At 45.5% G+C, this 140,385-nt stretch overlaps 4 protein-coding genes, 1 pseudogene and 2 gene segments (V, D, J or C); all 7 read right to left on the bottom strand.

Annotated features, from left to right (window-relative positions):
* Window positions 1–49,082: 49,082 nt before the first annotated feature.
* Window positions 49,083–122,956, bottom strand: LOC104578687 (T-cell receptor beta-2 chain C region-like). The segment is given in 7 exon segments: window positions 49,083–49,162; window positions 50,380–50,486; window positions 50,869–50,886; window positions 51,419–51,754; window positions 55,685–55,754; window positions 115,470–115,759; window positions 122,914–122,956. Coding segments are annotated over 7 exon segments (876 nt in total).
* Window positions 70,599–76,298, bottom strand: LOC148593366 (trypsin II-P29-like). Its single transcript, XM_088531345.1, has 5 exons — window positions 76,259–76,298; window positions 74,964–75,126; window positions 74,308–74,561; window positions 71,142–71,278; window positions 70,599–70,748 (listed from the first exon to the last, which is right to left on the bottom strand). The coding sequence occupies exons 1-5, from the start codon at window positions 76,296–76,298 to the stop codon at window positions 70,599–70,601; spliced, it is 744 nt and encodes a 247-aa protein (XP_088387471.1).
* Window positions 80,607–83,560, bottom strand: LOC148593365 (trypsin II-P29-like). 2 transcript variants are annotated; one of them, XM_088531343.1, is made up of 5 exons: window positions 83,521–83,560; window positions 82,157–82,388; window positions 81,570–81,823; window positions 81,150–81,286; window positions 80,607–80,756 (listed from the first exon to the last, which is right to left on the bottom strand). In XM_088531343.1, the coding sequence occupies exons 3-5, from the start codon at window positions 81,697–81,699 to the stop codon at window positions 80,607–80,609; spliced, it is 417 nt and encodes a 138-aa protein (XP_088387469.1). In that variant the 5' UTR covers window positions 81,700–81,823; window positions 82,157–82,388; window positions 83,521–83,560. The 2 variants fall into 2 exon arrangements, with proteins under 2 accessions (XP_088387469.1, XP_088387470.1); XM_088531344.1 differs by having other exon boundaries at window positions 82,226–82,388.
* On the bottom strand, window positions 87,870–90,823 carry LOC148593364 (trypsin II-P29-like). 2 transcript variants are annotated; one of them, XM_088531341.1, is made up of 5 exons: window positions 90,784–90,823; window positions 89,420–89,651; window positions 88,833–89,086; window positions 88,413–88,549; window positions 87,870–88,019 (listed from the first exon to the last, which is right to left on the bottom strand). In XM_088531341.1, the coding sequence occupies exons 3-5, from the start codon at window positions 88,960–88,962 to the stop codon at window positions 87,870–87,872; spliced, it is 417 nt and encodes a 138-aa protein (XP_088387467.1). In that variant the 5' UTR covers window positions 88,963–89,086; window positions 89,420–89,651; window positions 90,784–90,823. The 2 variants fall into 2 exon arrangements, with proteins under 2 accessions (XP_088387467.1, XP_088387468.1); XM_088531342.1 differs by having other exon boundaries at window positions 89,489–89,651.
* Window positions 95,146–98,103, bottom strand: LOC148593363 (trypsin II-P29-like; annotated as a pseudogene).
* LOC104579168 (trypsin II-P29) lies at window positions 102,411–105,364 on the bottom strand. 2 transcript variants are annotated; one of them, XM_088531339.1, is made up of 5 exons: window positions 105,325–105,364; window positions 103,961–104,192; window positions 103,374–103,627; window positions 102,954–103,090; window positions 102,411–102,560 (listed from the first exon to the last, which is right to left on the bottom strand). In XM_088531339.1, the coding sequence occupies exons 3-5, from the start codon at window positions 103,501–103,503 to the stop codon at window positions 102,411–102,413; spliced, it is 417 nt and encodes a 138-aa protein (XP_088387465.1). In that variant the 5' UTR covers window positions 103,504–103,627; window positions 103,961–104,192; window positions 105,325–105,364. The 2 variants fall into 2 exon arrangements, with proteins under 2 accessions (XP_088387465.1, XP_088387466.1); XM_088531340.1 differs by having other exon boundaries at window positions 104,030–104,192.
* A 7,365-nt stretch (window positions 122,957–130,321) lies between the features above and the next one.
* Window positions 130,322–131,698, bottom strand: LOC104573565 (T cell receptor beta variable 6-1-like). The segment is given in 2 exon segments: window positions 130,322–130,626; window positions 131,656–131,698. Coding segments are annotated over 2 exon segments (348 nt in total).
* Between the last annotated feature and the right edge of the window lie 8,687 nt (window positions 131,699–140,385).

Here is a 140,385-nt window from a genome sequence, read left to right as displayed (position 1 = left end):
AGACAACTGTAGCTAATGAGAAAAACAGCCATGAGAGACAAGAAATGACTTAATAATTTGGCTGACAAAGAGTCAAGAGAAGAGTTGTAACTAAAATAAGGGGCCTCCCTACAGTGACCTTCTCTCCTCTACTGACCCTAACAAAGACCTGGAACACCAAGCATAGATGAGCTAAGGGCACCCCAAACATCCAAAAATTATAAAAGAAACTAAAGGGATTTTGAGAAGAAACAACAACTTTTGATTCAAGTGAAATGATTTATGAGGAGAGAGAAAATCAGCTAACTATGACTGACGAAAAACAAAGACTAAATGAGAGAACTGGAGGTAATACTGTTTTAGTTTAGGAAGGGTGTAAACACCACCTAATAAATAAACACTGCAGAATGAAACTATGAAAGGATAAAATTTCAGACTGAAAGATCAGAAAATCCTTCTTACCGTAAGAATTACCAGAGTATAGAAAAATATCTTCCAGGAAAAGAGTTTATTTCAGCAGTTAAAAAGACAACTATCTGTCATCGTTTTTTATGTATAAATACACATATACATGTCAGTGTGCAATTTTATATTGTTGCCTTTTCCTCTACCCAATGAATAGTACACTAGCATCTCACAGAAAAGGTGAGAGCCTGACAGGTTCTTCCTTCTCAGCAGTGGCATGTAGACATTTCTTTGAGTTCTCTATTTCTCCCTGAAATTAGCAGACCAGAAGAGAGGCAGCTTGCAGTCTCATAGCCTGCTTTCATTATGGGAGACCCAAGATCAGCTCCATTACACCATTACCTAAAATCTGACAGTAGCTTGATCCACTGCAGAGCATGCTCCAAAGGGATTGCCATCCTGCATTTCTTTGTAGAAATCCTAACTCCAGGATTGTTCAAAGTATCTAATTCCCATGAGACATGGAAGCAAATGGAAATAATAGGACCGGTAACACAAAAAAGAAACAATCAATTCTTAAAAAAAAAACAACAACAACAAAAAACTAATTTTTGGGGGGATGTGAAGTCAACAGAATAACAGTTCTCATGCGCTTATGCAAACTTATTTCAGAATATAAAAAATGTTTGCATGGAACAGTGATCCATCTAAAACCGTTTCCGTTCCCCGCAGTGGCAGAAAGAGATGATACCTGGAGAGAACTTGCAAGCCTGGCCGTTCTGTGGTCAATTCACCCTACAGTCTTTCAACATCCACAAAAAGAATACCGGGGTTCCTCGAGCAATGAATTTATCTAATCTCTTTTTCTGAACTTGCCAATACTCTTCTCTGTGCTCTGTGCACTTCTATGGCAACTGCTTTCACATGGTCACTAACCGTGTGTAATGAAGTATTTTTATGTATTTTAAACCGATACACCAAGATAAGGTGAAATCATAACAATGATTTCTGTTCCCATTCTTCCAAAATATCCCAAGAACTTTTCCAAATCATCCTGGTGCCTTCCATGGGAGCAGTAATTTTTTTTTCTTCATTGCTAACTGTGACCCCTTTAGGTCTAGTTACAGTAAAATCATTACAGGGGTATCATTATAACCTCCTTCTGCTATGCTTGATCCAACAAGTCTCCCTCATATATGTCACACTTCTTTCTCACACAAAGTATATATACGCAAGAGAAAGGCACCTCAAAAACTCTTTAGGGTCCAGAAATTTTTTTTAAAAGACTTCCCTGGTGCAGTCTTGTAATCTCCTCCACTCTTAACAGCCTAGTACTATCTGCTAGCAAAGAAGATTAAAAAAGATAAATGAGCAAATTCTCAAGTTAATAAACTACCACACCAATTACTTTGTGCAGTACATTGATTCATCATTTTTAGACAGAGTAACAAAATGGAGTTAATATTTCATCTGATTGATGGCTAATATCATGCAGGAGATCAAATGCCCTTTTTATTTTTTTTCTCCAGGTCTCTCCTACTGTAACTGTTATTTTGCCACTGAAATAGCCCTGTGACCCTGGCCCACTCACCTCATTAGGATAAATCTTATCTATACAGCTCACAAGTCTATTGTGAAAAGTTGTCATTCAATGTCTGTGCGACACTCTGAACAGTTATAACACTGCCCAGCTCTTACACTGAAATCTGTAGACCATAATGACAGTAACTACTATTCTTATCTTTCTGCATCCTGTACAGGAAACAGATGCAGGGACAGCAACACACAGTCTACTGATCAGTGTTTTAATATTATGGAATTAATGTGTTTTTCTTCAAAATTAATCACTGGGACATACATAGCAGCACAGAGGAACACTTAAGTCAATGCATAAATGATTTCAACAACTGTTACATTCCTTTTGTCCTCCATTATTATTTAAGATTATTTTAAATGACTCCAAAATATTTTAAAGGCATCTGGGAAGAGAACAAAACTTGCAGTAGACCTTTGAGAATAATATTAAGGTTAATGCAGTTTATTAATTTAATATAGAGAGAAAAACTAAACTATACTTGCTAAAGTATAATTAAACTTAAATATATTCATTATTTCTTGACAATGCAATTTATGATAAATTTTCTCTGGGCTGTTTATTACAGAATATCTGCAAAGGAAAATAGTTGTGTCAATGACTTTTAGGATTCTTTAAAGTTTAAAATAGCAATTCAAAAGCTGGTTTTGAATACTCTCTAAAGAAAGGAATTTACTCTCTTGTTTACACTGGAAATATCAGCACTTTGGAAGCTGGTCCTCTGTGTTCTGGCAGTAAATTTCCTGGTAGGATCCAAGAGAAGAACAGACCTTAAGGGGAAGGGGAGGTTATTTTAATGAAATTTTATTAAGTTATTGAAGTTCAGATACACCCCATCCAAAGGGGATATCCAAATTAACAGAATAATTACTCTAAATAATCTCTACAGCCAGTGGACTGGATTATTTTCAGTAGATTCCTAAGATCTCTGCTAAATAAAAAAAGGAGCTTTGAACAGCTAAACTCTCTCTCCAGGTTCCTCCATAAGAGCCACCTAAAGCTCTACGGGACAATTCTCAGCCTTTGTTATTTTCTTCTAATTCATCCTATGGGTTAGATGTGACCAGTTTAGTGCTTAGCTAACCACACTACTTTAAGTACCTCCTCTATGTTATAGCACATCTGCTTGGCTAGACTGGCCTCACAGCTGGGACAGTGATCTTGAGTTTATCCTTCTGACCGATGTTCCTAAACAAAATCTCTTCCCATCTGACAGGATCTGACTTACCAGTTATGATTAAAAAAAAAAAAAAAAAAACCTAAGTCATGAGTTCCTCACATATTTCTTCAAAGAAATATCGGTAGTCATATCAAAATTTTTAATTGCAAAACCTGAAAAATAAACAAACAAAAATAACAAAGGGCTGCCCACTACAATTATCTTCTTCAATTGGAAGAGTAGATAACAGCTGTTCCCTCTGGCTATAACTTCACTGGGTTCTTATAATCAACTTCAAACTAATGTTTCTCAGGAAACTTATCTTAATACAACAGTGCATAAGCCTTTGGAATGCAATTTTATCTAAGTGGAAATAAATATGATGTCTGATTTACCTTTTGCATAGGTTAAAGCATGTCAGCAAAAGGGGGGCACAGAGGCTAGAGAGAAAAAAAAGGATAATTTACAGTCTTATGGACACAGCATTAAACCTTTCTCACGTAGTATGTAAAAGGTTTTAAATTCAAAACCCTCAGTATAGACCTTTATGTAAGGGAACCCGACTTAAATATTTCTAAGGCAGGTCGCATTATCAAGTTCTTCATGAAAAGAAGTTTTCACAAAGGAAAAAAAAAAAGTTAAATTTTGTGCTAGTGAAAATTCTTCCTGAAATCATACTCCGATCTTTCCAGTTATGCTGATTTTGCTTCTTTTGTCCCTGAAATTCAGGTTTTTATTAGCTAACAAGCTCTGATTGCTGATGGATCAAAAGTTCTAAAGATGACAAGCAGAATATCTGTAATGGAAAGTCAAAAAATGTGACAAGGCAGACAAATAACCTTGAGGTCTACTGTAGATATATGGGAGATCATAGGCAAATCTGCATGGACAAATCAAGTGCAGAGACACAGAAGGGCTTTAAAAGCATTGTCAAGGAGTTGGAAAAGAAAGTGGCTTCTCAAAGGCTTGAAAGATGGGTGGGGGAGGGGGGAAGAGGGAGAAGGCTTTAAAAGGTAAAATTTGGATTATGAAAATTTACGTGCATGAATATGGGGATATTTTATGTTAGTACATTCCACAGTTTCTCCTTTTAAATTAAGAATTTATCCTCACATCACATGTCTGGAAATATAAGAACCAAGGTATATGCACTGGCACTTAAAATACAAGTAGTAAGGATTAAAATTTTTGCAAGCCAGAAGAGCTCTGTAGAGCAAGCTGTAGTAAAGTATACTAATTTAAAAAATATATATGTATGTATTTACTCTTTTATAAGAGTTTTTCAGGAAAAAGTATTTAGCATAAACAGCACGTGTCTGTTATTCATATTCTCGGTATTCAAATGTATGCTATCGGGAAACAGTCGTAGCATTGGCACCTGACTAAAAGATAGTGTTTCTCTTGCACAGGAAGTTCCAGCATTTTGAATTGCCTTTCATTTCAGAAGAGAAAGTGAATTTTCAAAACCGACTGCAGAAAAGAATGCTCTTTTTATAGACTAAGAGTTCTTCCTGATTCCAAGGAACCACTTCGGAGTTCAGAGAACCTGCTCTGTAAATGAAGGGTTAGATTTAATTATAACTAGGGGCGGGTGGGAAGAGAGGTGGGGTTTTTGGGGGGGCAGGGGGAAGCACGTTTTAATAAGCTTAATGTCCTTATGCTATCACATGGCTTGGTTCTCAAAGGGTTGACTGCAAGCACTCGCAGATAGCCGCTAGTTTTACTTTTAAAATTATGCCATTATTAGCATTAATTATCATTGTTCTTTCAATTCATTTTAAGAAAAGCAAGCAGAACACTTCTTTGTAAAACAGCAAGGCAGAAGGCACTGAAGCATAATCTCTCCACTGACTTTGCTGTTACCCTGATCTTTATATATCAGTCTTACTGACTCCCTGAAATTTTGCTGACTGCACCAACAGGCTACAAAATACACAAGCTTTAACTGAGGCCTCTAAATTAGAGTGTTTGATGTGGAAATGTATGCACAAAACTAGGAAGTTCCAGAGGAGGAAGAAAATGGCTGAAAGGAAAGTCCCATCATGTAGCTAGCATCCTTAAACGATCAGTGCTTGCCAAGATGGGAATTCTGTCTGCTCTGTTAATGAGAGCCTCACATTCCAATTACGTACTAAAGCACTACAGCTTAATCCTGTATTGTGTGGAGATGCTCCACAGAACTTCACACCAGCACTATATCTATAACTGTTTTTGGAGGAGATGTATGGTATTGTGCAGCAACAATCAACCACTGAATTAACTCCTCTGTAGCAATCTATCAGGGAACAGTAAGAATGCAAAGCCAGGAACTGTGAAGCCAATCACTTATTCTGGGAAAACTGTGAGAAAACAGGTAACTCTTCGAAGATTCCTCTCTCCAGGTCCTGTCTCAAAATCCAGAATCTTCGGTTCCTTCCCTCATGGTACTTTAATCTCACTGTTCAAACAATTGAACTGAGCTTCAAGTACAGAGAACAAGAGGGTACTATTCAACTTCAGAAATATGTTACTTTATCTTATTTCCATTTATCTTTTAGCAATGACTCCCATATATTTATTTAAAGGACTAAATTAATGATTCTTGCTGGTTCATGGCTCGGACCAGACTCCCATATCTATTTAGACAATCAGGTTGCCAAAAACTGTCTCTAAGAAGAGACAGTTGAGAAAGCAGTGAGGCAGAAATGGCAGCTTGATGAAGAGAAGAAAGATTAAGGTGGCAGAGAGAGTTGACTCAAAAAGGAATGAATAGGCATGACAAGGTCAGCTGAGTGGAGCATCACAGGGAGACTATGGATAGGGGAGATGGGTTAAAAAGCCCAGCCAAAAATTTGAACTTGCCACTGGCAGAGCCTGCAGAGCAGCTAAGCACATTCTCAGGTTCTTCCCTCCTACTCCTCCTCCATCCAGCATTTCCTGTTCATTGTTTCCACCCACAGGAAATTAGAGTATCATGGGCCAGTAATAGTTAGGGAGAATACTAGAACAAGTCTTAAGAGGAAGCAGGAAGGCAAAGTGGATTAAGGTAAAAAATAGGTATTTTGGGCTTGTAACATCTCTTTATGATGAATGTTCGATGTTCATATTATTTTTAGTGTCAGGGATGAATGCAATAAGATATAAGTTTCAGAGCTCCTCCCGCCTACTCTGTCTCAAAGGCTCATTTGTGTTTTACCATGGATGCTGAAGCTTACTCCTCTTGTTACATGCACATCCAACTTCAAGTGGCATACAGTACTTTCTCTCTGCAGTTACCAGTCTTGGACTGCTAGAAAGCATATCCAGACAGATCTGCTGTCAGGATGATAGTCCCTCTCCCTACTTGCTGGGAATAATAGGAAGTGAAAGAGGGGGAAGGGCATCTTTATTTAGATGACATCTGGCCTATAGTCCCTAGTCAACTGCAGGATTTGTTCCCTGTGTATTTGTTAGAGCTTTTCTAGTTGTACTTTAAAATGACACAAACAACTGGGGTTCCATCAGTTCCTCTGCGCTACCTCCTATCTCTTTAGACCCCCACTGGAAGACAACATTCCTCAGTATTGAACCTGAAATCACCTGCACTGGACAGTTTGAGCTAGTTCTGTTACTTTAAGCAGATGACATAGGATCCCATAAATAACATCCCAGGTACTGCAGATACTCCGGAGCAATACCTTTTCAGTCATCACTAAACTAATACCTGCATCTCTTTCAACAGCATATCACAAATTCTCTATAGAGTCTCCCGACTCTTCACTGAGGTCATGATTTATCACTGTCCCTGGCACTGAAACCCACACAACAAAATACAAATACTTAGGTGCTTTTGCATTAGTGCCACAGAACAGACTGTCTGATTTCAATATCATAGTTCACAAGCCAGAGAGGGAGAAAAATTACTAAGCTAACCTGCCATAATCTCAAAAAGAAAGCAAAGTCTTTTAAAGAGGACGATTTAAAAACTCAGTTTTCACAGAATCACAGTTTTTGTTTTGTTTTTTTAAGTTTTAGTTCCCACTTTCAAGTGTGGCTTCTATCTCCACATCTGCTTGTAGCACTATGTTACAGACTAACATCAAAGTCTGTCAGGAGAAGCACTAGAAATGCAATAGCGTTTCCATTCCGATCCTTTCGCTTAGAGACTTCATAGCAGGTGGCATTTTACCAAAGATGGGAAATCTCACTCTAGTTAATTCTTTATTTTTAAACGAATAAAAGTTATCCTTTTTCTTTCTTTTTTTTTTTTTGGAAAACTTTTTTTTAAATTGTTTTCAAAGGCTGGTTTGTTTTCTTTATCTCCTCCCCCCCCACACACACACATACACAGCACCTCTTTCCTCCTTTGGTAATTAATGCAAGAGTTATTTCAAAAAGTTATTTAACTGTTCAACTGTTTGTTGAACCAATTCTCTCCAAGTGATACATCTCGTCACTGACTTGATTTCCTCGGTTGCAGAAACCTGCAGTTCTCTCTGAAAGCATCCAGAGCTGCCTCTAATTCAACAGGGATAAAATTTTCCATGAGAAACATGCAGTTGCCAAGCTGATTCTTCAAGTCAACATTAGGAAAACTTTTAACTGAAACAAGGAGCACAGGAGCATTCCCATTACATTAATTCACCAGATGCCTTACTGACCCCAGGTGCACAGCCTGAGGCTCTGAGCAAAAAGATGCTATACTAAGACACCAAAAGCAAACTAATTACTTTTCAGCATCTAACTCCACCCTCTGTGTCCCTGCAGAACACAAAACCAAGACAAATGCAAATTATGGCAAACTCTCCTTCAAGCCTCTAACTGTATATACATACATAGGTCAGCACAATTTCTTCTGTCTCTCAAATCGTCAACATGCCTTACTGCAACCTTGCTCATTTCTAGCAAAGAAGGCCAATAAGGAAGGTGCAGTACTGAGGGAAAAGAAGGCCACAGAGATCCTGTCTCTGTCAGTAATTAAAAGAGTACTCCCCAGCAGAACTATTCTGCTCCTGACACCATAATGATGGCAGTGATAACTGGGAATATTATGGCCTCTTTATGAACAACATATGTTCCAAATAGGATTACCAAACTTCCTGAGAAGTAAAAAAGCAAGTACATGTTTGCATTCCCATTGCTGCTGGCACCAGCTCAAAGTGTACTGACATTAGCATGGGAAGGGACAATTTGGGAAACAACTGCAAGCAAGCAGCACAATCCGGCTGCGTTTCCAGCTGCAATTCTTCTTCCTGGCTACAGACAGGGAGGAGTAATTTAAAACAGCTTCCCTGGTTCAGAAAGTGTTTCTGATCCTGCTTACTGAAATCAAATTGACTCTAGCAGTGAGTGAAATATAACACTTGGAAGTTCAGTTCTGATTGCCAAACCAAATCTTGTCCAGAAATCTCTTTGCAGTAATATCTCCTCTCTTGTGAAACTCCTTCCTTTCCTAAGGAACAGCTTGGAGGAAAAGAAGTTCTGCTGGGGAACCCTGCTTCCAGTTGTAGACATCCGAGGATCTGAGGGAACCTGTTATAAGTCTGACACAAAGAGTCCCCACACAGGCTTCTTTATCCCACACACTGCCTCTGAAGTGGTCAGCTAGGCCAAACAGGTTCATATCATGTGGGTGGTTTGTGGTAAGCGGGAGAAAGACCAGGTCATTCAGGGAGCTTTGAAAGCCTTGTAATAACTTGGAGGAACATGAATATGCCATGTTTCACCTTGCCAAATCAAAAGCTTTTTTAAAAAGAAATAAGTAAGAAAGAGTTAGCAGTCCCCAATCTATAGGTTATAGCACACAATTACATAGCTTACACACAAAATATTTTTCAGAGACATGGCACAGAGAAAACCCGCACTCAGAAAATGCTGAATCAGCAGAGGATTCATTTACATGGCAAGCTTGGGGAGGGGAAAAAAAAAAAAAAAAAAGACTGTCTGGAAATGAAGTGGCGTATGTTTCCATATACAGGTCTGGGCAGGCAAAAATTTCCATTCTAAAGTGAACCAAGACCTTAAGGACCTATGCTTCATATGTAAGACTACGTTTTGCAGACAGTGGTGTGTTCTCAGTCTGCCCTGAATATTTTCTACTCCCAGGATAACACTTTTATTCTCCTCTAACTGTGTACTTGTACATGTGCATATATGTGTGTTGCATAAACTGATTGATTTGAAATTTCCTTGACAAGCAAGCCCTGAGTATCAGAATGTACAGGGGCCTCTGCAGGCCTAGAAAATTGAAACCAATGCCTGGAAGAAGTTAAATCCCTAGGCTGCTGCTTTTCTCAGAAATGGTCTCTAGAACAGTCTTTAGATAGTACCTCTCTCATAGGAGGAGCCTGCTGCATGTTGACTTTTTAGAGAGAAGATATTTTCCATAAAAATAATACTGTATTATATATTTGCCTTTTTAACAGCACACGTATTAATAGCGCACTTAAAATAAAATGCTATTCCTGCAGATAGGGGAGTATTGAAAGTGCAATCCATGCTTCTGAGAAGAAAGCACGAGTTCACTTCACGAGAAGTGAATGCAAGAACAGCGCCAACATAAAATGGTAGATTTGCTCTTTATGTGTCACAACAGAGTGACTGACATAAGTAACTAAGAGGGGAATTTTCTCCCCTCTTTGGGGGTCTGCTTCCATTGCACAGTTGGCACCACCCAAAAGAATTTCCTGCCTGTGCAACATCAACAGAATTACTTACTAAACCCCTGTAAGTTAGATTTGTAGACACCCACTGAAGTCCACGAGATTGTATAGTTGCTGAAGAGAGCACATGCAGACAGAAGAGGGATGTCTGGCCCAAGACTGGACATGCAGAAACTTCATGGTAAGGTTTCAAGAGCTGAAAAACTGCTGATTTTGTGGAGTTACTCATTAGAAAAAATGTTAACTGCATTGCTGTAAGACAATATAAAGCTACCCTACAAAATACAGATTTTTTTAAAACAGCAGTGTACAACAGTAGCACAATATTAAAGTCAGGTTTAAAAATAAATAGAGGAAATAAAGGCAATATTGATGAGGCAGGATCATCAGTTTTGTCCTTAAGTTTCTCTTTAATTAGCTGCTCTCTTCACATAAATACTCTTTCAGTGTTTTGAAAAAAAAAAAACCTGCTTATGAGGGGGATACCTAATCTGGAGAGTTTTTAATAAACACTTTTCTAGAATATCACCCTTTTTTTGGTCTGTGTGGCAAGAGCATGTTATAAAGGTCAAGCTTCACCATACACACTCCTTGTATCTTTTATTGTTTATGTGTGCCGCAAACATAAACATTGGACTCAATATGGTCACAGAAAGGAAAAATTAAAATAAGCTGTGCAACCTGTTCAATAATAGTGCTTTTGCACTCATTTGCAAGGACTTTCAGAGAAGTTTCCCCACAGGCTGCAGAGAGATAATAAATGCATAACAAGGAAGAGCATGTTTTAGGGGGAGCAGACATGTAGAGGGAAGTATTCATGAGGCCAGAAGAAAAGCATGCATAAATCTAACAATGCTGCAGGTATTCAGGGAAGACAAGCTGGTCATGGAGGGACTCACTCTTGATGGGAGGCACACAAGGTAAGGGCAGAGAAACCATAAGGATTTCTACATGATTCTGTGTCTCAAAGAAGGGGCAGACATCTGCATGTGGCGACAAAGAGAAAAGTCCATAACAAAGCTGTTCAGACACAAAGAAGATGATCCTCAACAGAATGAGGGAACAGGTATCTTTGTCAGACGCGTGCAGGCTGTGGGGGCAATGTAAGCTGGAGAATAAATAGCTGCCTCCTTGGGGCCAAAAGCTGATTGTCCCCCAAAAGCAATTCACCGGCCAGCTGCAAGTCAAAGACAGAAGGTGAGAGTGTCAGCCCTCCTGAAAAGAAATGAGAGGAGCCATCCCTCTTCCACTCCTCTCCAAAAGCTGTCTCTATAAACCCAAGCAGTTCTTGCCGCATAGAGCGGCTTGAAAGATCCACGATCCTCAAAAAAAAGCAGCACAAGTTTTTTTCTACCAGGTTTTGGTGCTCAAATTAAAGAGGAGACAATCCTGCTTGATTACAAGCTCTAATGCCAGCAAGGGAAAAAAACAAAAAACAAAACAAAAAACAGACAAACAAACAAAGCAAAAAAAAAACCAAAAACAAAAAAACACACCACACTACAGTCTTCCTAGGCATCAAAATACAAGGCTATATCTACAATTCTGTGTAGTTCAGTGCAAGAAAATGTTAACAAATAGGAAGAAACTCAGAAGATAGCATAAAATAATGCTTAGAGGCTAGAGGGGGAGAGTAGTACATGACAAAGAATGAAAAACTGCACATGTCTAACTTGGCAAAGAGCGTATATGAGCAAAAGGCAGTAGCGGAAAGGATGCAATCACCTGCAGTTATCTGAGGCTTACCAAAAGCCTAGCAAAATTAATTAAGGTAGTACAAGGGTTTGAATTTAGGGACCAAACTTAAAGCACACACACACACATATACATATGTGTATACACACACACACACACACACACTCCCCTTCACCTCCCCAGGCCAGAGATCAGGTAGCATCTAACAAAAAAGATTATTAGATTGCGGACTACCTTCTCTCTTCTTGGATCCTGTCCCCAAAGGAACCTCAGTACTGGAATGATTTCAAACGAGTAGTTTTAGTGTGGCTCAGGGGCGGGTGGATCAGCTGTGATTAAACACAGGTGCAGCCATGTCCAGTTTCCATGTTCTGGTAGGGATTGATGTAAGAACAAGAAGGAAGGGAGCCTCCCTTGTTCAGCCCAGCTGAGGCAGCAAATCTGTCCTGTAACAGATGTGACTGGTAGTTCCCATTGTCCTGACTTTGCTTTTTCAATTTGCCTTCTCTCTTTCCTTCCTGATCAACCCGCATAACTTTATATGACTGCTTATGAAAAATGATTTGGAGAATCATCCTTCATTGACCTTGGGAGAACTGCTTCACCATATTTACTCTTTATTCCTATAACTTTTTGGGGAAGTGGGTAAAATTCACTTTTCTCATAACTAAATGAGCGTAGTTATTAGCAAGGGAGATTTCAGAGTAAGTGAAATCAACTCCGTGGATCCATGAAAGGCAAAGCTAAAACTACTCATCACAACAACAACCTTTACCACATTCACAGGTTTATTCAACCTTAGTAGTAGTAGTAACTTTTAGTAGTAGTAACTTAGTAGTAGTAACTTTTACCACCTACTTGAAAATAGGTTAGCATGGCTTCTTCTCACTCATACAGTCTTTTGTTCCTCACAAAAATATTAAATAACCTTGTCCACAGCAAGGGCCACAAAGCATTCCTGCTATCATTCCGGCTACCAAAATCTGGGAACAGCACCACAGCGCACATCTACCTCTGGCTCCCCGTTTAAGGGAATACAAAGGCAACATTTAAGCGTTGCCCCTAAAGGAGTTGGAGAGAGAAGGAAAAACGCAAAGGAGCAGACCAAACGAGCCATGCATGTGTGAACAGTGTCTGCCTCTGAGAGCAATTTCTACGAGCAGCAAGCCATGACCTGATTTCGCACAGCTCTTCCCTCATTGCTCATACACAGCATGACAGGAGAGGTGGACTGGGGAGTATCTCCCTGGGCGCTCCAAGCCCCAGTAACACAGATTTTAAACAGCGCAGACAGCGGTAAACGGGGGAGGAGGGGAAAGGAGGGGAGAGGAAAGAGGAGGGAGGGATGGGAGGAACAAAAAAAAGAAAGACCCAAAAAGCAAAAAATACCCATAATGTCCACAACGCCAAGAGTTTTAATTCTGTTCAGAAGTAATACCTAGTTGGTTCGCTCTCTCCCCCTCCAGGCCGGCAGAACCCCTAGGATATCCCGGACGACGGCTCTCCTCCCTCGGACCTCTTCGGCCGGGCTCACCGTGTCCTTGCCCGCCGCAAAGTCTTTCGCTGGGCTCCAGCAGCACCCCCTTCTCTTCGCGGCGTTGCTCAGCTTTGGCAGGGATCGGAAAGTTGCACAAAGACCATGTTCGCCGCGTGCGCTACAGCATCGCGGGAGCCCCGCGCTGGCGCTTTGTCCCCGGCGCCGGGCACGGATGCGCTCCCCGCCCGCCCTCCCGGAGCCAGGGCTTCCGCGGAGGCTGAGGCAGCCCTAAGCCTTCGCTCGGCTCCAGCTCCTTCTTCGGGATCGTTTTTTTTTCCCGCCCCCCCCCCCTTTCCTCTCCACCCCTTAGCTCACTAGAATCCGCCGCTCTCCTCTTCCTCCGGGCTCCTCTCTCCCGCCGCGCCCCTCCTCCCCTCGCTGGGCTCCCCCCACGACCTGTGCGGGGCGAGCGCAGCGCGCGAGGAGAAGAGGGGGAGCCCGCGCGACCGCCAGGCTCGGCACTCGCGGCGGGGGAGGGGGTTACTCCGGCGCTGGGGTCACCCCCCCTCCCTGGCCCCGGCGCCCCTCTCCTGGCCCCGGCAGCGGCGGCTCGCGGGGCGGAGCCGGCCGCGGCGCCGCCCCTCTCCGCCGGGCGGGCTGCGCCGTCGGTTCGTGCTGCTGCAGCTCCCGCTGCTCCCGCCCGGCCCCCGGCGGGGCCGCCCTCGCCGCCGTGGCCGGGTTGCCCGCCCGGCCTGGCCCCCGGCGCCCGCGCCGTGCGGTTTTGGTGGGCGCTCCCGCGGGCACGCGTAGCTGCAGCGCGGGCTGCCTCCCCTCACTGCTGGGATCGGGCAAGGAGTTTCCGCGCTACAGTGCGGCAGTCACCACACGGACGAGTGATTCTCAGCGGCTCCCTAGACGCACAGCTGAAATCCATGTCGCCATATGGCATCTGCTATTATTCTCCAGCAACCCGGACTGAAGTTAGCATAAATTTGTTTATGCGTGCTGCACCCCTAAAGTGCTGGGAATAAAGTTATCACGGGGAAGGGGGAGATGCTTCTCTGCTTCTAGGTACTGACAAACCTCCAGACAAACCTCCACTTTGTCTTTATTCCCAGCCGTGGCCTGGATGAGCACAGGGAATTCTCAGTAATGAGCAAATTCCAGAAGAGTGCCCCAGCTTCCAACGTACATTCATGAAGGACTGGAAGCATATTTCTGAACACTCCTGTTTCCTGCACATAAACTAGAGCCCACCTACCCAATCTGCAAATGTCACTGTGCTGAATCTGGATAAATGCTAGAGAAAAAAAAAAAAAAATCCGAGAGCCTTCTGACTCTACCTACCCTCCTGACTAGCAAGGCGTATAACAAGGAAAAATGACAGAAAATGGCAGCTACCCTGAGCTACCCTGCAAGCACAGTGTGTCCATTAGGACTGAATGGGAAGTACAGCAAAAATCAGTGGCTTACGGTTTCAATAGATAATTTTCTGATAAAAAAGAGTGGATTTTTGCACTTCTGCTTCCAAGGTAACTTCCATTGGTCTGAAGTATGAGCTTCACAAAACACACAATACAAAGCGACAGTGGTTCCTTTCAGAGCAAAATATACATATGTGCAAATTCACATTAACCATCCAACTGCACTGAAAAAATGTACTAACTTCCTTTTAAAGGGCTTAAAAGAAAAAGAAGCACTGTCTATAGATGGAGTCACATTTATGAGTTCAAAAAATTAGGGCTATTTTCCATACAATACAATCTCTCCTAGCACTTCAGTATATATGCAGCATAATATAAACCCCTACATCTTCCCAGACAGCACAGTTTCTTTCTTAATCCTCTCTGTGGGGGTTTCTAGACACCAATTACTCCGAGCATTTTTCCATAGCCTGATCTGAAAGAAAATGACTTCAGGAGGTATTTCAGGTACTCAGCTCCTGTCAGCATCTAGCCCTTACTCAGTTCTGCAGTTAATTTTTGAAAATAAGCTTTTTTTTTTTACTTTTTTTTTCTTTTCTTTCTCTTTTTACCACCAAGAGGAGCATCTCACCCATAGAAAGAAGTGAGGCTCTACCACAGAACGAGGGGCAGGATAAAGGATCTCTAGCTACTTTACTCAATAGCTGTAGAAACAGTTCCTCCCCTGCATGGCAATGGAATATTCCCCCCAAACCTCCTCCTCCTCGTGGAATGGAAGCCAAGAGTTACAGAGGTGCAGTTCTGAATGGGGAAGTTTGAGCAAAGTTCTTGGGCTACAGGCATACACACACACACACACACACACACTAATGCACTGTCTAAACCCGCTGTTTCAAATAGCACTGTATAGAAGAGCAGACAATGGTGAATCCTATGCTGGGGATTAAACTTTAAGTCACTGTTTAAATGTTCTCTCTCTGCTGCAGGTTTTTGCGATGAGTGCATTTATACGACTAAAAGTATTTCCACTTTTTGAAACTTTCGTCTGCTAGGCACATCGCTGCCTCTTGCCAATATCTTTTCCAGAATGTAAGCATTCCCAGTCCCAACATGACAGAATAAAGAAATAAAAACTTTCAATCCTGAGCTGGCACGGATGGATCAGATGCTGTGTCCACTTTGGTTAAATGACCTGCATCTTATGTGTGACAAAAATACACACCTTATAGAACTGTGCTGCATGAGCTACATAAGCAGATATTTATTTTACAGATACAAAATTGCACATAATAAAGTGAGACAAAAATATGCAGGCACATGGACAGATCTCATAGTATCTAGAACAAAAAAAGGTGTGCTTCTTAAAACAATACATGGAACGGCAAATTGTAATCCTTCTCATAAAACTGTGTGGAACATGTTGGGTCCTGAAGAGAAAAGAGACGGAATTTTCAGGGCAGACCACACAAACCAGAGAAAAAAACACCCATGAGAGAATAGCTGAGAAGGATAAAAGAGGAGGGGTGGGACTGAGACAAGGACGATAGAGTTTCAAAGGAAAAAGAAAAAGGAGGGTGAGAGAGAGAGAGGTGGGAGACAGGGGCAGAGAAAACAAGATATGCACAGAGGAACCATGAAAAACACACAGGGAAAAGAAAGGGAAGCAAGGAAAAGAGGGAGGAGCTGGGAATAGCAAACAGCAGTCAGAGGAAAGAGTAAGAAGGGAACTATTTATATATGAGAGGACATTTTTGACAATCAGTTTTTAAGCGAAACCCTTTTCAGCAAGTTCTGCTTCAGGAAGATTTTTTCAAGGGTGAAGTTATTCTTTTAGAAATCTAAAATAGCACATATTCCTTTCCAGATTTCTTAAAAAAAAAATCCTAGAGATGAGGTATATTAGGTATAAATTAGATTTTTTTTAATATTCATATTGTATTCCTTTTTGGGTATTGTATACACAATACAATTCTTCTGTATTGGTTCATCTGAGGAAGTATAAATGTATTTACTCCCTAAGACATGAAGACAGCCCAACATAGAAAGAAGGGAAAGGTGGAGAGAATTAATAAGAGATAATAGAATAGAATTTGGAGAAGCTTGAAACTGTATAAGGACTAAGGAGCAAAACAGAATAGGGTAAAAGACATGATCCTGCAGCTTCAAAGTCCCCCTAGGGGACAGGCTCTTGGCAGTCATTAGCATCCAGTCATGTATTTGCTTGTTTGTTTTGTAATGTTTATCATAGGTAATGAGATTTTCTATAAGCAGGAGAGGTTTCTTGTGGGCCTCAACTCTTGCTTGAAAGAAGCAATATGTTTCTGCTTACAGAGCGGACTGTTCTCCACTTTGTTCCTTCTCTGCCATCCCCTACTTCTACCTAGAGTGCTAACTTTCTAGAGCTTTCATGAAAACAAATCTAAACAATCTAAACAAGGAGAAAAAAAATCTGTGTTAGTTAAATATCCATCCACCCATAGTTTTGATGACCACTGTTATTAATTACATGCATTATTCTCAAGGATGAATGAGTGCTAGAGCAGTATTTGTCCACTGGAGTCTACAATCTAAATGTATGCGCATCTGTCTATTTTTCTATCAGTTTATCAGTCTGTTGGTCTGCTATATAATCCAACCATTTTGACATATCCATCACACAAATTGATCACTGCTGTTCATGTTAGTAATTGATTACTAATATGATTAAAAGGATTTTGAGAAAACTAGGAGGAAAGCAGCTGCCTGTGAAGGAAAGAAAGCAGCTGCCTGCAAATCCATGCCTGGTTTTACAAGAGGCCCAGTTCCATGCTGGGACTGGGCACTTCGGCTGTATTTAGTCAATTCTGTGCAGACCTGTAGTCCAGCTGGGTGTGTTGAATACCAGCTGCTGGCTCTTTACCTGAATGCCCGGACCTAGTGAATTAATTCAAAGCTTGATGGGACATCTGATGCTGCAGGGATTCTTCAATTGCAAGGAAGGGAAAGAACAAAACCCACGAGCACCACAGTTATGGATAAGTGACAAAAAGATGTATATTTGTCTTGTGCATGCCATTACCAAAGCCTTAGAATTCAAAGGAAGTATGAATGTAAAGGTATCTCTCTTATAAACACCGTCTCTTCCTGCTTAAATTGCTCAGCCTCCTCCTTAAAGGCTCTTTAGACACTCACTCCTTAACAAGAATTATAATTTTGGTTTTATCTGCCAAACCTTCTCTGTATTCCATCAAGAACTTGAGACTAGATGTTTCAACCTGTTCATCTATTTTGATCTATGTTCCAAATTCCATTCGGTTGTCTTCTTTTTTTTTCTTTTTTTCTTTGGGGGTTTGTTGTGTCCATGATGCTTGAGCGAAGCTTGAACAATGCTTGCAATTTCTTATTTCTGCTGGATTTCTGAATTACAGGATCTACAAACGTTTGCTAGAATTAGAGAAAAGTATACTGTACTTCTGTCAGTATTGTTTGTTTGACTTGAAACGAAGGAGCACTGAAATAAACTGCAATTTTGCCAGTGTTTTGCTGTTTCAGTAAGGACAGTTTGGAACTATTCTGTACCAAGATTCAGATCATTGCTTCTAATCTGAAGGATGACTCCAGAAATCTGCCTAAGATTTCAAAAAGTTCTGTTTTCTATTGCAAGCTTATGTTAGCAGAGCAAATAGACCAACAGTTATGCGAGGGACAGTTACTTAAATGCTTTGGGATTTATACTACCACTTAAAAATGATTCTACTAAAAAGGTTTCATAACATAGGACATTTTCTTTGAAATCCAATATAAAACAAAAACTGCATGCAGGAGGGCAGAGAGGAAAAGGTGCCTCCAATGTGAAACACTTTCAAGAAGATGACTGTAGAGTGAAGATGGGACTCTGGGCTGTGAAGAGGCTCTGTAAGTTATGTAAGGCACATCATGACTTTATGTTTCTTTTTGGCTTCAGTGATGGATAATGCTGCTCGGACCACCCTTTGTCACAGTACAGGGCATACGAGTGTGCTCGAGGATACAGTAAGGGTAATGACTGCAGTTCCAGTTTAGCACTTTCATACACATGAAAAATGCATATGAAGGGAGAACTAAAAATTCAGTTTGGATTGGATTAATGTTATATCTTTTATGAGAGAAAAATATAAGTGGAAATGTCAAACTTAACCATTCATTTTGTTTAGCATGAAACACTCCATTTAGTATATTTGTTTCAGGAACTCTTGAAATAAGGAAATGAATGGCTACATACATAAATCTGCTGGAGGAAAAACTGTATGTCATGTACAGAACAAGCCTGTAGCTTGGTAGTTTGGCTACTTGCTTGTGTCTGGGTCCCTCTTTCTTCCCCAGGGAACATTTAATTACTTGCAAAAGTGGAAACATCTCAACAGGAAATATTAAGAATATCTCCCTTCACTCATCCCACCTCCCACACACAGGCTGGCAGGCTCAGGAGCTGATGGTGACAACATATTCGTGCAAAGTTTAAAGTCACCTTAGGCCAAAATGGAGTTGCTTCTAAGTCTGTGATTTCACAAATATTTCAACCACACAGTAGTACAAGCTTCTGTAAAAACAGACAGTTCTTTCCCCTTTCTTTGCCCCAAACTATACGCCTTCACCACCTTACCTGTGCTGGCAGTAAAGGTTTGTAAAGGAGTCTGGATCAGGCAACAGATCTGGCTAAAAACTCAGAAAAAAAGTATTTGGAAAAATTTGGAGCTGGTGTAGAAGACTTCATATAACTGGAAAGCCGCTACAACTGGAATACCTTTTTTTTTTTTAAGGTAGAAACCTTAAGCATTCTATGATTCTATGATATGCACATTGAGTAGAGACAGGCAAGAGTGCCCTTTTACATGCCAGCCAAACTCAGGTATGATTAAAGTGGCCATAAGTCAGTGCCCTGAGCATGAGTTCTTCCGTACTGAGTATTCCATAATGGGAATGAGTTTTGACTTTTACCCTTGCAGTCTGTGACTCTGAAACTATGCCCTTTCCACTGAAAATAAAATTGGAAAAAGAAAGACAAACATTCTGAAATTCTGTTTTTAAAAAATGGGAGTAAACTTGAAAATATGTCCAGAAATTACTGAAATGGGTTGTTCAGCAAATCTTTTAAATACTATTGGAAAAAAAAATCTCAGCATGAGAAAGCTAAAAGCCCTGCAGGAAATGAACAAGCATCTTGGAAGCAGTGGTAGCAAAGAAAAAATACCTCCACTTGTTGTGGTTGAGGAAGGCTTTATTGTATTATCTCAATTCTTTTTCTGCTTATCTTTCTGAGTGTTAAGATCTGTAAAAAAGGTAGAAATAAAAATTAAAGAAGAGTTGGAGGAAGTGAGAGTACTTCTGAATTGCATCTCAAGAATACAGAAGAGAGAAAATCAGGACAGGTGTTTGAGAATATGTAGTGTCTGAGACTGGGTAATAGCTTCCTGATTATGCTGAGCTGTAGACACAGGAGTTCCAAGAGTCTAAAGATAACAGAGCATTAATGATCAAATGGAGAGGAATGTAGAAAGTCTAACATTTCTCTAGCTCTTTCAAGAGAGCATGGACTTATACTTCACTGTGGGTATAAACATCACACAAATCACATAACTTAGGAGTGCCTTCTTAATTTCAAAAATCACACATTTTGGGGTCAACGATTACACTTTGAACTGTAATAGAGTAGTGTCCCTCAGTGGACAGAAGTGGTATTGTTAGACAACAGAATATATTGTTTAATATGCAAACATCTCAAAGCACATCAGAACTTACAGGCTATCAACCTGCACTGACTTCCTGTTAAAGCATCACATGACTACAGTTACTAGGACAGGCATAAAAGTACTGGATTAAAAAAAAAAAAAGGGTTGGAAATTCCATGAAAAAAAAAAAAAAGGAAAAACATTAACCTTCTCTGCTTAACAGTGTATTATAACACTGGAGAGTTCATGCTAGGTTTTTTTCTCCTTCACCCAAGTGGACTTGTTGAAGGAAGGAAAGATTTAAAAACTACCTATTATGTCTCTAAAGTTTCAGGGTTAACCAGGAATTCCAGCTGACTATCATTAGCCATTAATACCACCCTGCTAGGTTTCTGTGTACATTGGAGACATGGATGTTCATTGTCAATATTATCCTGACACAGTGTGATGCTTTATAGAGATAATTAGGTGAGTTAGTTTTTAAGGATTATTTTTTTCTACGAATCAATCCTCTTTTATTATGTAGTTAGGAAGAACTGCAAGCTGCCTGCCTGGGAGGTGCTTTATGTTGTGATGCTGGGTTAGTTGTATGATAGCTGTGCAGATTGCAGATTGCTGTGCTTTGCCTTTCTCTTAAAAAAAAAAAAAAAAAGGTAGTGATCTCCAAAGTGTAGTGCGGAAAAATTGACAAATTCTCTGTTGTCACATTGAATGTCTCATGCTTATTTTCCTCCCCTACTTAGCGATCACTGCATTGGTGCAAAAAGGCTCCCAGGAATATTTTAAAGGCAGAGAGTCAGGCAAGAAAAGCCAGCTTAAGGTCTTTGCTGATGATACAAGGCTATGATACTGTGCCAGAATACAAACATGGATTGGGATCTTTCTCAGGTTGCGCTAGCATTACTGAGATGATAATCTAGTACTTGTACACACAAGAACAGAAATACAGTAGCTTTCATGGGAAATCTTACAGACCTTCTTCTGTTAGGTCTATCCATTAAGTCAGTGCTTTTGAGAAAAGAGAATTAGTTACATTACACCTTCAGCTATTTAGTAGGCTCCAACGTGGCAGATAGAGACAAGAGCTGGCAAGGTTGTTAATTTTGGCTTTAGTATACAATTCAGCCTCCTTGTTTCCTTCATGTCTGAAAATGTAATTGATCTACCAATAAAAATACTATTTATACGCCCTTCCTGAGGCCCACCCATTCCCTCCTATAAAGGAGTAAATCTGGAAGACATGGATGTGGAGAATCTAGCAAGTTGGTCAAACTGTGTGCAGCCGCATACGAAAACTGAACTCGTGCCATCAAGAAGAGAAAAATTTAGCCTTGCATTATACCTAATGTGTCATGTGAATGCCCTATGGATTGCGCTTTCAGCCAGTCATATGCTTTCATGAATTCCTAGCACTATAAATAGATCACGTGTTTTAGCACATTGGAGAACTTTCCCACAGACATCCGCTATGTGTGCCTGGCTCCCCCTCTGCAACCCTCTGCACATTTGCTGGGTTTTCCCATTCTGATTGTTATATAAATAAATAAACTCTGCTTCATCCCAAAGCATACTTGTGAGCAAATTCTAATTCCTGCTGCAGCAGTTGGACTGGAATCTGAGATAACCACCTCTGAGAAAGGGTATGGGAATAGAGGAAGACCTGTATGGTTACATAAACCTAAGGAAATGGCAATTGGTGGGGATTTTATTGCTGAAAGTCAGGGAGATACTGTTAGTACTAACTGAAGGCAGTGATATTTCTGTTTATATTCCTTCCTGCAGGATCTCTATAAGTGATGCTGTGGCCTTAGCAGCAGCACTACACCATGCACCATGGATTGTGACCTATGCAATCATTTCTAAGTCTCCAACTGTTGAGTGGCTCTTGATCCAAAACATGCCTCAGGAAGGATACCCCTCCTCACTGAGTCTTTTGGGCCTGAGGATCCGGAACTGGAGAAACTGGAGTTCTATAGGTATCAATATCACAGTGTATGAAGCAATACAATATTATCCATAACTTTGGACATGACAGTTATATAAGAGGAGACAACTACACCTGCGTGTTACAATTAGTTGCTTCAGGATGCAGTTGGTTATTTTACGTCAACAATGGTACTACCTCTGTTGAGCATAGCATTTGTGAATCTCTTATCATAACTCTACAGTGCCCTTGTCAGTCCTGGGGTGAACCAGTTATTTTTAAACACATCTGAATATGGGAATGGAATATCTAAAATTCCACTATTGCCCAATGGATATAGAGAAGGATATGGCTTGAACAATGATGACTACTCAAAGAGAGGCTTAACTGTCTGGAATGGCACATATTATATCTGTGAATACACTACCTATCCTTGGTAGCCAGCTAGCTGGGGAGGGAGCTGTTATTTAGGGTAAATCTCTTCTGCAATTCATCACATTACTCAGCTTCATCCTCATGACTCTCCCTCCTTCCATCCCTAACATTGATGTGCCATTACTGAAAGAGAACAGTATTTCACTGTCCTTTTCCCAATGTATGGTACAGCCTGAACTGTTAAGGAAATTAGGCTTTTGTCCAGTATGCTGGAACAACCAATCATAAGAATAAATACTGAACTAGTAGCAATTAGGACAATGGTATTATAAAAACAGATAACTCTTGATTGTCTCTTGACCCAGAAATTCTGTGCTTGTGACCTTACAGGAGCTGGGTGCTGTGCTTACACACCTGACATCTCTGAGAGTATCTCCAATTTAATCCACCATAGCCTCCAAGCTTTTACACCAGCTGATCCATAGTCGTGACTCAGCAACCTCTTCAGAGGCTGAGAAGCTAAAATCATCATAATTGTTTGGCTGTTATTTTTGTTCTAATGTTAATGTAAATATTTTGTATGTGGAGTGTTGATTCTTCTGACTCTCAGAACACCTGTTTACTCCTTGTGGACATGTTATCCACATCCTATTATATATCTAAGCAGCACCTAGTTATCATCTAGTTAGTTCTAGGGCAAAGGGGTGGAGTGCAAAGAAGTTAGTCCTAAAGACACTGTGAGGAGGAGCTAGCAAGGCAGTCTGAACTCGCATGTTGATTAGGGCATAAGCAAATAAATTCTGTTTCATTTCAAAGCAGTGTGCATTAATTCTCCACATATCCAAATCTTACTGATGGACTTTGCCCCCCTAGCACTCACAACACAGAAACCCCAATACTTCTGTGAGCTCATTCAGCAAATGAGCACTGCAGCTCATTTACTGAATAAAAAGTAATGGCTTTGATATGGTGTAATCAAGTAAACAATGAGCAGCTGTGGAAAAGAAAGGAAAACTTTTTTTTTTTTTTTTTTTTTTTTTCCTGGTCTCGTTAATAAGATTGGCAAAGGTGTTCAGTTGAGGTGTCTTTTGCCTATCTATTCAGAGATGCTAGGGATATTTCTCAGTTATGGAGGCTAACTTTGTGCAGCTTCTGCAAAAATTTATCTGGAAAATAAAGGGGACTGTAGAGACAACAGCTCTATAAGCAGTGGCTATCACTGTGGGCAAATTATCTTTCAAAGTTATAGTTACTCAATTATACCATCTCTTCGTTGATAAATGCTTTGTTCCCTAATTTTTATCCTGTATAGTATTCCTGTGAGGGCCTTACAGAGCCAATCTATTTTGTAACTAATTCGCTGGCTTTTAGCCATTTATGGTCGCACAAGGAGCTCCTGAAAGGTATGCTGATATATTGATTTTGTCAGCAATTCTCAATATCCTTTATAAGTTCTAACTTATAAAGGTTAGGACTTGTGCATGTAAAAGTGCATGGTACAGGTGTTTTCTCCTTACAAGTGTTTTTGTGGCTTCATGGAAAGGAACAGAGAGAAGAGCCTGTCTGTGCCTAAAATACAGATGAGATGCTGTCTTCTGGTTTCACAATTGACAGGATCAGCATTGGTACGGTTGAAAGGCTTGCTGTCTGTAGCTGCAAGCTGGCCCACAGCCAGGTGGGAAAAAAATAGCTCCAGAAAAAGTCCGTAACTTCATACAAATACAAGACTATTCTTGAAACAAATATGAAAGTTTACAAACCTGCTAGTGAGGATAAAGACCAACCTGATATAGCATTCTTGACCTGTAACTCTTTAGCTGAACTGCTTAGTGATGTATTCCAGAGTCTAAGCAAGAGTTCCAGAACAGGATAAATCCTCTTTGATTTGAGCAACGGTCAGAGGCTCCTCAGCAGGCAGTATGTTGAGTTCTGGGTTAGGGAATGGAGCCTGTGGTTTTGCTTTCCAGACCTGTTCCTAATCAGAACAGTTTGTCATTACTGATGACTAGCTACAAGGCTTGCTTTGGCAGCATTAGGACTAATAGTGGAATGATCAAAGAAAATTTTAATGGCCTTCTGTAAGAATGATACATGAATTGGTAAAGCATTCTATATTAGAAGGAAAAGTGCTATCTTGCAGCAGGGTTTTCAGGCTAAGGAGCAAAATAGAAAGCTGGAAGTCTAAAGACATGTTTCCAGATCAATGCAAACTGATGGGCTGATAGATATTCCCTTTCTTCTTTACTTCTCCCTTTTTATCCAGTCCCTAACTGGAAAAGGGAAGAAGTAAAAGCACGGCAAAAGATAGCACATTTGGCTTCAAAATGCCTAATATCTCATCTGATGCCAGCGCTGTTGCAGGAGAGAAAAATGCAGGCATTGTTGTTGCTACTCCTCCTTAGGGTTGCTGACTATAAGAACAGAGATGCGCTGTCAGAACAAGGAGATTTTATTCTGTTTTTCTCCTTCCTTCTTTCTTAATGACATGGACACTCTTAGGCCCTCTATCTGCCTCCACCCCTTATATTTTAGCCCCCTGGGGATTATCAATTCAGTACTGCTTCTTGGAAAGTTCCAGTTGCAATGCTTAAATGTACTGATACCAGCAGTTGGCCACGAAGAAGCTTTCTAAGCTCTGGTGTTTTTTGTTGCACTAGAAAGTGTGAGTGTCTTAGACAAACATTTCCTGACCAGGTGTCAGAAAAATAAGTTCACACTGAATCTTAACAATAATGACACAGGGGGTGTGTTAGTGTGCTTAGAGCTTCATACTGAGTCAGATGGAGTCAACTCTTGCACAAAAGCAACCCCTAACCCAGCTGAGCAAAGATGAGGTTCCAGCCAGCATTTTCTCTGCTCGCTGAGGGCCCCTGAATATTTCCTGATAAATGCAGAAACCTCTTTCTAATCCTGGATGCTGAATGGAAAAGGAACCCTTCATTCCTTTCAATAGAAAGGAAACCTTCATAGATTTCGAAGGGAAGGGCTCTGGAGTGGACGCTTGTGCCGGAGGACCTTACTTAAAGGAGCACAACCGCGGGAAAAGCCACCGAGTGAGAAAGCGCAGGGAGCGAGAGGCAGCCCCAGCCTCGACTCCCGAGCGGGGAGGGCCCAGCCCCGGGCCAGAAGCGGCCCTGATTCGGCAAGGGTGGAGCCAGCAGGGAAGACGGCTCAAGAGCCGCCTCCAGGGAGCGCGAGTGGCCAGGAGCGCGACGAAGAGAGCGTGACGCGACAGCTGGCGCAGGCAGGGGGTGCAGGGAGACTTCTCCCGGTTCAGGGAGAGACCTCTGCCCACGGTCTTTTCCCTCAGTGAGGAATCAGCCAAAGCCATGGTCTCTACTCAGCAGAGAGCCAGCATCAGGAAGACTGTGATGATGCAGACTGAGCTGCCACGTGTATATGCTGCAGTCTGGCTCTGCAGCTGTGGGGAGTGTCTGAGCCTCTCTATGCAACAGGGGAATAGCAGAGACAACACCTGCCTTAGGTGTGAGCAGGTGGACGAACTGCTTAACCTGGTGGTGGAGCTGAAGGGGGAGCTGGAGAGGCTGAGGAACACCAGGGAGTGTGAGTAGATTAATTGGTGGAGCCATATTCTGCGGTCATCCCAGGGAGTACACCTAGGAAACAGCCCAAATCCACCTGAAGATCCCCTAACGCTCCTGCCATAGGGCAGAGGGGGCAGAATTAAGAGGCGAGGAAGATAGGAAACAGCTATCTGCTCAGAGTGGCAAGAGAATCCGTTCCCAAGGTGAACTTACACACTAGGTATGAGGCCCTGGAACTCGAGGGACAGGCAAATGAGGACACTGAACAAGGTCCATCTAGTGGGTTGTCTAGGGTGAGGCACTCAAGTCCATGCCTTAAGACTACCCCCGCTAAGGAGAAAAGGAGCACCCGGAAGAAGTAGCGTGTGATTGTCATGTATGGGTCTCTGATGGTGAGCCAAAGACCTTTATTTTGGGTTAAACACAACTTGGTTTCTGATCCCAGAGCAGCCCCTGTCCTGCTTGGGCAGCACACGGAGCCCAGCAACCCAACCAGCCAATAAGCGAGATGATCACGCGCTGACCATGCCCAAGGCCGCCCAATGAGCTCCCTGGTCACATCAAAACAAGATGAGAAACATCAACAAGGTTTCAGAGCCCTAGTGATGGCAGTCAAATATCTGAGTGCCCAGGTTGTGTTCTCCTCTATCCTGCCAATGAGGGGAATGGATGTGAGGAGGAAAGATGGATATTACAGGTTAACAACTGGCTGCACCATTGGTGTTGGCAACAGGGTTTTGGTTTCTATGACCATGGGACTTTGTTTAAAGATGACCAGCTAGTGGTGAATGATGAGAACCACCTCAGCAAGAGGGGCACGTGTGTCTGCCAAAAGGTTGGCCGGCCTGATTAGGAAGGCCTTAAACTAAGCAAGAAGGGGGAAAGGGAATGTTACATGGACAGGGCAGTCAGTGTCATGCAGCCAAAGCCAGAAGGCATCCAACAGGAGTATGGTAGTGGGCATGTGAGTATAGGAGATGATTATAAAGGGTCCTCTTTCACCCCTCCCAGGAAACCTGTAGGCTCGATTACTTACCTTAAATGCCTGCACACCAATGCACGCGGCATGGGGAATAAATAGGAGGAACTGGAGATCTGTGTGTGCAGTCCCAGCGTCATGACCTCATTGGAATTACAGAGACATGGTGGGATAGCTCACACAACTGGAGCACTGTCATGGAAGGCTTGTGCATTTTAGGAAGGACAGGCTGGGAAGGCGAGGTGGTGGAGTTAGTCTTCATGTGACAGAGCAACTGGAATGCATAGAGCTCAACCTGGGGGTGGATGATGAGCAAGATGAGAGCTTGTGGGTAAGGGTTAGAGGGCAGACTAACATGGGAGATGCTATGGTGGGTGTTTGTTACAGGCCACCTGATCAGGATGAGGAAATTGATGAGGCCTTCTACAGACAGCTGGAAGTAGCCTCACAATCACAGGCCTTGATTCTCATGAGCGAATTCATGGAAAGACAACACAGCCAGGCACAAACAGGCCTGGAGCTTCCTGCAGAGCACTGATGATAACTTTTGACACAGGCCGTGGAGGAGCCACCGAGGAGAGATGGACAACTGGACCTTGTACTAACAAATAGAGAAGGACTTGTAGGAGATGTGAAGGTGGCGGGTAGCCTCGGCTGCAGTGATGATGAGTTGGTGGAGTTTAGGATCCACCAAAGAGGAAGCAGGGCTGTAAGTAGCCTTGCCACCATGGACTTCAGGAGGGCCAACTCTGGCCTCTTCAGAGACCTCCTTGGAAGAATCCCATGGGCTCTAGAAGGAAGTGGGGCCCAAGGAAGTGGGGCCCAAGAGAGCTGGTTACTATTCAAGCAGCCCTTCCTCCATGCTCAAGATCAGTGCATCCCTTGGAGTAAGAAGTCACGTGAAGGGGGCAAGAGGCCTTTGTGGATGAGCAAGGAGCTCCTGTCTAAACTCAAACAGAAAAAGACAGTATGCAGAAAGTGGAAAAATGGACAGGCCCCTGGGAGGAATATAAAAATATTGTCAGGGAATGTAGGGATGCAGCATGGAAAGCTAAGGCACAACTGGAATTAAATCTGGCAAGGGATGTTAAAAATAACAAGAAAAACTTCTTCAAATATATCGTTGGCAAAAGGAAGATTAAGGAAAACGTGGGCCTGCTGGTGAATGGGGTGGGTGCCCCAGTTACAAAAGACACAGAAAAAGCAGAGTTGCTGAATGCCTTCTTTGCTTCAGTGTTTAGCAAGGGCAACCCTCTGGAATCACAGGCCCTAGAGACAAGAGAAGAAGCCTGGAGAGGGGAACGCTTTCCCTGGGTAGAGGAAGACTGAGTCAGAGAGCACTTAGGTAAAGTCGATACACACAAATCCATGGGCCCTTATGGGGTGCACCCAAGAGTGCTGCATGAGCTGGCGGATGTCATAGCTATGCAGCTCTCCATCATCTTCGAAAGGTGCTGGAGAATGGGGGAGGTGCCTGAGGACTGGAAGAAAGCCAATGTCACATCGGTCTTCAAAAAAGTCAATAAGGAGGACTCAGGCAACAACAGACTGGTCAACCTCCCCTCCATCCCTGGAAAAGTGATGGAACAGCTCATCCTGGCTGTTGTCCCTAAGCATGTGGAGGACTAGAAGATGCTCAAGAGTAGTCAGCATGGATTCATCAAGGGGAAATCATGGTTAACCAGCCTGATAGACTTCTATGATGGATTGCCTGGGTATATGGGGTGTGAACAGTGGATGTCATCTACCTGGACTTCAGTAAGGCTTTTCAGACCATCCCCCACAGCATCTTCTTGAGGAAGCTCCGCAAATGTGGGATAGATGAGTGGACAGTGAGGTGGATTGAGAACTGGATGGATGGCAGAGTTCAGAGGGTTGTGATCAGTGGTTCAGAGTCTAGTTGGAGGTCTGTAGCTGGCGGTGTCCACCAGGGATCAGTCCTTGGTCTAGTCCTGTTCAATTTATTCATCAGTGACCTCGATGAAGGCACACAATGCACCCTCAGCAAGTTTGCTGATGATACAAAACTGGGAGGAGTAGTTGATACCCCAGAGGGCTGTGCTGCCTCTCTGCCAGGGAGCTGGACAGACTGGACAACTGGGCAGTGGCGGAGAAAAACCTCATGAAGTTCAACAAGGGCAAGTGCAAGGTCCTGCACCTGGGGAGGAATAACCTCAAACCCCAGTACAGATTAGGGGTTGACCTTCTGGAGAGCAGCTCTGCAGAGAAGGACCTGGACGTCATGGTGGCAGACAAGTTGACCATGAGGCAGCAGTGTGCCCTCGTGGCCAAGAAGGCCAATGGGATCCTGGGGTGCATTAAGAAGAGCGTCTCCAGCAGGTCAAGGGAGGTGATCCTGCCCTCAGCCTTGGTGAGGCCACATCTGGAGTACTGTGTCCAGTTCTGGGCTCCACAGTCCAAGAGGGATGTGGAACTACTGGAGAGAGTCCAGCGCAGGGCCACAAAGATGAGCAAGGGCCTGGAACATCTGCCCTATGAGGAAGGGCTAAGAGAGCTGGGCCTGTTAGGCCTGAAGAAGAGAAGGCTGAGAGGGGATCTATTCAGTGTATATAAATGCCTTAAGTGGGGAAGTGAGGAGGATGGGGCCAGCCTCTTTTCAGTGGTGGCCAGCAATAGGACAAGAGGAAATGGCCACAAATGGAAGCACCAAATGTTCCACAGGAACTTAAGGAAAAGATTCTTGACAGTGAGGGTGACAGAGCACTGGAACAGGTTGCTAAGAGAGCTTGTGGAATCTTCTTCTCTGGAGATATCCAAAACCCACTTGGATGCACTCTGTGCCACATGCTTGAGGTGACCCTGCATGTGGAGGGGGGAGTTGGACTAGATAATCTCCAAAGGTCCCTTCCAACCTTCATGATTTTATGATGCTATGATTGTGCAAGTCTTCTCAAAAGTCTTAATTCAGATCATAAAGACAATAGCTAGAAAGTTCCAAAGAAGTTACGAATAATTCTGAATGCTTTTTACTGATCATTAATAACTAGACACCATCATGAAACAGGTGTTTATCACATTGGCTCCCTTCTCCTCTGGTAGAACAAAAGTGTCTTCCAGTGAGTGTTTCTAAGCACATCAGCTATTTTATTGGGGTATAGCAAGCATTGTGAAATAGAGTAGGATTTGTGTACATTGTTGCACTGTGAAAGGCAGGCCGCCAAACATATTTTGCTTGTCATACTAGGGAAAAGATATTAATGTCGCTCGGATTCAGTCCTCCCTCCTTCCCCTCCATGTATAACTCTTAGCAGAATTGGCTTCTAATTCAGCTTACTCCTTTTGCAATTTTTTTAAATAATGCAAACAGTGTAAAAATTGATAGTTGAAACTGAGATAGAAGAAGTGCTTTAGTTGGAGGGAGTATCCATTTTGACCTATTGGGAGGAGTGGGGACAAAATGAGTTCTGACTGGCAGTCATTCTGGCTGGCAATCATCTGAACCGTTCCACATGGCTGTCAGAAAGCAACCTCTATTGTTACATATGTATCACCTCGTGATAAAATGGTTCCAAGGTATTGCTGACTTTCCTGGCTTTCTTAATATGGCAGTAAGTTGTTGAATAATAAATGAGCAATCTCTTCTGCTCAACAGTGCATGGCAGCCACACAGGTTTTGTTTGCAGCTGTGCTGTTTAAAACATTCTTCTTGAATTCTTCTATATGAGAATTATGAGGTACATAGCTTTGTTTCCACTGAAATGATGAAAACTCTATTATGAACTTTAGCAGCAGCATACTTTTTTTTTGAATATCAAGTATTGCTTGTTAGGTGAAGGACATGTAGGTATATATGCTGGATCATTGATTATGCCTATCTTTTTCTTTTAATATTCAATTTCATAATACTTCCCATTCTTCCACTGTCTCTTTTTTTGAAGCTCATACAGTCTGGTCCAATAAACAGAGTGAAAGGAGCAGTAGTTCTGCAATAAGTTCGATGCTGATGGTTTAAAGAGGACACACAATGCAATGAGAATTAAGATCAGTTGTCCAATCACACATTGGTCCTGCAGGACAGGGGGTCAGTGGCTCCTACCACACCATTGCCTGCACCACTGAGGTATGAATGGCCCTAAATGAAGGAATAAGAGAATATGGTTTGTTATAATCTTGGTTTTCCAAAGTAGAGGAGGCCTGTAGTTTCTCTCATATTGTATGTATGTTTGAAGGAATAGAAAAAAGGATGTGTAGGAAGAGGTCATGTAGTTCATTAGACCAGCTGAGAGTGGGGAAGAGCAAAGATTATCTCATGTACTTAGGCACTTACAAGATGAGAAAAGAAATAGTAACTTAAAGATCTATTAACAAGGAAAAAAATTATGGATGCTTTATTATCTGTAGGCAAACAAAACAAGATTTTGGCCACAACTGTGCAGCTTGGCATGCCTTGATGCCAAAGGATTGTGTAGCTTATACAAATACAGAAAATACATTTGTAGATGATGAGTTTTACATGACTGGAAAGAAGAAAAGTAAGGAGGAGAAGGAAAGAAGTGTGTAGGAGAAAGGAAGTCAGCTAGAAGGGAATGTTATATGGGAATTGTAGACTATATGAAGGATTAGCAGAAGGATATCTGCTGGCATAGAGGGAAAGCCCACAACGGAATTTGATTTCTGATTCAACTGTTGTATAGCATTACCCCAACCCAAGAAAGGCAATCTGTATGAAATCAGTTATGTTGCAATGAAGAAAGCTCCCTAGTTAACCATTGCTATTCCTTTTCCTGGTGACACTCTCACTAAATGCAGAAATAAGGTATCAAATTTCCCTCTTTTCTGCTTTTCCCCCTCCTTGCATCTCTCTCTTTCTTCCTTTTACAGATGTACCCCTCCACCAGGAGGGTTATGGAGACAAGCATGTGCCAGTGCCAACAACCTATGTAGAGAGTTCAGATGTGTGTTTCAGTACCAGCCAGCAAAAGTAGTACCATCTTATCAGAAAAAAATAGGGGGGGCACATTATTGCACCTGGAGTCTCAGTATGACCAAGCACGTGCAGCCCTGGTGCAAAAAATCTCCTGGCTCTGAGGAGCAAAACAGAGACTGAGATTCAACTGGTACTACTGGTACTTCTTCTTCTTCTTTTTTTTTTTTTTTTTCCCCTTCCACTCTCCCAAAATTATGTTCTCTGGGATACAGAATCCCAATTCTTAATCCTCTATACAGTTAGTTTAAATGTGGTTTAAATGCTTGGCCTCTAAGGAACATTTTATTTTCTTCAAAAATCCATCTTTCTTCCTGAAGGGCTTTATTAGATGCTGAGATCATTTCACAGAATCACAGAATGACACAGAATGGTTAAGGTTGGAAGGGGCCTTTAGAGATCATCTAGTCCAACCCCTCTGCTCAGGCAGGAACACCTAGAGCATGTGGTACAGGGTGGCCTGGCAGGTTTTGAAGATCTCCAGAGAAGGAGACTCCACAACCTCTCTGGGCAGCCTGTTCCAGGGCTCTGTCACCCTCACAGTAAAGAAGTTCAGAGTAAAGACGTTCTTCCGCATTTCAGTGTACAGCTGAAGACAAGACTCTTTTGAAGAATCAGCAGTGTAGACCAGTCTTCCCTTTCCCTCCTCCTTTGCTTTCCCGTCCAAGATTTTCTTTCCCTTTAAGGGTGATATTGATTTATCTTATAATTCCTCTAACTGTTAAAAAAACAAATTTAATCACATGGGCGGAGAAGAACCTTTTGAAGTTCAACAAAGGCAAGTGCATGGTCCTGCACCTAGGGAGGAATAACCCCAGGCAGCAATACTGTCTGGAGATGGACCTGCTGGAGAGCAGCTCTGCAGAGAACGACCTGGGAGTCCTGGTGGACAAGTTAACCATGAACCAGCAGTGTGCCCTTGTGGCCAAGAAGGCCCATGGTATCCTGGAGTTCATTAGGAGGAGTGATGGCAGCAAGTTGAGGGAGGCGAACCTCTCCTGCTTCTCAGCCCTGGTGAGGCTACATTTGGAGTACTGTGTCCAGTTCCGGGCTCCCCAGTACAAGACATGGAGCTACTTGAGAGAGTCCAGAATAGTAGGGGACTGGAGCATCTCTTCTCTGAGGAGAAGCTGAGAAAGCTAGGCCTGCTTAGGCTAAAGAAAAAAAAAAAAAACTGAGAGGGGATCTTATCAGTGTATCTTTAGGGAGGGTTTCAAGAGGATGGGGCTGAACTACTTTAGTGGTGCCTAGCAATAGGACCAGAGCCAGTGGTCACAAATTGAAGCACAGGAAATTCCTCCTGAATTTGAGGAAAAACATCTTCACTGTGAGAATAATAGAGCACTGAAACAGGTTGCCTAGAGAGGTGGTGGAGTTTCCTTCTCCAGATATGTTCAAACCTGCCTGGGTGCTGTCTTGTGCAATATGCTCTAGGCGATCACGCTCATGCAGAGTTTTGAACTAAATGATTTCCAAAGGTCCCTTCCAAACTCAACCATTCTGTGATTTTGTGAGAAACAGTGAAACAGTGAAAACTGAAATGAAATGTTATGCTCTGGTTTCTGAAACAGACATTCTTGGAAGTTCATATACACAGCATAATTTTACCGCTGTTACCTCTGGAGGAATATGACCTTATTCCCCATACAGGCTATTGTGATCTTGGAGGAAAAAGGCCTTTCAGCTCTACTGTGAACTTGAAATCTTCCAGTTAGAACCGTGTCTTTTTATCATCCATGATGTAGCTGATGAACTGGGAGAGGGAGGTAGATTGTTCATTGTTCATAAATTATAATTTATGTGAAGTGTCAAATGTATCACTTGATCAGGCTGATTATTACTGTTCAGCCTTTTAGACTCACCTGACAAAAGACAGACCAGGAAACTGACAATTACACAGACACCTGGACTAAGAACAAGAAAAAATATCTGATGTTTCATAAATAGAGAATATGGAAATGTGTATATAGTGGCTGCGTTGCTCTGACCTGTAGCAATATTATCACACATGTAATTTAAATTGCAGTGTCATTTTAGAACTCATTGGACTTACTGGTGCCGCTAGAGGGAGTGATTTTCATTTCCTGCTACCTCCAGGTGCAGATTCTTACCCCTTCTGTGCCTCACATCTCTGGACTACAGGGGGACAAGGGACTTGAGTGACCTAAATCACCTCATTACTAACACAGAAAATTATTAATTTTGATATCTGAGTATGCATGCTAATTTTCCATGTTCAAAATGCTCTTCTGGGTAGTTATAAAACCACTTAACATTCCAATATGTTCCCATGGAGGAGTCTGTTACTAGGAGAAAAGCAAGACTATCCTGTTCAGATGCTGTGCAAAGTTTGACTGAAGCAGTTAAAACATTAAACTGCAACTTTAGATTCATCTGTGAATTGATAACAAGACTTTTAAAATTCATCTTCAGTATGACATCATTATTTAAATCTCAGGGTAACAGAATACACAGAATTTCCTAATTGAAAAAAATACTTTTTTTTTTTTTTAAATATTGTTGCATAACCTCACAGCATCTATATAAAGGCTTCTCTACACAAACGCAAAGCAGCATGGAGGAACTATAGCAGGCAGCAGAACCTCAGTAACCTAATTAGAAAAACAGAGGACCCTCATCTAACTCCTCCAGGGCTGTCAAGTGAGGGAGATTAATCCCATAGTCCAGGTGTGAAAACCATCCAGATGAGTAAATGGGAGAGACTGCTGGAATCACCTTACTGACCGAGGAATGCCTGATCAGCACAGACTACCCTGTCTTCCTGTTAATCTCCATTTCTAGCTATGATCTTGGGTAAGAGAGCTCTCTATTTTGTGTGCAAGTGTGTGCACGGAGGTTCACATGTCAACACCTGGAGTGGGAACACAGGTTGTAGGGTTTATTTGAGGTGCCAGAAACTGGAGAGACCAGAGTTTGTGCATATTGTGTGGGTATGTCCACTAGTGTGTGACCACTAGTGAAAATCAAGCCAGACTTGAGTAGAAAAATTGCTTTGGGAACCAACTTTTAGAGTTACTGGTGGGACCCCAAGTGCATACGTGTCTGTTGGTAGATGCAAGAAGGATTGTGTACCATCAGTTGGAGTGGAGCTGTGGATTTCAGGGTCTTGCATGCCCAAGTGCCAGCAACTGGATTGAGCCAGGGGCCAGAGTCAGCTATGGAATGGACGGAGTGTCTTAAGGCCAGTTACTGGATGAATACATGTTGTATAGATGTATGTTTCCCACTAACTGGTCTTCAAGTTGATCAGTCAGAAAGGTGCACAGGATGAAGCTCTGTTAGTGCTCTCTATTTGTGTGAAAATTTCCATCTGTGCTAAATTTGTGTGGCTTGCATGTATTTATTGGAAATACACACCCAGCCACGCTATTGACTGGACCTGGGGATACAGAGCTGTGGCAGCCTTGCCTCTCTTGAGCTCTCTGGTTCAACAAATCCTAACAGATAACTATGTAAGGATCTATTAATATATTTTGCACTGAGATTTTGACTATGTAAAAATAATTTTATGTCATGTCCTTCTAATATATAAAATTATAATACAATATATGGAACTATAGTTAATATATTGCTTGCTTAATTGTGATGGATGGAAAATATAATTGTAGTCAGGGTAATATAAGAAAAAGAGGTTTTCCCAGTTCAGTTATCACAATAAAATATTATTTTTCCTTACAGAACAGTATTATTTCAGAAAAAAAAATGAAAACACTCTTCGATTTGAAAAAAAAAAATCACCCAAGACCATGGTGTACAGAAATAAAAATCTATAATGGCTAAAGCAGTAAGACTGTCTAATCTCACCTTTTTGGCAGTGCCTGCCAGGTTTAGGTCTCATGGTATGTAACCACAGCTCAGAATTCTTTTCATTCTTTTCATCATTCTTCATTTCATTCTTGTACCTGAATATTTACAGAAAGATCAATATTGAAATCAATAGTTTTTCATCCAAGATTGAAGGTGAATAGGTCACCATTGCATATAAAAGCAACTATGCTTTGCAAAATGGATTAAAATTACACGATAGTGTCTGTAACGTAGGGACAATACAAGCAAAACAAAACATTTTGAGAACGTGAAGCAATAGAGAGTCAAAGACAAAGAGACCAAACCTACTTGAGCTCTGATGGAGCCTTAAAGTGAACAAGAACCAGGCAGTGATGGTAGTGATTTGGAATTCTGATTATTTGGCATTATTCCTGGGATGTAATTTTATTTCATAAGATACAAAGTAATAGAAAAATGTATAGTTATGGTGTGTACAAATTTCTTTTGCCTTTAAAATAATGTGTATCTTATTCGTACGTGTATACATATATGTATTAATATATGTACCACACCCACACATAATAAAAATTATATATATAAAATTACATTTCTTTATTAAAATATAATCACTGTTAGTTACCACACTCTCTGTATAGTACACCAACTGACACGTGAGGACTATTTCAGACTTAGAAAGATGCACTTCTCTTTTCCTGTCAGTAGGTACCACTCTTGTGCCATTAGCTCTTCTACATAAAATGTTTTTCTCAGCTTTTGTAGCCTGGGTGAAACATCTTTGTGAGGGGAGCCTGAGGTAAAATGTAGAGCTCAAGATACTGCTGCCAACAGCAAGATTCATGAAAGTTCTGTGTCCTAGACTGGGTTATTGCTAAAATCCCTAGAGATGTCTAAAACACTTTAACTATCCATTCAAAATGGCTCTTAAGGGTGCATCATGTGTCTGTGTCCAAAAGCAGCATCTTTTGTTTGAGGAAAGTGTGAAAACCTTAGGTAGGCAGTTCTTTGTTCACCAGCTTTCATGGTTTGGGTTTTTGTGTGTCTCAGTCTGTAGAGCAGATTTATCTTTAAAGGGCTGTTGTGATATTTGCAAGCTTGCTGTTGGTGCCTCTGGTTTCAAAGCTTTATGGGAGTAAAAACATTTTTTGCAACAAAATAGTGCACAAGAGATGGTTAATTTAAATAGGAGACTTTTTATGCCAAGATATAATGCTACAGGTGGAGGCCAAGCCTGAAATCACTGCCTGTACTCCAGTACTATTTTTATTCTTTAAAGCATAGATTCATCCTGCTGTCAAGATTCCATGCATTTATATTCCCACCTCAAACAGAAATTTGCCACCTGCTTTTTGCAGTAATGCTTATTTCAGTCTCCTACTTAAGAGGACTTCCCTGTGTAAAAAACCTAAGGGTTTCATTTTCTCAGCTTTTTAGATCACAATTTTTCAGTTTGGAGAACATTGAGCACCCACAGTCCAAACTCAGGTAATAAGTATGCTTTGTGGGAGTTGTTTAATGCTCTCACCAGTTTAAAGTTTTCCCATACCAGGAGTTACATAATAGATTTGGTGGGTCTTGTCTACAAAAGATAGTAATTTGATCTTTCTTGCAGTGCTACTTTGCTGGACTAGTCAGGCAGAAAGTGCCAAGCCCTTAAAAGGTAAGTAGACTGCTGCCCCATCCCACTTGCTTTTGTGTAAATCATTGCAAATTCTGTTGGTAAAGACCTGACATTTAACACTATGTAGCATTGTTACTAAGCAGTCTGTGACTACTTTGTCCTTGAATACTGTGTGGGAAAATGCAGAAGAAAGTTGAGTAGATAGGTGATGGAAGCCAGCCAGAGCTTTCTGTGGGAAAAAGAGCAGCAATGTTGACCCTTCAGGGGACTATGGGACCCATAGTCACATGGCTGGGCTTGTGCCAGGGTGGCACTCTACCTGAGTTTTGCATGGAGATTCGCAATGAGCTCAGTGTGCTTACTGTGCATTTGTGTAGTGTATAAAAACCTCATTTAGTGCCCTGCTCCCAGCACTCTTTCCCATCTCTTCATTGCCTCATTCAGGAAATTGTTGGGGAACACGGCTCAGTTGCAGAGGTAATAAATGCTCAGTATCAACTATAGTGTGCCTTGTGTTTGTGTATCTGTCCTTGCTGGGCATTTAGGTCACACCCCTGCTGGACCCTTACATATGCTCTTCTTTTCTCTGATACTGCTCTTGCCTTGGTAAATTTCCCAGGAAATTCCTACTGGCCTTTCTCATGTTTTATTCCCAGCTGGAAATAACAAATACTTTCTGGGATGTAGAACAGTGACCACGCAGTACCCTCTGGGTGCGTGAAAAAGACAGAGTCTTTTCAAAATGGAAGAGATCAGATGTAGAGTGCAGAGGTCTATAAAATAAATGCAGATGATCCTGTTTAAAAAGAGAAATAAACAAAATGAAAATGAAATCAACACCACAATTCCTCCTTCTCCTCCCATCCAGTGTTTCACTCTTGGAAAACAGTGGAGAAGACCCTGAGAGAGCCTGTACCAGATCAGTACCTTTTGGGGGAAGGATCCACTCATACCAAACATGAACTAACAGCCATAAACATGGCCATTAATGAGACTGAGATACAAGTGGAGAAGTTCAAAGGATTGTTTGAGATGAAGTGTCTGCTATGGGTGAAGTCATGGAAATTCTTTAACCTCAAAGGAAGATTAGATCAGATGGTGGAATTAGCCAGATAGGAAATGGAAAAGAAGGTATCATTAAAATAGGTTTCTGAGAAAGGAACAAGGCAGAGGCTCTGCTTTTATAGTTTAGAAAATAAGTTGAGGAAGATGTTTAGTCCTAAGAAAAAGTCTTGGCATACGTCAGACCAGAAGTTTGAATGAAAAAAAATAGGCTGAAAAAGATAGTATATGAACCAGTTATTCAGCAGAGATAAACTGCATTGTTGATGAAACTGTTTTATGTCCATTAAGAATTTAGAAGTGGTTCAAATAAAAAAAAAAGAAAAGGAAAAAACCAAGATACTAACCATCTTGGTGTATAATACAGTCACCATGGACTTAAAATCTAGGATAGAACGGGAAGAGCTTAGTAGATTTACATGCCAATTGCCTAACCACGACGATAATAGTTTGTGCACTGCTGCAGCTTCCATTACTTCCATTACTCCATTACTTCAGTTATATTGAACCAAGCATCACTTTTGAATCTGAATCAGAGATACTATCAATGATTAGGGGGTTCCTGAAAGGAAACCTTTGACTCATCCCTGAATAATGGAACTGAATTCTCTCAGTAAAAAGCTGCTTGGTGATTGTGTCCAGGATCTCCTTAGATTCAACATTCCAGTGGGAATAAAACAAATGAAAATATTCATCACAGTTGTGCTCAGCTTCAGAAAGTAAAACAACAGAAAACTGAATAGGCTTGTTGAAAAGAAGTGCTGGGAAAATCAGGTCCTTACAGGCAACAGAGATAGATTGCTAAAAAGAGTGCAACTCAGAAAAAACAAAGCACACATGCACACAAACCCAGCATGGTTTCAGTAAGGGTAAAATGAAACTCACATGACTGATGAGCAGAATAAGAAGTCATATCCTGTTCAAATGCAGAAAACAGCAGAAAGTGTGAAGTCTGGGAGATTAAATAAAAAATACTTTCAGAAGAACACAGAACTTTTAGCAAAATGTTAAAACTAACACTGCATGCTTCTTGATGTGCATTAGGAGAAAAAACTGCAAGAAATTAATTTGAACTAGTTGATGATTTGGATATGGAAAGAGTGCTAAGAGGCTGCTGCAAAGAGTCAAATTATTTGTCTGCCTCTGTTTTCACAATGGGACAGATGAAATCCATGCCGAAACCCATACTGAAATCCTTTGTAAAACTGATTCTCATCAGAGGTTTTGTCTGAAATTGAATTGACTGGAGAAGACAAAGAAAATGTTTCTAAATTGGCAGTATCACATCTTATTCAAATAAAAGACACAAGATACAAGACTAAAATGGCTGACTTTCTTACAAACTGCAGTGTGTAATCTCTCATTTAAAATGTCCTTGATACCTAGAGAAGGTTGCAAATATGACACCCCTAGTTTTAAAAATAATTCTAGTGAATCTAAACGAGAAACAGCCTGGCTTTCTGCTCTTCATTTTTTTTTTCTTCCCTGAAAGGACTATGGTTATAAAATGCAAAAGAACAAAAGAAGGAAAGTTTTTCATAAAAAGAAATATTTTGTTAGACTTTTTTTTTAATTGTAGGTGTAATATTTATTTTCTTAAAAAACCTTTTTATTGACTAAGCAGTTCTCAACATTTTTGTTCATATAAACGTTAACCTTTCTAATAGTATATTTTTTACGTTTTCAAATTTCAAAGATTCCCACAAGAATGCTCAAATCGGAATAATGATATTACTTGCAGAAAATTGTGTGGTTTAGAGATTTGTGCATTGGGACAGGACCATAATTCTCCCAGGTACATAGGGCATACGATCTCTGAATAAGCTGGTTCAGCTATGGTTTACAGCCTGTTATGGTCTCGCAGGGTTTAGTGGTCAGAATCCACTGACAGTAGTGCTGCAAATTCTCAAAATAATTGCTTTATATACACTTAGACATAACTTTAACATGTTTCTGGATATTAGATTTATGAAGATCATAGCCCAGGCAGTCATTCCTACTAAGAAGAAGGTAAACCCACCATCATATTCTGATCATAAGCCATGTTAAACTCATAGCTATGGGAAGACATTTTGTTTTCTGGAACATTTTTATCTTCACAACCAGGCCTCTTCAACTCAATCCACCTCCAAGCCTCTAATGCTGCTTTTGCTGTGGCATCAACATATTTGTTTCCATTTGACATCCCCTTTCTGTATTTCCAATCCAATTAATGTCAGGAAAAGGAACACTAGAAAGTGTCATAGCTTCCTGAGTAGATTCACAGAAGTGATATTCACATAAGGGATATACGTACTTAACCGACTTTTTTGATACACAAGGCAAATTTGAGCAATTATTAAGATGCTTAGAAGTTTGTACTTTCATATCTTTACTGGTAAGAACATCCTGACATCTAAATTTCTGCCCATGTCCATGTTCAAAACAATCTAAGCCTTTAAAGTGATTAGCAGCTCTATGCCTAAGCCTTAGCTGCATTTGTCACATAGAATTTATTAGTCCAGTATCTCCAGGCTCCTACAAACTCACTACCAGGAGTAGCTGATGAGGTCTTTCCCTCCAGCTCTCTGCATTTACATTCAATAGTCCAAGAAGTAAAATGTTTTTGCAGGAAGTAGCAGCCTAAGTTTGATTCATCCCTTTGCTTGCTTTGTAGCAACATAGCATTAATTTAACCACTGGTGTGTAAGAGGGTATCATTGGTCAGATTCTTCTCTTGATTTTTTTCTTTTTTAAATCTGTCCCACACAAAAGATGTAAGCTGTAAATTTATATTTACTATACAGTAGAAAAACTTTCTATATTAACCACATGGAAGAGTACACTCTAGAGAGCTGAGTCATCTGAGTTTACACTCTGACTTGAAGCTAGAAAGATAGAGAGTTTGAACCTAGATACTCTCCTTGAATGTTTAACGACTACTGTATTACTATAAACTACCCCTCATCCCTCCCCTCACCCCTAAATCCCACATAAATCCAGAGGAAAATCCATAGTTTTGTGTTCTGTGTAAAATGACCTTTCTCCTTCTAGCCCAGTTAATTGTATTTTAGGACAGCTTTTAAGACATACTTGCCTTACTAACATTTCCTATCAGCTATTTCACATATTGTCTTCCTCTTTTAGCTGCATTTTCTTATTGTGAATCATATTCTTACCATCAGCTCTGAGATTGTTCTCTTAGTTTTTCTCTTTATCTCCTACAGAGTTAAAAGTTTTTGTATTTCTGACACAACATTTTCAATACATTTTTTAACAGTCATCAGTTTAATGGCAGACATAGATATCTTTGATGCAATAGCTCCAGCCTTCTTTTCAGGCAGCACAGCCAATGCCTTTTCATGTATAAAGAAGTGTGAAAAATATAGCCCACAAGGATCAATGTAAACATCCACTCATTCCACCAGATGGTGTCCTTTCCTCACTTAAACAAGAAAGAAATGTTTCAGCATCACATATGTTAGATTTCTTGATTTTGGTGTTAGATCTCTGGGGCCCCTTTTCATAGCTACAGGTGGCAAATGTGGCTGCTGTGATTGTTTCCACTGTACATCCAAAAATTCCACTGTTGGACAGCAGTCAGTATTCTTAACACAGGGTAAGATTGTGCTGGAGGCTATGGGGTCACTCTGAATTCTGAAAGGAAATCAGTACAGATACTGCTAGGACACTAAGGGGGAAAGGAGTAGTTGGATGTTTGCTTCAGGAACAACCCAAGCTTTTTTCTACTTTGGTGGCTGCTTGGTGCTCAGGCTACAACAGATTCCTGTACAGAACTATCCCTAAAACAAGATATTGGATGCTAGTGTTTCTGTATCTGACAGGTAGAGAAGACAGAAAAAATAATTAAGACGTGAGCATGATATGGCTTACATGTGGTTGCAAAATGATTATTTACTAGTTATGTTTATGCCAAGAAAACTCATCTCGCTCTGTGAACCTGGAAATTACAGCTTTTTCTTCTCATAGGTCCCACAGAAGGTGTCTAGACTCTGGGATCCGCAGCCATGAAAATTTAGAGTGATGAGACTCTAAAGGTGAGGGACAAGGCTAGAGTTTTTCAGACAGACAACCATAATTAGTCAACAAAAGGTACGCATATATGAAAGAAATCTTTCACCTGTCTAGATTAATAATGTTCTGTTTGATTCTGCAAAAAAAATAAAAAAGTTAAATAAAATATATGAGGTTAAAAATATATATATATATATAAAACCTTTTCATGAAAACAGAGAAAATTTTCAGTCAATCAGTTTGAAACTTCCTGTAGGTTTTCTATAGCTACACTTCATAGAATCATAGAAACACAGAATGCTTAAGGTTGGAAGGGACCTCTAGGGGTCATCTAGTCCAACCGCCCCTGCACATGCAGGGTCACGTGGCACAGGACTGCATCCAAGCGGGTTTTGAAGATCTCCAGAGAAGGAGACTCCACAACCTCTCTGGGCAGCCTGTTCCAGTGCTCTGTCACCCTCACTGTTAAGAAATTTTTCCTTAAGTTCCTGTGGAACTTTGGATGCTTCAGTTTCCGGCCGTTTCCTCTAATTCTGTCGGTGGCCACCAGTGAAAAGAGGCCAGCGCCATCCTCCTCACTGCCTCCCTTGAGGTACTTATAGACACTGATTAGATCCCCTCTCAGCCTTCTCTTCTCCAGGCTGAACAGGCCCAGCTCCCTCAGCCTCTCCTCATAGGGCAGATGTTCCAGGCCCCTGCTCATCCTCATGGCCCTACGCTAGATTCTCTCCAGTAGTTCCACATCCCTCTTGTACTTTGGAGCCCAGAACTGGACACAGTACTCCAGATGTGACCTCACCAGGGCTGAGTAGAGGGGCAGGATCACCTCCCTCAACCTACTGGAGACACTCTTCTTAATGCACCCCAGGATCCCATTGGCCTTCTTGGCCACGAGGGCACACTGCTGCCTCATGGTCAGCTTGTCGGCCACCATGACACCCAAGTATTTCTCTGCAGAGATGCCCTCCAGAAGGTCAGTCCCCAGCCTGTACTGGTGTCTGGGCTTATTCCTCCCCAGGTGCAGGACCTTGCACTTGGCCTTGTTGAATTTCAGGTTTTTCAACGCGCAGTTGTCCAGTCTGTTCAGCTCCCTCTGGATGGCAGCGCAGCCCTCTGGGGAATCAACTACTCCTCCCAGTTTTTTATCATAAGCAAACCTGCTGAGGAAGCACTCTGTGCTTTCATCCAGGTCATTGATGAATAAATTGAACAGGACTGGACCGAGGACTGACCTCTGGGGGACACCGCTAGCTACAGGCCTCCAACTAGACTCAGCACCGCTGATCACCATCCTCTGAGCTCTGCTGTCCATCCAGTTCTCAATCCACCTCACTGTCCACTCATCTATCCCACACTTCCAGAGCTTGCCGAGGAGGATGTTGTGAGGGACGGTGTCAAAAGCTTTGGTGAAGTCGAGATAGATGACACCCACCGCTCTCCCCTCATCTATCCAGCTGGCCATTCCATCATAGAAGGTTATCAGGTCAGTCAAGCATGACTTCCCCTTGGTGAATCCATGCTGGCTACTCTTGAGCTCCTTCTTGTCCTCCATGTACCTGGAGACAACAGCCGGTATGAGCCATTCCATCACTTTTCCAGGGATGGAGGTGGGACTCACTGGCCTGTAGTTGCCTGGATTCTCCTTCTTGCCTTTTTTGAAGCCTGGCGTGACATTGGCTTTCTTCTAGACTTCTGGCACCTCCCCCATTCTCCAGGATGTTTCAAAGATGATGGAGAGTGGCTTAGCTATGACAACCGCTAGCTCACACAGAACGCTGGGGTGCATCGCATCAGGGCCCATGGATTTGTGGGTATCGAGTTTCCTTAGGTGCTCTCTGATCCAATCTTCCTCTACCCAGGGCAAGTCTTCCCCTCTCCAGGCTTCTTCTCTTGTCTCTCGGGCCTGTGATTCCAGAGGGCTGCCCTTGCTAAACACTGAAGCAAAGAAGGCAACTCTACTTTTTCAGTGCTATTTGTAACCAGGGTACCCACCCCATTCACCAGTGGAGCCACGTTTTCCCTGATCTTCCTTTTGCTGTTAATATATTTGAAGAAGTTTTTCTTGTTATTTTTAACATCCCTTGCCAGATTGCGTTCCAGACGTGCCTTAGCTTTCCTTGTCGCATCTCTGCATTCTCTGACTAGATTCCTCTATTTCTCCCAGAGGGCCTGTCCTTTTTTTCCACATTCTATATACCGCCTTCTTCTTCTTCTTGAGCATTGCCACAAGCTCCTTGCTCATCCATGCAGGTCTCCTCCTCCCTCTGCCTGACTTCTTACACACAGGGATGCTCTGTTGCTGGGCGTGGAGGAAGTGCTGCTTAAAACTAACCAGCTCTCTTGGGCCCCCTTCCTTCTAGAGCTCTAGCCCACGGAATTCTTCCAAGGAGGGCTCTGAAGAGGCTGAAGTTGGCCCTCCTGAAGTCCATGGTTGCAAGGCTACTTATAGCCCTCCCTCCTCCTCGTTGGATCCTGAACTCCACTGACTCATGCTCACTGCAGCCGAGGCTACCCCCAACCTTCACATCTCCTACAAGTCCCTCTCTATTTATTAGAACGAGGTCCAGTAGCCTGTCTCTCCTCGTCGGCTCCACCACAACCTGCATCAAAAAGTTATTATCAATGCACTGCAGAAACCTACAGGGCTGTTTGTGCCTGGCTGTGTTGTCTTTCCAGTTGATGTCGGCATGGTTGAAGTCCCCCATGAGAACCAGGGCCTGTAACCGAAAGGCAATGTGCAGCTGACTATAGAAGGCCTCATCAACTTCCTCATCCTGATCAGGTGGCCTGTAGCAGACACCCACCACAGTGTCTCCCACGTTAGCCCACTCTCTAACCCTTACCCACAAACTCTCAACTTGCTCCTCATCCACCCCCAGGCTGAGCTCCATGCATTCCAGTTGCTCTGTCACATGAAGACCAACTCCACCACCTCTCCTTCCCAGCCTGTCATTCCTAAAATGCACATAGCCTTCCATGACAGCACTCCAGTCGTGTGAGCTATCCCACCATATCTCTGTAATTCCAATGAGATCATGATGCTGGGACCACACACAAGATCTCCAGTTTATCCTGCTTATTCCTCATGCTTCGTGCATTGGTGTACAGGCATTTCGGGGAAGTAAATGAGCCTGCAAAACAGGTTTCAAACAAAGATTTTTTTTTTGAAACTTCATACAGGAAGAAGCTTTTTTTTTTTTTCCAGCCTAGATTTAACTGTTGCAGAGATCTGTGCTGTTGGTTTTAAAGAAACACGCAGAGCTAACTCACAGAAGTTCTCTGTAGAGGTTTTCTCACTGACTATTGAAACAGAAATGGGGATGTGGACAGCCTGGTGTGTGGCCATGTTATTTCTCGGTGCAAGTAAGGCATCAGCTAAGCCATTTTCTCTGTTTTTCTGCTTGGAGAATATAGCTTATTTGTTTTACTGTGTTTATTTCTTTTGCTTTGTTTCATAGGAGCTAAAATCACCCAAACCTTAAGTCTGGTACTGAAAGAAGATGAGAAAGCTACGCTGTCATGCATTCAAAATGATAATCACGTTTATATGTCTTGGTATCTACAGAAGCCAGATAAAGGCCTACAACTGATTTATTATTCTACTGGTGTAAAGCAGGAACAAGAGGGTGATATTCACAGTGGATACAAAGCTAACCGGCTGAACCTCACAGACTTCTATTTGGATATTTTAGCTGCAAAGATAAACAACTCAGCCATCTATTTCTGTGCCAGTAGTTTGGACACAACACTTCAAAGTCACTTGTTTTCTTTACATAAACCTTTAGCCTTCCTTCAGAAGAGAGTATCTCCCAATTCCTCAGCAGGAGGAGTATGTAGGCCAATAGCCTATGTATAAACCAATTATTGCTGAGAAGTTGGAGCAAGAGAGGTAAAGTAGGCTCCTGAATTGCACTGTATTTACTGATCTCTTGTTCCCGATCAGTCATTGAATCTATATTCCATCAGAACAGCTGTTAAAGATTGTTAATTTAATACTGACATAAAAAAAATGGAAGCTGCAATCTCCACACAACAAATCAATTCCCCTCAAATCAATTTTCCTTACCTGATAGAGAACAGTTAATTGAAATATGCATATGTGTAAGTCTGAAATGCTTTGGAATTAGTGACTTGTACGTGTGCTCTCATTCCTGTCTAAATATTACCAAGCAGTGAAAGTCACAATACTTTTCACTGCAAATGGAAAGGTTACCCTACCACAAGAAATCAATACCTATATAAAACTCAGAAGTTTATCAACAATAATGAGAAGAGGCTTGTAGAAGAGATGATATAAGGAATAATAATAATAAAAAAGCCTTAGTGGAACTAAGGTTCTACCAATTGGCTTAAAATAACAAAACAGCAGCCATTGCTCTGGCTTGTAAGTGCATAGCCATGGTTTTAATAAGTGACCATCCAGTTTACTTCTGGTTATATAATGAATCACATAGCACCATCTATCCCTGTATGCTTCCTACTTATATCTCCCTTTCGGCTTGATAGCCTACAACATGGTCCATTTCAATTTAATTTATTCTTTCTCTCTATGATGACCTCTTGCATTGTTTATCCTAGATATCCTTGTGATGCTCCTTTCTCAAAGTCACAGAGTTCTTTTTGACTTTGAGCTGGGCCCTAATATGAGCATTGCCCAAGACAGCATCTGTATTTTGGAGACAAAAAATAGACAAGTGAACAAGCAAGTTATTACTACTGTATGATGTCTCCACAATGAAATGTTTCAGACTCATCATGAATAGTCTTATGTCTCCTATGCACAAAAACTTCTCAGTGTTTTCTTCAGTTAAGGAGCCTAAAGCAGCATTATCCCAAGTGGTATCATTGATGCAGTAGGATTAGCATAGGGTGTTCCAACAAGTCAGAGGTTTTGGAGAAGCCTTAAAGAAAGGATATAAAGCATAACTGTTACATAGTTGCAGACAGAGCATCCATATTTGAAATTATTGTTATCTCAGTTTGGATCGAGAGACCTCCAGATGTTTCTTTCCATTTAAACTTTTCTATGAGTCTATGATTATTTTTCATCTTGCTTTGTTGTTCGGAGAGATGTAAATCTCTCTCTTTTTTTTTTTTTTTTTTTTTTTGAAAGCAGGTCAGCAACCTGCTTTCTGCTGCTACCTGCAAAAAACCACAAGATTTTAATTTTATTTTGTGTGTGACAACAGAAACAGCAGCTGCACATTCAGAAACCAACTGCAGATTTCAGAAACAAAAAGATTGTGCGATAACAAAAAAACACCAGGTTTCATAAGGCACATATGTGTCACTACTTTGGCTGACTGTGATAAAGTAGGCAGATAGCTGTTCCCCATGTTTCATCCTGACTGGCTGGGGTGGTACTGTGGTAAGATGTGCTGATAAGTTCTCAAAATGTTTTTTTGAGTAAATGTCAAACCGCATCCTGTTTTGGCTAAACTCGACTGTTGCTCTTGTAAAGATGTATTTTCAAGTGCATTTAGTCATGTCATCTACACTGTTCTAAAGGTACCATTTTCTGCTGAGGCTTTCAGACATATTTCCCCCCTTGGCTTCAAACTGGTTATTTTAGCCAGATATTAACTCTATGTCTCTCTTTCCTATTCCATTTCTAAGTGGTCATGTATCTTGGCCTGCATGTATCTTGGTCATGTATGTCTAGGATACATCTCTACGTGCAAGGTATGCTTCTGTTGTCTTTGTTTATTAGTGAGTGAGCTACCTATGAATCACCTGTTGTTTAACTGTTAGTACAAGGTATTAGTTTAATGAGTTACAAAGGTACTGCTGCTATTCATGTTGGCTGCTACAACTCTTAGTTGCTACCTTAGTATTTCATCTTCCTCCATTCTGCCTTCCATTTAAAAAATGATAGGTCAGAACGAACTCTTGTAAAAAAAATGAGTTTCTTTTACTTTTCTGCTGTCCTCATTCTTTCCCATGGGTCCACAGCATAACAGTCAGTAGCACAATACTTCTATTTGCTTTAAACGGTACTATCCAACAGGGGCCATATTATTGTAAGTGTTTGCAAGTCCAAACACTGTTCAGGGAGTGGACAATCATGCCTATCTTTTGAATATGCTGCTTGCTTATTTTCATTGTCTGCCAAATTCAAGAACATAACGAGCTCTCAGGTCTGTCTTTTATTTTTTTATCCTTGCAGAGAACTATGTGTTGCAATGGGACAGAAAGGTCAAGCTTTTTAGTCATTCATTTCTGGCTTTCTACTGGCCAGAAATGGATGACTAAGAGAGCTAGAGCATTACATTTCCTGCATCAAAACTGAAAGATAAAAGCAGAAATTAATGCGTGAGGGACATATGGTATCACAGAGAGTCTTCCTTTTACGATGAGTAGGTCATCTAAATACATTGCGAAAAGCTGGGCTCAAGAGCCAGGTTTTCAGTTTCAGAGGCATAGATATACTTCATTTCTGTATTAGCAGGAAGTGTTAGGTACTTTAACTCAGTGCTATTCCAACAAGCAGAAACTAACTCTGTTCACTTATATATTCTTCCAAAAGCCAATTCAGATCATTCAGTTCTTGGAGAACTGCAAGAGACAGGGCAATATTTTCTATTTTGGCTGATAAAGAAAAACACTGAGAATGCAGAATACAAACGAAGGAAGCTTAAATCTAATTTAAATTTTATTAAAAGCTGTTTTTTAAAACAAGCAAAAAACCAAATGTGGTTTCCCACATTTATTGGAATAAAAAGCTTGTTTATGAAGCAAGTAAAGAAATGTGTACAAATGTGTACAAAGAGTTGAGCTTTCCACTTGCAGCGTATCTCCACCCTCTTCTTCAGGCCTGATCTTTCAAGGCAAAGTACATCTAATACATTTTCTAAAGACAGAAGGAAGAAAAACAGAAGTTAAGGATGAGCCACTGAGAAATACTGAGGCCCAGGTAATGGTCATTATGTATGTGAATCTCTGAGAGATAAAAGGGAATGCAGTCCATCTGATTTCAATTTGTAATGCAGATGTATGACTTACTTAGATTCATTTGCAACAAAAATATTAAAGCAATTTAGAACACAGCTAGAGAGAAAGAGATTGTTTGTGTTTTAGTGGGTTGATGATAGGAAGGTAGGAAGAGATGAAGGGAGGGAAACTGATAGGACAAGAGAGAAGAAGAAAGGAAGGAATGAAGGAAGGAAGGAGAAAAGAAATCAAGAGAGTAATTTTGCTTTTCTTTTCTTTATATTATTAGAAAACAAGGGCAACAATTTTAATTAATGTGAGTCCCTTGGGCAGAAATTACTGACAGTGTATGTGTAAAGTTAATGGTGTTTTTATTACTTGAATGACTACCAATGAAAAGAAGGAAGCTAATAAAATTATGTCTTTTCCATTATGAATGTCTCAGACTCCTATAGCTACAAACTTTATTTACAATAGTGGAATTCAGTACTGCTTACTCAACTAAAAAGTCCCGTAGAGTGAAAAGAAATTTTACTTTTTTCGTTTATCTAGTCACATTTCAATAGAAATGGTCTCCATCCTATCCTGCACCAATTCTTCATGTGTTAAAAAAAATGAACCATCAAAATAGATCCAAGTTTTTGATAAACAAATAAATAAATGCTTCCCACAAATGCAGTCTTAAGGAAACAATCTCCTTCATGTTCTTCCCCTCCTTCTCTCTCTTCCTCTTTCCTGATAGTTTACATTCTCTTCCCCTTTCCCTTTTCTGAGTTACAGCATTTTACTTTCCTCCTTTGCTTCTCTTCTCTTGATCTTTCCTAATTTTTTTCTGAATTTTCCCTCCTTCTTCTCTCTCTTGTCTTTAAATAAACCATACTTTTCTGTGATATTTCATTCTTTGTATAGTGTGATATCTCCCTGGCATTCCTTCTCTCACTCTTTTTCTCTAAAGCTCTTGTTTTCATCCTCACTGTCTTGTTCTCTTAAAAATGAGGAAACATGCAATAAAATTTTTAAAGGGCTGGGCTTATATAAACATTAATGGAAGACTTCATTTTGTCCACACTGGTCTCCAGTACAGTTAGAATGAGTCAGCAAAGTTGTACAGAGCAGAAGTAGTACTCTGTTTCTCACCTTGGACCTGAGTATCAGTCCAATCACAAATATCCCATACAACATGCTCTTGAAAATGAGCATAATGTACACAATCTTCCCAGCTATAGCACTTCTCTGATAGTTTTCTGAAAAGTAAAGGAGAAAAGAATAAAAACAAAAAAACCTTCAAAATACAGACATTTCTTTAGGAATTTTTTTCATCCTGCTGATTAGAACAACTAGTGCAATGGCAACATATGAAATCCACCAGTCTCATGGAATGTTATGTGAGAGTAACAGAAATCAAAGTTCACACTCATGCATGTATATCCAGCTAGCACATGAATGCATGGGTCCACACATACACAGTCCCACAGCTTTACACTCAGGCATGAATAGTAGTGTCTGACAGGAAAAACAACAACAAAACCCCACACATAGGACACTGACACACATACACAAAAGCACATCTCTCTCCACATGTGTACATTGATTTCAAGGGAGGAAAAGTTCAATGGTTTAGCTTACCTTTGAAGATAGCACAACCTGAAAATGGAAGGAAAGAATAGGAGTTATTATTTGAGCCCACACATATATCAGCTCCTCTTCGAAAGAGCTCTGTGTAATTAATGGCCTCAGGTTGTGCTAGGAGAGGTTTAGGTTAGATATTAGGAAGAATTTCTACACAGAAAGAGTGATGAAGCATTGAAATAGGCTGCCTAGGGAAGTGGTAGAGTCATCATCTATGGCAGTGTTCAAGAAACATGTAGATGAGGCACTTAGGGATATGGTTTAGGCATGGTGTTGGAGGACTTATGGTTGGACTCAATCATCTTGAAGGTCTTTTCCAACTGTTATGATTCTATGTGTCTATGTGGGAATGTGAGGATAAGAATTACATGGTTCTTACCCAGTTTGGAGAACCGAATTGGATTCATTTTCTAGGGACAAATCTGAGTTAAGCATAGTAGGCTGGCAAGAAATGTGCCTTCAGTTCTGATTGCATGCCCTAGGGATAGGAACTTTCAGATAATGACTTTCCCCCACACACCCAAATATATTTGTTTTGTTTCCTCACCAGCATCACCAATGATGAACTTGTGTATTGATTCCAGTGTCTCATTCTTAAAGAACGTGGCAACACACTCAAAATGATTCAAAGGGTTGAACCATTCCTGGGCTGAGATCCTCAGTCGACTGGTTAACGAGTAGGTACTGCCATTCCACGTGGCAGACTCATCAGTTCCCACCCCTTCTGTTCTCTGAGCGCCGTTCACTTTCCAGACTAGGCTGAGGTAGTTAGGAAAGAAACCAGAAGCCAGGCAAACCAGTGTGGCCTTGCTCTTTTGTTGTATCTCTTGTTTTGATGGTGAAAAGATGGCTACAGCTGGTGGTATGATTTCATCATTCTTTTCTGGAATAGAAAGAAACATTGCACAGAGCCTCCATTATTTCCTTTACCCTCTTCATCCAGACTGTTTTTTTGTTTGCTTGAATCTGTATATTGGAAGCTGGGATCCAATGCAACTGTTAGCACTGAGAGTGCAGGATCATGATTTTTAATCTAAAAAGCAATTACATTTATATTACATTCTGAATACAGTATGGTAAATAGTATATTCTAAATATGTTATTCTGTAATTACTATTTTCATTGAAATTAATAGACTATAAATACAGACTCTGGTTCCATATTTTAATATATAAAGGTACAGAGTAAGTACAAAACTTTGTTTCTGGATACTTACAGTTTTTCCTGGTTTTGATTTCTGTCTCATTTGGTTGTCTCCTTCTCCCCTCTTTCCCCATTATTTTGTTAGGAATCCAGTGAAAATATTTTAAATGTGAATAGTTGGATACTATGGTGGTCAGCTGAGAGATGTCATAGTAAGGATGTCATGACTTTTAATGACTCCAACAAGTGCAGTCAGAAACCAAATTGAAATTTACAATAGAGAGTATAAACTTTATTTAACTTAAATTAGTGGAAGACTTGTCACTCATTTCAATGAAACTAGCATTTTCTCTCTCTCTCTCTTTCTTTTTTTTTTTAAAAATTCCTTTCCTATATTCTGTGGTGTAGATGAGCATCACACCTAGTAAGTGAAGTTGCCTGCATCTAATTTGATAAAAATGCATTTTATCACAGTTTTCCTGTGATTGGACAAATAGACCACTTATCTTTTCCTTAAACTGCTATTGGATCCTACTTTGTGAAAGCAGAAAACCTGTCAGTAAGGGAATACACAGATGATATCGCACTATTTGCAACTGTGATTTGTTTCTCTTCAGCAATATATTTTTGACCAAAGACAGAGCACAATGGATTCATTCATTCATGCACGAAGCCACTATTTTGTCACCACTATTCCATTTTGCTTACCTGGTCTTATACATGCCATGCTGCCTTGCTTTTTTCTCCTCATCTTCTCCCAGTGAATCCCAGTGAGGATCACAGAATTTTACTGATTTAGGTCCCACCAAAAATTACCTTTCTTTTTATTTTAGAATCTCAAAGCAACTCTCATGTTTACTGGATTTCCTTTTCTTACCTGGAACTGTTACTCATGTCCTTCCTTGAAATGTAGCTTGTCTGTTTCACAACATAATATTTTAATGATTCTCCAGAACTGCCATTCCCAAATCTCTCTCCCATTCACTCTGTCCATTCTCCACCATAATCACTCTGCAGGTCTATGTGTGAGCACAAGACTGGTTAGAATTCCTTTGGTAGGCTTAATGAATACAGCCATTTTCATCAAATGTTTTATAGGTAAGTGTCTGTATAGGTTATATTAAACTTAAGCCAGACATTGCAGGAAATATTTTTATATTCCATTCTGCTGTGTAGTGCTATGTAGTGTCTACTCTGGCTGTATAGAATACATTGCGATATCTTATATTTTTTCAGGGGGAGATTATTCTTCATCCTCTGTCTCCATCCACAGACTTCCCTCTATATTTACCAGGATTGCACTCCCAGAATCCTGCCTTTTGCACAACTTAACACACTCCTCTCATGATTCCCTCTTACCCAGAACTGCTACTTCTGTTTTTTTCTCCAAAGTACTGGATATTGACAGAGCACAACCTCATGATGCAGCAACAAAGCTACTTACTCTTCTTCTGTGCTGCTCTGCAGTGATGGCCATGTTAATCCTTCAAATAACATTTTCTGCATAGTAGTAGTTCAAGGTATGGTGAAAAGAAAGTGTATCCACCTATCAAGGTAGCACTTGGATATGACATATTCTGCCTTGTTTTCTAATTATGATTTGGATTACAGTATTCATACTACCCTCCATGTCTCTGCCTTCAGAAAAGCACTTCATTGTCTGTTGCTGTACTTTGACTTCACTATCCTCGAAGAGTTCCAATTCATCTGTTCTCTTTTTTCCATTTGGGTATGACAGTGAGAGATGTAGGTATATAGGGGAATCATAAGGTTTGGTTCATTCTGCCAGCCCTTTAATTCCAGGGAAAAGAGTTTGTCAGAGTTTGTAATGAGGCATAGAATCAATGAATGCTGGGTAGAGCCTCTGTGGATTTTTTCACTGTAGAGATATTACACATTCTTATACCTGATGTGAGGTCCCTTCTTCTTTGCTCTTCTCTCATCCATTTCCCTCCCTCCACTTCATTCCATTAATCCTGCTTGCTTGGCAGCTTTCTCCTTATTTTTATTGATTTAACAAATGAATACAAATTTGTCTATTTCTTTGAAATGCTCACAAGCAGAAATGGCATATTACTATGATCTTTTACTATGATTAGTCTAAATGGGGGAAAAATTAGTTATGAAAATTATGACTGCAATTGTGAGATTCATCAACTGACCTTGTCGGTAGATACAATAACTTCAGCATGGCTGGGCTAAAATACATAATAGTGATTCAAAAAGAAATAGCTGTAAATTTATCTTAGGTAGGATTTCTCTGTTTTATTTCAAATATGCTTTGTAACATTTTCTTATATCATTCAGCCTGATCCCTCTTCCAAATGGCAGTGACTCTATTAAGGGCGGCTATTTTTTCTTTTGCTAAAACCTGGGAGACTATGATTATTACTCTGCATTTTCTGAGGCTATGTAAAAGAAAAATCAACTCAAACTTCCTTCTTTCAACTCAAAGAAGAAAATTATAAGATTATATTCATTATTGAGGAACATTATATTGTTTAGCAGAAGATATTAAAAATGTTCAAATGTTGGGAGTCTCAAATATATATAGCACCTACAAAAGTAGGTTCTCATAAAACAGTTATTTTATGATTGCACCAGCCACAAGACTATTTAAGTAACAGCTGAAATCAGAACATCAGTCTAATTGCTCAGTATAGTATTTTCTCCTATTTGTCGTATCTTGTAGAAATGGAAGAAATGACAACAACAGAGCAGGAAAAAATGGATTCCTTTCTATGGGCTCTATACCCAGATATCCTTTAGAATTAATATATTTTTATCACAATAATGATAACTATGATAAGGACATTATCCTTATTAATAATAAAAATAATTATGATAATGACATTAAGAAAGATATAATGAATTCCCCTTAAACCTATCCTTTTCAAATAAACAAATGCATTAACCGAGAACTGACTTACAAGCTATTCACTGAAGCAATTAATTTTTAGAGAGCAAATGCATAGATAGCACTGTGCCCTGACCAAACTCAGCTCCAGAGAACAAACATAGTGATAGAAAAAGCAGCTACAAACATCATGCCTCTCTATCACTTTTGAATCCTGCCTGTTATTTTAGTGAAAATTAGCCCATTATTTTACTTGCAGATGTGTGAGGATGTGGTTATATGACAGATATAAGACATGGAAAAAAGTTTCTCCTTCTTACCAGTCACACAGGTTAATGGAATAGGAATGGAAAAATGCCAGAGTAGCTGTGCTAGTCATACTGAAAAGTTTAGATCTACATTATTTCTCTGATATTCATGAAGATAGAATGTCAAAAGAAGACTATAACAATAATGAAAGCATGTAGTGGCTACTTTCCTAAAATACTCTCGTATCTCCATCAAGTTAAGTTCAGGGACCACAGACTGAATTGTCATTTATAGCTTTGCCCTACATTAACTCATCTGATCTTATACTGACTCTAGATAAACTTGTATTTTTCAGATATGCATAGTAATAGAGACTTATTTTTCCCTCTTTTAGGTCTTTAGACATGAATTCAGCAATTGCTCTTAGTTGCCTTTAGCCAAGATAGCAAATTATTTAACCTGTCTTCTAAACTCAGTCCCCTAGTACTTTCTTACAGTTATGTCAGCATTTTCTCTGATGAGTATTATCTTGGTTAAAAAACAAAAGAGCCCAGGGAAACTTACCTAGCACTGTCAGCTGGGTACCCTGTCCGAAGATCAGTGGTGAGTTTGCACAGTGTTTTGAAGAGGTACCAGAATCATCTACCACTAGAAGCTATCAAGAGCACATAAAACCTGTCATTTGTTATATGATATACAGAGAGGACCTTTATACTCTCATCTGTGTTAAAACATATTGGATTTATGCAGAAGAAGATGCTGAAAAAGTTGAGCTATTGCTCCAGGAGATACTGTGTCTAGTGAATCTTCCTGCCTATCTAGCAAATGGCTTTTCCCATCTTGGTATCTTAGTCCCAGTTCTCAGTCTTATTCTCAAAGTTTAATCTGAGACACCTTTTGCAAATAAATGCAGAAGCAGTGAATCTATCCCCTTTCTGCCATCACTAAACTGTGCTAGTGAGGAGCAGAGTTGTTGAAACTCATTCGATCGTCCAACTTACACCTTTTTCTTCTGGCTTCCCACCTGCCCATTTTTGTGTAACTCTCTAATTTTCTGTAAGAAAGATTCTATTACTATTTATTTATTAAAAGTGTAAGATTTTTTTTCCACTTACCTAACACTGTTACTTGAGTCCCAGGACCAAACTGCAGAGTATATATCACAATGTTACAGCGACTATCTCAAAATATGCCCCTCCCCGCAACAAAAAGGGGAGGGAAGAATGTGAAAATTCTGTGTGAAAAAGACAGGGAGAAGTATTGTGCTGGCAGAAAGTCCCAGGGATTTTGACTGATGATGGCAGGAGACAGTGGAAGAAATGTTAAGATTGCTATCAAGTAGGTAATAGAATTGGGTGCAGAAACGCATTACATGGACCAGTATGTTTCCCATGTGGCCTCTCTTTAATGATCTCAAATGTGCTAACTTCTGTGCAGAGAATACCTCTCTGTTTGACTAGAAATGTGAAGATAAGCAGGAACAAGGACTTTGATAGATAATAACATGATATTTCATGTGTGTAGTTACAGGTTAGACTCTGAGTATCAGTAGCAGAGGATTCTTCACGCTTTGTTCATCTGTTCTTGCTGGGCATACTCCTCAGGGGCCTCAAAATTTGTGCATTACCTCCAGGAGGTTTTTGTAAAGACCTCCCAAAGAAATGTATTACAGTGCTGCCCCGCTGTTCCCACAATGGTTTAGCTTGATACAAAAACAGTCCTTCCCTCAGCACTACTCCCAGTGGCTCAGGAAGAACTTAAGAAAATGCCAGAGTCTGTTCTTATACTGACTGAACTACAGAAAATGGAGAGTCTTAGCTAGAATGATCATATTGCAGAGACACCTGAGGAGATAGAGGTGTTTCTATATGTCTGTGTCCAGAATTGTATTGTTACATCTTTTCTCCCATCCACTACCACTCAACAATCTAACCTTTATTTAAATCTGAAGAGAAACAGGAAGTGATGGCTGGTGACTGATGACAGGCTGGAAGCAAGACAGACAGACATAAGTATTAATACTTCATATGGGTAGCAGTAGAAACTAAATAGCCCAAGCAGATGAACAAAGGTTAGTGTTGGCTTGCTCTCATAGGGGACTTTAGGAAGGAGGTATCCATATCCACAAGAACAAAACACCACTGTGCAGTGACATATAATCTAAAATACATTTACTAAGTGCGATAGGAATAGTGGATGGTTAGCAATTTCTCCTCTAAGATTTCTACTCTAGTATGTGCACACCCATACATACACACAATATTCTCACATCCACCCGTATTCTTGACAGAAAACACACCAAACAAGGCCTTTGTTACAGCTGTGGCTAGCACCATGATCTTGAGGAAACATTCATTCCAGTAGGTCAAGGTGTTTGAGCTCAGGCTGGTGACCTGTCTTTTATGCATAGGGCTCCCTCCTTCAGTTCAGTCTTTTGCATAGTGTTGGATATCCATGAATGTGTTTGTCTTGAGGAGCTCTTGTCTTAACTATTTACTGTTTTCTAGCTTAAGTAGTTGACATAATTTATCAGAGACCTGTCTAGTCATGTTACACCAGGTTGATCTCTTTCACTTTCTCTGTATATTAAAGCAGTTCATGTTTTTGCCAGGATTCCAATCACTTCTTTAGCTTACCACGTCTAATGTGTTACAAGGATGTAAAGTGTTTAATAGCTGGCAGAAACAGTCTCAAGCTTTCGGTTAAGCAGTGCCATAACAGTTATCAGTGATTTGTTTCTCAATACATATTAGAATGAGTAAAAATTTGACAGATGGAATAAACATCTCATTTTATTTGAGTAGTATATTGAGGCAAGCTCCAGCATGTGATGTTTGCTCTTAGAGCAATCTGAAGGCACCCACAGATTTTAATGGTCCTAAACACCCACACCCACCCTCTGCCATAGTATCAGGGTCTCCATTTAAGCTTCAGTTCAGGACCTCCAGTTCTTGGCAGGGCTCTGTTGTAGGCCTACGTGTCTTCAGTCTGGTCTCTGGTCCTGTCTCTGAAATATATATTGTGCATACATTGTAGGTATCTTGTCTTTTGAATGGTCACCTCATACACGCCTTGCATCTTGTCTTCAGTCTCTTTGGCCCTGTCTCTTGGATGGGCTCTGGACTCATGTTCCAGTCTTGTTTCAAGTGTAGTGGTTGGCCCCATCTTCTTCTACTCATGACGAGTTTCTGGACAGACCTTAGATCTAAGTCATCATTTGTCTTGCTTGGAACTGTTGAGGGACCCTGTTGCCTGCAGCCTACCTTACTTGCAGAGTTTAGATTCTGTGGTGCTGTAATCACCCTTGATTCCTGGCTCACCTTCCCCACTGGCCCTTGCTGCTCCATGACAATTTATCAGCAGAATATGCACAACCAATAAGGTCCAGACACATTCATACATCCCCACTGTATTCTCTGGGCAAAAGAAATAATAGAAGCTAAAACTACAGAACGATGAGGAACTTAGCAAGAAATCTTTGGATAAAAGAACAAGCAATAGAGCATAGGACAAATGAGGTTCTTGTACAGTACAAGAGAATGGTATCCTAGCTGAGACAAGCATAGAATGAATTAATGTCTGGAAGCTGAAGTCAAATTCAGACTAAATTAAGGCAGAACTAAACAAAAATGGAAGTGATCTGCTGCTTCAACTAATTACCAAAAAGGGAGGTGGTTTCTGAAGTTCTAGATGTCTTCCAACCTTCTCTGGACACCTGCGTGCTTTAGCTGAATTCAAGCTTTATTTTAGTTTGTTATGCTTATTGAAAATTAAAATGGAATAGATAAATTGTTTTGGTGTGTGATATACAAGATATTGAAATTATAATTCTGTGGTCCTTTTTGACCTTAATATTGACTTAGCATTGAGCTTCAATGAGCTCTTTGAAGTGGTAGCTTGGGAACTAGTTTCCAAAATGGTTTTGTTACAGGCCTGGCCTCAGAAATGCATGACTGTTCAAAGTTCTTGTGCTATTTCTCTCAGAAGAATAAGGAAGCTAAAAAGAGGCTAAGCAAACTAATAAGCAGTGAAGCATCCACTAGTGCTAAAGGACACTTATTTGTGCTTTTGCAGTAACAGAAAAAAAATATTTGTTATAAGGCACAAGCATCTTCAACTGACTTTGACACATTTATGGAGATTTAGTAAGAAGATGCATTGTTCAAAATTATGCTGTTCAAAATTATGCCAGAGAACAGCTTACCTGTATCATTATCTAGGAAATGACTTGAATGCAAGGAATTATTTTTTCTCACTGTCTGAAGTGAAGAAAACTTTAGGTAGGTGCTCTAAATATGTACGAGGTAAGTTCTGCTACATTTTTAACTTACCATCCGTTTTAAGAGGATGATATCCCTCTTTATGTTATTTATTATTTAGATTATTTTACACATTTGAAAGCCTTGTCTTAAGCTACCAATCTGTTCAAAATGATGCAAAATTCTATACATTCAGGAAAAAAAAAAGTTATTTTTGCCAAAGCTTTAATACGTATGTATAGGACAAAAAGCAACGTATGTATAATTCAAAAGGGTACAAACAGAAACAGTGAGATACTAATTAGAAATTAGGCTGTGACCCAAGGTAGGATATTCCTTACATTTTTTTTTTCCATTCTATTACTAAGTTGTGGAGCCTCTCTGAGTGATAAGAGTCTTTCTTACTGATCTAGCATGATAAACCCACCAAGACTACAGAGTGCACGTCAAAACGTAAAGGCAGAGAAAGGAACCATAGAATTACACAAAGAGAAAACTTTTAATATTTTTAGTGAAAGAAGTATAAATTGGGGGTGCTGTCCTTGCTCATTCCCTCTTTTCTAGACTGTATATGTATAAATCATCAGAAATGTATAACTTACATTGATCTTGCCACTGGTGTTACCTTTCAGCTGTTAACCATAATTACATTTGTCAGTACTTATTTTGTAAAGAATTTTGGGACCCTGTTGTGAAAACATACAATCCTTGGGGGAAAAAAACGTATATAGATAGTGCTGGAGGTAATTGGCTAGAAAGTTTTGCACTGCTCTGTTTTCCTCACATGCGCAGAATTTATTCACATCTATTATTCCCTTCTAATGCTTGGCTTTATGATTTTTAATCTGAAAAGTTTGTCTGGTGCAGCTTCACTGGCTCATAGTTACAATAGCTAATAAGCAAAGATATGGAAACAGATAAGAAGGAAAAAACAGAATACTGAGGGATTTAACTGACTAAAAGAAAAAAAGAAGACAGAGGAAGACAGGAGAAAAAGGCAGCCAGTACAACAAAAACAGGCAAAGAAAGACAGAAAAAGAAGAGCATACTTGATATGGAACAAGGAGACTGATGCAAGTAAAAACCAGAACAATCATAAAAGAATTATCAGTGTATTATTCCATTCTGTTCTGATCTCTCACAATGGTCCTGGCAGACACATGCAAAATGTTTATTTACTCTTCATCATAAGTTCATGCATGCCCTTTTGCATATTCTTCCAACATCTAAGAGGAAAGGTGTAGCAGTTATTCCATTACCGTCATGGCAAGGTAGGTTTCTCGTTATTTTTCACTTCTACTTTCATTTGAAAATCATCTCTGTAAAAGCTGCCTATCATTAATGAAAAGGAAAATTTCAAATATCCTTCAGATAGATCACACAGGTAAATCACAGCTGCTTACCTTTAACTCTGAGCACAGTGCCAACTCCAAAGACAAGAGGTGAAGAGAAAAAGCACAGCTGTACCTCCTTATGCACTTTTTGTCAGCCATCTAGTTCCCAAAAGTAGGAATGGAGGAGAGAGGGAGGAGTGAGTGGGACCAGATTCTAATGTGTATTTCTACAGTTTGCTATCAGATTTGGCAGTGACAGAAGGAAAAGGATATTTCCCTTCTGGGAGGTGGGAAGAAGAAGAGAGAGAAAGCAGAGAGAGAGAGAGAGACAGAGAGACAGAGAGACAGACAGAAAAGTTCACAGAGAGAAAGACACAGATGTTTTGAGAATCAGAAACAATGAAAAAGAATGCTGGAGGGAGACAGTGTCACACAAGAACTTTGGGCAGCCTGCCCATCAGCTACACAGAAAGGAGCAAAATACCAAGACTGTTCCTTTCCTGCGCGGTCCGACAGCCACGAGAATCCTTTCTTGGAACTGTGAGTCTCCTCCTGCCTCTGAAATATTGCTCCTGGTTGATACACAGTGAGGCAAAACAGCCCAAACTTGCAAAGTACCAGAGAAAGACATTTCATTCCTAACCTCTGCATCTTTTTTTTTTTCTTGGACAGAGACAGATGCTGGGATGAGACAGAATTATTTCTTCCTTTCTCCCACCATGAGGTTCCCAGTTAAGGAAAACAGAATATCATAAGACAAAGCATACAAGCATCTTTTAAAAAAAGGGCCTTTACACTTTACATTTCCATACTAACCCATCGGTGTTCTTTCTAATAAATAATCAATAAAGCGTAAGTTCTATCCTTATGGCTGAGTGAAAAATCCTAATTAGTCCTAATTAGTTAAGTGAGAATGCTCTACCCGCCCCCCCCCCCCCCCAAAAAAAAAAAATCACATAAACCATGAAGATCTCTCTTCTTTCTCACCTAGGACTGTGAGTTTTGTCCCGCTGCCGAAGTAGAGTCTTTCATTACTCACGCTATTTTGCAGCTTCAGGAAAACCTGTCCTCTACTTTGAGTGCTCTGAGGCTGTCAGAAGCCACAGCTGATCTGCAGACCAACCCTCAGGTCATGCACTACCAGCAAAAGGCAAAGCACAAAAACATTAATTTTAGAGTTCCTTAAGAAAAGGGAAGGGTATATGAGGGGCCACTATCATATCTGTGTATCTGTCTGAGTACCTGGTCACCAGAATGCCAGAAATGCCATTTCCAGAGGCCTTTTGCTTAGATGATCAACTGTTGGAGCTTTTACCATTTCTTTAGAGGACATATATGAAGATGCATTATTAGAAAATATTTCCTATATGCAGGCAGAATAATTTACTTTGTCTTTTTTTAGATAAAGACCCTCATTTTGTTTAACTGCATTAACCTCATGTAACCTTTGTAAAATAAATGTCTTTTTAAATTCCTGTATCATCTTTCCCTTTGGCCTTCTCTGAATTGCTTTTATTCTATCTGCTCTCTTAGTTATGAATATTCTACTTAGCTGCACAACTGGCTATGGTTAATGAGGAGTCAGTGTCTTGATTTTCATCAGCTCAGGCACCTTGGAGTCACACTCAACCTCAAAAAAATACACTGATCACTGTAGAGTACTACAGGAGTCTCAATTTTTGCTGTAGAGACCGAGTTCTATCATTTATCTAAGCATTTTACTTTTCAGTGAAAGAATTAGGTAGAGGAGTCTGAGGCATCAATTCTTCTGACCACAGGGACAATATAACAAGAAGTATAGATCACCATCATTTATCAATATCTTAGAAGCAGACAGAGCAGCTTGTTTTGTGCAAACTTTCCATGGTATGAAGGAGATAGAGAACAACTATGAATCAAAGAAGGAGCTACAATACAGTTGCATTACTTATGATAAAGCTGAGGATTTTCTTTTTTTTCTGCTGTTGTTTCGACAATTAAAATGACTATTTGGTATGAATATTTGCCTTTCGCAATTTTCTGATAAAATATGCTTTACCTTAACCTTAGATAATCCAAAGTAATTTTAGTTATAGATTCTTGATTTTTTCTTCTCAACTTGACCAAAGTGTGACTGTAACTCAGTTTGTTCCAGAGAGCTCTTCAGTGACCTGTCCTTAATTACCTGCTGCCCCAGAAGAAGTAGACCTATGGGAAAAGGTTGTACTTTTTGACATTTTTTCAGATGTTGATTTATAAAGAAGTTATAAAAGAAGTTTCTCAATCCACTCCTCATGCTCATTATTTTTATAGACAGCTCTTTACTCACAGAAAATGCATTCATTCAGTTCTCCAAAGAAGATTAGGTTATTGGCCTATCAGACAAACACCAGTTTAACAATGAAAGAGGTGATAAATGTAGAACAAGCTCTCTAAAGAAAAGATATGGGTCTCGAGTTGTTTAAAAAATAAAACAAAGATTTCTTACCCATCACTGTAAGCTTTGTGCCACTGCCGAAAGTCATCTTGTTGTTCACAGTGACAAAGTGTTGTATCATAAGCAAAGAAAAGGGATGAACTGCAGGTGAGTTCAGTAAGCAGAAGCTTACAAGAGCATTTTTCAGAATTTATTGATGTTTATTTTTATTGTCTATGTTTCACCTCAACTTGCTTCACAACCATTCTCTAATCTCCATATTTTCCCATTGATACCATCTGATATTGCAGATTTGCAGTAGAAACATTGCAGAGGGACCCAGATTGGTAGAGGCTGTCAGTGTCTAAATATAATTTGTTTATAACTTGAGCTTTCTGACTCAGCCTCTAAACACTAGGAATCCTTCCATTCTTTAGCCTCTAAAGTTAAATAATCAAATATTACTTGCTTTCTGGTTGTCATGGTCACATACTCTGTTCATATGGGAGGTTCACCATTGTAGCACAAAATTAAAACTCATCTGATTTCTCTTCACTGTCAGGTCAGCCATCTTGAATACTCATGCTCGATTCACTAATAGTTTAAAAGTAATCCACACAAAGAGAGCCCAGAAGAGTTAGTCAGATGGCCTACGACAAATCCTTGATACCCATTGGGAAGGACTGAGGCAGTGTGAAGAATGATCAGAGAGAAATATTGAACTGAGGGGTATGACATTTGGCCAGTGGACACTGGAGGCTTATTTAAGGTCCAACACTATTTTACACTTATTGCCTCTTTTTTGTCAGCTGATGCAGAAAGCAGCACTCTGACAGGCACCGGCTACATTTCAGCATTTCAGAATTCTTTTTGTAACAGTTCACCATGTTAATAAAGAATCATTTTTCACTCTTTAGCAAAACATTATTGCAACAGTAAAATGTTGTCTCATTCATATGCTCCTACAGGTCTTAGATACATCTCCAGTGGACCTGGTTTTCTGAAAAATTATTTTGAGGTCATCCTAGAATCTTTTGCCTTGTTTTCAGAAAGGATAGGCTTCTAGGTCTCAGATGATGGGAAGTAAGGGAAGAGATTCCCGTAACAGTATGTCTTGCACGAGAAACCAAGATAGTGCATGACCATGATGCTGCAGAGTGCTCTGCATCTGTCAGCATAATTTCCCATGAAAACACGAAGGGTTTTTTTGTAAAGGCCTTCTGGGGGAATGTATCATTGTGAGTCCCCTGTCCCCACAATGATGCAACCTCATACAAAAACAATCCAGTGAATAGCTCCGCCCTCCCATTTTGTCACACAGCTACCATGAAAGATTGCCTTGGAAACCACAAGCCACTTCCTTCCTCTGCCATTGCTGGAGGAAGTTCTGTATGCTAATTTGATTACTTCTCAGTGTACCCATTATCCTTGAATTTATAGTCCCAATGGGAATACTTTATATATATATATATAAAGGCAGTGATATATTTTAAAAATTGTATTAGCTGCTTTTACGTATGGTTATTTTTTCACTGGGTAACTTCATGGCAGTGTTCATGCTGTTCTTCCCGCTCCTTCTCCTTCTGCCTCAGGGATAATAAGTAGCCAGGGCTCTAGCCTGCAGTAGCTGGTTTGTGCTTGGGGATATTTGCTTTCTGCAATTTGCAGCTTCTTTTGCATCCTTATCTGATCATGAATATCTTCTTTGGTCTGTTCTACACCTGTCACAGATGCACCAAAAGAGAGGCAAATAAGATGCTGAGCTCTTGAGACTTTATTCCTTTGCATATCCTGCAACAGGAACCAGAAATACAAGCTTCTCCAGGTGCCCTTTGCCAACAACTATGGAAAAGCCTCATCTACATGTAAGAGTGCACTTTCATTATATAGACTGTCCAAAGGGTATGGGGAGTAGGGGTGACAGGTTATAGGACACTTTATTTCTCTCCCATATATCATAACTAAATGCAAACACACAATTTCATATTTCCCCACAGACCTGACCACGGTACAGTCATGCTGCAACATCTAAGAAGGAAAGATTTGTGCTAGTAGGACTGTGGGCCCTAGCACACACTGAGACAATACAGGGAAGAAGAGTCAAAAATCCAATTGTTTGGGGCAGAGGCATCCCATCCTGGTTTGTTCTTCTCAAATAAAAATTCAGTGCATAGTCAACCAGATGAAAGAGTACCTGCAGTAGAAATGCTGTTCATAATGCTCTTGAATGGTTTCACTTCAAATTGTCTTGATTAAAAAAAGGAAAATAAAAAAAAACTTACAAATAAAATTCTTTGAAACAAGCCTTCTGCTAGGTTAAAAAAAAATCACAGAAAATCCTATAACTAATGACCTGTCCTGTTCAGCTGGGAACAGCAGTTATGGCTATTGGGAAGAGAATGAGGAAGCCAGACCAAGATGTAACACTTAGGATACAACTGCAGAAGACCATATTGTACAGATGATCTCGGCTTGCCCTCCAATACCCTGTATTCTACATCAGCAAAGTTGTATGCTTAAGTCCTTAATTATAGGCATGTCTTTGTTTAGATGGAATTATTTAAAAAATGCATTTAGTTTTTTATTTGTCAGTCTATATATGCCTAAATAATGATATTTGCCTGTTTGGTCTCTGTCTGCTCCTGAACTCATAGTGTTTTTTTCAGGGTCTAAAGCCATGCCATTCCAATCATCTTAAGGTTAGTTTGTCTCTTTCTCCAGTCTACAGCTCAGTCAGGGTCCTTGGTGTCACTTACAAGCCCTCTCATAGGTAGTGTCTTTCATTTAGAATGTTTCTCTGTGGAACAAGCATATCTCTTCCACTTTTTTTATTTAATTTTGAAAGAGTTTTTCTGGGTGATGCCTCAAATGTTACATTCACAAGGTAATTTTCAAGAAGTGCCAACAGAGAGCAGACTTGTCACATTTTATTGTGTGTCTATAGCCAGATAAAAGCAAAGGCTTTACAGGTCAGAAATCCAAAAGGACGAAGGCAATGAAGAAGGAAAAGACAGTTCCTTTTTTTTTTTTTTTTTTCCTTGTCTCTTGTAGGACATTCCAAGATATTTGAAACTTTAGTCAAAAAGGAAAGGCAAGCATGTGAAATGGAGAGACATTAAGGCCATCTTTCCTTAAATTGCTAATATTTCAGCTGGGGAAAATTCACAACAAAGTACTGATGTCATCACTTATGTCAGTCCTGGCTTCTTCTCTAGAGCTTATAAAGGAAGAGAAGAAGGCAGGAACACAGAGAAGCCCCGAGATTTACAGATTTGTTTTAGGTCCATTGGGAAGTATTTTTCTTATATTTTTGATACATCTTCCCATGAATTCTTAGAATTAAGCAGCAACTCCTTTTCAAAGCCTATCTGCATTACCTAGTGGATCAGAGACAATTCATACTTCATAGCTGGATGAGGAAACAGTTTTCTCATTCAGCACTGACAAGCTTGACTTGCTGAAAGATGAAGGCAGCAGATAGTGAAGAGGCTAGATGAGAAATCACTGGAGAGTTAGATGTAGTCATCTGACAATTGCTGGAAAGGATTCCCACCACAACAGCAACTGCTGTATTTCAGGCTTCCTGTGTGTCAGAACTGATACAGATAACAAGACAGATAACCACTCCACTGGCCCAGTGGAGGCATAGGCTTTGGAAGATGAACATTTGGGATGCAATATTGTTCTCTAGTGGACCAGCATAGGCACAAATCAGGGGCATCTAAAAAGAAGCCTGAATAAACACATGTTGGAAGAGAAAAGAAACAAGGTGAAGGAAATAAAGGAATCATAGATACATAGCATAATATGGCATAATTATCTGCATAGGAATGTGATAATTTACACATCCTCTCCTGCTATCACCTCATTTTTTGAGTAACCAGTGCTATCTGTATACTGCAAGTAAGCAGTCATTGACAAACTGCTTCCTCCTTCACTGCTATTTGTGGAGAATATACAGATGCTTAAGCAGGTGTGTCTGAGATATCACTGAAGCATGGAACAGAGTATCTGGAAGCCTAGAGATCAAGCCACATTGCTATAATCTCTGTAGTTACAGTAATCCCACCTTCCTATGCATCAGGAAGAAAATTAGAATAAATACGAGGACAGGGAGGGAGACAAGTACAAGGAGTTACAAATAGCTGTTTCAAGGGAAACTTTTTGAAGAGCTGCAAAATGCACAATGCCACTTTGAGATGGCAAAAGAAGCACTGTCTTGGAGAAAACATGGAAGTATCTCAGAATGGTTTGGGGTACTGAGGCTGCAGGACTTTAATAGGGCAACTAGACATCAGCATGACTTTCTACAGCCATCTGGAAACTGCACAGCTATTATCAATCAATAGACAGCTCATTAACTTGCAATACCCTGAGGGCTATTAAGAAGTATTTTTTATAAGGCCTTGCAGTTTCATTTTCCACTGCAAGCTTCTAAAGAGCTGAGAAAGAGACCCTTCTCTATCTTGGTCCTGGAGCTGATAGACAATATTTTTTCAATATTTATGTAAGAAGGCTGAGATTTAATAATTTCATTTAAATAGAAGACAAAAAAAAAAAAAAAAAGAAAAGCCAACCCTTCCCCCTTCCCAAATCTTCCAAAGGTCAATCCCAAAGTTACCAATATTGTTTATATGCCTCAATGACTATGGCATAAAGTAGTTTTCATATTTCCCATAATATTCATTCTGTAGAAGTACTTCATGGAACATTCAGATGACCAGTAATAATCCCTAAACAGAAGAGGAGAAAATATACCATGTATGGAAGGGATTGAGCAAATATGGACAAAGCAGGAGACAGGAAAGGAATTTTGTCTGTCTCAGCTATGTGAGGGAAAATGCTCACTCAGTACTTCCTTAATGTATGACTGTAGCCTCATCTGAAGAGAGTAGAAAATAATGGATCTGAGACTGCTGCAAGAGGCTCCCTGGGAGCAGATGAAGGGTCTCTGGGAGCATGGAGTTGTGTAGCACATGCTTTGCTGAACCGGAATAGGAAAATCTGCCAGGTCATGTGCAAGAGCCCCTGGGATGGTGAGCACAACTCTGAGTCTTACAGAAATGTCTTTACTGGAATGGAGTAAGTCAGGAAAAAAAACAAACCAAGGCTTTTTGGTGTCCCATATGTGTCTAGGTAGGGACTATGATGAGCACAATTGTCTGTAATGCTCCCAGGTTTACTAAGTAACGAAAACCTTATCTTTTATCAGTAGAGCCAGGAAGCAAAGGAAAATTTAGGTAGTCCATTCAAACGAGAAACAAGGATCATAGCAAGAAATAGTGGGCCATGTGGCAGTAAAAAGACGCTTGCTAGGTTTAGAGAAATAGTCTATAAACAGGGTGACCTTTCATAGGAAGTACTATCAGCTAATTTTCCATCTATGACCTCGGGAGGGATGGGAAACTCAGCATGTTCTACTCTTCTGTTTATTTTGTGATCAACTGATGTGTTTAATTCTAGTGTATTCATCTTTGTCACAACAATAGTAAATGGCATGATAAGATCCCTCCCTATAATAAAAGTTCTCTGAGAGCTAGATAACTGTAATAAGAATAAAATATATAATTCAGGTGAGCAAATCTTGGCAGTGTATTTCTCTTCCAGACAGTTCCTTGCAATATAAAGTCAGTGAAAGACATAATCGTAAGAACACTGGCTTTCCATTTCTAATTTCAGTGGGGGAAAAATGAATGTTACAGCACAAAGAAAGCAACAGCAGCCCATTTTTTAGAGTTGATGTACATGCAGATTTTCTGGGCTGGTCGAGGACTGTGCCTAGGTCAAGGGTGACTGTGTGCAATCTCCTATTTATCCACTGCATTACAACATGGCAACTATGCCAGGTGTTCTGGCTCCCACAACCAAACTCCTTCTCAAACTTCTCTGACCACATGACCTTACCAGCCTTGTGATAACCTTGCACTTCTGCCGGGGCGTCCATGGCCACATTTTTATTTAGCTAATGATTTTTTCCACCAGAAAAATTTCATTCCCATATCTCACAGCCTCAAATGCAGTGTCTGGGATTGGAGACATTTAAAAAGTCCAGACCCTTCTGTGGGAGTCTTTCTGACCTCTTTCTAGAGATCCTGCGCTACCTTTGATAACTGAAAGACTTGTAAATTGGGCTTGGGCGCCTGCTGTAAAGGCAAAGACTGTGAGATGGAATGGCAGTAGTAGGGGGCCAAGGTTTCTGACCTGACAAGGCAGCACATTTCACTTGCAGCCACCTGCTCGCATTGTAATTGCCTGCAGCTGATCTCTTAGTTTTCTCTGACTTGCCCTTCTCAGAAGGTGCAGTGTGAATTCGGATATACAGGATGAGATGGCCCAAAGAAAACCTACAAGATGAGAAGGTCTCCATGTGCTCTGTCCTTGCAGAGGACAGAAAGCCTATCAGGATAGGAAGTCCTTTGTATCCTGAAGATTCCCAGAAGGCTGTCTGTTTCTCACCACCAGAGAGGCAGGGCTGTTTCCATGCATCTGGCTGCACATAGGAATCTTTTCTGGAGTAATTTCCTGCCCGTCCCACCACACCATGCTCCTGCTTTCATGTGTTTCAGCCTCCCTGCCCTCAGCCCTCCAGGTGTCCCTCCCTTGCTCTCAAGTGCAGAACAATCAATGAAGTCATAGCATTCCTTGCTCACACAGAGACAACTACCCAAAACCAAAACCAAAAAAAAAAAAAAAAAAAAAGAATGGCAGCAGGCCTCTCACAAAGTAGCTACCCTACATTCCCCTCATGCTGATCGCCTCCCAATGGCCCATCCTTCCTTTCTTAGCTGATTTTGCCTTAGTGCTTTATGCTTCTGAGAGATGCCTGGCCCTTTCTCCATCCATTTGACATTGTTTCCCTTCCCTGGCATCTCTTTTGCATCCCTTGTAGATTCTGATGGGGGAGTCCCTCCGCGTGAGGAGGCTTCTACTTCTGATGTCCCCAAGAAAGTGAACGGAGAGGCTGATGATCATTGGCCACAGCTCTTTCCTGTCTCTGCTTGCTCTCCCACCCAACCACCATAGCTGTAGTGAGCAGCATCAAAGCTCCCACCCTACCCCCGACAAGTTACCATCACCATTAGCAGGAACTGGATGGGGCTGTGCTCCACCAATGCTTTTGGGTTCCAGCTCTGCTCCCTCTGCTGCCTTTCTCAGGAAGCAGGGCAGGGGTAAGGAGCAGGAGGAGTGCAGCTCAGAAGACTTCCTAGATGGTGGCAAGCTGTCCCGTCCCACTGCTTGCCAACCCAGCAGCTCCCGGTGCACATGCCTAACCAAGAACAGGCAGGGAGGGGAGGTTTGGGAAGAGCTGCTCTAAGGGCTGCAGAGAGCCCCACTTGTGTAGAGTGTGCTTCAGCCTCCAAAGGATATATCGGTAAGGCTCTTAAGTATGTTTTTATTTGTGCTTTTATTTATTTATTTACTTCTGAGAGGGAAGAAAGTGAAGGGGCAGAAAGGCAGTGGCCCAGGAGCCAAGTGTCACTGCGGCCACATCAGTTAGCCGCAATGGTTTCTTCGATCCAGCTGACATAATTGCAGACCTTGGTGTAGACGCCGGGGTACCCTCTCTGAGCACAACCATATCCCCATGACACAATCCCCTGGAGGGTGCCGTCACACGCAACTGGGCCTCCTGAGTCGCCCTGGAGGGAAAAAGTTAGAAGTGTGAGTTGATTGAAAAGCAGAATCTCATCTTGAATGTCGTGGCCTCTTCCAAAGAACGCAGGGAGTGTTGAGGGAGGTGGAGCAAGCCATGGTATGGGAGCACAGAAAGATACCACCCCTCATCTGCTGCCCCCTCCCACCCCGTCGCAATTGACCGCTACTGCGCCTTGTGCTTGAGCAGGTGTGGCTGCTCCTGCTGGTTTTGCGTGAGGCCCGGCCTGTGTCCAAACCCCACTGGAAGAACACTGTGTGGGAAATGTGCACCTGGAGATGAGGAAGCCTAAGCAACTCTGACCAGCTCTGGCACATGCCGCGGAGCCAGAGGAGCAAAAGTGTCTGAGGCAGATCTCTGCCCAGACATCAGCCCTTACCTGGCAGGAGTCTTTTCCGCCCTCCAGGAATCCTACACACACCATGTTGCTGGTGATTTCACCTGGGTAAGCAGCTCGGCACTCTTGGTCACTCAGAATTGGAGCTTTCAGGCACTGGAGAATCTCAGGGTAATTGTCTGAAAATTAGCAGTGAAATTTAAGTTTCATGTTGGGACTCAGTAGTGCCAGTGAGCAAGAAGCCCTGCAGACGTATGTGCAAGAGCCGTGCAGCAAAGCGGAGGTAAAGTAAAGGCCTGCTTGCATACGGAAATGCAAAGCACACTCAAAGAATCATAGAATCATAGAATGCTTAGGGTTGGAAGGGACCTCTAGAGATCATCTAGTCCAACCCCCCTGCATACGCAGGGACACCTAGAGCACGTGGCACAGGACTGCATCCAAGCGGGTTTTGAAGATCTCCAGAGAAGGAGACTCCACAACCTCTCTGGGCAGCCTGTTCCAGTGCTCTGTCACCCTCACTGTCAAGAAATTTTTCCTTAAGTTCCTATGGAATTTTTGGTGTTTCAGTTTCCGGCCATTTCCTCTAGTCCTATCAATGGCCACCACTGAAAAGAGACCATCACCGTCCTCCTCACTCCCTCCCTTGAGGTACTTATAGACACTGATTAGATCCCCTCTCAGCCTTCTCTTCTCCAGGCTGAACAGGCCCAGCTCCCTCAGCCTCTGCTCATAGGGCAGATGTTCCAGGCCCCTGCTCATCCTCATGGCCCTGCGCTGGACTCTCTCCAGAAGCTCCACATCCCTCTTGTACTGTGGAGCCCAGAACTGGACACAATACTCCAGATGCGGCCTCACCAGGGCTGAGTAGAGGGGCAGGATCACCTCCCTCGACCTGCTGGAGATGCTCTTCTTAATGCAGCCCAGCATTCCATTGGCCTTCTTGGCCACGAGGGCACACTGCTGCCTCATGGTCAACTTGTCATCCACCATGACACCCAGGTCTTTCTCCGCAGAGCTGCTCTCCAGAAGGTCAGTCCCCAGCCTGTACTGGTGTCTGGGGTTATTCCTCCCCATGTGCAGGACCTTGCACTTGGCCTTGTTGAATTGAATGAGGTTTTTCACCGCCCTGTTGTCCAGTCTGTCCAGGTCCCTCTGGATGGCAGTGCAGCCCTCTGGGGTATTGGCTACTCCTCCCAGTTTCGTGTCATCAGCAAACTTGCTGAGGGAGCACTGTGTGCCTTCATCCAGGTCATTGATGAATAAATTGAACAGGACTGGACCAAGGACTGACCCCTGGGGGACCCCGCTAGCTGCAGGCCTCCAACTAGACTCTGCACCGCTGATCACCACTCTCTGGGCCCTGCCATCCAGCCAGTTCCTAATCCATCTCACTGTCCACTCATCTATCCCACACTTCCGGAGCTTGCCCAGGAGGATGTTGTGAGGGACGGTGTCAAAAGCCTTGGTGAAGTCGAGATAGACAACATCCACCGCTCTCCCCTCGTCTATCCAGCCTGGTCATTTCATCATATAAGGCTATCAGGTTAGTCAGGCAAGATTTCCCCTTGGTGAATCCATGCTGACTACTCTTGAGCACCTTCTTGTCCTCCATGTGCCTGGAGACAACGGCCAACATGAGCCGTTCCATCACTTTTCCGGGGACGGAGGTGAGGCTGACTGGCCTGTAGTTGCCTGGATCCTCCTTCTTGCCTTTTTTGAAGACTGGCGTGACATAGGCCTTCTTCCAGTCTTCCGGCACCTCCCCCATTCTCCAGGATCTTTCAAAGATGATGGAGAGCGGCTTAGCTATGGCATCTGCCAGCTCATGCAGCACTCTGGGGTGCATCCCATCAGGGCCCATGGATTTTTGGGTAACGAGTTTCCTTAGGTGCTCTCTGACCCAATCTTCCTCTACCCAGGGCAAGTCTTCCTCTCCACCCGCTTCTTCTCTTGTCTCTAGTGCCTGGGGCTCTAAAGGGCTGCCCTTGGTAAACACCGAAGCAAAGAAGGCATTGAGTAACTCTGCTTTTTCTGTGTTATTTGTAACCAGGGTGCCCATCCCGTCCGCCAGCGGACCCATTTTTTCCCTGATCTTCCTTTTGCTGTTAATGTATTTGAAGAATTTTTTTTTTGTTATTTTTAACGTCCCTTGCCAGCTTGCCTTCCAGACGTGCCTTAGCTTTCCTTGTCGCATCTCTGCACTCCCTGACTACGTTCCTGTATTTCTCCCAGGGGACCTGTCCTTTTTTCCACCTTTTGTATACCGCTGCCTTCTGCTTGAGCATTGCCACAAGCTCCCGGCTCATCCACGCAGGTCGCCTGCCCCCTCTGCCTGCCTTCCTACACACAGGGATGCACTGCTGCTGGGCGTGGAGGAAGTGCTGCTTGAAAACTAACCAGCTCTCTTGGGCCCCCTGCCTTCTAGAGCACTAGCCCATGGGATTCTACCGAGGAGGTCTCTGAAGAGGCTAAAGTTGGCCCTCCTGAAGTCCATCGTCGCAAGGCTACTTACAGCCCTTCCTCCTCCTCGTTGAATCCTGAACTCCACCAACTCATGGTCACTGCAGCCGAGGCTACCCCCCACCTTCACATCTCCTACTAGGCCCTCCCTATTTGATAGCACGAGGTCCAGTAGCCCACCTCTCCTCGTCGGCTCCTCCACAACCTGCGTCAAAAAGTTATCATTGACGCTCTGCAGGAACCTCCAGGACTGCTTATGCCTGGCTGTGTTGTCCTCCCAGTTGATGTCGGGGTAGCTGAAGTCCCCCATAAGAACCAGGGCCTGTGACCGTGAGGCAATATCCAGCTGCCTATAGAAGGCCTCATCAACCTCCTTGTCTTGGTCAGGTGGCCTGTAGCAGACACCCACCACAGTGTCTCCCACATTAGCCTGCCCTCTAATCCTTACCCACAAGCTCTCAACCCGCTCATCCTCCACTCCCAGATTGAGCTCCATGCATTCCAGTTGCTCTCTCACATAAAGAGCAACTCCACCACCTCGCCTTCCCAGCCTGTCCTTCCTAAAGAGCACATAGCCTTCCATGGCAGCGCTCCAGTCGTGCGAGAACTGTAGACTGGCAGGGCAGTGTGGGGAATGGGGGTTAGAGCAAGAGAAGGTTGCAGAGTAGGCATGAAGTGAGGCTGGTACTGGGTGGCAGAGCAGGAGAAGCGTGACCATTAGCTTACAACATACACTGATACTCACAGCCATTGCTCAGGGTGTTTCCCCACCCTGAAATCAGGCACTCAGCACCTGTCGTGGCACAGGCGCTGGGCAGAGCTATGGGTTGAACATCGGCACTGTAGGTCACTGGGGATGCCAACTTGATCAGCATAATGTCATTATTAAGGGTAAGTGAACTATATTTAGGATGGCGAACGATTTTTGAAGCACTCCTGACCACTTCGGTGTCTTCCGCCACATCGATGTTGTACTCTCCCAGCCTCACCTGTAGAGAGCTGTGAAATAAGATGAGTGCAGATTTAGCCCCCAGCACAATGACTTGGTGCCAAGAAGAGGACTAGCAGAAACCTGGAAGGAGATAAGGGGTTGTTGCCCAATGGAAAGGCTTATGGTGTGCCACACGGTTCTGGGAACACTATAATTTCATGACAAAGAGGGACTAGAAAGCTTTGCCAGATGGACAGTGCGTCCAGGGGCTCCCCGTCTGTGGCAGTAAGGTGAACAGGCAAGGATCACTCCAGGCATCCTCAATATCTGCAGGGCTGAGGGCAGCATCCTTCCCTTTTTGATGTGAACAATGCCTGCCTTGCCAGCTTGTCTTGCCTCGCTGTGCTAGGCAATATAGCTGCAGGATTTGACTAGAATGGAACCAGATATACAAGACAGTCCATACTTACGACTGGTAGCAGTGAGCAGCTGACACGACCCATTGGTTGTTGATGAGGGAACCACCGCAGAAGTGATAGCCAACATTCAGGGACACTTGGTAGGGCACCTCCTGCGCCGCGCAATTGTAGCCTCCCACAATCTTGTCGTCATCGGCATCCCTCGGGAGAGCAACTGGGGGAAAAAGAATTGTTATTCACTGCCTTGGGTCTGAAGTCCCTTCTCTTACAGCATAGAAGCAGATAAAGGAACTGAAGAGCAGTTAGCAAGGGCCATGGGGTGTTTGAAATGCCAGAAGCCAGTCTTCAGAGCAACTACTGAAATATTCCCTTGATCTCGTCTGGCGTAACTCTGAAGTATGAGTCTTCGACTGTTACCACCCCCTGAGTCAGGAAAAGAACGGAGGAGTCGGAGCTGCTGAAGGACTTCACAAATGAAATGCACGTGAGCTTCCAGTGTATTGCTTGCATGTCACTGCTGGCACAAGATGTGGCAGCTGTGGCATGGTGAAAGGCTATGTTGCATGTGCGTGTTTGGTGAGAACTGAATCCAACTGGAATTCTTGGTTTGTTGAGGGAGGACAAGAGGTGAGCAAGAGAGAAGGGAAAGCCCGCAGGTGCAGGTGACTGAGGTCCCTCTCAGATTGCATGCAGGCTCTGTGGAGCCGGAGGCTCATGTTAGAGCAGAATGTAAGAAAACACATTTGTTGGGACCACTAGAACACGGTATGCCCAGGGCCCATCTCTAGCATGGCCCATTCCAGATGGAAAAAAAGCGGAGGAGGGGGAAGCCTTCTGCAGACACGCTGCTGGCCCCCAGCAACTCAGGGTCCTGAGACTGCCAGGTGAGACAGGGTGTGCCTTTGAACCTCATAGCCCTTAGTGACGTTTTCTGTCCCAAATGTGTTGCCTCTCTTTCTGTGGCCGTGTACAACTTCTGCATGTTTTGTACCCCTGTGGAGAGGGGGCCACTGCTTTTCTAAAAGAGGACGAATCATCCTTTGTCTGCTTTCAACCTGCCAAAACTCCTAGCTTTGTATGATACCCTCCCGAGACTCGTGAAGAAAGGGACAAGGAGCAGTCCATCCTTCCCCAGTCTGCCCAGGCCACTCACAAATTTGTCTACCCTGTCATGTGCTCTTTCTTCTGCCCCTTTGGGAACCTGGGAGCGCAAGGCTCTGACATGGGCAGGAATAGGAGGAAAGTGCAGGGATGGGCCCCTGTGGAGAGAGAAAAGCAGGCAGAGAAGACAAGGCAAGAATGAGGTGTAGGGAAAGCTGGAGGATCCAGCACTTTGGAGAACTCACCAACGGCTCCCAGGCAGGAGAGAATCAGGAAGACCTTCATGGTGCCTCTGCCACCAAGCTCTGTGACACGTGCAAGGACTGGCTTCGGCAGTTGCATCGCTTTATAGTCCTGGGGAGTTTTATCTTTCTCTGCCCAGGGTTGCTGCAGCTCTCCCTTTCCCAGGGTCTTGCGTCAATCTGGACAAATTTAGTTCCTTTATCTGGATAGAGTGATGACACAGCTGACTGCAGCACCTGAGCCGGGGGAGTGTATTTCCAGAAAGGCAAGGTGATGTTGCCTGTCTCCTGACAGGGCTTCCCTGCACTCAATTCTCCATTCACCAGCCCTTCTCCTTGCTGTTCCTCTTGAGCCACTGGTGTTCCATGGCAGCACCACCACACTGTGGGGAGAGTTGTTTGCCACTGGAGATGGAGTTTCCTTTTGAAGGAGCCTGACAAACCTTCAGTGGGTCCGTGGCATGTTCAGCAGTCCTGAGCAGAAGAGGGTCATTAGCCTTCACAGAAGGCTTTCTCGTCTTCAAAACTTGGGCAAGGAGAGGGAAGGTGTTCTAATTGAGTCTGAGACACCAAGAAGAGATGGGACAGTGAGGAAAGGGGTGAGGACTCCTGTCTGTACTGCTTTGGATAGCAATGCCATGAAAGACACTATCAGGCAAAAACTGGCTTCCATTTCTAGTTCCAGTGGGGAAAAAATGACTGTTGCAACACAGAGAGGGCACCGTCAGTCCATTTCCCATGTTGGTGTATGTGCTAGCAGTTTGGAGACAGTCCAGGGCTGTGCCTAGGTCAAGAGTGGCTGTGTGCAGTTCCCAATGGGTGACTCTTCTGTCTTGGTGTATTCAGGGCATCTCATACCACTTTCTCCCACCTGCCTACTCTGGTACACTAACTAGGTGTCTTTGGGAGACACCTGCTTGCAGGCAGTTCGTCTTCCTTACACAAATCTTTCCTTCCTCAATCCTGCCATCCTGGCCTGTTTGCTCCGTCATGCCTATGCTCATTCTTTCACACTTCTCAAGCTCGACCAGTCCATTCACAGTCTGCTTGTAGGCCAATTCTCTCTGATTCTCTGGCACCACTTGCTCCTCCTCATCCATTTCACCATGCCAGATGCTCTGGCTCCCACAGCCAACCTCTTCCTCAGCCTTCTCTGACCACAGTCCCTTACCTGCCTTGTGAGAACCTTGCACTTCTGCCAGGGTCTCCATGGCCTCATTGTTATTTAGTTAATTTTAGTGTTTTTTTTAGTGTTAAAGTTAATGGGTTTTTTTCCCCATAAAAATCCCATTCCCATGTCTCGAAGCCCTGAGGGAGTGTCTGGGATTGGAGACATTTAAATAGTCCTAGAGCATCCCAGTTTACACAGGCTTGGAGCACACAGACCCTTCTGTGGGAGGTCTTTCTGGCCGCTCTCTAGAGATCCTGTGTTAGCTTTGATAACTGAAAGACTTGTAAATTGGGCCTGGGCACCTGCTGTAAAGGCAAGGGCTGTGAGATGGAATGGCAGTAGTAGGGGGCCAAGGTTTCTGACCTGACAAGGCAGCACATTTCCCTTGCAGCCAGGTGCTCGCATTATAATTGCCTGCAGCTGATGTGTTATTTTTCTCTGACTTGCCCTTCTCAGAAGGTGCAGTGTGGCTTACACCTGGCAGCATCAGGGGTGCCCCGGTCCCTTATGTCCCATTCCACATCCCTACCATGGCCTTCCCAATCCTGCCTCGGTCTATGCAGCTAAAGTCATTGTCCCCTCCAGTGCTTCCTCCCTCGTTTTCTAGGGGAGATCCCTGTTGTTGATCCACAGGAGGGGATCAGGCTGGGTCCAGGTCTGGCTATGGCTCTTCTAGCAGTGACTCTTGGGGCTCTCAACAGATCCATATGGCCTTGGCCATCTGTGTGTTGGGCATGACTGGCATTTCATCAATGGTCTCAGGAGGCCATTCTGATTTCTGCAGTGTGGGTGGCAAGGAGGAGGGCACTTGAAGGAGTAGGAAGATCTTGGCAGCATCAGCATGCAGAGCAGGCTGTGCAGAGATGCCGGAAGAAGATCCCACGGGCAGTGTGCCTGTGCCAAGCCCCTTTCCTATTGCTGCTCGGCCCCTTCCTGTCCTGCAGCTGATGTTCATGCTGTTGTGCATCTGAGGAGAGGTGGGACGGAGCCTACCTGAGGCAATGGGTAACAACAAACAAGGTGTCTCTTGACAAAAGAGCCCCATGCTTCCTATCCTCTTAAGAGTGATGTTAAATGGGTCACTACATCAGGGAAGCCCTGCTGTCACAAACTAAGAAGAGTGACGTGTGTTACACGCAAGCATTTTGATGACAGGGGAGTGCCAGAAGTGGTGGGCCTGTGTATTTCTTGGAACAGCCATGACATGCTGCAAGTCTTGCCTTTTGAGCTGCTAGCCATCCAGATATGCTGCCACACGACCCTCCCAAAGTGAGAACAGAGCAAAGTGTCACGTGAAAACATGTAAAGAGGCAAAAAGAGAGGCAAGCAAAGACATGCAGGACCATGAACAACATGCCATGAGGAGCAGGGGACGTTTGTCAGGCAGGGAGGCACTGCTACATTGGCCTGAGGCCCCGAAAGAGAGCGCCCTGTCAGACGCCTTTACAGGCAGGGCAGCTTTCAGGGTGACTGTCACTGTAATTTAAAACGTCTGTTCCTGTATCTCCCATCCCCACATCTTCCAGCACATTGAGATGTGGCTCTGCTATGCATCTGCTCCATTTCAAGTCCATCTGCTGTCACCGTTCTGCTGCTAAGGCTAAAAGGAGACCTCAAACCTGAAGAGAAAGAAAGACACGGGGAGAACTGGTGTATGGACTGCAGGGTGCCCCACTCGTGTAGTGAGCTTCTCCCTCCCAAAAGAAATAGCTGCAAGTTGCAAGAGGGAAATTACCATCCTGGTTGAAATGTAGCGGGGCTGTTTTGCACCTCGACCTTCTGCCCCATTGGCCTGTGATAGAGATGCCATGTCAGTTCCTGTTGCAAGTGGTTGCAAGAACGGTTTGGATTCTGCAAGAGCCTTACACTGGAGAAGCCTAACTTTTCTCATCATTCATGGTTTAAGAATCTGCCCGAAGGGTTGTGGCTCCTAGAGCTGGGTTTTATTAGGAGAAACAAACAAACCATCCACCCCTGTCAACTTTCCATGTGAACTCGGATATACAGGATGAGATGGCCCAAAGAAAACCTACAAGATGAGAAGTCCCCCATGTGCTCTGTCCTTGCAGAGGACAGAAAGCCTATCAGGATAGGAAGTCCTTTGTGTCCTGAAGTCCTGAAGATTCCCAGAAGGCAGTCTGTTTCTCACCACCAGAGAGGCAGGGCTGTTTCCATGCATCTGGCTGCACATAGGAATCTTTTCTGGAGTAATTTCCTGCCCGTCCCACCACGCCATGCTCCTGCTTTCATGTGTTTCAGCCTCCCTGCCCTCAGCCCTCCAGGTGTCCCTCCCTTGCTCTCAAGTGCAGAACAATCAATGAAGTCATCGCATTCCTTGCTCACACAGAGACAACTACCCAAAACCAAAAAAAAAAAAAAAGAAAGAAAAGAGTGGCAGCAGGCCTCTCACAAAGCAGCTACCATACATTCCCCTCATGCTGATCGCCTCCCAATGGCCCATCCTTCCTTTCTTAGCTGATTTTGCCTTAGTGCTTTATGCTTCTGAGGGATGCCTGGCCCTTTCTCCACCCATTTGACATTGTTTCCCTTCCCTGGCATCTCTTTTGCATCCCTTGTAGATTCTGATGGGGGAGTCCCTCCGCGTGAGAAGGCTCCTACTTCTGATGTCCCCAAGGAAGTGAACGGAGAGGCTGATGATCATTGGCCACAGCTCTTTCCTGTCTCTGCTTGCTCTCCCACCCAACCACCATAGCTGTAGTGAGCAGCATCAAAGCTGCCACCCTACCCCCGACAAGTTACCATCACCATTAGCAGGAACTGGATGGGGCTGTGCTCCACCAATGCTTTTGGGTTCCAGCTCTGCTCCCTCTGCTGCCTTTCTCAGGAAGCAGGGCAGGGGTAAGGAGCAGGAGGAGTGCAGCTCAGAAGACTTCCTAGATGGTGGCAAGCTGTCCCGTCCCACTGCTTGCCAACCCAGCAGCTCCCTGTGCACATGCCTAACCGAGAACAGGCAGGGAGGGAAGGTTTGGGAAGAGCTGCTCTAAGGGCTGCAGAGAGCCCCACTTGTGTAGAGTGTGCTTCAGCCTCCAAAGGATATATCGGTAAGGCTCTTAAGTATGTTTTTATTTGTGCTTTTATTTATTTATTTACTTCTGAGAGGGAAGAAAGTGAAGGGGCAGAAAGGCAGTGGCCCAGGAGCCAAGTGTCACTGCGGCCACATCAGTTAGCCGCAATGGTTTCTTCGATCCAGCTGACATAATTGCAGACCTTGGTGTAGACGCCGGGGTACCCTCTCTGAGCACAACCATATCCCCATGACACAATCCCCTGGAGGGTGCCGTCACACGCAACTGGGCCTCCTGAGTCGCCCTGGAGGGAAAAAGTTAGAAGTGTGAGTTGATTGAAAAGCAGAATCTCATCTTGAATGTCGTGGCCTCTTCCAAAGAACGCAGGGAGTGTTGAGGGAGGTGGAGCAAGCCATGGTATGGGAGCACAGAAAGATACCACCCCTCATCTGCTGCCCCCTCCCACCCCGTCGCAATTGACCGCTACTGCGCCTTGTGCTTGAGCAGGTGTGGCTGCTCCTGCTGGTTTTGCGTGAGGCCCGGCCTGTGTCCAAACCCCACTGGAAGAACACTGTGTGGGAAATGTGCACCTGGAGATGAGGAAGCCTAAGCAACTCTGACCAGCTCTGGCACATGCCGCGGAGCCAGAGGAGCAAAAGTGTCTGAGGCAGATCTCTGCCCAGACATCAGCCCTTACCTGGCAGGAGTCTTTTCCGCCCTCCAGGAATCCTACACACACCATGTTGCTGGTGATTTCACCTGGGTAAGCAGCTCGGCACTGTTGGTCACTCAGGATTGGAGCTTTCAGGCACTGGAGAATCTCAGGGTAATTGTCTGAAAATTAGCAGTGAAATTTAGGTTTCATGTTGGGACTCAGTAGTGCCAGTGAGCAAGAAGCCCTGCAGACGTATGTGCAAGAGCCGTGCAGCAAAGCGGAGGTAAAGTAAAGGCCTGCTTGCATACGGAAATGCAAAGCACACTGTAGACTGGCAGGGCAGTGTGGGGAACGGGGGTTGGAGCAAGAGAAGGTTGCAGAGTAGGCATGAAGTGAGGCTGGTACTGGGTGGCAGAGCGGGAGAAGCGTGACCATGAACTTACAACATACGCTGATACTCACAGCCATTGCTCAGGGTGTTTCCCCACCCTGAAATCAGGCACTCAGCGCCTGTCGTGGCACAGGTGCTGGGCAGAGCTATGGGTTGAACATCGGCACTGTAGGTCACTGGGGATGCCAACTTGATCAGCATAATGTCATTATTAAGGGTAAGTGAACTATATTTAGGATGGCGAACGATTTTTGAAGCACCCCTGACCACTTCGGTGTCTTCCGCCACGTCGATGTTGTACTCTCCCAGCCTCACCTGTAGAGAGCTGTGAAATAAGATGAGTGCAGATTTAGCCCCCAGCACAATGACTTGGTGCCAAGAAGAGGACTAGCAGAAACCTGGAAGGAGATAAGGGGTTGTTGCCCAATGGAAAGGCTTATGGTGTGCCACACGGTTCTGGGAACACTATAATTTCATGACAAAGAGGGACTAGAAAGCTTTGCCAGATGGACAGTGCGTCCAGGGGCGCCCCATCTGTGGCAATAAGGTGAACAGGCAAGGATCACTCCAGGCATCCTCAATATCTGCAGGGCTGAGGGCAGCATCCTTCCCTTTTTGATGTGAACAATGCCTGCCTTGCCAGCTTGTCTTGCCTCGCTGTGCTAGGCAATATAGCTGCAGGATTTGACTAGAATGGAACCAGATATACAAGACAGTCCATACTTACGACTTGTAGCAGTGAGCAGCTGACACGACCCATTGGTTGTTGATGAGGGAACCACCGCAGAAGTGATAGCCAGCATTCAGGGACACTTGGTAGGGCACCGCCTGCGCCGCGCAATTGTAGCCTCCCACAATCTTGTCGTCATCGGCATCCCTCGGGAGAGCAACTGGGGGAAAAAGAATTGTTATTCACTGCCTTGGGTCTGAAGTCCCTTCTCTTACAGCATAGAAGCAGATAAAGGAACTGAAGAGCAGTTAGCAAGGGCCATGGGGTGTTTGAAATGCCAGAAGCCAGTCTTCAGAGCAACTACTGAAATATTCCCTTGATCTCGTCTGGCGTAACTCTGAAGTATGAGTCTTCGACTGTTACTACCCCCTGAGTCAGGAAAAGAACGGAGGAGTCAGAGCTGCTGAAGGACTTCACAAATGAAATGCACGTGAGCTTCCAGTGTATTGCTTGCTTGTCAGTGCTGGCACAAGATGTGGCAGCTGTGGCATGGTGAAAGGCTATGTTGCATGTGTGTGTTTGGTGAGAACTGAATCCAACTGGAATTCTTGGTTTGTTGAGGGAGGACAAGAGGTGAGCAAGAGAGAAGGGAAAGCCCGCAGGTGCAGGTGACTGAGGTCCCTCTCAGATTGCATGCAGGCTCTGTGGAGCCGGAGGCTCATGTTAGAGCAGAATGTAAGAAAACACATTTGTTGGGACCACTAGAACACGGTATGCCCAGGGCCCATCTCTAGCATGGCCCATTCCAGATGGAAAAAAAGCGGAGGAGGGGGAAGCCTTCTGCAGACACGCTGTTGGCCTCCAGCAACTCAGGGTCCTGAGACTGCCAGGTGAGACAGGGTGTGCCTTTGAACCTCATAGCCCTTAGTGAAGTTTTCTGTCCCAAATGTGTTGCCTCTCTTTCTGTGGCCATGTACAACTTCTGCATGTTTTGTACCCCTGTGGAGAGGGGGCCACCGCTTTTCTAAAAGAGGACGAATCATCTTTTGTCTGCTTTCAACCTGCCAAAACTCCTAGCTTTGTATGATACCCTCCCGAGACTCGTGAAGAAAGGGACAAGGAGCAGTCCATCCTTCCCCAGTCTGCCCAGGCCACTCACAAATTTGTCTGCCCTTTCATGTGCTCTTTCTTCTGCCCCTTTGGGAACCTGGGAGCGCAAGGCTCTGACATGGGCAGGAATAGGAGGAAAGTGCAGGGATGGGCCCCTGTGGAGAGAGAAAAGCAGGCAGAGAAGACAAGGCAAGAATGAGGTGTAGGGAAAGCTGGAGAATCCAGCACTTTGGAGAACTCACCAACGGCTCCCAGGCAGGAGAGAATCAGGAAGACCTTCATGGTGCCTCTGCCACCAAGCTCTGTGACACGTGCAAGGACTGGCTTCGGCAGTTGCATCGCTTTATAGTCCTGGGGAGTTTTATCTTTTTCTGCCCAGGGTCGCTGCAGCTCTCCCTTTCCCAGGGTCTTGCGTCAATCTGGACAAATTTAGTTCCTTTATCTGGATAGAGTGATGACACAGCTGACTGCAGCACCTGAGCCGGGGGAGTGTATTTCCAGAAAGGCAAGGTGATGTTGCCTGTCTCCTGACAGGGCTTCCCTGCACCCAATTCTCCATTCACCAGCCCTTCTCCTTGCTGTTCCTCTTGAGCCACTGGTGTTCCACGGCAGCACCACCGCACTGTGGGGAGAGTTGTTTGCCACTGGAGATGGAGTTTCCTTTTGAAGGAGCCTGACAAACCTTCAGTGGGTCCGTGGCATGTTCAGCAGTCCTGAGCAGAAGAGGGTCATTAGCCTTCACAGAAGGCTTTCTCGTCTTCAAAACTTGGGCAAGGAGAGGGAAGGTGTTCTAATTGAGTCTGAGACACCAAGAAGAGATGGGACAGTGAGGAAAGGGGTGAGGACTCCTGTCTGTACTGCTTTGGATAGCAATGCCGTGAAAGACACTATCAGGCAAAAACTGGCTTCCATTTCTAGTTCCAGTGGGGAAAAAATGACTGTTGTAACACAGAGAGGGCACCGTCAGCCCATTTCCCATGTTGGTGTATGTGCTAGCAGTTTGGAGACAGTCCAGGGCTGTGCCTAGGTCAAGAGTGGCTGTGTGCAGTTCCCGATGGGTGACTCTTCTGTCTTGGTGTATTCAGGGCATCTCATACCACTTTCTCCCACCTGCCTACTCTGGTACACTAACTAGGTGTCTTTGGGAGACACCTGCTTGCAGGCAGTTCGTCTTCCTTACACAAATCTTTCCTTCCTCAATCCTGCCATCCTGGCCTGTTTGCTCCGTCATGCCTATGCTCATTCTTTCACACTTCTCAAGCTCGACCAGTCCATTCACAGTCTGCTTGTAGGCCAATTCTCTCTGATTCTCTGGCACCACTTGCTCCTCCTCATCCATTTCACCATGCCAGATGCTCTGGCTCCCACAGCCAACCTCTTCCTCAGCCTTCTCTGACCACAGTCCCTTACCTGCCTTGTGAGAACCTTGCACTTCTGCCAGGGTCTCCATGGCCTCATTGTTATTTAGTTAATTTTAGTGTTTTTTTTAGTGTTAAAGTTAATGGGTTTTTTTCCCCATAAAAATCCCATTCCCATGTCTCGAAGCCCTGAGGGAGTGTCTGGGATTGGAGACATTTAAATAGTCCTAGAGCATCCCAGTTTACACAGGCTTGGAGCACACAGACCCTTCTGTGGGAGGTCTTTCTGGCCGCTCTCTAGAGATCCTGTGTTAGCTTTGATAACTGAAAGACTTGTAAATTGGGCCTGGGCACCTGCTGTAAAGGCAAGGGCTGTGAGATGGAATGGCAGTAGTAGGGGGCCAAGGTTTCTGACCTGACAAGGCAGCACATTTCCCTTGCAGCCAGGTGCTCGCATTATAATTGCCTGCAGCTGATGTGTTATTTTTCTCTGACTTGCCCTTCTCAGAAGGTGCAGTGTGGCTTACACCTGGCAGCATCAGGGGTGCCCCGTTCCCTTATGTCTCATTCCACATCCCTGCCATGGCCTTCCCAATCCTGCCTCGGTCTATGCAGCTAAAGTCATTGTCCCCTCCAGTGCTTCCTCCCTCGTTTTCTAGGGGAGATCCCTGTTGTTGATCCACAGGAGGGGATCAGGCTGGGTCCAGGTCTGGCTATGGCTCTTCTAGCAGTGACTCTTGGGGCTCTCAACAGATCCATATGGCCTTGGCCATCTGTGTGTTGGGCATGACTGGCATTTCATCAATGGTCTCAGGAGGCCATTCTGATTTCTGCAGTGTGGGTGGCAAGGAGGAGGGCACTTGAAGGAGTAGGAAGATCTTGGCAGCATCAGCATGCAGAGCAGGCTGTGCAGAGATGCCGGAAGAAGATCCCACGGGCAGTGTGCCTGTGCCAAGCCCCCTTTCCTATTGCTGCTCGGCCCCTTCCTGTCCTGCAGCTGATGTTCATGCTGTTGTGCATCTGAGGAGAGGTGGGACGGAGCCTACCTGAGGCAATGGGTAACAACAAACAAGGTGTCTCTTGACAAAAGAGCCCCATGCTTCCTATCCTCTTAAGAGTGATGTTAAATGGGTCACTACATCAGGGAAGCCCTGCTGTCACAAACTAAGAAGAGTGACATGTGTTACACGCAAGCATTTTGATGACAGGGGAGTGCCAGAAGTGGTGGGCCTGTGTATTTCTTGGAACAGCCATGACATGCTGCAAGTCTTGCCTTTTGAGCTGCTAGCCATCCAGATATGCTGCCACACGACCCTCCCAAAGTGAGAACAGAGCAAAGTGTCACGTGAAAACATGTAAAGAGGCAAAAAGAGAGGCAAGCAAAGACATGCAGGACCATGAACAACATGCCATGAGGAGCAGGGGACGTTTGTCAGGCAGGGAGGCACTGCTACATTGGCCTGAGGCCCCGAAAGAGAGCGCCCTGTCAGACGCCTTTACAGGCAGGGCAGCTTTCAGGGTGACTGTCACTGTAATTTAAAACGTCTGTTCCTGTATCTCCCATCCCCACATCTTCCAGCACATTGAGATGTGGCTCTGCTATGCATCTGCTCCATTTCAAGTCCATCTGCTGTCACCGTTCTGCTGCTAAGGCTAAAAGGAGACCTCAAACCTGAAGAGAAAGAAAGACACGGGGAGAACTGGTGTATGGACTGCAGGGTGCCCCACTCGTGTAGTGAGCTTCTCCCTCCCAAAAGAAATAGCTGCAAGTTGCAAGAGGGAAATTACCATCCTGGTTGAAATGTAGCGGGGCTGTTTTGCACCTCGACCTTCTGCCCCATTGGCCTGTGATAGAGATGCCATGTCAGTTCCTGTTGCAAGTGGTTGCAAGAACGGTTTGGATTCTGCAAGAGCCTTACACTGGAGAAGCCCAACTTTTCTCATCATTCATGGTTTAAGAATCTGCCCGAAGGGTTGTGGCTCCTAGAGCTGGGTTTTATTAGGAGAAACAAACAAACCATCCACCCCTGTCAACTTTCCATGTGAACTCGGATATACAGGATGAGATGGCCCAAAGAAAACCTACAAGATGAGAAGTCCCCCATGTGCTCTGTCCTTGCAGAGGACAGAAAGCCTATCAGGATAGGAAGTCCTTTGTGTCCTGAAGTCCTGAAGATTCCCAGAAGGCAGTCTGTTTCTCACCACCAGAGAGGCAGGGCTGTTTCCATGCATCTGGCTGCACATAGGAATCTTTTCTGGAGTAATTTCCTGCCCGTCCCACCACGCCATGCTCCTGCTTTCATGTGTTTCAGCCTCCCTGCCCTCAGCCCTCCAGGTGTCCCTCCCTTGCTCTCAAGTGCAGAACAATCAATGAAGTCATCGCATTCCTTGCTCACACAGAGACAACTACCCAAAACCAAAAAAAAAAAAAAAGAAAGAAAAGAGTGGCAGCAGGCCTCTCACAAAGCAGCTACCATACATTCCCCTCATGCTGATCGCCTCCCAATGGCCCATCCTTCCTTTCTTAGCTGATTTTGCCTTAGTGCTTTATGCTTCTGAGGGATGCCTGGCCCTTTCTCCACCCATTTGACATTGTTTCCCTTCCCTGGCATCTCTTTTGCATCCCTTGTAGATTCTGATGGGGGAGTCCCTCCGCGTGAGAAGGCTCCTACTTCTGATGTCCCCAAGGAAGTGAACGGAGAGGCTGATGATCATTGGCCACAGCTCTTTCCTGTCTCTGCTTGCTCTCCCACCCAACCACCATAGCTGTAGTGAGCAGCATCAAAGCTGCCACCCTACCCCCGACAAGTTACCATCACCATTAGCAGGAACTGGATGGGGCTGTGCTCCACCAATGCTTTTGGGTTCCAGCTCTGCTCCCTCTGCTGCCTTTCTCAGGAAGCAGGGCAGGGGTAAGGAGCAGGAGGAGTGCAGCTCAGAAGACTTCCTAGATGGTGGCAAGCTGTCCCATCCCACTGCTTGCCAACCCAGCAGCTCCCTGTGCACATGCCTAACCGAGAACAGGCAGGGAGGGAAGGTTTGGGAAGAGCTGCTCTAAGGGCTGCAGAGAGCCCCACTTGTGTAGAGTGTGCTTCAGCCTCCAAAGGATATATCGGTAAGGCTCTTAAGTATGTTTTTATTTGTGCTTTTATTTATTTATTTACTTCTGAGAGGGAAGAAAGTGAAGGGGCAGAAAGGCAGTGGCCCAGGAGCCAAGTGTCACTGCGGCCACATCAGTTAGCCGCAATGGTTTCTTCGATCCAGCTGACATAATTGCAGACCTTGGTGTAGACGCCGGGGTACCCTCTCTGAGCACAACCATATCCCCATGACACAATCCCCTGGAGGGTGCCGTCACACGCAACTGGGCCTCCTGAGTCGCCCTGGAGGGAAAAAGTTAGAAGTGTGAGTTGATTGAAAAGCAGAATCTCATCTTGAATGTCGTGGCCTCTTCCAAAGAACGCAGGGAGTGTTGAGGGAGGTGGAGCAAGCCATGGTATGGGAGCACAGAAAGATACCACCCCTCATCTGCTGCCCCCTCCCACCCCGTCGCAATTGACCGCTACTGCGCCTTGTGCTTGAGCAGGTGTGGCTGCTCCTGCTGGTTTTGCGTGAGGCCCGGCCTGTGTCCAAACCCCACTGGAAGAACACTGTGTGGGAAATGTGCACCTGGAGATGAGGAAGCCTAAGCAACTCTGACCAGCTCTGGCACATGCCGCGGAGCCAGAGGAGCAAAAGTGTCTGAGGCAGATCTCTGCCCAGACATCAGCCCTTACCTGGCAGGAGTCTTTTCCGCCCTCCAGGAATCCTACACACACCATGTTGCTGGTGATTTCACCTGGGTAAGCAGCTCGGCACTGTTGGTCACTCAGGATTGGAGCTTTCAGGCACTGGAGAATCTCAGGGTAATTGTCTGAAAATTAGCAGTGAAATTTAGGTTTCATGTTGGGACTCAGTAGTGCCAGTGAGCAAGAAGCCCTGCAGACGTATGTGCAAGAGCTGTGCAGCAAAGCGGAGGTAAAGTAAAGGCCTGCTTGCATACGGAAATGCAAAGCACACTGTAGACTGGCAGGGCAGTGTGGGGAACGGGGGTTGGAGCAAGAGAAGGTTGCAGAGTAGGCATGAAGTGAGGCTGGTACTGGGTGGCAGAGCGGGAGAAGCGTGACCATGAACTTACAACATACGCTGATACTCACAGCCATTGCTCAGGGTGTTTCCCCACCCTGAAATCAGGCACTCAGCGCCTGTCGTGGCACAGGTGCTGGGCAGAGCTATGGGTTGAACATCGGCACTGTAGGTCACTGGGGATGCCAACTTGATCAGCATAATGTCATTATTAAGGGTAAGTGAACTATATTTAGGATGGCGAACGATTTTTGAAGCACCCCTGACCACTTCGGTGTCTTCCGCCACGTCGATGTTGTACTCTCCCAGCCTCACCTGTAGAGAGCTGTGAAATAAGATGAGTGCAGATTTAGCCCCCAGCACAATGACTTGGTGCCAAGAAGAGGACTAGCAGAAACCTGGAAGGAGATAAGGGGTTGTTGCCCAATGGAAAGGCTTATGTTGTGCCACACGGTTCTGGGAACACTATAATTTCATGACAAAGAGGGACTAGAAAGCTTTGCCAGATGGACAGTGTGTCCAGGGGCGCCCCATCTGTGGCAATAAGGTGAACAGGCAAGGATCACTCCAGGCATCCTCAATATCTGCAGGGCTGAGGGCAGCATCCTTCCCTTTTTGATGTGAACAATGCCTGCCTTGCCAGCTTGTCTTGCCTCGCTGTGCTAGGCAATATAGCTGCAGGATTTGACTAGAATGGAACCAGATATACAAGACAGTCCATACTTACGACTTGTAGCAGTGAGCAGCTGACACGACCCATTGGTTGTTGATGAGGGAACCACCGCAGAAGTGATAGCCAGCATTCAGGGACACTTGGTAGGGCACCGCCTGCGCCGCGCAATTGTAGCCTCCCACAATCTTGTCGTCATCGGCATCCCTCGGGAGAGCAACTGGGGGAAAAAGAATTGTTATTCACTGCCTTGGGTCTGAAGTCCCTTCTCTTACAGCATAGAAGCAGATAAAGGAACTGAAGAGCAGTTAGCAAGGGCCATGGGGTGTTTGAAATGCCAGAAGCCAGTCTTCAGAGCAACTACTGAAATATTCCCTTGATCTCGTCTGGCGTAACTCTGAAGTATGAGTCTTCGACTGTTACCACCCCCTGAGTCAGGAAAAGAACGGAGGAGTCGGAGCTGCTGAAGGACTTCACAAATGAAATGCACGTGAGCTTCCAGTGTATTGCTTGCTTGTCAGTGCTGGCACAAGATGTGGTAGCTGTGGCATGGTGAAAGGCTATGTTGCATGTGCGTGTTTGGTGAGAACTGAATCCAACTGGAATTCTTGGTTTGTTGAGGGAGGACAAGAGGTGAGCAAGAGAGAAGGGAAAGCCCGCAGGTGCAGGTGACTGAGGTCCCTCTCAGATTGCATGCAGGCTCTGTGGAGCCGGAGGCTCATGTTAGAGCAGAATGTAAGAAAACACATTTGTTGGGACCACTAGAACACGGTATGCCCAGGGCCCATCTCTAGCATGGCCCATTCCAGATGGAAAAAAAGCGGAGGAGGGGGAAGCCTTCTGCAGACACGCTGCTGGCCCCCAGCAACTCAGGGTCCTGAGACTGCCAGGTGAGACAGGGTGTGCCTTTGAACCTCATAGCCCTTAGTGACGTTTTCTGTCCCAAATGTGTTGCCTCTCTTTCTGTGGCCGTGTACAACTTCTGCATGTTTTGTACCCCTGTGGAGAGGGGGCCACTGCTTTTCTAAAAGAGGACGAATCATCCTTTGTCTGCTTTCAACCTGCCAAAACTCCTAGCTTTGTATGATACCCTCCCGAGACTCGTGAAGAAAGGGACAAGGAGCAGTCCATCCTTCCCCAGTCTGCCCAGGCCACTCACAAATTTGTCTACCCTGTCATGTGCTCTTTCTTCTGCCCCTTTGGGAACCTGGGAGCGCAAGGCTCTGACATGGGCAGGAATAGGAGGAAAGTGCAGGGATGGGCCCCTGTGGAGAGAGAAAAGCAGGCAGAGAAGACAAGGCAAGAATGAGGTGTAGGGAAAGCTGGAGGATCCAGCACTGTGGAGAACTCACCAACGGCTCCCAGGCAGGACAGAATCAGGAAGACCTTCATGGTGCCTCTGCCACCAAGCTCTGTGAGACTTGCAAGGACTGGCTTCGGCAGTTGCATCGCTTTATAGTCCTGGGGAGTTTTATCTTTCTCTGCCCAGGGTTGCTGCAGCTCTCCCTTTCCCAGGGCCTTGCGTCAATCTGGACAAATTTAGTTCCTTTATCTGGATAGAGTGATGACACAGCTGACTGCAGCACCTGAGCCGGGGGAGTGTATTTCCAGAAAGGCAAGGTGATGTTGCCTATCTCCTGACAGGGCTTCCCTGCACCCAATTCTCCATTCACCAGCCCTTCTCCTTGCTGTTCCTCTTGAGCCACTGGTGTTCCACGGCAGCACCACTGCACTGTGGGGAGAGTTGTTTGCCACTGGAGATGGAGTTTCCTTTTGAAGGAGCCTGACAAACCTTCAGTGGGTCCGTGGCATGTTCAGCAGTCCTGAGCAGAAGAGGGTCATTAGCCTTCACAGAAGGCTTTCTCGTCTTCAAAACTTGGGCAAGGAGAGGGAAGGTGTTCTAATTGAGTCTGAGACACCAAGATGAGATGGGACAGTGAGGAAAGGGGTGAGGACTCCTGTCTGTACTGCTTTGGATAGCAATGCCGTGAAAGACACTATCAGGCAAAAACTGGCTTCCATTTCTAGCTCCAGTGGGGAAAAAATGACTGTTGCAACACAGAGAGGGCACCGTCAGTCCATTTCCCATGTTGGTGTATGTGCTAGCAGTTTGGAGACAGTCCAGGGCTGTGCCTAGGTCAAGAGTGGCTGTGTGCAGTTCCCAATGGGTGACTCTTCTGTCTTGGTGTATTCAGGGCATCTCATACCACTTTCTCCCACCTGCCTACTCTGGTACACTAACTAGGTGTCTTTGGGAGACACCTGCTTGCAGGCAGTTCGTCTTCCTTACACAAATCTTTCCTTCCTCAATCCTGCCATCCTGGCCTGTTTGCTCAGTCATGCCTATGCTCATTCTTTTACACTTCTCAAGCTCGACCAGTCCATTCACAGTCTGCTTGTAGGCCAGTTCTCTCTGATTCTCTGGCACCACTTGCTCCTCCTCATCCATTTCACCATGCCAGATGCTCTGGCTCCCACAGCCAACCTCTTCCTCAGCCTTCTCTGACCACAGTCCCTTACCTGCCTTGTGAGAACCTTGTACTTCTGCCAGGGTCTCCATGGCCTCGTTGTTATTTAGTTAATTTTAGTGTTTTTTTTTAGTGTTAAAGTTAATGGGTTTTTTCCCCATAAAAATCCCATTCCCATGTCTCGCAGCCCTGAGGGAGTGTCTGGGATTGGAGACATTTAAATAGTCCTAGAGCATCCCAGTTTACACAGGCTTGGAGCACACAAACCCTTCTGTGGGAGGTCTTTCTGGCCGCTCTCTAGAGATCCTGTGTTAGCTTTGATAACTGAAAGACTTGTAAATTGGGCCTGGGCACCTGCTGTAAAGGCAAGGGCTGTGAGATGGAATAGCAGTAGTAGGGGGCCAAGGTTTCTGACCTGACAAGGCAGCACATTTCCCTTGCAGCCAGCTGCTCGCATTATAATTGCCTGCAGCTGATGTGTTATTTTTCTCTGACTTGCCCTTCTCAGAAGCTGCAGTGTGGCTTACACCTGGCAGCATCAGGGGTGCCCCGTTCCCTTATGTCCCATTCCACATCCCTGCCATGGCCTTCCCTATCCTGCCTCGGTCTATGCAGCTAAAGTCATTGTCCCCTCCAGTGCTTCCTCCCTCGTTTTCTAGGGGAGATCCCTGTTGTTGATCCACAGGAGGGGATCAGGCTGGGTCCAGGTCTGGCTATGGCTCTTCTAGCAGTGACTCTTGGGGCTCTCAACAGATCCATATGGCCTTGGCCATCTGTGTGTTGGGCATGACTGGCATTTCATCAATGGTCTCAGGAGGCCATTCTGATTTCTGCAGTGTGGGTGGCAAGGAGGAGGGCACTTGAAGCAGTAGGAAGATCTTGGCAGCATCAGCATGCAGAGCAGGCTGTGCAGAGATGCCGGAAGAAGATCCCACGGGCAGTGTGCCTGTGCCAAGCCCCCTTTCCTATTGCTGCTCGGCCCCTTCCTGTCCTGCAGCTGATGTTCATGCTGTTGTGCATCTGAGGAGAGGTGGGACGGAGCCTACCTGAGGCAATGGCTAACAACAAACAAGGTGTCTCTTGACAAAAGAGCCCCATGCTTCCTATCCTCTTAAGAGTGATGTTAAATGGGTCACTACATCAGGGAAGCCCTGCTGTCACAAACTAAGAAGAGTGACGTGTGTTACACGCAAGCATTTTGATGACAGGGGAGTGCCAGAAGTGGTGGGCCTGTGTATTTCTTGGAACAGCCATGACATGCTGCAAGTCTTGCCTTTTGAGCTGCTAGCCATCCATACATGCTGCCACACGACCCTCCCAAAGTGAGAACAGAGCAAAGTGTCACGTGAAAACATGTAAAGAGGCAAAAAGAGAGGCAAGCAAAGATATACAGGACGATGACCGACATGCCATGAGGAGCGGGGGACGTTTGTCAGGCAGGGAGGCACTGCTACATTGGCCTGAGGCCCCGAAAGAGAGCGTCCTATCAGACGCCTTTACAGGCAGGGCAGCTTTCAGGGTGACTGTCACTGTAATTTAAAACGTCTGTTCCTGTATCTCCCATCCCCACATCTTCCAGCACATTGAGATGTGGCTCTGCTATGCATCTGCTCCATTTCAAGTCCATCTGCTGTCACCGTTCTGCTGCTAAGGCTAAAAGGAGACCTCAAACCTGAAGAGAAAGAAAGACACGGGGAGAACTGGTGTATGGACTGCAGGGTGCCCCACTCGTGTAGTGAGCTTCTCCCTCCCAAAAGAAATAGCTGCAAGTTGCAAGAGGGAAATTACCATCCTGGTTGAAATGTAGCGGGGCTGTTTTGCACCTCGACCTTCTGCCCCATTGGCCTGTGATAGAGATGCCATGTCAGTTCCTGTTGCAAGTGGTTGCAAGAACGGTTTGGAGTCTGCAAGAGCCTTACACTGGAGAAGCCCAACTTTTCTCATCATTCATGGTTTAAGAATCTGCCCGAAGGGTTGTGGCTCCTAGAGCTGGGTTTTATTAGGAGAAACAAACAAACCATCCACCCCTGTCAACTTTCCATGTGAAATCGGATATACAGGATGAGGTGGCCCAAAGAAAACCTACAAGATGAGAAGTCCCCCATGTGCTCTGTCCTTGCAGAGGACAGAAAGCCTATCAGGATAGGAAGTCCTTTGTGTCCTGAAGTCCTGAAGATTCCCAGAACGCAGTCTGTTTCTCACCACCAGAGAGGCAGGGCTGTTTCCATGCATCTGGCTGCACATAGGAATCTTTTCTGGGGTAATTTCCTGCCCGTCCCACCACACCATGCTCCTGCTTTCATGTGTTTCAGCCTCCCTGCCCTCAACCCTCCAGGTGTCCCTCCCTTGCTCTCAAGTGCAGAACAATCAATGAAGTGATAGCATTCCTTGCTCACACAGAGACAACTACCCAAAACCAAAAAAAAAAAAAAAAAAAAAAAGAAAGAAAAGAAAAGAGTGGCAGCAGGCCTCTCACAAAGCAGCTACCATACATTCCCCTCATGCTGATCGCCTCCCAATGGCCCATCCTTCCTTTCTTAGCTGATTTTGCCTTAGTGCTTTATGCTTCTGAGGGATGCCTGGCCCTTTCTCCACCCATTTGACATTGTTTCCCTTCCCTGGCATCTCTTTTGCATCCCTTGTAGATTCTGATGGGGGAGTCCCTCCGCGTGAGAAGGCTCCTACTTCTGATGTCCCCAAGGAAGTGAACGGAGAGGCTGACGATCATTGGCCACAGCTCTTTCCTGTCTCTGCTTGCTCTCCCACCCAACCACCATAGCTGTAGTGAGCAGCATCAAAGCTCCCACCCTACCCCCGACAAGTTACCATCACCATTAGCAGGAACTGGATGGGGCTGTGCTCCACCAATGCTTTTGGGTTCCAGCTCTGCTCCCTCTGCTGCCTTTCTCAGGAAGCAGGGCAGGGGTAAGGAGCAGGAGGAGTGCAGCTCAGAAGACTTCCTAGATGGTGGCAAGCTGTCCCGTCCCACTGCTTGCCAACCCAGCAGCTCCCTGTGCACATGCCTAACCGAGAACAGGCAGGGAGGGAAGGTTTGGGAAGAGTTGCTCTAAGGGCTGCAGGGAGCCCCAGTCGTGTAGAGTGTGCTTCAGCCTCCAAAGGATATATCGGTAAGGCTCTTAAGTATGTTTTTATTTGTGCTTTTATTTATTTATTTACTTCTGAGAGGGAAGAAAGTGAAGGGGCAGAAAGGCAGTGGCCCAGGAGCCAAGTGTCACTGCGGCCACATCAGTTAGCCGCAATGGTTTCTTCGATCCAGCTGACATAATTGCAGACCTTGGTGTAGACGCCGGGGTACCCTCTCTGAGCACAACCATATCCCCATGACACAATCCCCTGGAGGGTGCCGTCACACGCAACTGGGCCTCCTGAGTCGCCCTGGAGGGAAAAAGTTAGAAGTGTGAGTTGATTGAAAAGCAGAATCTCATCTTGAATGTCGTGGCCTCTTCCAAAGAACGCAGGGAGTGTTGAGGGAGGTGGAGCAAGCCATGGTATGGGAGCACAGAAAGATACCACCCCTCATCTGCTGCCCCCTCCCACCCCGTCGCAATTGACCGCTACTGCGCCTTGTGCTTGAGCAGGTTGTGGCTGCTCCTGCTGGTTTTGCGTGAGGCCCGGCCTGTGTCCAAACCCCACTGGAAGAACACTGTGTGGGAAATGTGCACCTGGAGATGAGGAAGCCTAAGCAACTCTGACCAGCTCTGGCACATGCCGCGGAGCCAGAGGAGCAAAAGTGTCTGAGGCAGATCTCTGCCCAGACATCAGCCCCTTACCTGGCAGGAGTCTTTTCCGCCCTCCAGGAATCCTACACACACCATGTTGCTGGTGATTTCACCTGGGTAAGCAGCTCGGCACTGTTGGTCACTCAGGATTGGAGCTTTCAGGCACTGGAGAATCTCAGGGTAATTGTCTGAAAATTAGCAGTGAAATTTAGGTTTCATGTTGGGACTCAGTAGTGCCAGTGAGCAAGAAGCCCCTGCAGACGTATGTGCAAGAGCTGTGCAGCAAAGCGGAGGTAAAGTAAAGGCCTGCTTGCATACGGAAATGCAAAGCACACTGTAGACTGGCAGGGCAGTGTGGGGAACGGGGGTTAGAGCAAGAGAAGGTTGCAGAGTAGGCATGAAGTGAGGCTGGTACTGGGTGGCAGAGCAGGAGAAGCGTGACCATGAACTTACAACATACACTGATACTCACAGCCATTGCTCAGGGTGTTTCCCCACCCTGAAATCAGGCACTCAGCGCCTGTCGTGGCACAGGTGCTGGGCAGAGAGCTATGGGTTGAACATCGGCACTGTAGGTCACTGGGGATGCCAACTTGATCAGCATAATGTCATTATTAAGGGTAAGTGAACTATATTAAGGATGGCGAACGATTTTTGAAGCACCCCTGACCACTTCGGTGTCTTCCGCCACGTCGATGTTGTACTCTCCCAGCCTCACCTGTAGAGAGCTGTGAAATAAGATGAGTGCAGATTTAGCCCCCAGCACAATGACTTGGTGCCAAGAAGAGGACTAGCAGAAACCTGGAAGGAGATAAGGGGTTGTTGCCCAATGGAAAGGCTTATGGTGTGCCACACGGTTCTGGGAACACTATAATTTCATGACAAAGAGGGACTAGAAAGCTTTGCCAGATGGACAGTGCGTCCAGGGGCGCCCCATCTGTGGCAATAAGGTGAACAGGCAAGGATCACTCCAGCATCCTCAATATCTGCAGGGCTGAGGGCAGCATCCTTCCCTTTTTGATGTGAACAATGCCTGCCTTGCCAGCTTGTCTTGCCTCGCTGTGCTAGGCAATATAGCTGCAGGATTTGACTAGAATGGAACCAGATATACAAGACAGTCCATACTTACGACTTGTAGCAGTGAGCAGCTGAGACGACCCATTGGTTGTTGATGAGGGAACCACCGCAGAAGTGATAGCCAGCATTCAGGGACACTTGGTAGGGCACCGCCTGCGCCGCGCAATTGTAGCCTCCCACAATCTTGTCGTCATCGGCATCCCTCGGGAGAGCAACTGGGGGAAAAAGAATTGTTATTCACTGCCTTGGGTCTGAAGTCCCTTCTCTTACAGCATAGAAGCAGATAAAGGAACTGAAGAGCAGTTAGCAAGGGCCATGGGGTGTTTGAAATGCCAGAAGCCAGTCTTCAGAGCAACTACTGAAATATTCCCTTGATCTCGTCTGGCGTAACTCTGAAGTATGAGTCTTCGACTGTTACCACCCCCTGAGTCAGGAAAAGAACGGAGGAGTCGGAGCTGCTGAAGGACTTCACAAATGAAATGCACGTGAGCTTCCAGTGTATTGCTTGCATGTCACTGCTGGCACAAGATGTGGCAGCTGTGGCATGGTGAAAGGCTATGTTGCATGTGCGTGTTTGGTGAGAACTGAATCCAACTGGAATTCTTGGTTTGTTGAGGGAGGACAAGAGGTGAGCAAGAGAGAAGGGAAAGCCCGCAGGTGCAGGTGACTGAGGTCCCTCTCAGATTGCATGCAGGCTCTGTGGAGCCGGAGGCTCATGTTAGAGCAGAATGTAAGAAAACACATTTGTTGGGACCACTAGAACACGGTATGCCCAGGGCCCATCTCTAGCATGGCCCATTCCAGATGGAAAAAAAGCGGAGGAGGGGGAAGCCTTCTGCAGACACGCTGTTGGCCTCCAGCAACTCAGGGTCCTGAGACTGCCAGGTGAGACAGGGTGTGCCTTTGAACCTCATAGCCCTTAGTGAAGTTTTCTGTCCCAAATGTGTTGCCTCTCTTTCTGTGGCCATGTACAACTTCTGCATGTTTTGTACCCCTGTGGAGAGGGGGCCACCGCTTTTCTAAAAGAGGACGAATCATCCTTTGTCTGCTTTTAACCTGCCAAAACTCCTAGCTTTGTATGATACCCTCCCGAGACTCGTGAAGAAAGGGACAAGGAGCAGTCCATCCTTCCCCAGTCTGCCCAGGCCACTCACAAATTTGTCTGCCCTGTCATGTGCTCTTTCTTCTGCCCCTTTGGGAACCTGGGAGCGCAAGGCTCTGACATGGGCAGGAATAGGAGGAAAGTGCAGGGATGGGCCCCTGTGGAGAGAGAAAAGCAGGCAGAGAAGACAAGGCAAGAATGAGGTGTAGGGAAAGCTGGAGGATCCAGCACTTTGGAGAACTCACCAACGGCTCCCAGGCAGGACAGAATCAGGAAGACCTTCATGGTGCCTCTGCCACCAAGCTCTGTGACACGTGCAAGGACTGGCTTCGGCAGTTGCATCGCTTTATAGTCCTGGGGAGTTTTATCTTTCTCTGCCCAGGGTCGCTGCAGCTCTCCCTTTCCCAGGGTCTTGCGTCAATCTGGACAAATTTAGTTCCTTTATCTGGATAGAGTGATGACACAGCTGACTGCAGCACCTGAGCCGGGGGAGTGTATTTCCAGAAAGGCAAGGTGATGTTGCCTGTCTCCTGACAGGGCTTCCCTGCACCCAATTCTCCATTCACCAGCCCTTCTCCTTGCTGTTCCTCTTGAGCCACTGGTGTTCCACGGCAGCACCACCGCACTGTGGGGAGAGTTGTTTGCCACTGGAGATGGAGTTTCCTTTTGAAGGAGCCTGACAAACCTTCAGTGGGTCCGTGGCATGTTCAGCAGTCCTGAGCAGAAGAGGGTCATTAGCCTTCACAGAAGGCTTTCTCGTCTTCAAAACTTGGGCAAGGAGAGGGAAGGTGTTCTAATTGAGTCTGAGACACCAAGATGAGATGGGACAGTGAGGAAAGGGGTGAGGACTCCTGTCTGTACTGCTTTGGATAGCAATGCCGTGAAAGACACTATCAGGCAAAAACTGGCTTCCATTTCTAGCTCCAGTGGGGAAAAAATGACTGTTGCAACACAGAGAGGGCACCGTCAGTCCATTTCCCATGTTGGTGTATGTGCTAGCAGTTTGGAGACAGTCCAGGGCTGTGCCTAGGTCAAGAGTGGCTGTGTGCAGTTCCCAATGGGTGACTCTTCTGTCTTGGTGTATTCAGGGCATCTCATACCACTTTTTCCCACCTGCCTACTCTGGTACACTAACTAGGTGTCTTTGGGAGACACCTGCTTGCAGGCAGTTCGTCTTCCTTACACAAATCTTTCCTTCCTCAATCCTGCCATCCTGGCCTGTTTGCTCAGTCATGCCTATGCTCATTCTTTCACACTTCTCAAGCTCGACCAGTCCATTCACAGTCTGCTTGTAGGCCAGTTTTCTCTGATTCTCTGGCACCGCTTGCTCCTCCTCATCCATTTCACCATGCCAGATGCTCTGGCTCCCACAGCCAACCTCTTCCTCAGCCTTCTCTGACCACAGTCCCTTACCTGCCTTGTGAGAACCTTGCACTTCTGCCAGGGTCTCCATGGCCTCATTGTTATTTAGTTAATTTTAGTGTTTTTTTTAGTGTTAAAGTTAATGGGTTTTTTTCCCCATAAAAATCCCATTCCCATGTCTCGCAGCCCTGAGGGAGTGTCTGGGATTGGAGACATTTAAATAGTCCTAGAGCATCCCAGTTTACACAGGCTTGGAGCACACAGACCCTTCTGTGGGAGGTCTTTCTGGCCGCTCTCTAGAGATCCTGTGTTAGCTTTGATAACTGAAAGACTTGTAAATTGGGCCTGGGCACCTGCTGTAAAGGCAAGGGCTGTGAGATGGAATGGCAGTAGTAGGGGGCCAAGGTTTCTGACCTGACAAGGCAGCACATTTCCCTTGCAGCCAGCTGCTCGCATTATAATTGCCTGCAGCTGATGTGTTATTTTTCTCTGACTTGCCCTTCTCAGAAGGTGCAGTGTGGCTTACACCTGGCAGCATCAGGGGTGCCCCGTTCCCTTATGTCTCATTCCACATCCCTGCCATGGCCTTCCCTCGGTCTATGCAGCTAAAGTCATTGTCCCCTCCAGTGCTTCCTCCCTCGTTTTCTAGGGGAGATCCCTGTTGTTGATCCACAGGAGGGGATCAGGCTGGGTCCAGGTCTGGCTATGGCTCTTCTAGCAGTGACTCTTGGGGCTCTCAACAGAGCCATATGGCCTTGGCCATCTGTGTGGTGGCATGACTGGCATTTCATCAATGGTCTCAGGAGGCCATTCTGATTTCTGCAGTGTGGGTGGCAAGGAGGAGAGCACTTGAAGCAGTAGGAAGATCTTGGCAGCATCAGCATGCAGAGCAGGCTGTGCAGAGATGCCGGAAGAAGATCCCACGGGCAGTGTGCCTGTGCCAAGCCCCCTTTCCTATTGCTGCTCAGCCCCTTCCTGTCCTGCAGCTGATGTTCATGCTGTTGTGCATCTGAGGAGAGGTGGGACGGAGCCTACCTGAGGCAATGGCTAACAACAAACAAGGTGTCTCTTGACAAAAGAGCCCCATGCTTCCTATCCTCTTAAGAGTGATGTTAAATGGGTCATTACATCAGGGAAGCCCTGCTGTCACAAACTAAGAAGAGTGACGTGCGTTACACGCAAGCATTTTGATGACAGGGGAGTGCCAGAAGTGGTGGGCCTGTGTATTTCTTGGAACAGCCATGACATGCTGCAAGTCTTGCCTTTTGAGCTGTTAGCCATCCAGATATGCTGCCACACGACCCTCCCAAAGTGAGAACAGAGCAAAGTGTCAAGTGAAAACATGTAAAGAGGCAAAAAGAGAGGCAAGCAAAGACATGCAGGACCATGACCAACATGCCATGAGGAGCGGGGGACGTTTGTCAGGCAGGGAGGCACTGCTACATTGGCCTGAGGCCCCGAAAGAGAGCGTCCTATCAGACGCCTTTACAGGCAGGGCAGCTTTCAGGGTGACTGTCACTGTAATTTAAAACGTCTGTTCCTGTATCTCCCATCCCCACATCTTCCAGCACATTGAGATGTGGCTCTGCTATGCATCTGCTCCATTTCAAGTCCATCTGCTGTCACCGTTCTGCTGCTAAGGCTAAAAGGAGACCTCAAACCTGAAGAGAAAGAAAGACACGGGGAGAACTGGTGTATGGACTGCAGGGTGCCCCACTCGTGTAGTGAGCTTCTCCCTCCCAAAAGAAATAGCTGCAAGTTGCAAGAGGGAAATTACCATCCTGGTTGAAATGTAGCGGGGCTGTTTTGCACCTCGACCTTCTGCCCCATTGGCCTGTGATAGAGATGCCATGTCAGTTCCTGTTGCAAGTGGTTGCAAGAACGGTTTGGAGTCTGCAAGAGCCTTACACTGAAGAAGCCCAACTTTTCTCATCATTCATGGTTTAAGAATCTGCCCGAAGGGCTGTGGCTCCTAGAGCTGGGTTTTATTAGGAGAAACAGAAAAACCATCCACCCCTGTCAACTTTCCATGTGAAATCGGATATACAGGATGAGGTGGCCCAAAGAAAACCTACAAGATGAGAAGTCCCCCATGTGCTCTGTCCTTGCAGAGGACAGAAAGCCTATCAGGATAGGAAGTCCTTTGTGTCCTGAAGTCCTGAAGATTCCCAGAACGCAGTCTGTTTCTCACCACCAGAGAGGCAGGGCTGTTTCCATGCATCTGGCTGCACATAGGAATCTTTTCTGGGGTAATTTCCTGCCCGTCCCACCACACCATGCTCCTGCTTTCATGTGTTTCAGCCTCCCTGCCCTCAGCCCTCCAGGTGTCCCTCCCTTGCTCTCAAGTGCAGAACAATCAATGAAGTCATCGCATTCCTTGCTCACACAGAGACAACTACCCAAAACCAAAAAAAAAAAAAAAAAAGAAAGAAAAGAAAAGAGTGGCAGCAGGCCTCTCACAAAGCAGCTACCATACATTCCCCTCATGCTGATCGCCTCCCAATGGCCCATCCTTCCTTTCTTAGCTGATTTTGCCTTAGTGCTTTATGCTTCTGAGGGATGCCTGGCCCTTTCTCCACCCATTTGACATTGTTTCCCTTCCCTGGCATCTCTTTTGCATCCCTTGTAGATTCTGATGGGGGAGTCCCTCCGCGTGAGAAGGCTCCTACTTCTGATGTCCCCAAGGAAGTGAACGGAGAGGCTGACGATCATTGGCCACAGCTCTTTCCTGTCTCTGCTTGCTCTCCCACCCAACCACCATAGCTGTAGTGAGCAGCATCAAAGCTCCCACCCTACCCCCGACAAGTTACCATCACCATTAGCAGGAACTGGATGGGGCTGTGCTCCACCAATGCTTTTGGGTTCCAGCTCTGCTCCCTCTGCTGCCTTTCTCAGGAAGCAGGGCAGGGGTAAGGAGCAGGAGGAGTGCAGCTCAGAAGACTTCCTAGATGGTGGCAAGCTGTCCCGTCCCACTGCTTGCCAACCCAGCAGCTCCCTGTGCACATGCCTAACCGAGAACAGGCAGGGAGGGAAGGTTTGGGAAGAGTTGCTCTAAGGGCTGCAGGGAGCCCCAGTCGTGTAGAGTGTGCTTCAGCCTCCAAAGGATATATCGGTAAGGCTCTTAAGTATGTTTTTATTTGTGCTTTTATTTATTTATTTACTTCTGAGAGGGAAGAAAGTGAAGGGGCAGAAAGGCAGTGGCCCAGGAGCCAAGTGTCACTGCGGCCACATCAGTTAGCCGCAATGGTTTCTTCGATCCAGCTGACATAATTGCAGACCTTGGTGTAGACGCCGGGGTACCCTCTCTGAGCACAACCATATCCCCATGACACAATCCCCTGGAGGGTGCCGTCACACGCAACTGGGCCTCCTGAGTCGCCCTGGAGGGAAAAAGTTAGAAGTGTGAGTTGATTGAAAAGCAGAATCTCATCTTGAATGTCGTGGCCTCTTCCAAAGAACGCAGGGAGTGTTGAGGGAGGTGGAGCAAGCCATGGTATGGGAGCACAGAAAGATACCACCCCTCATCTGCTGCCCCCTCCCACCCCGTCGCAATTGACCGCTACTGCGCCTTGTGCTTGAGCAGGTGTGGCTGCTCCTGCTGGTTTTGCGTGAGGCCCGGCCTGTGTCCAAACCCCACTGGAAGAACACTGTGTGGGAAATGTGCACCTGGAGATGAGGAAGCCTAAGCAACTCTGACCAGCTCTGGCACATGCCGCGGAGCCAGAGGAGCAAAAGTGTCTGAGGCAGATCTCTGCCCAGACATCAGCCCTTACCTGGCAGGAGTCTTTTCCGCCCTCCAGGAATCCTACACACACCATGTTGCTGGTGATTTCACCTGGGTAAGCAGCTCGGCACTGTTGGTCACTCAGGATTGGAGCTTTCAGGCACTGGAGAATCTCAGGGTAATTGTCTGAAAATTAGCAGTGAAATTTAGGTTTCATGTTGGGACTCAGTAGTGCCAGTGAGCAAGAAGCCCTGCAGACGTATGTGCAAGAGCTGTGCAGCAAAGCGGAGGTAAAGTAAAGGCCTGCTTGCATACGGAAATGCAAAGCACACTGTAGACTGGCAGGGCAGTGTGGGGAACGGGGGTTAGAGCAAGAGAAGGTTGCAGAGTAGGCATGAAGTGAGGCTGGTACTGGGTGGCAGAGCGGGAGAAGCGTGACCATGAACTTACAACATACACTGATACTCACAGCCATTGCTCAGGGTGTTTCCCCACCCTGAAATCAGGCACTCAGCGCCTGTCGTGGCACAGGTGCTGGGCAGAGCTATGGGTTGAACATCGGCACTGTAGGTCACTGGGGATGCCAACTTGATCAGCATAATGTCATTATTAAGGGTAAGTGAACTATATTTAGGATGGCGAACGATTTTTGAAGCACCCCTGACCACTTCGGTGTCTTCCGCCACGTCGATGTTGTACTCTCCCAGCCTCACCTGTAGAGAGCTGTGAAATAAGATGAGTGCAGATTTAGCCCCCAGCACAATGACTTGGTGCCAAGAAGAGGACTAGCAGAAACCTGGAAGGAGATAAGGGGTTGTTGCCCAATGGAAAGGCTTATGGTGTGCCACACGGTTCTGGGAACACTATAATTTCATGACAAAGAGGGACTAGAAAGCTTTGCCAGATGGACAGTGCGTCCAGGGGCGCCCCATCTGTGGCAATAAGGTGAACAGGCAAGGATCACTCCAGGCATCCTCAATATCTGCAGGGCTGAGGGCAGCATCCTTCCCTTTTTGATGTGAACAATGCCTGCCTTGCCAGCTTGTCTTGCCTCGCTGTGCTAGGCAATATAGCTGCAGGATTTGACTAGAATGGAACCAGATATACAAGACAGTCCATACTTACGACTTGTAGCAGTGAGCAGCTGACACGACCCATTGGTTGTTGATGAGGGAACCACCGCAGAAGTGATAGCCAGCATTCAGGGACACTTGGTAGGGCACCGCCTGCGCCGCGCAATTGTAGCCTCCCACAATCTTGTCGTCATCGGCATCCCTCGGGAGAGCAACTGGGGGAAAAAGAATTGTTATTCACTGCCTTGGGTCTGAAGTCCCTTCTCTTACAGCATAGAAGCAGATAAAGGAACTGAAGAGCAGTTAGCAAGGGCCATGGGGTGTTTGAAATGCCAGAAGCCAGTCTTCAGAGCAACTACTGAAATATTCCCTTGATCTCGTCTGGCGTAACTCTGAAGTATGAGTCTTCGACTGTTACCACCCCCTGAGTCAGGAAAAGAACGGAGGAGTCGGAGCTGCTGAAGGACTTCACAAATGAAATGCACGTGAGCTTCCAGTGTATTGCTTGCATGTCACTGCTGGCACAAGATGTGGCAGCTGTGGCATGGTGAAAGGCTATGTTGCATGTGCGTGTTTGGTGAGAACTGAATCCAACTGGAATTCTTGGTTTGTTGAGGGAGGACAAGAGGTGAGCAAGAGAGAAGGGAAAGCCCGCAGGTGCAGGTGACTGAGGTCCCTCTCAGATTGCATGCAGGCTCTGTGGAGCCGGAGGCTCATGTTAGAGCAGAATGTAAGAAAACACATTTGTTGGGACCACTAGAACACGGTATGCCCAGGGCCCATCTCTAGCATGGCCCATTCCAGATGGAAAAAAAGCGGAGGAGGGGGAAGCCTTCTGCAGACACGCTGTTGGCCTCCAGCAACTCAGGGTCCTGAGACTGCCAGGTGAGACAGGGTGTGCCTTTGAACCTCATAGCCCTTAGTGAAGTTTTCTGTCCCAAATGTGTTGCCTCTCTTTCTGTGGCCGTGTACAACTTCTGCATGTTTTGTACCCCTGTGGAGAGGGGGCCACCGCTTTTCTAAAAGAGGACGAATCATCCTTTGTCTGCTTTTAACCTGCCAGAACTCCTAGCTTTGTATGATACCCTCCCGAGACTCGTGAAGAAAGGGACAAGGAGCAGTCCATCCTTCCCCAGTCTGCCCAGGCCACTCACAAATTTGTCTGCCCTGTCATGTGCTCTTTCTTCTGCCCCTCTGGGAACCTGGGAGCGCAAGGCTCTGACATGGGCAGGAATAGGAGGAAAGTGCAGGGATGGGCCCCTGTGGAGAGAGAAAAGCAGGCAGAGAAGACAAGGGAAGAATGAGGTGTAGGGAAAGCTGGAGGATCCAGCACTTTGGAGAACTCACCAACGGCTCCCAGGCAGGACAGAATCAGGAAGACCTTCATGGTGCCTCTGCCACCAAGCTCTGTGACACGTGCAAGGACTGGCTTCGGCAGTTGCATCGCTTTATAGTCCTGGGGAGTTTTATCTTTTTCTGCCCAGGGTCGCTGCAGCTCTCCCTTTCCCAGGGTCTTGCGTCAATCTGGACAAATTTAGTTCCTTTATCTGGATAGAGTGATGACACAGCTGACTGCAGCACCTGAGCCGGGGGAGTGTATTTCCAGAAAGGCAAGGTGATGTTGCCTGTCTCCTGACAGGGCTTCCCTGCACCCAATTCTCCATTCACCAGCCCTTCTCCTTGCTGTTCCTCTTGAGCCGCTGGTGTTCCACGGCAGCACCACCGCACTGTGGGGAGAGTTGTTTGCCACTGGAGATGGAGTTTCCTTTTGAAGGAGCCTGACAAACCTTCAGTGGGTCCGTGGCATGTTCAGCAGTCCTGAGCAGAAGAGGGTCATTAGCCTTCACAGAAGGCTTTCTCGTCTTCAAAACTTGGGCAAGGAGAGGGAAGGTGTTCTAATTGAGTCTGAGACACCAAGATGAGATGGGACAGTGAGGAAAGGGGTGAGGACTCCTGTCTGTACTGCTTTGGATAGCAATGCCGTGAAAGACACTATCAGGCAAAAACTGGCTTCCATTTCTAGCTCCAGTGGGGAAAAAATGACTGTTGCAACACAGAGAGGGCACCGTCAGTCCATTTCCCATGTTGGTGTATGTGCTAGCAGTTTGGAGACAGTCCAGGGCTGTGCCTAGGTCAAGAGTGGCTGTGTGCAGTTCCCAATGGGTGACTCTTCTGTCTTGGTGTATTCAGGGCATCTCATACCACTTTCTCCCACCTACCTACTCTGGTACACTAACTAGGTGTCTTTGGGAGACACCTGCTTGCAGGCAGTTCGTCTTCCTTACACAAATCTTTCCTTCCTCAATCCTGCCATCCTCATGCCTATGCTCATTCTTTCACACTTCTCAAGCTCGACCAGTCCATTCACAGTCTGCTTGTAGGCCAGTTTTCTCTGATTCTCTGGCACCGCTTGCTCCTCCTCATCCATTTCACCATGCCAGATGCTCTGGCTCCCACAGCCAACCTCTTCCTCAGCCTTCTCTGACCACAGTCCCTTACCTGCCTTGTGAGAACCTTGCACTTCTGCCAGGGTCTCCATGGCCTCATTGTTATTTAGTTAATTTTAGTGTTTTTTTTAGTGTTAAAGTTAATGGGTTTTTTTCCCCATAAAAATCCCATTCCCATGTCTCGCAGCCCTGAGGGAGTGTCTGGGATTGGAGACATTTAAATAGTCCTAGAGCATCCCAGTTTACACAGGCTTGGAGCACACAGACCCTTCTGTGGGAGGTCTTTCTGGCCGCTCTCTAGAGATCCTGTGTTAGCTTTGATAACTGAAAGACTTGTAAATTGGGCCTGGGCACCTGCTGTAAAGGCAAGGGCTGTGAGATGGAATGGCAGTAGTAGGGGGCCAAGGTTTCTGACCTGACAAGGCAGCACATTTCCCTTGCAGCCAGCTGCTCGCATTATAATTGCCTGCAGCTGATGTGTTATTTTTCTCTGACTTGCCCTTCTCAGAAGGTGCAGTGTGGCTTACACCTGGCAGCATCAGGGGTGCCCCGTTCCCTTATGTCTCATTCCACATCCCTGCCATGGCCTTCCCTCGGTCTATGCAGCTAAAGTCATTGTCCCCTCCAGTGCTTCCTCCCTCGTTTTCTAGGGGAGATCCCTGTTGTTGATCCACAGGAGGGGATCAGGCTGGGTCCAGGTCTGGCTATGGCTCTTCTAGCAGTGACTCTTGGGGCTCTCAACAGAGCCATATGGCCTTGGCCATCTGTGTGGTGGCATGACTGGCATTTCATCAATGGTCTCAGGAGGCCATTCTGATTTCTGCAGTGTGGGTGGCAAGGAGGAGAGCACTTGAAGCAGTAGGAAGATCTTGGCAGCATCAGCATGCAGAGCAGGCTGTGCAGAGATGCCGGAAGAAGATCCCACGGGCAGTGTGCCTGTGCCAAGCCCCCTTTCCTATTGCTGCTCAGCCCCTTCCTGTCCTGCAGCTGATGTTCATGCTGTTGTGCATCTGAGGAGAGGTGGGACGGAGCCTACCTGAGGCAATGGCTAACAACAAACAAGGTGTCTCTTGACAAAAGAGCCCCATGCTTCCTATCCTCTTAAGAGTGATGTTAAATGGGTCACTACATCAGGGAAGCCCTGCTGTCACAAACTAAGAAGAGTGACGTGCGTTACACGCAAGCATTTTGATGACAGGGGAGTGCCAGAAGTGGTGGGCCTGTGTATTTCTTGGAACAGCCATGACATGCTGCAAGTCTTGCCTTTTGAGCTGCTAGCCATCCAGATATGCTGCCACACGACCCTCCCAAAGTGAGAACAGAGCAAAGTGTCAAGTGAAAACATGTAAAGAGGCAAAAAGAGAGGCAAGCAAAGACATGCAGGACCATGACCAACATGCCATGAGGAGCGGGGGACGTTTGTCAGGCAGGGAGGCACTGCTACATTGGCCTGAGGCCCCGAAAGAGAGCGTCCTATCAGACGCCTTTACAGGCAGGGCAGCTTTCAGGGTGACTGTCACTGTAATTTAAAACGTCTGTTCCTGTATCTCCCATCCCCACATCTTCCAGCACATTGAGATGTGGCTCTGCTATGCATCTGCTCCATTTCAAGTCCATCTGCTGTCACCGTTCTGCTGCTAAGGCTAAAAGGAGACCTCAAACCTGAAGAGAAAGAAAGACACGGGGAGAACTGGTGTATGGACTGCAGGGTGCCCCACTCGTGTAGTGAGCTTCTCCCTCCCAAAAGAAATAGCTGCAAGTTGCAAGAGGGAAATTACCATCCTGGTTGAAATGTAGCGGGGCTGTTTTGCACCTCGACCTTCTGCCCCATTGGCCTGTGATAGAGATGCCATGTCAGTTCCTGTTGCAAGTGGTTGCAAGAACGGTTTGGATTCTGCAAGAGCCTTACACTGGAGAAGCCCAACTTTTCTCATCATTCATGGTTTAAGAATCTGCCCGAAGGGTTGTGGCTCCTAGAGCTGGGTTTTATTAGGAGAAACAAACAAACCATCCACCCCTGTCAACTTTCCATGTGAACTCGGATATACAGGATGAGATGGCCCAAAGAAAACCTACAAGATGAGAAGTCCCCCATGTGCTCTGTCCTTGCAGAGGACAGAAAGCCTATCAGGATAGGAAGTCCTTTGTGTCCTGAAGTCCTGAAGATTCCCAGAACGCAGTCTGTTTCTCACCACCAGAGAGGCAGGGCTGTTTCCATGCATCTGGCTGCACATAGGAATCTTTTCTGGAGTAATTTCCTGCCCGTCCCACCACACCATGCTCCTGCTTTCATGTGTTTCAGCCTCCCTGCCCTCAGCCCTCCAGGTGTCCCTCCCTTGCTCTCAAGTGCAGAACAATCAATGAAGTCATCGCATTCCTTGCTCACACAGAGACAACTACCCAAAACCAAAAAAAAAAAAAAAAAAGAAAGAAAAGAAAAGAGTGGCAGCAGGCCTCTCACAAAGCAGCTACCATACATTCCCCTCATGCTGATCGCCTCCCAATGGCCCATCCTTCCTTTCTTAGCTGATTTTGCCTTAGTGCTTTATGCTTCTGAGGGATGCCTGGCCCTTTCTCCACCCATTTGACATTGTTTCCCTTCCCTGGCATCTCTTTTGCATCCCTTGTAGATTCTGATGGGGGAGTCCCTCCGCGTGAGAAGGCTCCTACTTCTGATGTCCCCAAGGAAGTGAACGGAGAGGCTGACGATCATTGGCCACAGCTCTTTCCTGTCTCTGCTTGCTCTCCCACCCAACCACCATAGCTGTAGTGAGCAGCATCAAAGCTCCCACCCTACCCCCGACAAGTTACCATCACCATTAGCAGGAACTGGATGGGGCTGTGCTCCACCAATGCTTTTGGGTTCCAGCTCTGCTCCCTCTGCTGCCTTTCTCAGGAAGCAGGGCAGGGGTAAGGAGCAGGAGGAGTGCAGCTCAGAAGACTTCCTAGATGGTGGCAAGCTGTCCCGTCCCACTGCTTGCCAACCCAGCAGCTCCCTGTGCACATGCCTAACCGAGAACAGGCAGGGAGGGAAGGTTTGGGAAGAGTTGCTCTAAGGGCTGCAGAGAGCCCCAGTCGTGTAGAGTGTGCTTCAGCCTCCAAAGGATATATCGGTAAGGCTCTTAAGTATGTTTTTATTTGTGCTTTTATTTATTTATTTACTTCTGAGAGGGAAGAAAGTGAAGGGGCAGAAAGGCAGTGGCCCAGGAGCCAAGTGTCACTGCGGCCACATCAGTTAGCCGCAATGGTTTCTTCGATCCAGCTGACATAATTGCAGACCTTGGTGTAGACGCCGGGGTACCCTCTCTGAGCACAACCATATCCCCATGACACAATCCCCTGGAGGGTGCCGTCACACGCAACTGGGCCTCCTGAGTCGCCCTGGAGGGAAAAAGTTAGAAGTGTGAGTTGATTGAAAAGCAGAATCTCATCTTGAATGTCGTGGCCTCTTCCAAAGAACGCAGGGAGTGTTGAGGGAGGTGGAGCAAGCCATGGTATGGGAGCACAGAAAGATACCACCCCTCATCTGCTGCCCCCTCCCACCCCGTCGCAATTGACCGCTACTGCGCCTTGTGCTTGAGCAGGTGTGGCTGCTCCTGCTGGTTTTGCGTGAGGCCCGGCCTGTGTCCAAACCCCACTGGAAGAACACTGTGTGGGAAATGTGCACCTGGAGATGAGGAAGCCTAAGCAACTCTGACCAGCTCTGGCACATGCCGCGGAGCCAGAGGAGCAAAAGTGTCTGAGGCAGATCTCTGCCCAGACATCAGCCCTTACCTGGCAGGAGTCTTTTCCGCCCTCCAGGAATCCTACACACACACCTTATACAGTTCCCTGGTATGTCTCTTTCCCCTGCTGCTGCTTCGTGAGTTTAGCACATTTTCCCCTCTTTCACTGAAGAAAGGGTATGGTCCTCTGCAACCTGCAGGGTCTTAGTGCTTCCAGTGAACTCGTATCTCCCGGTGGCATAGACATCTATCTCTCAGGAAGGTTTTTATAATTGTCAGCATGCTGAATTCTCCTGTGCCCTTTGCTCTGAGCACAAAAGATGTTTTGGACCTGTGTTCATCTCCAGCACCAGCTCTCTGTTACTGACCCACTCCTATCAGTAGATTGCTCCACTCTATGGAATTTCTGCATTTTTTTCCGGTGGTTAGAGATGCTGCAAGGAAGTGTAGCTGACTTTGGTCAATCTGCATGTCTTAGCTTCTTATAGGAACTATAGTTTTCAAAGATGAACTTTCCTGACAACCAGTCTCTCATTCACCTATAACAGTCCAATAAAATCCTACAATGGAAGAAGGCTCGGAGGAGATGGGCAAGGACAAGATGCCCACGAAGCTCTGGAATAATATAGGGTACGAGTCATTAACCACAGCTATTGCATTGAGAGCTGACCACAAAGAGGACCAGAAGATGACTTTTGTTTTAGATAAGCAGCTGAATCTGACAAGTGGATCAACTGGTGTAAATTTTTTTCCTGAGTTTATCAAAAGAATGTGAATGTTTCCCTAAGTTAGAAAGACCAGCATGGGGAAAGTATATGCATGGCTTAGCCCAACAGAGGTTATAAAACCTGAATAAATAACAAAAGAATTTTGAAGAGAGCAACAAGCTTGAGCTGTCTTCCTTCCCAGAGACTGGGGGCACACAGTGTCATAATGCTAAGCATATTATAGAGACTGGTAATGGAGATCACATTGGCATTGTGATAGCATTGTATATTGCAATTGCTATACTTTATATTAAATGTATACAGTTGTATTGTGATTTCAGGATATTGCTATATCACTTTGCTAAATCATTAATAACATTAAATACCTTCAAGGTAACCTTTTATATTAAATCTTATATTAAACTCTGTGTGTGGAATATCTAAAAGAACCTGGTCAGAGAGTAACAAACTCAGTCATGACCCTGGAAATCATCAGTCACTCATCACCCTGCTCTATCAGAAAAGAGAAAAGACAGGATCTTGTGAAGAAAATCACACATGAATGCATACTCACCCATATTGGTTCTGCAGGGACCCGTGGCCTCACCTGCACAAGCAGTGGTCTGTTAGCCATTCCCAGAGACCAGAGATAGAGAAAGTAGAATCTCCCCAGCTATCAGAATATTTGCGCTTTGTGTTTAAGATGTGGGCAACTTCTTACGGTTTTTGTGAATGAAGAGCTGTGGATGGGCCTCCTATTTCCTGACTTTTTTTTTTTACTGTCCAAAATTTGCAGCATCTTTAATCTCACTAAGCATTCTATCTTCATCAATGTAATTCTCTTGAGAAAGACACAGGTAGGACAAATCAAATACTACCATTATATTACTAGAATGTGGGATTTCTACCAACAAGGTTCCTGTAATGCTCTCATTTTCCCACCTCATTTTCAGCTGTTAATTGTGATCTTACCTGTCTTGTATGGTGGCAATCCATGACTTGGATGTCCTTCTCTGTTACTTCTATAAAACTTGTGCTTTTGTAACACCATTTCCCACTTACTATTCTGTTTCCAACAGCTCCTTCTATGCGATCAGCATTGTTTCTTGTTACCATATGTTATTTTCCCGTCTTTTATTTTTCAAACCTCCAATGGTCTTAGAAACATCCGTAAGACTTACTCTTGCTTCATTGTTAGATACTGCATTTTTAGTCAAATGGAACTGTGGATAATCGAAAAAGCCTTCCCTATTAACTGTAATTATGCAGTTCATTTTTGTCTGACTGTTTTAGAGGTACACCAAAAACTAGCTACGCTACATCCTCTCAAACAAATATTCAAGCATTGTCAGCTTTCCCAGATTTTGGCCCAAATACTGGTATACACCCATTCTGGTCTTAAGTGATAGCAGCTTGTTCTCCCTTGTATTTTTTTTCTTACAGCCTATGTAAGTGTGTATGTTTACAAGTAACATCTGTAAATCCTAACATCCTAGCGTATGTAAATCTATTCTACTCAGTCATCTCAACAATGTGCAGTCTTTGGATCTCTACCTGCCTTTTGGGCCTCATATATGGAACATGCAGTATATCAGAGTAGGTCCTACTCTTCCATGTACTTCCCTGTGTCATGAATTTAGCCTTCAGGATGTTGCTATTAAGCTTCTATATGTCACTCGCAAAAACAGTTTATCCTCAGCACATTGGACTAAAACAGTTTATCCTCAGCACACTGGAGTACTCTATCCAGACTCTGCATTAAGCCCTCCATTATAATACTAACCAAGTCAGAAAGATACCGAATTGTCCTCAGATAGATACAGAATGGTACAGAATCAAAAAAGGCAGGGAGAAGAAAAGTAGACAGAGGTGGATAAAGGAGGAAAAGAAGACTAAGTGGGAAAAAAAATGAATAGGAGAAGGGAATGAATAGGAGAAGGGAATGAAAAGGACAGGCAAGAAGAGATGGAGAGAATGAGAAGAAAGAGATTCCCATGACAAGTATAGGATTGAGTGAGGAGAAGGAGAAGGGCAAGTCCCTTTGTGTACAGAGAGGTCATGGTTCATTAGGAAGAGTGTTGCCAGCAGATTGAGGGAGGTGATCCTCCCCCTTTACTTAGCCCTGGTGAATCCACATCTGGCATACAGTTAAGGGCTTCCCAATACAAGAGAGATAAGACACTACTGGAGAAAGTTGAGCGTAAGGCTATGAAGACTGGACTGGAGCATCTCTCATATGAGGAAAGGCAGAGAGAGTTGGGCCTGTTTAGCCTAGAGAAGACTGATAGAAGACTTATCAGTGTGCACAAATATCTTAATGGAGGGTGTCAAAAGGATGGGGATAGACATTTTTCAGTGATGCTAAGCTACAGGACAAGAAGCAACAGGCACAATCTAAAACAAAAGAAGTTTTATCTGAATATGAGAAAAAGATTTCTTGATTGTGAGGAATAGAGAGCACTAGAACAAGTTGCTTAGAAAGTCAGTGGAGTCTCCTCTGGAGATATTCAAAACACACCTGGATACAATCTTGTGCAACATGCTGTGTGTGACCCTGCTTGAACAGGGGACTTGGACTAGATCATCTGCAGAGGTCCCTTCCAACCCCAACCATTCTGTGATTCTATGATTCTGTTTTGCTCAGCTTCCTCAGCATCTGAGTCAATGTGTAACTTAGCAAAGTAATATGTGCCAGACCTACTGAAAAGGACAAGTGATAGCCTTTACTTCCATTACTCTTCAAGTGATTGCAGAAATCCTCCCCAAAATCTGCCTTTTCACCTTCCACTGAAAACACTACTAGCTGCAGCATGGTGCCCTTTCTTGGAGCTTGCTTATACCAAGACATGTAGGCATATGTGGTTCCCATCTGTAAACAGCTCATAGTCAGAGTTCCTCCTTCTTTGATGATTATATCTGGAGACTGTTGAAGGGCCCGCAACCAGCTGGAACATCTGCTCTGGGTAATAATCAGAGACAGGCTTGAGAGCTGCTCCAGTCACTCTGTCTTTTACAGTTCTTGCCTAGTGGACATGAATTAAAAGCACTTCAGCTCCTCTCCAGCTGGCCCAGAGCTGCAGAGCAATATCCTACAAATGTTGATGGCCTTTACTGTGACTGGGGGTGAACATTTACCTTATCATCTAGATATAAGAGGGACAACAACAAGAAGAGGTGCTTTACATGCACTCACTTCTCCCTGATCTGTGAGATAAAGGCATGGGGAATTGCCATCCTGGATGCAGTAAGTACTCATCACAGAATCACAGAATCACAGAATGGTTGAGGTTGGAAGGGACCTCTAGAGATCATCTAGTTTGCCCCTCTCTGCTAAGCAGGGATTTGCAAGTACGACTTCTCAGATCCTCTCTGTTTTTTTTCCACATACTTCTGTAGAGGATGTTAGTGAGTAATTTGGAGAATTGGTTATTTTCAGAAGAATAAAGAATCTGAAGGATTTAATATCTAAGGACAAGACCTGCAAGCATAGACCTGCAAGATCTGCAAGCCTATAGCTGTTTTGCTTTTTTGCATACTTCACAGAAAAACAAACAAACAAACCCCACAAGATTATGCATTTCAGCATAACATATCAACAATGTGAGGCCTTCTTGTATATAACAATGTCATTCCATCACCGCATAAAACAGAGAAATAAATTTTCAGATACTGAGGCACCTGAAAAAAATAACTGCAACTGATTTTGGGGGAGTTTTTACTGTGAATATGACTTCTTATTGGGTGAAGCATTAGCCCAAGTTTTTCAGGGAAAAGGATGTGCCAGTCAGGCTGGTCCCACAGGAAGCTCTTTGTTTTCTTCAGAATTCCACATGACTATTTCTATCAGAGATAGCTGTGAAGCCTTCCTGATATGGTTCGTTTAGATGAAGAAGGCCTTGTAAGACCAGAGTCATGTATGAAGACATGGCACTATGTCATGGCCTAGGGCACTGCTATTTGCTACTGCGTCAGCCATGGGCCTGGAACTAGTTATTCAAGTTCAGATGAGGAATTAGAAAGAGATTTCCTTCAAGCTTGTGGTCTTTACAGAGCTAGTAAAGTAGGCATTCAAGGTAACCTTGTGGGTGGCTGGAGCTCTGGTGTTCTTAGGAAGGAATCATGGGGGTGGACGAGGAAACCTGTGACCTGGTGAAAAGGGAAAGTGCCGTATGAGTTATTTCACATCCTGCTTGACTTCTGCAGAGAAAGTGAGTTAGTATAACAGGCTGATATGGAGACGAAATGGAAGGGGAACAGGTAAATAGGAAGGGAACACGTGTGAGAGAGAGTGGAGAAGAAAGGAAAGTAGGAAAGTAGAGAAGAAAACTAAGTAGTCTGCGGATGGCATAGAAATGGGGTGAGGGAGAGAGTACAACAAGAGAGGAGAGTGAGAAGGTGATTCAGAGATGGTAAGAGCAAGGAAAGAAAATAGAGTGCAAGCAGAGAACAGTCAGAAGAAACCAAGACTAGCCTTGAAAAGACAGAGTGGGGGAGCAGGAGGACAAAGCAATAGCACTGCTGAATGCACAGCTGTGTGTGCTGGGTGCAGGTCCTCTGTATGTATGTAAAAAAAAATGTGCTATGATGATCCAGCTGTTGAGTCACTGTGCATCTTCCTTAGCACAGAAATATATGCCGGAGTCATTGACTAGGGCATGATCTATCTCCATAGATAAGCGGCTGTGTTTAGTCCCGTTGCTCTGGAAATGGTTTACAAATGCCTTCTCAAAGTCTGCCTTGCCACCTTCCAGCGAATATACAACCAGCTGCAGCCTGGCATCATTCTCCACAGGTAGCTTGTACCAGTACATGGCTGCAAATGGACTCTCCTCTTGGGAACAGCTAAGAGTCACAGAATCTCCCACTCGGACAACTGTGTCTAGGGATTGCTGAATGGCCCATCCTGGAAAGGAAACATGAGGAGTACAGGTGTGATACTGCTTGAAGAGGGCATGAGGATACATGCTTAAAGTATGAGATGGTAGCAAAGATATCAGACAGTTTCCCATTTTCCTGAGAGATATGTATAGACAAAAGCCAGTATCAAATAGAATAGGAATTCTGTTTTGAAAAGTAATGAATGGGGTGCTCTCACTGGAAGTATTAAAATGGGGAAAAGGCATATGTGGAGGAACCTGCAAGAAGGCAAGGAAAATCTTGTCACCTCTTTCTTTTCTGATCCTCTGCCCAGGAATTCTTGGGGAATGCAGCTGGGGCAATTGCTGAGGAACTGAAGCAACTGCCCAAAAGAGATCACTTACATGGGGTGCTAGGATGACCAAAAGGAACCAGTGGGGACCCATGAGGAAAGGCTGCATCCTTCCAGAAAATCTCCAAGCCAGCGGTACAGATTTCTCAGGCACGGAGATGTGCGAGGAAATGTTCAAGAAGGAAGAAGTAAGTAACAAGAGGGTTGGATTGGGCTGGGCAATGAGAAACCCTGAAATGTCAGAGCACAGTTGGCTCTGGAAATGTCCTTGCTGAGGGAAACACTCTATCTTCAGGAAAAAGCAGCCCAGAGAGAGCAGAGGCATGAGTGTGAAGGAAAGGGCAGTGTGGTCAAACAAACAGATGGAAAGACCCCAAAGAAGCTATGGAGGCAATTAGACCAGAAAGCAAAAAGGTATTGAAAGGGAGGAGGCAAATAGGGCAGGGAAAGTAGGGAAGGGTGTGAGAAAAGACAAAGAAAGACACAAGCCACAAGTGGTAGCAAGGGAAAAAAAAAGCATTAAGAGGCAAAAAAGGTTGAGACACGAGACATGAAAAAGTGGGACATGAGACAGTAGAGAGAGTGGGAAGAAGAAAATAAGAAGACAGAAGGGACAATTGCTAATGAGATCTGATGATTGCAAAGCATGGAGAATGGAAGAAAAGGTGAAAAATCCACATTTGCATGGGGTAGGATAAAGGTACTTCTGTGAACTACAGATTTGTGCTTTGCGCTCTCAGCAGTGAAGTCACTGTGTCTCACTTTCAGCACAGTAATATATGCCAGAGTCATTGAGGGAAGCAGGTTCTATTGATAGAGAGAGACCTTCAGTTTGTATCCCACTACTCTTGAAGCGGCCATCACTGAAATCCTTCTCAATCTGTACATTTGCACCTTTGATTGCAAAAACTACCAATTCAAGCTTGGAAACCATCTCCACAGGCTGTTTGTACCAAAACATTTGGTTATGTGTTGTCTCCATTTGGGAACAGCTCAGTTTGACAGACTGCCCCACTCTGCTGACTATGTCAGGGGACTGTTTCAGGGCCCATCCTGGAAAGAGAAATGGAGAAAAGGAGAATATGTATCTGGGAAGCACCATGATAGAGTTGAGAGAGGAAGGAAGGCTTTCAAAAAATATCTCTCCCTCCACAAATATATGGCCATTTTATCTATACTGTAAATATTCTGTGAGGGACCAAAAGGGGGAAAGCAGCCATTCCTGCAAAGCAAGGGAGAAGACTGGGAGCAGTCATAGCGGGAATGATGCAGGTGCTGCAAGTTGCAGAGAGCTCACTTACCCAGGGGAGCCCACATGAGCACGAGAACCCCGTGGGAAAGCATGAAGAAAAAGCTGTGTCCGTCCAGGAACCTGCTGGCCACAGCAGCACAAACACTGCCAGGTTGCAGTGGAGGCTGCCCCCGGTGCAGGAGAGACTGAGTGAGGATGGGAGTGTATGAGAGGGAGTGAAAGGTGTCCTTGCGGGGTGGGGAGAGCAGTGGGGTGTGTGCAGTGGGAGGAGAGCTTTTCTGGCTTGTCCTGGTAGCAGAGGAGTACCACAATCCTCCCTCCTCCGCACCCCTCTGCTGCAGGTGCAGGTGTATCCCACTGTTTTTATTTCTCCGGGAATGATTCTGGAGCAACAGATCAAAGAGGAAAGCCTGGTTGTCCTGGAAAAAAGACACTCCTTCCTCTGTTCCCCAGCCAGGTGGAATGGGGACTCCCCTGGCCAATGCTACCTTCCTCTCCTTTCCATCTCACATGCCTGTGATCCCAGGGCACTAGCACACAGAGTTGGCCAGGTTTCCCTTTTGGGAAGGTGTCACCTGCTCTGCCTCAGGTGAAAAATATCCCTAGAACTACAAATATCCTTTCAAGCAGAGAGACAAGGTTGAGCGCCCATGCCTTTCAACGCTGACTGAAAGAACCTCAGCATTCTAAAAACAGAACCTGCCAAAGGTTACAGGCAGGATCCTGGTGAAAATGCCTTCTTCATAATGGCAACTTCCATTGCATCCCAAGAAAGCTCTCCACCTCTGTACGGGGACCCTGTGTTTTGGGGTGTCCCTAAAAAGGCCATTGGTGAGAACTGTCCCAAACCTGCCTGTGTTGAGCATTTTACCAGAGCCCTTGCCCGAGCATCAGCTTTCCAGGCCTCAAGGCTTATGCATGCCGAAGTTGCCTCTAATATTTTCCCTTTCAAAAGTGAGTTCCTCACAGAGAAAAGGATTTGCTGGCAGTGGTAGAGATGAGAAATGCCCAGAGAAAGCCAGGGTAACACTAAGAGTTGAGATTCTTTGTAAATACAATGGTGCAGAAGAGTGAGACCACAATGTTTTCCATGGGAACAACGGGGAATGCTCAGTAAGGTCAGCAGAGTTTTCAAGCCAAATCGGAGGCCCATGGAGGGAATGCAGGGGAGCTGTGGTTCCACCTAAGTCCCTCTGCACACCCTGGAATTGTCTTGGGAAGGAGGGACAGAACATCAGAGAATGGGATGGGCAGCACCAGGTGACAAATATGGGACTCCTTGTGTGTGTGCTTACAAAAAAAACTCAAACACTAGTGTGGGAGCAGGGGACAGCTGTTATGCTCAGCCAGGAAGGTAAGCAGAGTGGGTACCACAACCAGCAACTGCCATGGAACTGCAAGGCAGCTGTGAGAACTGCAGCCACGGAACTGCAAGAGCGAGCTCTGTGGTGACATCCACATGTTTTTGGTGGAGCCTACAACTGAGATATCGAGGGTGCAAACTGTGCTTTGCACTAGAGTTGTTTGTGTTCCTATTGCTACAGGACTATAAGAGCTGCTTCAGGTGAGGATTTGCTTCTGCTCCTTGAAAAAGGCCCAGGTCATGAATGTACCTTCAGGAGTGAGAGACTCACAAAGAGGAGAGGCTCTGAACCTGATGGCAGGATTGATGAGGTGGTGGGAGTGAATACTAAAGATATGCACTCCAAACTGCCTTCCTGTGGGACTGAGCCTTGGCCTAGAGGAAGACATCCTTCATGGAGAGGACCACCTATTCCTCTGGATCCATTCATTCGATGACGGTTGCTAGAAGAGACTGTGGTTCATGATCCTGTGAAGACATGTTGCTTCAGGGGGTTGGGATAGCAGTGAGTGATTGGTGAGTATCCCTGTGCTCAGATTGGATGAACCAGCTCTTACACTCATGATACCAGAGACACTGCTGGTCAAACTTGGGAGGAGCTTCCTGGATGGCTGACAGCAACCAGGACAGCTGTGGTAAAGCACTGCTCTTACTGCTTAACTCCTTTGTAGGTAGATCAGATGGGACAAGGATGTACAAAGCTTGGGAGGCAATTCACCTCCTGTCACAAGTCCATATCACTGCACCTTGGGCTCCGTAAGTCCATCTTGTTCCCTGAAGGATCTGTATTAATCTGTGGCAAGAGTCAGTACATTTCAAGGTAAGGTGTTTAGGAGTGGTGTGGGGAAAGATGATGGCAGGAGGAGGAAAAAGCAAGGTTGGAGGCTTGTGTGATACAGGTAGATAGGAGTGCTGCAAGAAAGGCTTGAGGAGACATGTAAGAGGAATAAGAGAGAAGAACTTGGGGATGCAAGGGGGCAGGTAGATCAATGAAAGACACTTAACAGGCATGGAAGAAAGGATTAGGAAGGAAAAGGCAATGTGGACGGTAGGTAAAGCAAGGGGAGCTAGGGAGAAAATGAGAAGAGGGATGTTTCCCTACCTGTTGCAGGCCTGGCTCAGAACAAGTTCAGTGCGTCCCTGACTCATTTTGTGCTCTATATTCTCAGCAGTTCAGTCACTGTGTATCTTGCTCAGCACAGTAGTAAGTACCAGAGTCATTGAGTGAGGCAGCATCTATTGACAGAGACAGGCCTTCAGCTTGTATGCCACTGCTGCTGAAGCGTCCATCACCAAAATCCTTCTCAAACTCCTCTTTGCCCTTTTTCACTGCATAAACCACAAGCTGCAGCCTGCTGTCCATCCCTTCTGCCTGCTTATACCAGTACATATAGTAGTGATCTGTCTTCATGTCAGAACAGCTCAGGGTGACAGACTGGCCCACTCTGATGACTGTGTCAGGAGACTGTTTCAGGGTGCACCCTGGAAAGCAAAAGCAGAAGCAGTGAGGAGATGGGGTTAAAGAGGGAGCTGAGAAAGCCATATCCCCGGCCGCATTCATGTCTGCCCAGGAAAGCCTGGGGAATGCAGCAGTGCTCAAAACTGAGTATGTAGCTGGTGAAGCTACAGTGGAAGTGATGGAATTGCTCAAGGGGGAGAGAAGCTCACTTACCCAGGGGGGCCAGGATGGCCACAAGCAGCCAATGGGAAAGCATGAGGAAAAAGCTGTGTCCTTCCACTGCCCTGACTGTGGCAGTACCACAAGGGCTGCCAGGTTCCAGTCAAGGCTGCCCCTTGAGTCCCTGCTGCAAGAGAGACTGAGTGAGAATGGGAGTGTGTGAGAGGGAGAGAGAGAGTGTCCTGTGGGGGTGGGGAGAGCAGCATGGAGTGTGAAGGGGGAGGAGAGCTTTTCTGGCTTCTCCTGATAGCAGAGGAGCACCACACAGCTCTTTCCTCAATGCCCCTCTGCTGCAGGTGCAAGTGTATTCCACTGATTTTATTTTTCCCAGTGCTGTAGGAATGATTCTGGATCCCTCGTAGGAAGAGGGGCAAGTGATCAAAGAGGAAAGCCCAGTTGTGCAAGAAAATAGGAGAACACTCCCACTTCTGGGGCCCAGTGGGCTCCCCTGGTCCATACTATCTCCCTTCCTATGTCACAGCCCATGCCTGTGACTCTTGGAAACCAGGACAAAGAGCCAGCCATGGTTCCCCCATTGGGCAGGTATCTCCTGCTTTGTCTGGTGCATGTGGGCTGCAGGCCAGAGAGTTACTCACAGAGAGCGTTGCTGGCTGGGAAGCAGGACCCTTATTCAGCTAGGCCGGGCAATTCATGTTGCAGCTAAGAAGGGGCTGGGTCTGCTGTGGTCTTTAAAAGGCATCCACAAGTTCCTCTACAGGTTTCTTGATGTTTGGGGGTGGCAAAGTGCTGTGGTGCCAGTGCGCACTTTGGCAGAGAGACTATGAAGCAGGTGAGTGAATCCTTGTCTTTCCCCACTCCTGCCCAGGTGGTGACATGATTTCCTGCAGGAAACAAACCAGACAAGTGGAGTGATCACTGCAGAAGAGCACTGCAGGATGAGATATAGGTGGCATTGTATGCGGAGCTCCCTCCAGTCCTCAAGTAGTTTTGCTGGTACAAGGCACTGGAGTCTGCAAGCAGAAATGCCCAAAGAAGGGACCAAGTGCTATGTGTGACAGACTTCCTGCTTCCACGCAAATATCTGCAGGTGCATCTTCAGCATGCAGAACACCACAAGATCTTGGTCTGTGGGTGTTGCTGTGCTGTGTGCCTGTTACATCCTGCAATTGTAGTTCAGCTCTTTCCCAGATCTCTCAGCATCACCTGTGAGCCACTCAGACACTCTGGACCTGCCTCTGGCTGCTTTATCCATGAAGCCTGTGTGCAAACCACAGGGCACCCTGAATGCTCCCCATGCTCAGAGAACCATTTTGAGTGCTGCCGTGAGACTCTAAGGTAGAGGTCTGGTCTTGCTACCACATGCTTGTTGGTGGCGCCAGCACAGCACAGATCAGAGGGACAAACAGTGGCTGTGGAGGAGATGTCCTCTGTGTTGGACACTACTTGCCCGGTAGGTTGGAGCAAACGAGAGTGGCTGGGTTGTGTGGCCAGACTTACTGACCCAAATGCCCTTTTTCTGTAGTGAGAGTATGGAGTTAAATTAGGCCAGAAGGCAAAAGATCTGGAAAGAGACAGAAAAAAGAAGGGGGAGGAGAACGGGAGTCAGAGAAGTGTGAAAGTGGTGTGACTGAAAGTAAAAGAAGAAGGAAGCAAGGAGCGAGGGAAGGAGAGAGGCTGGAAAAATCAACCTGGAGAGAATGAAAGGAGGGGAAGGGAAGGCTAGGAAGCTGTGGAGCTACCAAGTAGAAAAGGCTTGTCCTAGCTAGTGCTACATGGCTGAGGAGAAAGACAGGAGCCTTCTGTGCACAGAGAGGTTTGTGCTCAGCTCCCTCAGCAACCTAGTCACTGTGATTCACTCTCGGCACAGTAATATGTGCCCGAGTCATTGAGAGAGGCATGATCTATCAAGAGGGTCATCCCATCTCCTTGTATGTCACTGCTCTGGAAATGGCTTTGGAATTCCTCCTCAATAGTTGCTTTAGAACCTTGAATTGCAGAAACCACTAGGATCAGCCTAGAATCCTTCCCCAAGGGTTGTTTGTACCAGTACATTGCTGTGTTGGAGGGTTTCTTCTCAGAGCAGCTCAGATTCACAGCCTGGTCTTGTCGTATGACGGTATTCGGGGTCTGTACCAGAGCCCATCCTGGAAGTGAAGAGGAGAAGCCTTGAGGAGAAGGAGGAGAAATGTCTTGTTGGGGGTGATGACTTCACCTTACTCAGGCAGAAAGCAGAACAGGGCATGAACTGGGACAAAATGGAAAAGCAAGGGGGAGATAGAGTGGAATAGTAGAGACGAGAGAGAAAAGGAACAAGACGAGCTATGCAGCACCTGAAAGGATAGGACTGGTCTTCAGATCTGTTGGTGACTCTTCCATCTCTCTATGATAGGCAAGAGACATTTTGGCTCTCTCTGTGTCCTTTAAGAAAAGACTTCTATGCTGTGCACATTAGAAAAAAAGGAAAAGCCACAGAAGGAGAGTGGAGGATTCCTGTCCACCTTAGGCAATGGAGCAATGTCAACAGTTGGTCTTGCAGTTGGGGCAGCAGCTGTGGAAATGATGCACGGCCCGAGGGGTGTGTTGAGTTCACTTACCCATGTGGGCCAGCATGGCCACAAAGAACCAGCAGGAGCCCATAAGGAAAGAAAGCCTTCCAGGGACCTGCCCTCAGTAGATGCACAGGCAGCTACTTAGGCACTAAGTTATGTGAAAAGGAAATGCTGAAGTAGGAAGAGACACTGTGCAGATGGGCAGGGCAGTAGGAGAGCATGAAATGTGCGATTGGTTGTGAACAGTGGGGAATGACCCATGGAGTCACAGGAAGTACGAACTTTGCACAGATGAGAGGTAGGATGATGCATGCGCCAGAATATGCTGAGGTTGTGGAGGAGCCTGAGGGTGTGCAAGGTTTAGGGTTGCTGAGGGTTCCCTTTCTCTTTGCCAAATCTTGTTGTTGTTGTGTGTTTGTTTACTGGCTTTGTAATGTCAACAGAGCAAAACAGCGCCTATAGCTTCCATTAGGAAACTCTGCAGCAGGGAGCAACAAATCCCACTGCAGTTAGTATCTCTTACTCTGTGTTCACCACCTCTTATTCTGTACAGGAAAGTAGGAGCATTCCTGAACCCCACAAAGGGAAACAAGCAAGAGCCTAGATTCAGCCTTCGCTGAAGAGTGTGGCAGGGGCATCTGCCCTGCCCCACACTATCCACCCATTCAATCTCTCATCCTGGGAACCGAAGGGTTAGGCCTCAGAGCAGTCCAGGACCTGCCTCCCTTGTGACCCCTGCTGTGTCTTCTCTTCAGAGGCTGCAGGGACAAAGATGCTCAGAGTCCATTGCAGTAGGCTGGTTGCACATTTGCGAACTGGGAATGCTTCAGGCTGCTGCAGTGATCACTGTGATGAGAGGACTAGACAAGAGGGTAGATGATGGGCTAGTGTGTGTGCACAGGGCTTCCAGTAACCCTGGCTGGGATGAGAGGTGGGACAGTATCCTTGGGAAAGGAGGGTAAATGCCTGTGGAGAGGGCAAGGACAATCTGTGTGCTGGCAAGGGAAGGAAGAAGGGAGGAGAGAAGGAATGAAGGAAGGAAGGGAGTAAGAGGAAAGAAGGAAGGAATTTAGGAAGACTCAGGAATATGGACCAAGAGCACAGGCATGAGGGAAAGGAGGTGTCATGGATAAGGCCCTGGGTGTTCTCTTCCAGCAGGAGGCTTTGCAGCAGGGACCAGTGAACACCACTGTAGTTAGTCTTTCTTATTCTGTACAGGATAGTAGGAGCATTCCTGAACCGCACAAAGGAAAGCAAGTAATAGTCCTTTCTCTGAAGAGAGTGGAAGGGGATCTGCCCTGCTTCACACTATCCTGCCCATACAACCTCTTATCCTGGGACCTGAAGGGTTAGGACTCACAGCAGGCCAGGACCTGCTTTCCTGACTTGTGTTCCCTGCCCTGCCTGCTCTGCAGATGTTTCTGGGACAGAGATGGATGCTGAAAGTCGTGAGACATTGCCCACTGCAGCGGGTGATCCCGCTATTGAGAGCTGGGAATGCTCCATGCTGCTGTGGTGCTCACTATGACATAGGGCTAGGGAGGGAGGCACATGATGGCTATTGTGTGTGTACAACCCTGCCAGGTGAACATTATCTTAGAGGAGGGAGGGAGGGAAGGAGACAGGGAAGGAGACAGGGAAGGAGACAGGGAGGGAAGGAGACAGGGAAGGAGACAGGGAAGGAGACAGGGAGGGAGGGAAGGAGACAGGGAGGGAGGGAGACAGGGAGGGAGGGAGGGAGAGAGGAAGGAAGGAAGGGAGGGAGGAAGGAAGGGAGGAAGGGAGGGAGGGAGGGAGGGAGGGAGGAAGGAAGGAAGGAAGGAAGGAAGGAAGGAAGGAAGGAAGGAAGGAAGGAAGGAAGGAAGGAAGGAAGGAAGGAAGGAAGGAAGGAAGGAAGGAAGGAAGGAAGGAAGGAAGGAAGGAAGGAAGGAAGGAAGGAAGGAAGGAAGGAAGGAATTCTCAAGAGCATGGAACATGAGCATGAGGGCGGGAATGAAGGAAAGCACAAGTCAGGGATCAGAGCCTGCCTGTCCTCTTCCCTCTGCCTTTCTGCCAGCAGGCAGTAGCCCAGTTTCTTTAGGCCCCCTCCATGGGGTCTGCTGTTATCCTAGGGGGACCCTGGCTGTCTCAGGCTGGTGGTGGCTCTGCGCGAGGGCTTTTCCCAGGGACTGAGAGCATCTGCCTCTGCTCTGTGAATGGCTCCATAAAAGTTGAGTTTCCTGTCTGTCAGGACAGGGCTTGACCCTCAGGGGGATGGAGCTGTGATGGAGCCTGTGATACTATGAGGGTCTGAAAGCAGCTCTATGGATTATTCTCTCCCGTTTTCTCATGAGACCTCCTTGCTGTTGTCCCTACAGGCCTGGAAAGAAGGAAGTAGAAGGAAGTAGAATTGGGCCCTGTCATGGCTGGTGTCCCTGGGGCATGCTCCTGCTTCTCATGCTGGGCAGGAAAAGATAATTATGTTGTCCCCCAAGACAGTGTTTCTTTGAAGAAAAGAGGTATGAGACAGAGACTAGACACGTGCAAGGCAGAAAAATGTAGAGAAAGGGGTGGAGCCTGTGCCACTGTGCAGTCCACTTGCATTCCAGACAGCATCTCCCTCTCTCAACTAATAGAGCATGAGCTGGAGCAGCCATGGGAAGTGCCCATGGCACTTCACCCTTTCCTTCCTGACATTCACTGTTCCTTTTTCTCTGCTGTGTCAGTCATTGTCATCCCCTTGTTCCTGACCTGTGCACAGCCACTACTCCCTCATCTCTCCTCTCGTCCCATGAAGAGGCAGTGGGCAATGGGCTTTCTCTGGAGTGAACCACAGTCAGCTGCATGATGTCCTCTGTGCCACGGGGAGTGCTATGCTTCCCACTCCATTAAGGATTTCTTGACCTCTGTCCTTAGTAAACCATAGAAACCTAACTATGCATTATCTCTCTCTCTGGACATTCATTCTGTTCTGATCGTCAGAAGAATGGCATGAGAGACAAAAGAAGACAGATGATCCAGAGTACCTTGGCTTTGTGCTACACCTTTACTTCACACTCTCCCTCCTGACATTCACTGTCAGGTTTTTGAGCTGTGTCAGTCATTGGCATTCCCTTGTTCCTGACTGGTGTATGGCCGCTACTCCCTCATGTCTCCTCTCCTCCCATGAAGAAACAAAGGGCAATGGGCTTTCTCTGGAGTTGACATTGGTCAGCTGCATGATGTCCTTTGTGTCTTGCAATATCTCCCACATGGTTAGGTTCATGGTGACCTCGAGCACATCTGAAAGGATTCTGTTCTATGTTTTGTCCCTTCAAAGGCCTCCCTTTACCCCATCATCATCTATTTCTCCTCCAGCACTATCCAGAAAGTCTTGGGTAGGAGCATTCTAATGCTTCAGAGCAAGTTCTAGGTCCCAAATCCCCAACATTTTCTGACCTGCATTCGCCATGCTGGCAGAAGTAATGAGGATGATGTGCCGTTGGTGTCATCTCCCTTGGCCCCTTCCTACAGGTTCCAGGTGGTGTCTTTTCCGAGACTTCAGGCATCTGCTCTTCCTCTGCTGCCCTTCTCCCAAAGACAGCCAGTCAGCAAGGGACTTCCTTGACAACATTTTTATCCCTTTCCCCGACTTCCACAAGGGTTTAACCCTGGCAGTTTATATGCCACAAGACTCCATGCTCATTTCAAAGTCCTCAGCTTCCATGTTTCACATTCACTGCAGAAGGCAGAAGGGTGTGGGTTGGTGCACATGCCCAGGCCTGTCCTGGTGGAGAAGGCTGTGTCCCCATCTTCAGGGAACTGCCTTACACAGGCCTTGCCCCCTTTCCACAGGTCCTTGCACAATTCGGGGTTCCCTGTGCATGAAGTTCCAAGCAGCTTTGGGTTTGACCTTGAGGAAGGTCAGCCAACTCTGACTCTCAACACTTGGTCCAACCTCCAGTGAGTCTGCAGCCAGCACAGGGCCACCAGTCCGCTTTGGGTCCATCTTTAAGGATACTCCAAGCAGCTATTACCAGATTCCAGCCAACTCTGGCTTCCGGGTGTGGGTCCTACTGCCACAAGACACCAGGAAATTTTCAGTCCTGACTCTGGAGGTGACCTGCCTAGGGAGGTACTTAAATCGATGACAGGCTTCCATGGAACTCTGGCTGAGCTGGGATGAGGTTCCAAACAAATCCGTATCCCACCTCTGGGTTTCACTTGGCCCCATGTGGCCAAACAACTCATGGGTTTTCTCCACCTCCAAGTTTGTGACGTCAGTGAGTCTGTGTCCTAGGTGCCTGCACTGCACTCTGCATGGTTCTCTCTCATAACTCCCACAATGTTTCTGATCAGTTCAAAGGTAGAAAATGCAGAGACAGTTTCCACACCCCCTCCAAGCTGCCTTGCTCTCTATGGTCATGATTTGTGACTTTTGTTCCCCATCAGTGGTTCTGTGCTACCCTCCAACCTCATGGATGTAGGCTGAAGCAAGGGGAGTGCTCCACAAAAAGGAGAAGGAGGTGCTGCTTTGTGTCTGGGCATGAAAACGGGGGAGGACAGACAGGAATGGGAAGCGTGCTGCTGAATAAGAGTTCCTGCTTGAGACATGTCTCTCTCAGAACTGCCCTTCCCTCAGAGTGGGAAGGGCCAGCCTGAGGATGGGATTCCTGTCCTAGGTCTGGGAGCTCAGAGGGTATGTGGATTAGAGTGGGGGGGGAGCAGCCTAGACAGCTTCTTTTTGTTGGAGGGCAGTGTGCTCTGAGAATTAGAGCAGGACATGCCTGGATGCCTTGGTTGCTTGAGGAGGATGAATAAGGCTTGATGCAGGCAAGCTGTGGCCTTCTGCTAAGGGGATCATCCCAGATGGCTAGATTTTCTCTGCAGACCTGGAAAGGTGAGAAAGTCCAGAGAAGACAACTGAAGAGCTGTGGATCTTTTTTGGAGAACCAGCTGAAGGAAAGGCCATTTTATGGGAAAAGGCCAGGGGGCTTCTGATTAACCACTTGTGTGGAGATGTCAAGTGAGCAAACAGGCCCTGGTCTGAGGGGGCTGTGTCACGTGGAGTGTTGCGAACCAAGAGGGTAATGGCAAACCAGGCACAAAGGCTGAGAAATGGCACAGGGGAGCAACATTGAAAGTGGAGGGCTTTTGTAGCAGCCCAGAGGGGGACCAGATGCCCCATTGCTGGGACTGCAGTCCCACTAAACAATCTCACACTGCGGGAGAGTAGGGTGCATGACTGAGCTGCGAGTGGACATGTGACAGGGACACAGAAGGAGGAAGAGTGGTGTGCGCGTCCCAAGCTCCATTTAGCAGTTCCGAGTGCCGCCTCGTGGCCGAAATGTTCATTGCACCGACTCAACGACGCATTCCCCCCTCACAGGGATTATCTGTGGGGCTGCACCCTCCTCCTGGAGGCTCACGACATGGACACGCTGTCCAGAGCCAGCCTCGAGCCAGGTGTATCTCTCCCAGGAGGCTGACTTTGTGACTGGCTCTAACCACTATCCTCTCCTGCCAAGGGGATGTGCAGGATACCTGGCTTCTCTCTCCAGGTTTGCGGAACTGTAAAGATGCTGGGTGTTAAAGCAGAGGAGGATGCAGTAGCTGATTCCTGTGCCACATTTGGGAAGAGAGGCAGACTTTTTGGGAGACTGTACAGCTGGGTTCATGTGCCAGCTTTGAGAGGAAAGCGGGAACTTGGGGTTTGGTAGTAGGGAGATGGTAGGACTCAGCATTCTCACAGCTGCCCTGGCCCCAGGAGGCCTGACTGACTGGGTGACTTCCATTTACCTCTGGGATGGGGCAGTCTTCAGCATGGGACAGAAGGTCCTTCATGCTCTGGTGCTCCTTGGTTCATGGCTTGGCCAGGATTCCAGCAGCTCTCTACATGCCTGCCAGGGGATCTGTAGCACAGTACTACTAGGCCCTATGCCTGTGGTTTGGGAATACCTTGTTCTGGTGTCACAAAGTTCCTCCACAAGCACAAGCTGGGACATCAGAAGCCCCATGTGGACATGGCTTCCGGTAGCCTTGGCTCAAGAGAAAAAGAGGTTCTTAAAAAAAAGGGATATCAGCAATCTCCCAGAGGGGAGGCTGTAAGGGTAGGATGGGACCACTGGTGGGAACTTCAGAGGGAACTAATGGGTGGAGGCAAATGTCACAAATTCACAGGCATTAGGAAGCTGACCAAAAACATAGGCCAATAGAGATCATATCTACCTGAAAAGAACTCGTGGACCAAGACAGTTATACAGGCAGATAGGAGCTCTGAGTACCTCCTGCCTTTTCTGTGCCCCATTGCAAAGCAAATTGCACAGCAGAGGGGCAAGTAGCAGCTCTTCTGAGCTTTGGGAAAGCTTGGCATCAGAGTAGTACCATATTGCCCAGGTCCTGGTCCAGGGCCATCTGGAAAGGGTCCCCAGAGGAAGAACCATTTCCTAGTCCCAGGGCCTGTGCCAGGGCTGATTCTCTCTGGCAAAGAGATTGTGCTCCCTGATCCAGTAGAATTTCCTCGGCTCAACTTCTGTCCATTGCCTTTCAGGCCTTTTCAGAGCACTTCTGAGAAAAGGCTGCTCTAACCTCTTAAGAGCTCCCTTAGGGGAGTGAGCTGCTGACACTGACCCTCCTTGGCCTTCTTGTCTCCTGACTGGATGCACCCAGGAACCACCACCACTCCCCAGCTGACACATGTTCCAGCCCCAAGTGTCTCCAAGGCCTCTGCTGGATATCTCCATCTGTTCCTGGAGGCCTGTGTCCCTTACCTGTCTCAAGTGAAAAATCGGCCTATGACCACAAACATCCTCTCAAGAAGAGAGGCCTAGCTGAATGCTCACACCTTTCAACACTGACTGAAAGATCCTCAGCAACCTAAACAGGGTTCCAGGGCCAAGGGTTGCAGGCAGGATCATGGAAAAATGCCCTTGGTTGCATTTCAAAAAAAAAAAAAAAACTTCGCTTGGTCCCCTTGCAACATTCTCATCATAGGAATGACAACTTCCCTTGGTTCCCAGGAAAGCTCCTGAGAAGGAGTCAATTGATGTCAAGAGTCAGTACATTTTGAGTTAAGGAGTGTAGGAGAGGTTTGGCAGCAGAGAGTCCTGAGAAGGGGGAAAGGGCTGGAGACTTGTGTGACACAATTAGCCAACAGTGCTGCAAGAAAGACTGGAGGAGAGGAACAAGAGGAATGGGAGAGAAGAACGTGTGGGGCATAGCAAATCAATGAAGGGAGCATAAAAGGCATGGAGGATGGATTAGGAAGAAAAAGGCAATGTGAGCAAAAGGGGAAAGAACGTTTGAGACAGAGGGAAGGAAAAGCAGGGTCCAGAGTTGCAAACTCGGAAAGAGGAAGGATGAGAACAAGTCAAGGGAGGCTAAGGAAGGAATGAGACAAGGGAGGTTTCATGCTTCCTGCAGCTCTGGCTCAGGAGAAGGTCAGTGTTCCTGAATGGGATGACTGGTTTTGTGCTCTGTATTCGCAGCAGTTCAGTCACTGTGTATCTTGCTCAGCACAGTAATAAGTGCCAGAGTCATTGAGTGAGGCAGCATCTATTGACAGAGACAGACCCTCAGCCTGGATGCCAGTGCTCCTGAAGCGACCATCACCAAAATCCTTCTCAAACTCCTCTTTCCCCATTTTTGCTGCATAAACCACAAGCTGCAGCCTGCTGTCCATTCCCTCTGCCTGCTTATACCAGTACATAGAGTAGTGATTTGTCTGCATGTCGGAACAGCTCAGGGTGACAGACTGGCCCACTCTGATGACTGTGTCAGGAGACTGTTTCAGGGTGCACCCTAGAAAGCAAAAGAAGAAACACTGAGGAGATGGGGTTAAAGAGGGAGCTGAAGAAATCATATCCCCAGCTGCACTCATCTCTGCCCAGGAAGGCCTGTGGAATGCAGAAGTCCCCACAACTGGGTGTGCAGCTGGTGCAGCTCGAAGAGATGGAGCTGTTAAAGGGGTAGAGAAGCTCACTTACCCAGGGGGGCCAGGATGGCCACAAGTAGCCAATGCGAAAGCATGAGGAAAAGGCTGTATCCTTCCATTGACCTGACTGTGGCAGTATCACAAGGACTGCCACATTCCAGTGAAGGCTGCCCCCTGAGTCCCTGCTGCAAGAGAGACTGAGTGAGAATGGGAGTGTATGAAAGGGAGTGAAGCGTGCCCTCTGGTAGTAGGGAGAGCAGTGAGGTGAATGAAGGGGGAGGAGAGTTTGTGTTTGGTCATGTGAGCAGAAGAGCACCACAGTCCTCCCTCCTCCGTGCCCCATTTCTTCATGTTAAAGTGTATCCCACTGATTTTATTTCTCCCTGTGCAGTAGGAATGATTCTGGATTTCTCAGAGCAAAATGGGCAAATAATAAAAGAGCGGGCCTCCGGGAGTGCTGGGAAAAGCAAGAACACTCCCACCACTGTTGCACAACTGAGAGTGGGATGGGGCCTCCCGTGAATGTTCTCCATACTTCGTGACCGTTCTGAGTTGTGCCATGTGGCTCTAAGATAGAGATCTTGTCTTGCTGCCACATGTTTGTGGGGAAGGAACAAGACAAGCTAAGCAGCACCAGAAAGGATAGGACAGCTCTTCAGATATGTTGGTGATTCTTCCATCTCTCTGTGACAGACAAAAGTCATTTTCGTTCAGTTTGTGTTCTTTTCGGGAAGACTTCTTATGCACATGAGAAAGAAAAAAAAAAAAGCCACTGCAGGAGAGTGCACAATTTGTTCACTGTCAGGAAGCCTTAGAGAATGCAGCAATGTCAACGGCAGGTCATGCAGTTGGGGCAGAAGTCATGGAAATGATACAGGAGCGTTGAGTTCACTTACCTGTGGGGGCCAGCATAGATGCAATGAACCACCAGGGAATCATGAAGCAATAATGCCCCGTCCTTTCAGGAAACTGCCTTCAGTAGCTGCCTGGGCGGTTTAGGCACCAAGGTATGTGAAAAAGAGATGCTTAAGTAGAAAGGGACACTGTGGGGATGGGGATGGGCAGGGCAGTAGGAGAACATGAATGTGATAACAGTTTGGCTGTGTGTGAACACTGCAGAAGGACACATGGGGTCACAGGAAGTATACGGTTTGCACAGATGTGGGGGTGAAAGACCACACTTTGCACAGATGTGGGAGCATGCAGCAGAATATGCTGAGGTTGTGCATGAGCCAGAGGGCATGCAAAGTGGAGGGATGCTTCTGATTTCCCTTCTCTTTCCCAAATCTCTTGAGAGCTAGGAGAATGAGGAAATGTTAGAAAGTACACAACTAAGTTCTCTGCATTTTCCCTCTCTGATATGTGTGGCTCCTTGTTTTTTTTGCATTGCTGTTGTCATTAATTTTCTTTTTTTCCTGGCTGTGTAATGTCAGCAGAGCAGTGCCTAAGCTTCCAGCAGGCTCTGTGGCAGGGACCAGTGAATCCCACCGCAGTTAGTCTTTCCTACCCGCAGTCAGGAATATGCCCATGCCACACAGGAGAGCAATAGTCCATACTGAGCCCTTTCTCTGATCAGAGTGGGAGGGGAATCTGCCCTGCCTCACAAAACCCTACTCATACAAGCTCTCATGCTGGGACCTGTAGGGGTAGGACTGACCGCAGGCCAGGACCCTGATTGCTGCCTCTGCCTTGTGAACGCCCTCATCCAAGGTGGGTTTCCACTCTGGCACGACAGGCCTTTGCCTCCAGGGGGACGGAGCTGAGATGAAACTGTGAGACCATGAAGATCTGAAAGCAGCTCTATGGTGTATTTTCTTCTCTTTTCCCAGGGGACCTCCCTGCTGTTCTCCCCACAGGCCTGGCAGATTCAGAATATCTCTACCACTGCACAGCACTCGCACGTGGCCTCTCCTGAATGGGTGTAAACTCAGTGCAGGTAAGAGATCTGGGGAAATAAATGAGCACAAGCTTGAAAAGCTGGGAGATGGGCAAGGGTGAAAGGATGGCAGGCAACAAAGGGCAGACATGAAGGGAGCACCTTTCTCTCCCCATAGGATCTGTTGCGTCCTGTCCCTGGAGCTAGAAATGGGCCCTATCATGTCTGGTGCCCCTGGGGATGCTCCCCCTTCTCATGCTGGGCTGGAAAGGATGATTACATGGCCCCCAAGGCAGTGTTTCTCCGAGGAAGTCAGTCCTTGCAGAGGCAGAAGGTCAAGGAGTATGGAGATGCAAGGCAGAATAATCTGGAAGAAGGAGGGAGCGCTTTGACAAAAAGGAGAGACCTGAAGATTGGTAAGAGCAGTAGACAAAAGCAAGATACTGGGGGTAAAAACTTCCAGTACGCAAGAAAATTGAGAAATAGTAACAAAGCAAATATGAAGATAACAGGGATAATTGGCAACAAGAATTGATGACTACAAGGTTTGGAGAATGGAAAAAAAACAGAAAAATTCAGATTTGCATGTGGAAGGAGGAAGGTACTTATACGAACTAGGGATTTGTGCTTTGCACTCTCAGCAGTGAAGTCACTGTGTCTCACTTTCAGCACAGTAATATATGCCAGAGTCATTGAGGGAAGCACGTTCTATTGATAGAGAGAGACCTTCGGTTTGTATCCCACTACTCTTGAAGCGGCCGTCACTGAAATCCTTCTCAATCTGTACATTTACACCTTTGATTGCAAAAACTACCAATTCAAGCTTGGAATGCATCTCCACAGGCTGTTTGTACCAGTACATTTGGTTATGTGATGTCTCCATTTGGGAACAGCTCAGTTTGACAGACTGCCCCACTCTGCTGACTATGTCAGGGGACTGTTTCAGGGCGCATCCTGGAAAGAGAAACGGAGAAAAGGAGAATATGTATCTGGGAAACACCATGATAGAGTGGAGAGAGGAAGGGAGGCTTTCAAAAAATATCTCTTCCTCCACAAATATATGGCTATTTATCCATAGTGTAAATATTTTGTGAGGGACCAAAAGGGGGAAAGCAGCCATTCCTGCAAAGCAAGGGAGAAGACTGGGAGCAGTCATAGTGGGAATAATGCAGGTTCTGCATATTGCAGAGAGCTCACTTACCCAGGGGAGCCCACATGAGCACTAGCACCCAGTGGGGAAGCATGAGGAAAAGGCTGTGTCCTTCCAGGAACCTGCCTGTGGCAACAGCACGAAGACTGACAGTTTGCAGTCAAGGCTGCTCCCTGAGCCCCAGGTGCAAGAGAGACAGAGTGAGGATGGGAGTGTATGAAAGGGAGTGAAGGGTGCCCTGTGGGAGTTGGGAGAGCAGTGGGGAGAATGAAGGGGGAGGAGAGTTTGTGTTTGGTCATGTGAGCAGAAGAGCACCACAGTCCTCCCTCCTCCGTGCCCCTCTGCTGCATGTTTAACTGTATCCCACTGGTTTTATTTCTGCCTGTGCAGTAGGAGTGATTCTGGATTCCTCAGAGCAAAATGGGCAAATGATCAAAGAGCAGGCCTCTGGTAGTGCTGGGAAAAGCAAGAACACTCCCACCACTGTTCCCCAACTGAGAGTGGGATGGGGCCTCCCGTGAATGTTCTCCATACTTCGTGACCATTCTGAGTTGTGCCATGTGGCTCTAAGATAGAGATCTTGTCTTGCTGCCCCATGCTTGTTAGTGCTACCGGCACAGCACTGATCAGAGGGGAGACCTGTAGCTGTTGAGGAGACTTCTGTTGGTGTGGAGGAGATGCCCTCTGAGGAAGAAAGACACCACTTCTCCCTTAGGATAGGGCAAACAGCCAGGCAGGGTCATGTGGACAAACTCCTAGGTCCAAACATTTCCTTTCCTTAGTACGGAGATAATTTGCCAAAAGAGAAAAGCTGTGGTCAGGGAGGTGCCATATATGGCAGAATAAGCAGCGGGGGGATGGTGAAGGTAAGTCAAGAAAGAGGCTGGCAAAGCAAGGGGGATTGGAGTTAGGTGAGAGGATGTGTGCAGCGTGGAGAAGCTGGAAGAGGGAAAAAAAGAAGGAAGAATGGGGAAGAGAAGGGGTGTCAGAGAAATGTGAAAGCGGTAAGGAAAGTGGATATGGTGTGACTGAGAGTAAAAGAAGGAGGAGGCAAGGAGCGATGGCAAGGGGAGGAGAGATCATGAAATGTGAAATTAAAATGTCTGTGAACACTGGGGAACGATACGTGCACTTATCGGAAGCTTAAACTTTGCACAGATGTGGGGCTGTGGCTTGCATGCAGTGGAATATGCTGAGGTTGTGCCGGAGCCTGAGGGTGTGCAAGGTGAAGGGGTGCTGAGAGTTCCCCTTCTCTTTATCCAGTGTCTTGAAAGCTGGGGGAATGAGGAACTGTTAGAAAGGATGTATTGAAGTTGTGTGCATTTTTGTTGTCTGAGACATGGGTGTCTCCTTGTATTTTGGGTTTTTTTTTTGTTTGATTTTTTTCTTATATTTTTAATGCTGTTGTTTTTGTGTCTTTGTTTCTTTTCTATCTGCATAATATCAGCAATGCAGAAAATCACCCACAGCTTCATGCTGGACGGGGATCAGTGAATTCCACTGCAGTTAGTTTCCCTACTCTGTGCAGAAGAGTTAAGAGCTTTCCTGACACCCACAAAGGAAAACAATCAAGGGACCAAACTCATCCTTTTCTTTGAAGAGATTGAGAGGGGATCCTACCTGCCCCACACTATTCTGATGAGACAGGGCCCCCAAGGAAAGGGGGTCCAGGAGAGCTGGCTAATATTCAAGCACCATTTCCTCCAAGCTCCAGATCGGTGCATTCCTACAAGAAAGAAGTCAAACAAGGGGTGCAGGAAACCTGCATGGATGGGCAAGGAGGTCTTGGGAAAACTTAAACAGAAAAAGAGAGCGTACGCAACGTGGAAGAAGGAACAGACCACCTGAGGCGAATATAGTAACATTGTCAGAGAATGCAGGGATGTAGCGAGGAAGGCCAAGGCTTCTTTGGGATTTCAGCTAGCAAGAGATGTGTCTCTTCTTCTGGTGCCACGAAGTTCCTCCACAAGCACAAGCTGGGACATCAGAAGCCCCATGTGCACATGGCTTCCGGTAGCCTTGGCTCAAGAGAAAAAGAGGTTCTTAAAAAAAAAGGAATATCAGCAATCTCCCAGAGGGGAGGCTGTAAGGGTAGGATGGGACCACTGGTGGGAACTTCAGAGGGAACTAATGGGTGGAGGCAAATGTCACAGATTCACAGGCATTAGGAAGCTGACCAAAAACATAGGCCAAGAGAGATCATATCTGCCTGAAAAGAACTCGTGGACCAAGACAGTTATACAGGCAGATAGGAGCTCTGAGTACCTCCTGCCTTTTCTGTGCCCCCTTGCAAAGCAAATTGCACAGCAGAGGGGCAAGTAGCAGCTCTTCTGAGCTTTGGGAAAGCTTGGCATCAGAGTAGTACCATATTGCCCAGGTCCTGGTCCAGGGCCATCTGGAAAGGGTCCCCAGAGGAAGAACCATTTCCTAGTCCCAGGGCCTGTGCCAGGGCTGATTCTCTCTGGCAAAGACATTGTGCTCCCTGATCCAGTAGAATTTCCCTGGCTCAACTTCTGTCCATTGCCTTTCAGGCCTTTTCAGAGCACTTCTGAGAAAAGGCTGCTCTAACCTCTTAAGAGCTCCCTTAGGGGAGTGAGCAGCTGCTGCTGACCCTCCTTGGCCTTCTTGTCTCCTGACTGGATGCACCCAGGAACCACCACCACTCCCCAGCTGACACATGTTCCAGCCCCAAGTGTCTCCAAGGCCTCTGCTGGATATCTCCATCTGTTCCTGGAGGCCTGTGTCCCTTACTCCATCTCAAGTGAAAAATCGGCCTATAACCACAAATATCCTCTCAAGAAGAGAGGCCTAGCTGAATGCTCACACCTTTCAACACTGACTGAAAGATCCTCAGCAACCTAAACAGGGTTCCAGGGCCAAGGGTTGCAGGCAGGATCATGGAAAAATGCCCTTGGTTCCATTTCAAAAAAAAAAAAAAAAAAACTTCGCTTGGTCCCCTTGCAACATTCTTGTCATAGGAATGACAACTTCCCTTGGTTCCCAGGAAAACTCCGAAGAAGGAGGGACACAAAAGCAGGGAATGGTGTGGGAGCACTAGGTGACAAGTGTGTGACTCCTTGGGTCTCATGTGTGTGCTTAGAAACAAACCCAAGCCCTAGTGTGGGAGCAGGGGGAAGCTATTATGCTCAGCCAGGAAGGTAAGCAGAGTGGCTACCACAGCCAGCAACTGCCATGGAACTGCAAGGCAGCTGTCCTGCATCTGTGAGAACTGCTGCCAAATAACTGCAGGAGCGAGCTTTGTGGTGACATCCACACGCTTTTGGTGGAGCCCACACCTGAGGTCTCAGTGGTGCATGAGAGCTTTTTGTGTTCCCATTACTACAGTGCCCTAAGAGCTGCTTCAGGTGGGGATGTGCTTCTGCCCCCTAAAAAAAACAGGTCATGAACGTTATGAATGTACCTTCAGGACTGAGGTTCCCAAAGAGGAGAAGCTCTGAATCTTAGGGCAGGAGTGATGATGTGGGGGGTGAATACTAAAAAGATGCACTCCAAGCTGCCTTCCTGTGGGATGGAGCCTTGGCTGAGAGCAAGACATCCTTTGTGGAGAGGGTCACCTCTTCTGCTGGATCCATTCATTCCATAATGGCTGCTGGAATAGACTGTGGTCCATGATCCTGTGGGGAGATGTTGCACAGGGAGTTCAGATGGGAGTGACTGATGAGTGCATCTCTGTTTGCTCAAACAGGAAGAACCATCTCTCACACATATGCTCCCCAGAGGCACTGCTAGTCATTCTTTTCAGGAGCTTCCTGAATGTCTTACAAAATGAATGTCTCACAAAATGAATGTCTCAGGGTCCACCTCCTTTGTCTCTGCATGAAGAACAGATGGGGCAAGGTGTACAAAGCTTGGGAGGCCATGCACTTCCTGACAGAAGGCTTTGTGTTCACTTTATACTACCCCTGCACCCTGAGCACTGTAAGTCCATCTTGTTCCCTGCAGGATCTGTAGTACTCCATATCAAGAGTCAATACATTTCAAGTTAAGGAGTGTGGAAGAGGTATGGCAGCACATTGTGCTGAGAGGACGAAAGAGCTGGAGGATTGTATGACACAGGTAGGCAATAGTGCTGCAAGAAAGACTGGAGAGGAACAAGACGAATGGGAGAGAAGAACTTGGGGAGCATGGCAAAGGGATCAATGAAAGAGAATTAACAGGCATGGAGGAAGGATTAGGAAGAAAAAGGCAATGTGGGCAAAAGGTGAAAGGACGTGTGAGACAGAGGGAAGGAAGGGCAGGGTACAGTGTTGCAAACTCAGAAAGAAGAAGGATGAGAACAGGAAAGGGGAGCTGTGGTAGGAATGAGAAGGAGGTTTCCCTACTTGCCGCAGGTCTGATTCAGGAGAAGGTCAGGATGTTGCTGAATGGGAACACTGTTTTTGTGCTCCATATTTTCAGCAGTTCAGTCACTGGGTACCTTGCTCAGCACAGTAATAAGTGCCAGAGTCATTGAGTGAGGCAGCATCTATTGACAGAGCCAGTGCTCCTGAAGCGACCATCACCAAAATCCTTCTCAAACTCCTCTTTGCCCATTTTCACTGCATAAACCACAAGCTGGAGCCTGCTGTCCTTTCCCTCTGCCTGCTTATATCAGGACATAGAGAGGTGATCTGTTTTCACGTCAGAACAGCTCAGGGTGAAGCAGTGAGGAAATGGGGTTAAAGAGGGAGCTGAGGAATCCATATCCCCAACTGCATTCACAGCTGCCCAGGAAGGCTTCAGGAATACAGCAGAGCTCAAAACTGAGTATGCAGCTGGTGCAGCTACACTGGAAGTGATGGAGCTGCTCAAGGGGGAGAGAGGCTCACTTACCCAGGGGGGCCAGGATGGTCACAAGCAGCCAATGGGAAAGCATGAGGAAAAGGCTGTGTCCTTCCATTGACCTGACTGTGGCACTGCCACATTCCAGTGAAGGCTGCCCCCTGAGTCCCTGCTGCAAGAGAGACTGAGTGAGAATGGGAGTGTGTGAGAGGGAGAGAGAGAGTGTCCTGTGGGGGTGGGGAGAGCAGTGGGGAGTGTGAAGGGGGAGGAGGCTTTGTCTGGCTTGTCCTGGTAGCAGAGGAGCACCTCAGTGCTCCTTCCTCCATGCCCTTCTGCTGCAGGTCCTCCTTACCTTCATCAGTGTCAAAATCAGTACACTCCTAGCACTGTTGCAAAACAGGTGTGGACTTGGGGCCAAGGCAGGCCCTAGCCAATACTGCCTCCCTCCCTTCCTATCTCACAGCCCTTGCCTGTGACCCTGGGGCACTGGGACAAAGAGCCAGCCATGGTTCCCCCATTCGGCAGGTGTCTCCTGCTTTGTCTGGTGCATGTGGGCTGCAGGCCAGAGAGTTACTCACAGAGAGCGTTGCTGGCTGGGGAGCAGAGCCCTTATTCAGCTAGGCTGGGCAATGCATTTTGCAGCTGAGAAGGGGCTGGGTTTGCTATGGCCTTTGAAAGGGTCTCCATCCTCCACAAGTTCCTTGATGTTTGGGGGTGGCAAGGTGCTGCAGTGGCAGTGTGCACTTTGGCATGAATCCTTGTCTTTCCCCACTCCTGCCCAGGTGGTGACATGATTTCCTGCAGGAAACAAACCAGAGAAGTGGAGTGATCACTGCAGAAGAGCACTGCAGGATGAGATATAGGTGGCATTGTATACAGAGCTCCCTCCAGTCCTCAAGCAGTTTTGCTGGTACAAGGTGCTGGAGTCTGGAGTAGAACTACTTGGTGATGGCACCAGCGCAGGTCGGATCAGAGGGATAAGCAGCTGTGGAGGAGACTTCTGCAGCTGTGGAGGAGACATTCTCTGCAGAAGAAAGACACTATTTGCATTGTATACAGGGGCAAGCAGCAGGGACAGGTCCTTGTAGCCAAACTCAGAGACCCTAATGTACACTTCCTGAAGGGAGACTATGGAGAGAATTGGGTCAAAAGAGAAAAGGTAGGGTAAGGGAAGTGCAACATATGGCAGGAAAGGTAGAGAAGGGATGGAGAAGGAAAACCAAGAAAGAGGCTGGAAAGGCAAGAGGGATTGGAGTTAATTGAAAGGATGTGTGCAGAGGGAAGAAGCTGGAAGAAAAACAAAAAAAAGAAGAAGGGGGAGGAGAGAGGGAATCAGAGAGGTGGGAAGGGGAAAGGAAAGTGGATATGGTGTGACAGAGAGGAAAAGAAGAAGGAGGCAAGGAATGATGGCAAGGGAAGGAGAGAGGCTGGAAAAATCACCTTGGAAAGAATGAAAGGAGGGGAAGGGAAGGCTAGGAGGCTGCAGAGCTACTAAGTAGAAAGGGCCTGTCCAGCCTAGTGCTACATGCCTGAGGAGGAAGGCAGGAGCCTTCAGTGCAGAGAGAGGTTTGTGCTCAGCTCCCTTAGCAACCTAGTCACTGTGATTCACTCTCGGCACAGTAAAATGTGCCCGAGTCATTGAGAGAGGCATGATCTATGAAGAGGGCCAGCCCATCTCCTTGTATCTCACTGCTCTGGAAATGGCTTTGGAATTCCTCCTCAATAGTTGCTTTAGAACCTTGAATTGCAGAAACCACTAGGATCAGCCTAGAATCCTTCCCCAAGGGCTGCTTGTACCAGTACATCAATGTGCTGGTA

The sequence above is a fragment of the Tinamus guttatus genome, unplaced genomic scaffold, assembly GCF_059628265.1.
Source record: "Tinamus guttatus ecotype Peru unplaced genomic scaffold, ASM5962826v1 Tinamus_guttatus_pri_ptg000408l, whole genome shotgun sequence".
NCBI lineage: Eukaryota > Metazoa > Chordata > Aves > Tinamiformes > Tinamidae > Tinamus > Tinamus guttatus.
The sequence above is the reverse complement of the archived record's forward strand: the minus strand, read 5'-3'. Positions and strand labels throughout refer to the sequence as shown.

What these genes read in the sequence shown, in the direction of transcription:
- LOC148593365 (XM_088531344.1), bottom strand. Translation starts at nt 83,560, where the DNA reads ATGAAGGTCTTCCTGATTCTCTCCTGCCTGGGAGCCGTTG. An exon ending in CTCCTGCCTGGGAGCCGTTG is followed by an intron (nt 82,389 to 83,520) that starts GTGAGTTCTCCA and finishes TTTTTCCCCCAG; the next exon opens with TTGCTCTCCCGAGGGATGCC. An exon ending in GCTGCTCACTGCTACAAGTC is followed by an intron (nt 81,824 to 82,225) that starts GTAAGTATGGAC and finishes CTTATTTCACAG; the next exon opens with CTCTCTACAGGTGAGGCTGG.
- LOC148593364 (XM_088531342.1), bottom strand. Translation starts at nt 90,823, where the DNA reads ATGAAGGTCTTCCTGATTCTGTCCTGCCTGGGAGCCGTTG. An exon ending in GTCCTGCCTGGGAGCCGTTG is followed by an intron (nt 89,652 to 90,783) that starts GTGAGTTCTCCA and finishes TTTTTCCCCCAG; the next exon opens with TTGCTCTCCCGAGGGATGCC. An exon ending in AAACACCCTGAGCAATGGCT is followed by an intron (nt 88,550 to 88,832) that starts GTGAGTATCAGC and finishes GCTAATTTTCAG; the next exon opens with ACAATTACCCTGAGATTCTC.
- LOC104579168 (XM_088531340.1), bottom strand. Translation starts at nt 105,364, where the DNA reads ATGAAGGTCTTCCTGATTCTGTCCTGCCTGGGAGCCGTTG. An exon ending in GTCCTGCCTGGGAGCCGTTG is followed by an intron (nt 104,193 to 105,324) that starts GTGAGTTCTCCA and finishes TTTTTCCCCCAG; the next exon opens with TTGCTCTCCCGAGGGATGCC. An exon ending in GCGGAAAAGACTCCTGCCAG is followed by an intron (nt 102,561 to 102,953) that starts GTAAGGGCTGAT and finishes TTTTCCCTCCAG; the next exon opens with GGCGACTCAGGAGGCCCAGT.
- LOC148593366 (XM_088531345.1), bottom strand. Translation starts at nt 76,298, where the DNA reads ATGAAGGTCTTCCTGATTCTCTCCTGCCTGGGAGCCGTTG. An exon ending in CTCCTGCCTGGGAGCCGTTG is followed by an intron (nt 75,127 to 76,258) that starts GTGAGTTCTCCA and finishes TTTTTCCCCCAG; the next exon opens with TTGCTCTCCCGAGGGATGCC. An exon ending in GCTGCTCACTGCTACCAGTC is followed by an intron (nt 74,562 to 74,963) that starts GTAAGTATGGAC and finishes CTTATTTCACAG; the next exon opens with CTCTCTACAGGTGAGGCTGG.